Here is a 144,179-nt window from a genome sequence, read left to right as displayed (position 1 = left end):
GCCTCCCAAAGTGCTGGAATTACAGGCGTGAGCCACCGTGCCTGACCTCAGACACCTTTTGGTGCTTCTGGTTTGAGATGGGTTCTCACTCTGTCACCCAGGCTGGACTGCAGTGCTGCAATCTAAGCTCACTGAAACCTCCACCTCCTGGGCTCAGGTGATCCTTCCACCTCAGCCTCCAAAGTAGCTGGGACCACAGGCCCCCACCACCACGCCCGGCTAACTTTTCTTTTTCTTTTTCTTTTTCTTTTTTTTTGTAGATACAGGTTCTTACACCATGTTGCCCATGCTGGTGTCAAACTCCTGGGCTCCAGCAATCCTCCCACCTCAGCCTCCCAAGTAGCTGGGACCACAGGCACCCACCACCACGCCCAACTAATTTTTCTTTTTTTATCTTTTTCTTTTTTTTGTAGATATGGGGTCTTACCATGTTGCCCATGCTAGTGTCAAACTCCTGGGCTCAAGCAATCCTCCCACCTCAGCGTCCCGAGTAGCTGGGACCACAGGCACCCACCACCATGCCCAGCTAAATTTTTTTTTTGGGGGTGGGTAGAGAAGGGATCTTACCAAGTTGCCCATGCTGGTGTCAAACTCCTGGGCTCAAGCGATCCTCCCACCTCAGCCTCCCAACGTGTAAACGGGTGCTACATTTCTGCACAATCCCCGCAGTCTCCCTTATTCTGTTTTACAACTACTCCCACATAAAGTAACGTAGAAAGGCGAGCCCCGTTATTCCTTTAGAAGGTAGACTGGAGCTTGCAAGAAGCTGTAGGATAAAGATTCAGAGGTCAACTGAGATAAAATGAAACACCCAGGTGATTTTAAGCTAATCAAGAGCCTCTTTCACGTGCGTGATTTTAAACTACCCGAGTGACCCTTTCACACAGGTGATTTTAAACTAATCAAGAGCCTCTTTCACGCAGGTGATTTGAAACTAATCGAGTTCTCTTTTCACACAGGTGATTTTAAACTAATCAAGTGACCCTTTCACACAGGTGATTTTAAATTAATCAAGAGCCTCTTTCACACAGGTGATTTTAAACTAATCAAGTGACCCTTTCACACAGGTGATTTTAAACTAATCTAGAGCCTCTTTCACGCAGGTGATTTTAAACTAATTGAGTTCTCCTTTCACAGAACTAAAAGGGGTGGTTAATTTACACAAATGCACAGGCTACAGCCACCTGTCCTTCCTAGGGACTTCGGGCCGAAAATGCCACCTGTCACACCTCCAATCCAGGCACTGCAGGGCTGTTAGGAGGGGAATTAGCAGCTGGGATACCCCAATCCTACAATGAGGGGGGTTAGCAACCCCTCCTGAAATACCAAAGAGGCCACAGCTTCCTGCAGATGCTTAAGAAACATGCCAATCACAACTGCTTTCCCGAAAAATGCAAGAAGTCCTGGTGAGGGCTGGGGTTGCAGGACGCTTTGCACACCACGGGTAACAGTTTGTTGGGGCGCTTCTCTGGGACCGGCTACCTCTTCCTGTCCCCTGGACCGGGGGGTGCCGCTCTCATCCTCTTGGCGTCTCCCAGGCCCCTGCCCCACTCAGAGCTCCACTGCAGGGGCTCCCGAGGCTGGACTCAGAACTGGTGGATCCCATCAAGGCCCCCAAGGCAGACATCTCACAGATGTCTGTGCTGGGGGGTGCCTCTGAGGCTCTCCTTGCTTCATGAGGCTGCTTAACCCCATTCTTGTTTCCCCTCACCTCCTGACACCCTGGGTTCCCCATAGGCCCCCCTCCCCTGCACAGATTTTCACCTAGGCCCTGGGAGGTTGGTGGAGTCCTGGGTTCTAGAAGACCTCAGAGACCCAGGGCAGAGTGAATGTCAGGGGTTGTCAGAAGCAGGGGCTGCCCAAGACCCATTGCTGAGGGAAGAAGGAGTGATGAATGAGATGGATAAACATGTCAGCTGTTCGGCTTTCCACAATCATTATCTATTTTCAGCCTCCGTGTCCTGATGTTTAAAATACAGCAGCTAAAATATCTGGTGGTCTTTTCTTCCTCTTCTGAGTGCAGCCACGACATGCCACATCTCTGCCCATGGCCTTCTTGCCTTTGTCTCTAGAGGGTGCCATCAGGGATGGATCTGTCCATGCAGGAAGGAGCCTGAACCCCAGACTCTTGGACCTCAGACTGGGAGAGAGTGTGGGTGAAGGCACATGGACCAGTGATTGATTAATTGATTGACTGATTGATTTATAGACAGTCTCACTCTGTCACCAGGCTGGAGTGCAGTGGCACAATCTTGGCTCACTGCAACCTCCGCCTCCCAGGTTCAAGCGATTCTCCTGCCTCAGCCTCCCGAGTAGCTGGGACTACAGGTGCCCACCACCACACCCAGGTAATTTTTGTATTTTTAGTAGAGACGGGGTCTTGCCATGTTAGCCAGGCTAGTCTCGATCTCTTGACCTCATGATCTGCCCACCTTGGACTCCCAAAGTACTGAGCTTACAGGTATGAGAGTGCAGGGCCAGAGGATGGCAAAGACAGGGGATGGCCCCAGGATCCTCAACTGTTGGCATCAGGACCGGACTCAGGGCCTCAGTCTGGCAGCATGGGCGTCACGCTGCCTGCTGGGCAGAGCCCTTTGCCCCACCTGAAAACCCTGTGGTCACAGTGTAGAGGCTGGAGCGGCATGCTGGGGTGGGAAGCGCTGTCCTTTTTGCTCTGTCCCCTGGCTCAGGAGCCCCTGAGAGCGGCTTCTGCTCCCCGAGCTTCCTGCGCTCCCTGAAAGTTGTGCATCCAGTGCTGAGTCCCGAGGGCCTGGGGGCGTCAGCCCTCCTTCCTGGCTGTGACATGTGGGTTGGAGATTTGCCTGTGTCTTAGTGAAATGCCAGTGGTCAAATTCAACAGGAAAGAGGAAAAAGAAAGCATGAGCCTGAGTCCAGGGTGGAGGATGATGGCATTGAGGAAGGACCTGTGGCCCTGCTTCTCCCACTGTCCCCAGTCCACACCCTTCTGGAAAGGTCACATGATGGCTGCTGCAGCTCCAGGAGTCACTGTATGGACATGAAAACATCCAAGAAGAGGAGGCATCTCCTCCTTTGCATCACTTTTACTGGAAAGGAATGCTTTCCCCAGAAGTCCCCACACCCCATGTCCCATGCAGCAGACCTGCCTCCAGGTCCTGCTGGTGCAGCTGAGTGCCAAAGGAGATGGAGACAGTGAGGACGTGGAGCTCACAGATTCTGCAGCAGTGGCAGGCCTGCTGGCCAGGACCAAGATCACATGTCTGCTCCAGCACCCTCGGGCTTAACCCCTGAGCTGTCCTGCCTTACCCTCTCCTGAACTCTCTGGCCTGTTGCCACCAGGCCAGCTTAACAGAAAATACTAGAACCTGTGGTTGTTGGTAAATGTTTAACAACTGGCTCTCCAGAGGTCAGGGGTTGGGGTAAGCCCCATTTTGAAGGTTTGCTGATTTCCAGGGTATAAACACTCCCACTTTGGTTGATTTCAGGGTACCAATGCAAAGTCCCTGAGTGTGGAGTAGGGAAGAGACGCTCACCATCAGCTCTCGTGAGCCCTACGAACTGGCCACAGTGTACCCCTGACTAGAACCCATGGGAATCCATACCTTAGAGCTGGGAGAAGGGATGCCCTACCCAGGCTGCAGTGTAATAATTAAGGCATTAAAGGAGCTGGCTGGACACAAATGAGACCATTTGTTGGATCCCTACGATGTGCTGATCACACACAAATGTCATCTCGATGCCTCATAACTATCCCTTTGTCTGATGAAGAAACTGGGACTCAGAGAGGTTGAGGCACCTGGTGACTGTATGGAATCAGAATCCAAACCCAGGTCTGTCTTCTTCCAAAGGCTGTGTTCTTTCACCCAAAACAAAGGCCTAGATTCAGAAGAGACCCAGCTCGCTCTCATTCCACCCTGATGACATGCCAGGGGCCAGGATGTTCAAAGTGGAGCATGACTCACAGTCACCGAAAAGTAGGAAAAAACAAATGTCCATCGCTGAGGAGTGGATAAACGAAACGCGGTCCATCCATACAACTCATACCATCAGCCATAGAGAGGAACGAGGCTCTGACACACCCTACAACGCGATGAACCTTGAACATGATGCTGAGTGACAGAAGTCGGACACAAGGGACCACGTATTACAAGATTCATCCCATTTACATGAGAGGCCCAGCATGGCCAGTCTACAGGGACAGAAAGTGGATGGGTGGCTGTCAGGGGCCAGAGGGAGGAGGGAATGAGGAGTGACTGACAACAGATATGGGTTGTCTTTGTGGGGTGATGGAAATATTCTAGAACTAGATGGAGGTGTGCACAGCGTGTCAGTGTGCATAGTGCCCCTGAAATTATAAAACAAACCAAGCGGTGGAGGATTCCTCGAAAAGGGATTTTCCTTGCTCCAGCCTCCCAGGCTGAGGCTCTTGTGTCACTTTCTCAAGTTCACTGCAGGCGGCTTCCCATGCTACCAGGTAAAAAGTAAAGGAGGTGAGGCCAGGCATAACGGCTCACACCTGTAATCCCAGCACTTTGGGAGGCTGAGGCGGAGGATCACCTGAGGTCAGGAGTTTGAGACCAGCTTGGCCAACATGGAGAAACCCCATCTCTACTAAAAATACAAAATTAGCCGGGTGTGGTGGTGCACGCCTGTAGTCCCAGCTACTCAGGAGGCTGAGGCAGGAGAATTGCTTGGACCTGGGAGGTGGAGGTTACAGTGAGCCAAGATTACACCATCGCACTCCTGCCTGGGTGACAAGGGTGAAACTCAGTCTTAAAAAAAAAAAAAAAGTAAAGGAGGCATTTTACATGCATCTTTTGCACTAAGTACTCTCAACTCCCCTGTAATTGGGGAATGCTATTAACCCCATTTTACAGTGAAGAAAACTGAGGCTCAAAGAGAAATTAAGGAACTTGCCCATGAGCCCACAGCCAGTCTATGGGAGAGCCAGGACTTGGACCCAGGCCTGTCTGATTCCAAAGTATTGCTCTAAACTCTTCACTGTAGTAAAGCAACGTCCAGGTTGCGTGGGATTTTCTCCTTCCAGGATGCTAGTCCAGTGGCACAGCAGCTCAGAAGGCCACATAGGCTGGAAGCTTCCATGTCTCCCAGCCTCTGCCCTCCCTCAGCAGGAACGAAGGACTGGTGCTGGAAGGGAAGAGCCCTGTGCTGAGGGCATCTCAGGCCCATCTGCCACATCCCTTCAGGACACTCAGCTCTGCTATGACTCGGCTGTGTGGCATTCGTTAGGCCTCATTTTGCTGACCTTAAAAAGTGACCAACAGCAGAGATCAGTGGTCCTCTACAGAGGCTGTGCTACCCCTGGGGGCCTTCTGGAAGTTTTCAGGGGTACAACAAGTGGGACAGTCCCCCAGATGAAGAACTCCCCCAATCCCTCTGCTTTTTGATGTCCCACCAGGCCCTGGTAAATGAAAAGTCCTCTTGTAAAACATGGGTCCAGAACCAAACTCTGGGTGTGTCTGTTTTTTGCATCATTGTCATATACATTAGATATTCTGGGAATGCAACCACTGTGTGATCAGGGGAGAACTCCCTCCGGAGTTGTCCAGGATTTGGGAAAATCCCATCACCAGCAGCAGTACCTTCATGGTCTTTGAGCCTCCACATGACACACCTGTGTCCACGTGCACCTGTGGCTGTCATGTTTATGTGACTGTCTGGCTAGGTACAAGCATCAGGCCACTTCATCATGTCACCTGATATGGCCAGACACGAACATTCACCTTGTAAAATCCACATTATTTTATTATAATTGACTATCCTTTTGCAATTTTTCTCTATGTTACAGTCAGGGCATTATATTGATTTCTTTTTCTTTTTGCAATTGGTTTGTAGGTGGCTTAGATTTTCTATGAATTTCATTTCAGAATAATAAAAGAAGCATTACAAAATATTCATTGCTAAAAAAACAGTGTTGGTCATGTTTGATGGCTCACATCTGTAATCCCAACACTTTGGGAGGCCAAGGCAGGTGGATCCCTTGAGCCCAGAAGTTTGAGACCAGCCTGGGCAACAATAGCAAGACCCCATCTCTAAGAAAAAATGTTTAAAAATTAGCCTGGCATAGTGGTGCACAACTATAGTTCCAGCCACTCGAGAGGCTAAGGCAGGAGGATTGCTAGAGCCCAGGAGTTCAAGGCTATAGTGAGCTGTGGTCCCACTACTGCACTCCAGCCTGGGTAACAGTGTGAGACCCTATCTCAAAAAAAAAATGTGTTAAGGCTGATATGGTTCTGGGAAACAGTGAGATATATGATTTCTTAAGATCCCTTCCAGTTTTTAAATAATTAAACCTGACCTCATAAAGCTTTTTCCATAATTCTAGTAAAACCAAGTGCATGGTGCCTTTTAAACAATCCCCAGAGCATCGTTGCACTACTGTGACCCAAGTGTGCCCAGAGGCCGATCACAATTAACAAACCCTGAAGACTCTTAAGAGGCTTCCTTCTGGCCCTTGGTAGAACAATCTCTTCTGTGACGTTCAATGACAACATCTTTGCCTTGTTTATTTCCTTTTCACCTTAACAAAGAGAAGAGCTGATGCCCTAAACTCAAACTTTCTTATGCTGTCTTTGTGCTTTGACAAGTTCAGTGCTTAACTAGAATATTTTTGTTTTTGTTTTCACTGAAAAGAAAAAAAAAGAATAAATGGAACTCCAAGGAAATTTGGTAACATATTTTTATGTGCTGGAGTGAGTTCATGCCATGTGACATTCCTTTCTATTAATTATTTCTCCTGGGTTTATCTTTCCCTCATCTCTTCTCTAACTGATAATATTCTAACAGCAGCCCACAGGACATTCTGGATGGGTGCCACCTTTTCTGTCTGCACAGAACAGACTGTTCACAATGGCTGGTGTTGGAGATGCTTTGCAGAACCGACAGATGAGCCAGGGAGTAAAAAAAAAAGCAAAAAAGAGAAAGTGGAGAACAGAGTCAACCAAAACCAGGCAGGGAGCACTGCAGTACCGAGGTGTTCGGGGCTGAAAGATATCCCCCAAAAATGCATGTCCACCCGAAACCTCAGAATGTTGCCTCATTTGGAAATAGGGTCTTTGCAGGTGTAGTTAGTTAAAAATTATGTTCCACTGGAATAGGATGGGGCTTAAATACAATGACAGTGTCTTGAAAAGAAGAGGACACAGAGACACACAGAGGGGAAGGCGCATGAAGATGGAGGAAGAGATGCGTCTATGAAACAAGGAAAGCCCAGGAATGCCCAAAGCCCACAGAAGCTGGGAGAGGCTACAAAGGTCCTGGCACAGAGCCTTAGGAGTGAGCATGGTCCTTTTAACACCACACTTGTGTCCCACAGCACTGTGGGAGAATAAATGCTTATTCTTTTAAGTGACTTAGTGGATGAGCATTTGCTATGCAGCCACAGAAAACAAATCCCGGGATCACAGGAAAAGTAATCTTAACACTAACCCTAATCCTAACCCTAACACTAACCGTAATCGTAACCCTAAAGACTAACCTTAACTCTAACCCTAACTCATGACCTTAACAATTAACCCTAACCTTAACCCTAACACTAAACTCAAATGCTAACCCAAAAAGCTAAAGCCAACCCAAAACATAACCTAACCCTTAACCTAAACACTAATCCAACCCTAACCCAGAAACCTAACCATAACCCAAAGCCATAACCCATAAATCTAATCATAACCCTAACCCAAACTCAGACCCTAACACGAACCCTAACCCTAGCCCGAAACACTAAACCTACCCCTAAAACCTAACTCTAACCCTAACCCTAACCCTAAACACTAACCCAACCCAAAACCCTAACCCTGCCACTAAACCGTAAACGTAAGCCAAAACCTAAACCTAAACCCTAACACTAACCCTAAATCTAACTCCTAAACCTAAACCCTAACCCTAACACTAACCCTAAATCTAACTCCTAAACCTAAACCCTAACCCAAACCCTAAAACCTAATCTTAACAATAAACCTAAACCCTAACACTAACCCTAAAGCCTAACCCTAACCCTAACCCTAAGCCCTAACCCTAACCCTAAGCCCTAACCCTAACCTAACCCTAACCTACAGGTGGGAGAGCGATCTCCACCTGCCCCACTCTCCCTCCATCTAGCCAGCAACTGCAGAGTTGATTTTTAGAATCTGAGTGGTGTGTAGGGTGGAGGAAGAACCTGCTGGGCTCTTTGCCTCACCTACAGGTGGGTGGTTTAGAGACTGACCCCGCCCTGGGTATTCCTTTAGCTCCAGGTAAATGAGCCACTTCCTACATGCTGGGGGCACTTGGTGATAGGAATAATGGCTGACATTTACTGAGTTCTTACCATAGTTCTGGAACTATTCAAATGAATATATATGAATTTCAACACTCTATATTCTATTATATTAAGAATTTTATTAAGAGTATGTATATGCTATTAATGATGTTATCATCAAAATAGCAATTGTATTTTATGAAATCCTAGTCACCATTAGTTGTAAGACACAACACTATGTTACTATGGTTTTAGGAATTAAAAAAAAATCTGTCAACACATCATTACTTGTAAACACATCCTAATTTTAGAGATGTTAAAATTCAAATCTTAGAATCAATAAAATATGAAGCCAGGTACAGTGGCTCATACCTGTAATCCAATGCTATGGGAGGCTGGGGTGGGAGGATCGCTTAAGCCCAGGAGTTCAAGGCCAGCCTGGGCACCAGAGCAAGACCCCTTCTCAACAAAAAGATTAAAAATTAGCCAGACATGGTAGCATGCCTGTAGCCCCAGTTACTCAAGAGGCTGAGGCAGAAGGATCACTTGAACCCAGAAGTTTGAGGCTGCAATGAGCTCCGATCACACCACTACACTCCAGCCTAGGCACAGAACCTCTCTCTAAAAAATAAAATAAAAATAAAGAATCAATGAAATGTGGTATTATCATCACTCCTATTTTATGGATAAGGAAATTGAGGCTTAGGTCACACAGATTTCAAGGGTAGGGCCAAGATGAAACTCCCTGGCCATGTGACTCTAGGACCCAGGCTCTTTTTTTTTTTTTGAGATGGAGTCTCATTCTGTCACCCAGGCTGGAGTCCAGTGGTTCAATCTCAGCTCACTGCAAGCTCCGCCTCCCGGGTTCACATCATTCTACTGCCTCAGCCTTCCGAGTAGCTGGGACTACAGATGCCCACCACCACACCTGGCTAATTTTTTGTACTTTTAGTAGAGATGGGGTTTCACTGTGTTAACCAGCTGACCTTGTGATCCACCTGCCTGGGCCTCTCAAAGTGCTGGGATTACAGGCTTGAGCCACTGCGCCCGGCCTGTAGGGCCCAGGCTGTAAACCACTGTCCCATAGGATAGCCCCATAGGGGCTATCATTAGGGCACTGCCAGCTCTTCAGCTTCGAGTGTCTTAGGCTGAGTCTACCAGTTATCATCCAATATCCATCTTCTCATTCTTCCTTTAGCATTAGAGCCCTTGAGTTTCCATGGGGCACAGGATCAAGCGCTAAAAGCTGCATTACCAGCCTCTCTTGCAGCTAGATGTGGCTGTTAGAGAAAGAAGAATATAGGAGAGCCAGGGTGACACCACCTAAAAACTCAGCTCTGGCAGAGTGCAGTGGCTCACACGTGTAATCCCCCCACTTTGGGGGGCCGCAGCAGGTGGATCACCTGAGGTCAGGAGTTCAAGATCAGCCTGACCAACATAGTGAAACCCCGTCTCTACTAAAAATACAAAAAAAAAAAATTTAGCTGGCCGTAGTGGCAGGCGCCTGTAATGCCAGCTACTCCGGAGGCTGAGGCAAGAGAATCACTTGAACCCGGGAGGCAGAGGTTGCAGTGAGCTGAGATCACGCCATTGCACTCCAGCCTGGGCAACAAGAGCGAAACTCTGTCTCAAAAACAAAAACAAACAAACAAACAAAAACCTCAGCACTATCTTAAAATTAGCAAGACACATTCCTGGTTGGTCACACTCCATGGTCATAAGATGTTTACAGTTGAGGAAATGGCCTGATGATACCTGCAAGAACACACTCCTCTGACAATGGAATGTCCAGATATCCCAACGCCCATAACAGTGTGTGCTTTCAGGATCATGATAGTCGTGCTGGGATGTATTTATGCGCTAAGTGCCAAGGATAGTTTTCTTTAAATCAGCAAAGTAAGAAACGTTGTCATGCTGTGAGCCCATCCGCATGGAGTAGACACAGCTTAGCTTTTCCATAGATAAGGCGTCTTAGTAAGAGGAATTTAAAATGATGATGAGGCACTCCTCCTCTTGCTTTCTGAGGGTATAACTTTCTTTCTGGGCTGTAACTTTCTGGGCTTTCTGGGCTGTCACTGAGTAGTGTTCAATAAGCCATTTTTTCTCACTGCACTCTGAGACTCACTTTGAATTCTTTCCTGTGAAAGATCCAAGAACCCTCTCTTGGGTTCTGGATCAACACAGCCACGTGACACAGTTCTGGCCAGTGAGATGTAAGTGGAAGACACGAATAAAGCTCTGGGCCTTGCTCTCATTTCCTCTTGCCTCCTTGCCTGGCTGGAATGTGGACGTGCTGGCCGGAGCTGAGGCAGCCCCGTCTCAGATGTTAAGATGGAAACCACATATTAGGCTTGGCAGACCAGCCAGATAGACACCAAAGGGCACCCAAATTTGCTAGGCTCAATCTGGGGCTGTTTCATGAGAAAGAAACAAGCTTCTATCTTGTTTAAGCCACTGTCATTTTGGCCTTTTTTTCTAGCAGCCAGAACGTGTTCTGATGAACACAGTCAATGCTGCCCTACAGGCACGGTCCTGGCCCTCCAAGAGCTGCAGACTCATTAAATGAGAATGAATAGAAAACACCTAATGTGGGGCTGGGCACAGCACAGGCCCTGGGTAAATGTTAGTTCCTCACAAAACATGGCTGACTCTGGCATGAGTTGCTCGGCTAGCTTGTCATTCTCCTGCTTTCTTCAAATCCTATCCATGTATGGTAGGAAAAGCAGTATTACTCTTGTTTTTCTTTTTCTTTTTTCTTTTATTTATCTTATTTTTTGAAACAGAGTCTCACTCTGTTGCCCAAGCTGGAGTGCAGTGGCATGATCTTGGCTCACTGCAACCTCTGCCTCTTGGGTTCAAGCGATTCTCCTGTCTCAGCCTCCCAAGCAGCTGGTTTTACAGGTATGCATCACCACACCCAGCTAAGTTTTTGTATTTTCAGTAGAAACGGGGTTTCACCATGTTGGCCAGTCTGGTCTCCAACTTCTGGCCTCAAGTGATCGGCCCACTTTGGCCTCCCAGAGTCCTGGGATTATGGGCATAAGCCACTGCACTTGGCCATGTTTATTTTTAGAGAGGGTCTTGCTTTGTTGACCAGGCTTGAGTTTTAGTGGTGCAATCAAGGCTTATTGCAGCCTTGATCTCCTGGCCTCAAGTGATCCTCCTGCCTCAGCCTCCTGAGTAGCTGGGACAACAGGCACATGCCACCACACTCAGCTAATTTTTGTATTCTTATTTTCCTAAGTTCCCCTTCCAAAACCACCGTCACCTTCCCCTTAATAAATCAAATGTTTTCTCGAGAGTCAGGGCAGTAACAGTCAGCTCCTGCCTTTATATGACAATGGACTTTGGCTGCCATCTCTCCCTGTCCATCTGATAGTGGCTTCCACCTCTCCTCAACCCCAGCCAACTCCCTGTGGTCCTGAGAAGGTCAGAGCTTCTTGTCCCCACCCTTCATCAAGCCAGAGGATGCTCATGGTCCAGCCTAGCCAGCCAGAGTTCCCCATCCCTCTGGCTACAGTCACTGATTTAGGGATGTGACCGGCATGCAGGCTGGATTGATCTGAATCTTTACTAAGAACTGGCCAATGGTGTTGGAAGGATGAAGGTCTATTTCCTCAGTTCTGACCTATGGGGATCACGAAAGCTATAGCAGGGCACATCGCAAATTACCCCAAAACTTAGTGGTGTAAAACAAGTATTGATTAAGCTTATGGACTCTGGGGGTCAGGAATAGGCACAATATGGTGCTGGCTTCCAAGGGCTAAGTGTCCCCAAAGAGAGGGATGCCGGCAGAACTGGATTGCCTTTCAGGACCCAGCCTCAAAAGTCATAGAATGTCACTTCCAACATTTTCCGTTGGTTGAGAGGGTTACAAACGACACGTGGATGGGACATATGTTGGTGTGGCCAAATTTAGAATACACAACCTGCCACAGAGCCTGGAGCTACTATCATCCTTGCTCAAGTGGATGAAGATATCTAAAAAGTGACATCACCACACGGAGGAAAGCAGAGCTGAGGGAAGGGGAGATATCATTTGAGTCACTGGATCCAGTTGCGCCTGAAGCTAGACTCACCTGCAGGGGCTTTTTTCCAGTTAAGTGAGCTATTGATATTATTTTTGCTCGGCCGGGCACGGTGGGTCACACCTGTAATCCCAGCACTTTGGGAGGCCAAGGCAGGTGGATCACCTGAGGTCAGGAGTTCAAGACCAGCCTGGCCAACATGGTGAAACCCTGTCTCTACTACAAATACAAAAAATTAGCCAGGTGTGGTGGTGGGCGCCTGTAATCCTAGCTGCTTGGGAGGCTGAGGCAGGAGAATTGCTTGAACCTGGGAGGCATAGGTTGCAGTGAGCTGAGATTGCGCCATTGCACTCCAGCCCGGGCAACAAGAGTGAAACTCCATCTCAAAAATATATCTATATATTGATATATATTTTATAATATATAATATACATTATTTTTGCTGTAAGTGATTCAGGTTGAATTTCTGTCATTGGCAGCCAAAAGAGTCCTGAGCTCAGTAAGGGGCTCAACTGAGCCAGGACAGGATACTCTGGGACTTTTAGCAGCACAGAGCACTAGCTGGTGCTTGGAAATGATGTTTCCTCTGCTCTTGGCTAGCTGGAATCCCCAGGCCAGCATCCCCAAGATGAAATGTGCCCCTCCCTTTAGAAGGAAATAATTGATGACGGTGAGTTTTTTGTTTGGTTTGGTTTGAAGTAGCCCAAATGTCCCCTTCCTGCCACGAGGGCAATGCAGCTTCTATCTTATGGCATCTGGGAGGAGCCATTTTTTATGGCCTGGATCACCAAGACGGGAAGAGGGAGAGCAAACCGGGGGATGGCACACTCCTCCAGGCTGGGTCCTGGGAATGTGGCTATTAGGAGGAGGAGAGCCGCCACAGCAGGCCCCTGTGATGAACCACGCCTCCGCTTTTGCACACCTGATTCCTGGCTGTTAAACCCTGTAAAGAAGGTCTTATCCCCCTGCTACAAAGGAGGAAACTGAGGCAGAGAGAAGGGATGCAACTCGCCCAAGATCTACAGCTGGGAAGTCATGACACCAGGCATTGGATTTCTGACTGCCACGTTTACGGAGATAGGAAGGACACGGGGGAAGGGCGTTCAGGACGAGTTGGATGGAGGCTTGGCATTGTGTGGCAATGGGGCAGCTGGCAAATCTGCTGTGGCTGCAGCAAAGAGAGGAGGGCCTGGGTGTGGAGTGGACACTGACCAGGCGGCCTTGCACTGCTCAGATAAATGAGGTTTGGCGTCCTGTCCTGCCGGGCCATTCTTTGGTGGCCTCTGTGTAAGCTGAGGCCTGGCTGTCCTGAGCCTGGCTTCTGGCTGCTGGTGAGTGGCTGTGGACCGTCTCCCGCTTGCCAGCATCGCCTTTGGTGCTTGGCTGGGTAGACAGAAATGAGTCACACTCCCCAGTCCTGCCCAAGCTCTCCCTCCCTCTGCCCGGGGCACAGGCTGCCCGGTGTAATCCAAAATAAGCAATGTGTGGCCCCAGGGGTTGGGATGGGCAGGGAGGAAGCCCCATTAGGCATGCCTGTGAGGACAGCGTCCCTGAGCTGGGAGGACCCAGCTTTAGACTGGTCAGAGGACCGCATCCGTCAGAGGTCTGAGTTCGGAGATTGTCCATGCCTCCAATTAGCCACGTGGCCCTGAGCAAGTCCCCTCTGTAGCATGGAGGAAATTGATCCCGGCAGAACCTCCCAGCCAGAGGCTAGTCCCCATCTTTCAGGCTCCCAACACTGTTCCACTCCGGCCTTCCTGTGGGCTGGCTCTCATCTTACCTCTCCACTCTGTAGCTAGCTCAGTCCTGCCCATAAACCCTTGCGTCCAGCCCCAACATGGTTAGCAAGAGCCAGGTTCTGTTGCTTGCAACCCCAAAACCCTAGCTGGAGGAGCAACTGAGGCATGTTCTGTGTCACCCCACCCATCCCACCGCCCACATAACCGCCAGCATCCTGAAGGGGCCCAGCGTGCTCAGCCTTGCATTGTACAGTGTGTTCTGCCTCAGTCCCATGGTGGCTCAGAGCCCACCCCTGGCCAGAGCCAGGCTGAAGGAATCCATGCTGCGGACATGGATCCAGCAAGGGAAGTGTTGCGAGAAGTGCTCTGCAGAGCCTGAGCAGGGAGCTTTCCAGAAGTGGGGTGCGGCCACATGTGTCAGAGCTACTGGGGAGTGCCAGGCAGGATGTGATTAATGTCGGCCATGGGTGTGACAGCCAGCCAGCCCTCAGCCTCATTGTCAGAGTGGCTCGAACGCAGCCCCCTTTCCTCTCCCCACCCCTGCTCACAGCACCCACCCCTGCTATGTGTGGCATCCCCTCTCCTCCCTCCAAGTGTACTGATCCATGGTGCCAGTCACTTAAAAATAGCATCCTACCTGAAACGTAGGCATGAGGCGGAACTCCAGAAAAGGAGACAGCACCCCTCTTGTGCCTTGGAGCACACAGATTCTTGAGCAATCTGTCCCTGGTGCTGACAAGGAGGGCCTCTCGCCGGCGCCTTCTGTTCCACTGGGGAAGGGAAAGCCCGTGTTGTAAGTCCCCCCATCTAAAGCTGGCATCTCAGCTCCACAGGGCCATAGGGCTGCCCAACCAGGGTCACTCTCTCTCTGCCCAGGGGCTGGCCTGAGAACCATACCCTCGCCCTTCCTCACCCTCTCTGCTTCCCACTGGGGGAGCCCTGGCATGAGATGTGAGGGAGGGTGGGGAGGGAGGCTGGGGTACTTATCCCCCATCTTTCTCCCTACAAGGTCAGCACAGGCTGGCCATGACCTTAACAGAAATTCTCAGGTCTCTCCACCTTCCACCTCACCTCCATCCCTCAGGGCCCGTTGGCCCACTGAATTTCGTTTCCTGCAGACTCTATTGTGCAGCATGGTGGGTAATAGTGAAAAAAACCGAAGGAGCCAAAATATCCAAAAATAGAGGTCAATTGAGTTAGTGACAACAGTGGCACTGAGGAATCCTTTGTGGAATTTAAGAAGGATCTTTTAGGCTGCTGTGTTTCTTTGAATCTGAGAAGCCATCATTTGTTATTTGTATTACCAGTGTCATCATAACCCCCATTTTAGGGGGGAAAAAAGAAGAAATAGCTGGCACATTTCTTTTGACATTGATTCTAAAACACATCCTTACTTTGAAACATTACAAAGTAAAAAAATATGCAATATGGTAAAATGTAATGATTTGGAGAACGTGTTGTTCTCCATATATTTTTAAGTTTTAAAAAAGTGGGTTAAGATATATTATGGCTGGTATTAAGAAAAAACTAACATGTCTATACATACATAAACTATCCTCATTCAACTATGACCAGATCCTATGAAATATACACATGCATACACACCCACAGGAAAAAAAAACAGGAAGGACAGCTAACAAAAGGCCAGCGGCGCGGATCGCCGGGCCGTGGGGCTACATGCACTTTTGGTTTTCTTCTTTGTATTTTTCTATTTCCCATTTTCTGATTTTATAAGCAGACAACTAAAATAATAATCTCTACCACTGATTATCTCCTTTCCGCCTAACAGCACTTAACCTGTGCTGAACGCTTTGTAATGACGATCTCATTCAAGTCTCCAACACCCATGGGAGTAGGAATGCTGGTTACCAGCTATTTCACACACTGGGAAACGGAGGCTCAGGCAGCTATAAAGCAATGGAGCCAGGACCCAAACCCTGGTCATTCCGACTCCAGAACCGAGGCCCTTAACCATTATATTCTAGACACAAACTTCACCCTAAGGTTTTGCACCTTTTTGAGAATTTAACGCAATGTTGCAAGAGGGCACCCAAGGAAAATGTCACCCCTTTGCTGGCCAGGCAGGGACACTCAGATGCTGACCACAGAGAGCCAGCCTCACAGCACAGCCTAAACAAAGGCTTGGGGCTGCAGGTGAGGACCTCCAAGTCTCTCTGGTCCTGAAAAAGCAATGTGTCTTGTGAGCCAATAAGGAGCCCCTTGGATGCCAGCCTGGCTGACGTAGCTCAGGGCATCTCCGAGGCACTGTCAGCTGAGGCAGTACAAAGGAAGTGGATGTTCCCATGGCACCACGCTACGATGTCTTGACAAGGCCCCCTGCACCTCGTTTTGTGGTTCATTCTTATTTTGCTGAAAGGAGCTCTTCCGCTTCCTCCGAGATAAACATTCCTAACATCATTTCTTCTGAGCCGGCCAGCCAAGAGAACAGCTGGGAGCTCTCCGAGCACGGGCAGAGTGCGTTCATTTTCTGGAACTCCGCTGAGAATCTTTTCTCCAGGAGACCCCAAGAAGCCATTGCAAATAAACAAAATGAAGTTGCTGGGGAAACTGGCGGCCAGGAAGCTAGAGCTGGTGTAGCCCTGGGGAGGAGAATGGAGTCAGCCCCTAGTGCTGGGGTTGCTGGTGCTGGGCGCTGCAGTTGGCGGGCGCTGGGCTCCTCTGGATCCCAGGCTCTGCCTCTCCAGAACAGCAATCCTGCATGTCCACGAGGCTGCCCCATTGCACAGATAAGGAAGCTGAGGCTCAGAGAGGTGAAGCGAGGGGTCCCACGGCTGGCATCCAGCCTGAGCGTGGCCTCACAGCTCTCCCACTCTTAAAACTCTCCCAGGTCACAGACTCCTTAAGAATCTGGTGAAAGTTACAGACCCTCTGCTTTTCAAAAAAAAAAAAAAAGTAATCCTGAAGTGCTGAGATTGTAGGTGTGAGCTGCCATGCCTGGCCCCAATGAAAAAACATTTAAAGCTTCATTAATTAAGACCTGCCTGTCACCTTCCACCATGACTGTGAGGCCTCCCTAGCCACCTGGAACTCTCCAGCTCCAAGCAAGGCCTAGTTTAAATGCCACCTTTTCTGTGAAGCCCTATTGGACTTTCTCAGGCTTATTTTCCCTTTGGACTTCTAGAGCATCTTGTAGACAATGGCAATTATCAAGGCCTGGATATATATATTATATAATTGTTATGTAATTATTAATGTGGCACAGAACAACAAATACGGATCTTGCAGACAGAAAAAAAATTGGGGTCATCCTCTTTATGAACTTTCTTGATTATTTCATAAAACATCTATAATCATTGTTTAATCTGAGTTTTTTTTATTTTTTGAGATGGAGTTTCGCTCTTCTTGTGCAGGTTGGAGTGCAATGGCACGATCTCGGCTCACTGCAACCTCTGCCTCCCGGGTTCAAGTGATTCTCCTGCCTCAGTCTCCCGAGTAGCTGGGATTACAGGCGCATACCACAAACCTGGCTAATTTTTGTATTTTTATTAGAGATGCGGTTTCGCCATGTTGGCCAGGCTGGTCCTGAACTCCTGACCTCAAGTGATCTGCCTGCCTTGGCCTCCCAAAGTGCTGGGATTACAGGCATAAATCACCACGCCCGGCCTGGTCTGGGTTTTTGGATAGCTCATAGACATGAATTCTTCAGGGCAAGAGTCTCCAAAGTGTTTAGATCATAGATCCTAATGGGCAAAACCTTTCCCGCAGGTGCCCACCATATATGTGTATCTTAAAACTTATGAATTATATATATGCATTGCTGCTCTCATGTTTTATGTATAATCATAAAACTCCTGTCAAAATGGATATTTTTTTGAGGTGGAGTCTTGCTGTGTTGCCCAGGCTGGAGTACAGTGGCATGATCTCGGCTCACTGCAACCTGCACCTCCCAGATTCAGGATTCTCCTGCCTTAGCCTCCCAAGTAGCTGGGATTATAGGCGCATGCCACCATGCCTGGCCAAATTTTGTATTTTTAGTAGAGATGGGGTTTAACCATGTTGGCCAGGCTGGTCTTGAACTCCTGACCTCAGGTGATTCACCCGCCTCGGCATCCCAAAATGCTGGGATTACAGGCGTGAGCCACTGCGCCCAGCCAAAATGGAAATTTCTAAATGCCGAGTAAAAGATTAAACAAACAACATTCTTTTTAATGTCTTGCTAATTATGATGGTTTCCATTACATCTCAAGGCAAAATATGCATTTGGGGTGAGGATTATTGTCAACAGGGATGGATTTTCTAATCTGTACTTCAAATAGACTTCTGGATAACTAGGGTTTGTGTGACTGTCCTCTGCGAGACTGACTGGCTGGCTGCCTGCCTTTGTTTTTACCTTGGGATATGTCTGATAAAGAGCTCAGGCCAGGAATAAGATAGCTGCTCTGATATGTTCTCACTCTTTACTCTGCTTGGCTTATTAGTGTTTCCTTCATTCCACAGTTTCTTTGTATGAATCTTTTTGAGGCATACGTCGAATTTAGTTAGAACCAGACAAGATAGGTACCAGAAGCTACAGATCCACTCTACTAAGCCAATACTTCACCAACGTATGTTGCCATATTTTAAGATCTAACACACAGGTGTGGTGGCTCACACCTGTAATCCCAGCAACTTAAGAGGCCAAGGTGGGCGGATTGCTTGAGCCCAAGAGTTTAAGACCAGCCTGGGCCACATAGTGAGGCCCCATGTTTACAACAAATATAAAAATTAGCCAGGTGTGGTGGCGCATGCCTTTGGTCCCAGCTACTTGGGAGGCTGAGGCAGGAGGATTGTTTGAGCCCAGGATGCAGAGGTCGCAGTGAGCTGAGATTGCACCACCACACTCCAGCCTGGATTGACAGACCCAGACCCTGTCTCATTAAAAAAAAAAAAAAAAAAAAGAGCTAACAAACTGGCAGATGGGACTTCACTGTGAAACTCCCATTCATCCTGCAAGTTTCCCTTGGGTGACAGCTGAGGAGCCACCAGCGCAGTGCCACCAAGCCTGAGGGGTGTCCCCACCTGTGACCTCAGGTCCCCCTTCTGCCTCTTTAGTCCTCCATTCCTCGTTCCACCAATGCCCAATATTAAATTCTCTCTGCTAAACTAACCAGTGCGTTTTCTGTTTTCCTGACCAGACCGTCATGGGTACAGAGAGCCAGCGTCAGCTCAGAGTCAATATTCATAAAACCTGATTTCTTGCTTAATCTTAAGCAATAATCTCATCTCTTCTTCCTGGTCCTCAGTGGATCACCTCACACCCCAGGGACATGATCACTGCTCTATAACATAGAACTCGTGGGACATTTAATGTTAACTTAATTACCCCCATCATTGGCTTGCTGTGTACCCACTGTGGCAGACTGAATCACGGCACCCAAAATGATGCCCATGTCCTAATCCCCAGAATGTGTGGATGTGACCTTACATGGTAAAAGGGACTTTGCAGATATGATTAAGTTATGTATGTTGGCAGGGTGTGGTGGCTTATGCCTTTAATGCCAACACTTTGGGAGGCTAAGGTGGGAGGATTACTTAAGGCCAGGAATTCAAGATCAATCTGGGCAACATAGTGAGACCTTGTCTCTACAAAAAAAAAAAAAAAAAAAATTAGGGCAGGGCACAGTGGCTCATGCCTGTAATCCTAGCACTTTGGGAGGGTGAGGTGGGCAGATCACCTGAGGTCAGAAGTTCAAGACCAGCCTGGCCAACATGGGGGAAACCTCGTCTCTACTAAAAATATAAAAATTAGCCAGGTATGGTGGCCCACACCTGCAATACCATCTACTGGGGAGGCTGAGGCAGGAGAATTGCTTCAACACAGGAGACAGAGGTTGCAGTGAGCAGAGATCATGCCACTGCATTCCAATCTGGGTGATAAAGCAAGACTCTGTCTCAAAAAAAAAAAAAAAAAAGCCAGGCGCAGTGGCTCACGCCTGTAATCCCAGCACTTTGGGAGGCTGAGGCAGGTGGATCACAAGGTCAGGAGATCGAGACCATCCTGGCTAACATGGTGAAACCCCGTCTCTTCTAAAAATACAAAAAAATTAGCCAGGTGTGGTGGTGGGCACCTGTAGTCCCAGCTACTAGGAAGGCTGAGGCAGAAGAATGGAGTGAACCCAGGAGGTGGAGCTTGCAGTGAGCCCAGAGTGCGCCACTGCACTCCAGCCTGGGCGACAGAGTGAGACTCAGTCTCAAAAAAAAAAAAAAAATTAGCTGGGCATGGTGGCTGATATGGTTTGGCTTTGTATCCCCACCCAAATCTCTTCTTGAATTGTAATCCCATAATCCCCACCTGCCATGGGAGGGACCCAGTGGGAGGGAATTGAATCATGGGGGCAGTTTCCCCCATGCTGTTCTTGTGATAGTGAGGGAATTCTCTCAAAATCTGACGGCTTGATAAGCGTCTGGCATTTCCCCTGCTGGCACTCTTTCTCTCTTCTGCCACCCTGTAAAGAGGTGCTTTCTGCCATGATTTTAAGTTTCCTGAGGCCTCCCCAGCTCTGTGGAACTGTGAGTCAATTAAACCTCTTTTCTTTATAAATTACCCACTCCCAGGCCAGGTATGGTGGCTTACGCCTGTAATCCCAGCACTTTGGGAGGCCAAGGCGGGTGGATCACGAGGTCAGGAGATCAAGATCATCCTGGCTAACATGGTGAAACCCTGTCTCTACTAAAAATACAAAAAAATTAGCCGGGCATGGTGGTGGGCACCTCTAGTCCCAGCTACTCGGGAGGCTGAGGCAGGAGAATGGTGTGAACCCAGGAGGCAGAGGTTGCAGTGAGCCAAGATTGTGCCATTGCACTTCAGCCTGGCAACAGAGCAAGACTCCATCTCAAAAATAAATAAAAATAAATGGCCAGGTGTGGTGGCTCACACCTGTAATCCCAGCACTTTGGGAGGCTGAGGCGGGTGGATCACGAGGTCAGGAGATCAAGACCATCCTGGCTAACATGGTGAAACCCTATCTCTACTAAAAATATAAAAAATTAGCCAGGTGTGGTGGTGGGCGCCTCTAGTCCCAGCTACTCCGGAGGCTGAAGCAGGAGAATGGCGTGACCCTGGGAGGTGGAGCTTGTAGTGAGCCGAGATTGTGCCACTGCACTCCAGCCTGGGTGACAGAGTGAGACTCCATCTCAAAAAATAAATAAAATAAATAAATAAAAAAAAATAAATTACCCACTCTCAGGTATTTCTTCACAATGGCCTGAGAACAGACTAATACAGTAAATTGGTATTGGGAGTAGGGTGCTGCTATAAGGATAGTTGAAAGTGCAGAAGCGACTTTGGAACTGAATAACTGGCAGAGGTTGGAACAGCGGGCTCAGAAGAAGACAGGAAAATGTGGGAAAGCTTGGAACTTCCTAGAGACTTGGAGAGCTCAGAAAACAGGAGGATGTGGGAAAGTTTGGAACTTCCTAAAGACTTGGTGAATGGCTTTGACCAAAATGCTGACAGTGATATGAAGTCCAGGCTGAAGTGGTCTCAGATTGAGATGAGGAACTTGTTGGGAACTGGAGCAAAGGTGACTCTTGCTATGCTTTAGCAAAGAGACTGGCAGCATCTTGCCTCTGTCCTAGAGATGTGTGGAACTTTGAACTTGAGAGAGATGATTTAGGGTATCTAGTGGAAAAAATTTATAAGCAGCAGAGCATTCAAGAGGTGACTTGGATACTCTTAAAAGCATTCAGTTTTATGTATTCACAAAGGTATGGTTTGGAATTGGAACATGTGTTTAAAAGGGAAGTAGAGCACAAAAGTTTGGAAAATTTGCAGCCTGACAGTGTGATAGAAAAGAAAAACCTATTTTCTGGGTTTTTTTTGTTTGTTTGTTTGAGACAGAGTCTTGCTCTGTTGCCCAGGCTGGAATGCAGTGGCATGATCTCGGTTCACTGCAACCTCCATCTCCCAGGTTCAAGCGATTCTCCTGCCTCAGCCCCCTGAGTAGCCGGGATTACAGGTACCTGCCACCACGCCTGGCCAATTTTTGTATTTTTAGTAGAGACAGGGTTTCACCAGATTGGTCAGGCTGGTCTCAAACTCCTGACCTCAGGCGATCCACTCGCCTCGGCCTCCCAAAGTGCTGGGATTACAGGCATGAGCCACTGCGCCTGGCCAGAGAAGCCTATTTTCTGAGAAGAAATTCAAGCCAGCTGCAGAAATTTGCATAAGTAACAAGAAGCCAAATGTTAATTGACAAGACAATGGGGAAAGTGTCTCCAGGGCATGTCAGAGACCTTCACAGCAGCCCCTCCCATCACAAACCCGGAGGCCTAGGAGGAAAAAGTGATTTCGAGGGGCAGGCCCTGGGTCTTGCTGCTCTGTGCAGTCTTGGGGCTTGGTGCCCTGCATCTCAGCTGTGGCTAAAAGGGGCCAACATACAGCTCAGGCCATTGCTTCAGAAGGTGCAAGCCCCAAACCTTGGCGGCTTACATGTGGTGTTGGGCCTGCAGGTGCACAGAAGTCAAGAATTAAGGTCTGGGCCGGGCACGGTGGCTCACGCCTGTAATCCCAGCACTTTGGGAGGCTGAGGCAGGTGGATTACCTGAGGTCAGGAGTTCAAGACCAGCCTGGCCAACATGGTGAAACCCCATCTCTACTAAAAATACAAAAATTAGCCAGGTGTGGTGGCACACCCCTATAATCCCAGCTACTCGGGAGGCTGAGGCAGGAGAATTGCTTGAGCCCGGGAGGCAGAGGCTGCAGTGAGCTGAGAACATGCCACTGCACTTCAGCCTGGCCAACAGAGCAAGACTCTGTCTCCAAAAAAAAAAGAAAGAATTGAGGTTTGGGAACCTCCAACTAGATTTCAGAGGATGTATAAAAATACCTGGATGTTCAGGCAGAAATTTGCTGCAGGGCCACGTGGAGCTCTCTGCTATGGAGAACCTCTGCTAGGGCAGTGCAGAAGGGAAATGTGGGATTGGAGCCCCCACACAGAGTCCCCATTGGGGCAGTGCTTAGTGTAGCTGTGAGAAGATAGCCACCATCCTCCAGGCCCCAGAACGGTAGATCTACCAACAGCTTGCATTGTGCACTTAGAAAAGCCACAGACACTCAATGCCAGCCCACGAAAGCAGCTGGAAGGGGTGTGGGAGCCCACCTCTTGCATCAGCATGACCTGGATGTGAGACGTGGAGTAAAAGGAGATCATTTTGGAACTTTAAGGTTTAATGACTGCCCTATTGCATTTCGGACTTGCATGGGGCCTGTAGCCCGTTTGTTTTGGCCAATTTCTCTCATTTGGAATGGGTGCATTTACCCAATGCCTGTACCCCCATTGTATCTAGGAAGTAACTAACTTGCTTTTGATTTCACAGGCTCATAAGTGAAAGGGACTTGCCTTGTCTCAGATGAGACTTTGGACTTGGACTTTTGGGTTCATGCTGGAATAGTTAAGACTTTGGCAGACTGTTGGAAGTGCATGATTCTGTTTTGAAGTGTGAGGACATGAGATTTGGGAGGGGCCAGGGGTGAAATGATACAGTTTGGCTATGTGTCCCCACTCAAATCTCATCTTGAATTGTAAGCTCATAATGCCCACATGTTGTGGGAGGGACCTGGTGGGAAGTAATTGAATCATGGGGGCAGTTTCCCCCATGCTGTTCTCATGATACTGAGTAAGTTCAAGACCACCCTGGGCAACATAGGGAGACCTCGTCTCTACAAAAAATTAAAACGTTAGCTAGGCATGGTGGTACACATCTGTGGTCCCAGCTACTTGGAGGCTGAGGCAGGAGGATCGCTTGAGCCCCAAGAGGTCAAGGCTGTAGTGAGCTGTGAACACACCACTGCACTCCAGCCTGGGTGACAGAGTGAAACCCTGTCTCAAAAAAAAAAAAAAAAGAAAAGAAAAGAGGGAGACAAGAAGTTCAAAGGTAAAAGAAGGGGATGTGACTGTGGAAACAGAGGACAGAGTGATGCGCTTTGGAGATAGAGAAGGAACCATGAGCCAAGGACTGTAGACAGCTTCTAGAAACTGGAAAAGACAAGGAAATAGATTCCCCTCTGAGCTGCCAGAAAGAACCAGCCCTAGCCAGGCGCGGTGGCTCACACCTATAATCCCAGCACTTTGGGAGGCCAAGGCAGGAGGATCGCAAGGTCAGGAGATCGAGACCATCCTGGCTAACATGGTAAAACCCAGTCTCTACTAAAAATACAAAAAATTAGCCAGGTGTGGTGTTGGGCGCCTGTAGTCCCAGCTACTCTGGAGGCTGAGGCAGGAGAATCACTTGAACCCGGGAGGCTGAGCTTGCAGTAAGCGGAGGTCATGCCACTGCACTGCAGCCTGGGCGACAGAGTGAGACTCGGTCTTAAGAAAAAAAAAAAAAAGAACCAGCCCTGATGACACCTTGGTTTTAAACTCATGGAACTCATTTTGAACTTCTGGCCTCCAGAACTGTAAGAGAATAAATTTGTGTTGTTTTAAGCAACTAATTGCATGGTAATTATTGTTACAGCAGCAACAGGAACTTACACTCCTACCCAGAAGACAACATAAATCCCGTAAATTTTTCTTTCCCAGTTCCCTGGACAAAGCAAGGAAGCTCGCAAGACTTTGAAGCCTGTCCTCATAGAAAAACGTCAATCCCTACTTCAGTGTATGCTAAGATGCCAGCTGACTACTAGGAGATTCAATTCTCTTCATTAGAGTCCAACCCAGGCCACACCCCAAGGGCTGTAAGAAATTGGCACTGAAGTTTGTAAAACTCAATGGTTTCGGCCAGGCGCAGTGGCTCACACCTATAATCCCAGCACTTTGGGAGGCCAAGGCGGGTGGATCACTTGAGGTCAGGAGTCTAAGGCCAGCCTGATCAACATGGTGAAACCCCTTCTATACCAAAAATACAAATATTAGCTGGTGGTGGGCGCCTGTAATCCCAGCTACTGGGGAGGCTGAGGCAGGAGAATCACTTGAACCCAGGAGGAAGAGGTTGCAGTGAGCTGAGATTGCACCACTGCACTCCAGCCTGGGTGACAAAGTGAGACTCCATCTCAAAAAAAAAAAAAAGGCAGAAAGACCACCAGCAAACAGTTAATGAGCACCAACTGCATACATGGTACCCATCTGGAGCTGGAAATCCAAAGTGACAAACTTAATCAGCCTCAGCCCTGACTCCTGCTCTCAAGGAGCTGAGAATTTAATTAAGCCTCTGGTGAATGTATATTGGCATGGCCAGCTTCCACAGGAACACACAGGGGGGCTTTACTGTGTCTTACACCAGGGGTCGTTCTGATGGTTCTGTGCCAGCCTCCTAGTGAAGAGCCATCCTTGGGTAAGAGAAAAGAAGCAGGCATGCCAAGACTCAAATATGTGCAAGGAATCATACGTACGACACATGGACCTACAGGTTAAAAAAGTGTTAACCCCCAAACAACTCTCAAACAAAGTCTTAAGCTGAAGCCAGCTTTCAGATATGTATTATTATATAGTAATACATATTAATATATATTAATATGCAATTTGTACATATTAGCATCAATAGGAACACAGGACCTACATATGCACACACACGTACTTACTAGAGCTGCTGTGGCTCAAATGCAAGGACAAAATCCTCTGCTTCCTCAGGAATCCCCTAACGTGATGAGGATCACACAGCAAAGAAGACACAGGCTTCATCATCAAGCAGACCTGGACCTGTCCTTCTCGCTGTCTACACTGGGCAAGTGGCTTCTCTAAACCTCAGTTTCTTCATCTGTAAAAGGGGAAGAATGTTCTACTGGCAAGATTGTTGTGAGGGCCAAGGGAAATGAGGACATGAAACCCCAGCCACCAGCAGGTCTCAACAGGCATCAGCAGCCGGGATACCAGCCACAGCTGTGAGGCTTCAGGAACCTGGTCCACTTGACCCTCCTTGCCAGAGTCACCATCCATACCCAGCCTTGACCCACAGCCGCTCTGGAGGGGACGGGGCAGTGGGATTTGGGATCGGGAGAACTTGGTTCAAGTCCTAGCCCTGCTGGTATCTGCTGGCCTCCCCCAGGGCCTGATTACCCCCTCGGCCAGGTAAGGATAATGATCTATTGATTTTAAAGCATGTCACCAGGGCTAAATGAGGCATGAAAGTGCTTTGTCCCCTGGCACTTCTGCCCTTCCTGTTTTCAGTGCCAAAACCCTTAGCCTGGCCAGGCTTGGTGAGAGGCACCGTGAGGCTGCTAGCCTGAGCCCTAGCTCTGTCCCTGGCTGGCGGGCTGTCCTTTGCAAGTGACCGCTCTGCCCCAGTTGTTTCACCTGCAAATGATAACAGCCAGCACCAGCTTCACTCATGATGGAAGCCCCGGTGTTAAGCCCCTGCCTCCGCCTCCACTTGGCCGGCTCCAGGCAAGGCGGCCACTGTGGTGGTGACTGTCAGAATTGCTCTCTTACAAGGTGCTGCTTGCACCAAACTCAGGTGGGGGTGTCTGTGTTGCAAACACAAGCACATGCACTACACACACATACACAGCACATGCCACACACATGCACACACCACACACACCACACATACCACAGGCATACATATACACACCACATAGCACATAGAACACACACACACTCCACACACACCACATGCCACACACCACACACATACACCACACCCTGCACACATACACAACACATGCCACATGTATGCACACCACACACCACACATACCACAAACTTACATAAACACACATCACACACACAGCACATGCCACACACATACCACACATATACATATACACACCACACATAACACACATACCACACAGATACATAAACACATATATCACACACATACAAAGCACATGCCACACACATACCACACATAAACACATACATCACACATACACAGCACATGCCACACACATATACATACCACATAGCATATGTGTGTGGCATGTGGCATGTGTGAAATGTGTGTGTGTTGTGTGTGCTGTGTGGTGTGTATATGTGTGTGTGGTGTGCATGTGGCATGTGGTGTGTGTGAAATGTGTGTGTGTTGTATGTGCTATGTGGTGTGTATATGTGTGTGGCACATACTGGGAATTGAGATGATTTGTGGCTTTTTATATTGTTTTTTACTGAGGTATAAGCTGTTCATAAGGAACACATATTGCATCATAATCAGACAAAACAACACAGTCATTTACATGTTTTTAAAAATCCTGTATTTGCTTGAAAATACTCCAGAAAGAACATGTGTGTATGTCGGGGGTGGCGTGACAGAAATGGATGGAATAAGAGTGGCAAAATGTCATCTTTGCTGAAGCTGGCCAAAGGGGACTATGAGAAATCACCATATGATTCTCTTGACTTTTGAGTATGTTTGCACATTTCACGAGAAAAGGTGAAAACAAACAAACGAATAAAACCAAGGTCAGCAGTGAGTTCATCCTTGGCTTTTAGAGGATATCACAATTGCAGTGCAATAAACACAGAAATATGAGAAACAAATACACAACAGAAATAAGGCTGCAAAACTTAACGCTAAGAACCCAGGAGCCATCAGCTGTGCGACCTCAGGTCAATAACAGCCTTATGAAGCCTCAGGTCCCTCATCTGTAAAACGGGAGGAAACCCTTGTTGCATGGCAGGCTTGTGGTTCAAACTTAAAATTCTAATTACTACTGTGGCTGCTGTTGTTCAATCTATAGGCCCTGGAAGTCTGGAAGCAAGAACTCCACACCCCAACAGTGGTTTCAAACTTTGGTGTGCACTGAGATGACCAGGCTTACTAGCAAAAATGCAGATTCCTGGCCAGGCACGGTGGCTCGTACCTGTAATCCCAGCACTTAGGGAGGCCGAGGCCAGTGTATGGCTTGAGGTCAGGAGTTGGAGACCAGCCTGGCCAACATGATGAAACCCCATCTCTACTAAAAATATAGAAAATTAACCAGGCATGGTGGTGCGTGCCTGTAATACCAGCTACTCAGGAGGCCGAGGTAGGAGAATCGCTTGAACCAGGAGGTGGAGGTTTCAGAGAGCTGAGATCGCGCCACTGCCTGGGTGACAGAGTGAGACCCTGTCTCAAAAAAAATGCGGATTCCAAGGTCCTACCCCTAGGGATCCTGACTCCATAAGTGGGGCCAGGCCTAGGACCCTCCACTTTAAATAAGACCCCAGGCCATTCCCACTAGGGAAATGCTGCATCTAGCCCCACACCAAAGACACCCGGGTAAGCAGGTCTGCCATGGACAAAAACGCCTCGCCATGCAGAAACCGGGGCTGGACGTTGTTCGGGGCTGATTGCCCATTTATGACTCTAGGTGGACTTTGTCTGCAGTCATGGCTGGAAAAGCTGGCAAGCAACAGACACCTTTGCAAAAATAGCAAATAAACAATATGTCACATTTGTGGTTTCCTCCTGGGAGGGGCAGAGTCTACGGGCAATTGACTTAGGGCAGAATCCAATTCCAACATGAACTAACTGTGTGGCACGGGCCGAAGCCCTTGACCATTCAGTATCTGCATGATGGGAATTTTGATAGCAGTATCAGAAACAGCCCCACGGGGTTTTGTCAATTACACGAGGCTGTCAGGAACCGAGGCCTGGAGCCAGGACCCCATCAGGAAGTTTAGGGATCCACTGGATTTATGGCCTCCATGCTCAGGGTGTCAGGTCCCAAACCTTCTCAATCACAGGAAAGCAGGACTCAGGCCAAGGGAAGGAAGCGCATGTCGCAGCTGGAGACCACACATACCTTGGCAGCACCCCAGGGAGAGAAAATTCCCTGCTGCACCAGGCTTCTCTGTGCACTTCCAGCCCCGATCACTTAAGGAGCCCCTGTCCCACTCTGAGTCTTCTTCTGAGGCCTCTGTTTGTGTTGTCCTGCTCCTGTCCTGGCCTCCAGATCCCTCCTCTCGTGGGGTCCTAGGTCTGAAGGAAAAGCAAGATGGCGGCAGTCTGGGGGAAGAGCATGTGCTTGGGGTCCCCGTGGCCCATTTCTGGGCTTGGCCTGGTCACCTGCTGCAGTCAGTATCACTCATTCAGACCTAAGCAGTAATGCCAGGCAGGTCATGTCCTCCTTGTAAAATTGTTTGTTTGGAGAATTTGTGGTGAACTCCAAATCTCTCTCTCTCTCTCTCAAAATTAATACTATTACAGACATTTGTGCTTGACTGCAGCCTTATGGAAGGGACAGCCCCACTTCTCCCCTTGCCTCTTTGTGGTTATTTGTAGGGCAGTCACAGGAAACCAATACAATGGCATTTCCCCCTAAACATGAGTGTGGCTCTCAGCGCAATCCAGTTCACAACAAATAGTCCATCCTTGACCTACAGGACCAGGCCTCAGGAAGGGCTCGGGGGCCTCAGAGGCAAATGTCACCCAGCCCTTCAACCCTGCGCAACCACAGACCTCACACCCAGTGGTAACCAATTTGGCTGAACAGCACCCTACACTGTGGGCTCCCCGTGGTGCTGGGCCCCCTCACAAGGAGGCAGGGCCCACCCTCCTGATCTAGCCTGAGCCCCTGAGTCCTCTCCCAACCTCCTCCCAGCGATCTCAGCCACTCCAGCAAGGCGTGGGGCTGGTGTCCTTCAGCTGCCTCCCTCTCCAGAGGAGGAGAGGCGGCAGATGTTGAGGCAGAGGTGGAGAAAAGCTCCTGGCACGCTTGCAGCCGGGGTCACCTGGTGCATGGGCAGAGTCAGGGAAGGGTGAGACAGTAGGTGCCCTGTGTGGAAAACCAGAATCTCGGGGCCAGGACCCAGAGAATGCTGGAGGGCCCAGGAGGTCAGCGCCTGCCCTCTCCCCATGAGGGAGGCCCCCTCCCTCAGGCAGTCTGCCTACTTCAGAGTGGGGAGTCCAGGTTGTCAGTTCTGTAGGGTCGATGGACCTGGTCTCATTTGCCTCTGAGGCCCCCAAGCCCTTCCTGAGGCCTGGTCCTGTAGGGCAGGGATTTCATATTTGTTGTGAACTGGACTGAGCTGAGCCACACCGACATCTGGGGGGAAATGACATTGTTTCGGTTTCCGTGGCTGCCCTACAAATAACCACAACACGTGTGAGTGCGGGAGGGGTGGGGGAATGGGGGGTGGGGGATAGGGGTGGGGGATAGGGGTGGGGATGGGGTGGGGGAGGGGTAGGTGGGGTGGGGGAGGGGAGGGGGAGGGGAGGGTGAGGTGTGGGGAGGTGAAAACAATAGCAACTTACCCTCTCACAGTTCTGGAGGCCAGGAGTCCAAAGTCAAGGTGTGGGCAGGGCTGTTCCCCCTGGAGGCTCTAGGGGAGGGTCCTCCCTGTCTCTTGCTCCAATCTCTGCCATCCTTGCACATAGTCTCCTTTCCCCTGAAGTCTCTATGTGTTCTTTTCTGTATCTTGTAAGGACAGTCTCATTGCATGTAGGGCTCACCCTAATTCAGTGTGATTTTATCTTGACTCTTACCTTAATTATCTGCAAAGACTCTTTTTCCAAATAAGGTCACATTCTGAGATTTGGGGTAGAGATAAACTTTAGGGGGACAGGATTCAACCTACTAAGCCATTAAATCATAAAGAGCACGCAAGAAGGATCAAAAAGGCAGCGGGAAGTGGGGAGGACCTTGATCCAAGGACTTCCACAGCTCAGGCCTCCCTTGTTCCAGCCAGCAAGGACTTTCTTTCCGTGAGCACCTTTGACTTCCACTGCTAGCCAGGATGACGGGTTCCTGGCTCTCTTCTACAGATGAGGAAACTGAGGCTCAGAGGCCTTTGAATGCATAGCCAAGTTCACACAGTCAGCCACAGCTGGGACTGGAGCTCACTTGGTACCAAAGCCTGGGGGTTTCACAGCCAGCTCGGCTGGATTGAAGAAGCCCCACCCCCAACCCCAATGAGGTTCCAAGATCTTTCTCCAAGGAGCTTACTTTATCAATAAGAAATGAATCTTTTGTTTTTGAGACAGAGTCTTACGCTGTCACCCAGGCTGGAGTGCAGTGGTGGGATCCCCATTCACCGCAACCTCCCTTTCCTGGGCTCAGGCAATCCTTCCACCGCAGTCTCCCAAGTAACTGGGACTACAGGCACATGCCACCACGTCTGGCTAATTTTTGTATTTTTTGTAGAGATAGGATTTCGCCATGTTGCCCAGGCTGGTCTCGAACTCCTGGGCTCAAGGGATCTACCCTCGGCCTCCCAAAGTACTGGGATTACAGATGTGAGCCTCTGAGCCCAGCCAAACTGTCTTGATGTTCACGTTATTTCACTACCTTAGATTATGAATTTTGGAATGTGGCCAGTTTCCTGGAATCACATTAAGAAGTGAGGTCCAGAAGAACAACGATTAATTTAATTATTAATAGAAATCAGCCTAGACCTGGGAAATAAGATGAGGAGACCCAACTGTCCCCAGCCTTGCCCTTGTGCCCATGTGGGAGGCCATCCTGACTCCATTTAGATTTTTGCTGCTTCCTATACTGACAAAGAACACTGGGGCGGCTCCAGGGAAATATGCCCAAGGTGTGGAGGGGGCTGGGGGAGTGGAGAGCATTTTTTTCTGTTCCCAACCGTGCCTTTCTGCAATGCCTGTTCATCCTTGAAGACCTAAGACTGGAGAATGTGGGGTTTGTTTGTTTTGGAGAGACTGGCGGGGAGGGGGGTCTCACCATGTTGCCCAGGTTGGCCTTGAACTCTTGGCCTCAAGCGATCCTCCTGCCTCAGTCTACCCAGTAGCTGGAACCACAGGCGTGCCAGATTCGGCTGAAGAGTTTTGTTAGGAAGTTTTCAGCTCCTTGGATCATATCCTGAAAAAGTTCATTCACTGATTCAACCAATCTCTACTGTGCACTGCCCAGAACCAGAGTGTGAGCTCCACGGGGTAGGGAGGGCGCCAGCTTTGCTCTCAGCTGCCCCTGGGCGCTTGGGACCTGGAACCCATGAATGAACAGACCCCGTTCTAGGTCAACAGACATTCAAAGCAGCGCTCTAGGGGAAGGGCAGGGGAGGAATGAGCGTCCAGCCCCTGCGGCTCTGCTTCTTTGCCTGTGTGTAAGTGGTGGGATTTAAAGATGGTTGGGTGCAGCGGCCCTTCCCCCACTTGCAATCCGGTGCCAATGCAAGTGCCAGGGGAGGGGTGGCGTTTCTGTTTACTTCCAGCCAGGTCAGCTCCCTTGCCCCCGCCCCTGTGTTTGCATTTTCTCGGTTTGGCGAGCTGGTGGAGTAGCGGCGGAAAGAAGGCGGATTTAAAGGCTCCATTTGGAGGAGGCTTTTGGAGAAAGCTTGCACCTCCCATCACACCCCCAGGGCAAGTCAGCCGCCTCAAAAGTGCCGGTGCCGGCCCTCTGTGAGCTGAACACCTTCGCACAAACCCCCGGGAGCGGTTATTATTACCCTCATTTTCCCGGGGAGGCGCCTGGGGCTCAGAGAGGCCAAGTGACTCACCCAAGGTCACACAGCTTAGCAGTGGCCGACCCAGGATTGGAACCCGGGGCTCCGGACCCCGCAGCGGCCGTTTCTCGAAGATACCCACTACCTCCCTCTTAACACCGCTCAGGAATAAAGCAGGAAGGCCGAACGCCCCGTTTTCGCCCAAAAACAATGCTCCACATAAATTTGCGGGAAAAAAAGCAACCAGAAATCCAGCCCGGGTTTTCCGCCTGTCCGATCTCCGCGGACCAATCGCGTCCTGACGGCCGCCGAGAGACTAGAGGCGGTGGCTCCAATATGATCCACAGCCCCCCAGGGCGGCGTGGCCGTGGCACGGGCGAATGGGATTGGGGACCCGGCACAATCACGGGCCGAGAACGGGCCGCCTGAGCCAATCAGCGGGGGGGCGGGCGGGCCCGGGCTGTCGCGAGAGGCGGCCACCCCGCCCACTTCTGCTGGTCCCGGCCGCCCGTCAGCCGCGAGCGCGACGATCCCTCTGCTCCTTGGCCGGTGCCTGCTCTGCCGCCGCCGCCCGTCCGCCGCCCGTCCGCCGCCCGTCTGCCGCGCGGGAGCAGCAAGGCCGGCAAGTCCCGGTAGGATCCCTCCGCGACTGCCGCCGCGCGTCCCTCCCCCTCCAGCTCCCGTTCCGCGGCCGCGGCCCCCAGCGCTCCCCAGGCTGCGACGCCGCGCCCGCGGCCCGGGGTAACGGCCGGCCTGGGGCCCGCAGTGACAGACCCTGCGGCGCGTGGGGAGATGGGGGCGGCCGCCTTCCGGGCGACGACGACGACAACGACGAGGAGCAGCCGCCGCCGCTGCCGCTCACCGGCCGCTGCTGGGCACGGGCACGGGCGCGGGGAAGGCGCCTCCCCGTGAGCGGCGGGCCCAAGGCCGCTCGTCGCCCCCGGCCGCCGCGGGTCCCCCCCGGCGCCCCGCGCACGCCCGCCCGCCGGCCCCAGTCCCCGCCCCGGCTCCCGCCCGGCCCGCGGCGCCCGCGCGCCTTCGCCCGGACCCGACCCCGGCCCGCGTGCCCCCGGTCCCGGCCGCGGCCCCCGGCGCCCCCCGGCCTCCGCCGCGCGGGCCCCGGGTCGCGGCGCGGCGCGGCGCGGGCGGCAGCATGGTGGAGAAGCGCTGCCCGCTGCAGAGGGACGGCGTGTACCGCTGGTTCTCGGAGCTGCCGTCGCCGCAGCGCGTGGAGTTCCTATGCGGCCTGCTGGACCTGTGCGTGCCGCTCGAGCTCCGCTTCTTCGGCTCGTGCCTGGAGGACCTGGCCCGCAAGGACTACCACTCCCTGCGCGACTCGGAGATCAAGGCCAACAACCCGGCCGACCTGGGCAGCCTCACCAACCTGACGGACGAGGTGGTGCGCAGCAAGCTGCTGGTGTCGCTGGCGCTGCTGGGCTCGGAGCAGCGCGAGGCGGCGGGCGTGCTCTACCGCAAGCTCACGCAGATGACTCCATCATCCACATCTACGGGCTGCAGCTCAACGAGGGCCGCACGGGCGATGAGTTCCTGCTGCCGTTCACCATGTCCTCCAACCACCGGGCCTTCAGCTTCCACCAGAAGCAGATGCTGCGCCAGGAGCTCACGCAGATCCAGAGCAGCCTGAACGGCAGCGGGGGCCACCTGCCCGGCCTGCCACAAGGTGCGTGCCCGCCCCGAGTTCTGCTCTGTACCCCAACCCTGCATCCCCAACTCTGTACGCCAAGCCTCCAGCCTGCGCTGCGAGCCGCCACCCAGGCCTCCAAGCCTGCACCGCGACCCCCCCACCCACGCCTCCAGCCTGCACCACGAGCCCCCAGCCCGTGGCCCAAGCCCCATCCTAAGCCTCTGTGTCGCACCCCAAATGTGTGCCCCACCTCTCCAAGCCTCCACCGTACATCCCAAGTCCCCACCCCGTGTCCCAAGCCCCCATCCTAAGCCCGCACTCCTCACCGTAAGTCTGCATTTCAAGCCCCAAGACCGCACCGCGGCCCTGAGCCCACACCCTCAGTCTCCTCTGCGTGCCCCAAAGCCTCCAGATCTCCGCCTCGCGCCCCTTGGGCAGGAGCGGCTGCAGGGGTCCTGGGTCCGAGGATCCGCGGGAGCGGTGCGGGAGACGTCCGTGGTCAGAGCTCACAGTCCCAAGTGCCCTCCTTTCACTTAGCCGGCTGCAAACGTGATAAGGCCTTTGTCCCCTTAATGGTACCCTTGGGTGACAGATAACACACATTGCGGCGCCTTGGTTTCCCCAAATCTGGTATTTATTACTAGAAAAGGAAGGAGCCGTGGCCATGCCAGAAGCCGCCGGTGAGGTGAACATTGCAAGGCGTTGGGCTTCGCCTTCTGAGCCGCTCACTCCATACAGGTGGAGGCCCTGCTTGGGGCCTGTGTCGCTGGGGGCCTGCGCGCGGGACGTGGCTGTCCGTGTGAGCTCATTTATGGACACGTGCATGCTGTATGATGTACGCGTGTGTCGCATGTGGGCATGTATGTGTGCACACGTGTGTATGAATGTGCACATGCCTGTGAGCGTTGTGTGTGATTGTTTTTAAGAGCCGGGCTACCTGTAACAGACAGAAAAAGACTCCCAGAGCCTTAAATGCCCGTGAAACCTATTTATTGGCGACCCTTAGAAACAAAACCCAGGCTGACGTTTGAGTAGGAGGGCACTGGTGCCTTAAAGAATGTTAGGTTAGGTTAAAGATTTCCCGTCTCCAAATTGAACCGGAAGGGCATCCTGGCCATCCACTTAGCCATGTGAACTTTTGTCTAAGTGCTTCAGAACTGAAAACGCAAAGTGTTTGGGGCTCCAGCTATTTTGAACAGGCCCCTGCAATCCAGTGCCAAAATTTTGCTGCCGGAAGAGATTACTTTGACCTGGTGTGATGTGTATTTAGATTACAAACTGATTATTTTTTTGGAAGGGAATAGGTTGCAGTCGGGACCAGTCTTGCTGAGTGCCTCTTTGCAGTGTCTTTAAGCTCTTTGAAGTTAAAACTTTGATAAGACTTTGCTTTTATGAGTGGCTGAGAACACCATCTGGTTTGCTAGGTTTTTTGTGTGTGTGTTTTTAAAGCTGTCTTTCAATCCTAGGTTGTGGCTTTTCCTTTTTAATGTCTTCCTCTAAGAAGTGGTTGTGGTACATACATTGGTTTTTTTGTGTGTGACATTTATCTCCAAGACTGTAGTTTTCTTTTTAAGTTCAGCTCCCACCCTACATTTCAGGCTGTGTGCTGCGCAGAGGGTCCTAGGAAATGTAGTTGTTTCTAGTAATCTATGTAAGCCTTAACATGCCAGCAAATTGTCGCCTATTCATGGAATCTCAGTCATTTATGGTCAGTTTCATGTGCTGTTTGTTACTCCTTTGTGTAGATTCCACCCACTAATAATTTCTATGGCTGTTGCTACAGTAAAGTCATCTCTTTAAGGGGATTCTTAATGTGTGAGCACGGGTGCATCACTTTATACAGACAGTGGTGATTATTATTTTGGTTGGGCAGTGAGCTAAATCTGGAACAAAAATGTCTTTTATAGGAGAGCCTTTCTGTCAAGCAGAAATCCCTTTGACGAGATGAAGGAGCTAATCTATTCGTCTCAGCTCACCCCTGCACTGCCCCCGCCTCCCCCCCAGCCCCAAGGCCATGGGCACTGAATTTACCAGCCATGCAACCTTGGCCAGGATCCTTCTACCTCTCAGTGTTGTCCCTATTGCAGTGGAGGGGATGTAACCTACCTCACAGGCTTGTGTTGAGGATTACATAGGTAACATACGTGAGCTTCCAGCAGAGGTGCAGTAAATGCTGCTTTCTCCTTTATGGCCTCTCCGGCTTTTAACATTTATTTTTATAGAGGTATGCTAACTTAAAGCAAGGCATGTTTTATAGATTGAATTATTTACATCTTGGCTATGAGCGTTTATGTGTTCTAAATTGGTTTTTGAATAGTTACTTGGAGCTGACAATTTTTTTGTTTCATCTTTGGAAAACTGGAGATTCTGTGACCCTTAATGAGAGGATTATTATAAGGAGTAACCTTGGGCTGTCAGTTCTGTATTTCAAAACAACCGTGGTTTCTAGTTTTCCCTACATCCCTAGTGTCACTGCTAAGCTAATTTCAGCCCCATTCATTTAACTTTCGTTTCTGTTGCTGCTTCAAAGCTAAGGCTGACGTTGATGAACCCTTTATTGCTTGGAGCAGGCAACTCAGATGAAATCTAGCATTTAAGTATTTTGCTTTCTTAGTTTCTAAATATTCCTGAAAAAGCAGCCCCATTAAAGCTGTCTGCATTCTTTTGTAAGCCTGTTGTATTTTGTTTTGAACTCTTTGAGCTTAGAGATTTTGTGTTTTTCTTTTAGAGATACAAATGTTAATTGCTTTTTAAATTCTTTATCCAATTTGAATTTTTATTTCTTGGCCTGGCAAGGTGGCTTACGCCTGTAGTCCCAGAAGTTTGGGAGGCCAAGATGGGCAGATCGCTTGAGCCCGGGAGTTCAACACCAGCCTGGGCAACACAGCAAAACCCTGTCTCTACAAAAAATACAAAAATTGTCCAGGAGTGGTGGCACACACTTGTAGTCCCTGCTACTTGGGAGGCTGAGGTGGGATGATTACCTGATCCCAGGAGGTAGAAGCTGTAGGTGAGGTATGATCATGCCACTGCACTCCAGCCTGGGTAACAGAATGAGACCCTGTCTCAAAAAATTTTTTTAAAATTTATTTTAACTGTATTTTCCAAAATAGTCATTATTTGCAATTCCTTATCCAAACCCTGTGTTTTTATTTAAAAATTCTTATTATTCTGAGGACTTCTAGAGGTGTAAAAGTGGGGGGAGTATAAAGTAGACATACCTGTGTTTTACTTTCAGAAAGAAAAATGCTTCCAGTAGCCACACTGATGATAGGCTGAATTAGTTGTACTCTGCCTAGTGGCCGGTAATGCTGCTGCTTGCTGCTCCTGCAGTCGCCTGTTCCAGGGTGCCAACTGTGGGGGATAGTTGGCTTAGACTTTCCAATGCCTATTTTACGTAAATAAAAGACCATAGTTTTGGAAATAGTTAAATCCTTTGCAGTTTTTTCTTTTTGTCAGTGGTAATAAATATGCTATGGTATGTGCACATGCTTATTCTTGTTTTAAAAATAACAGCTTTATTGAAAGAGAATTCATATACTATACATACTTCACCCTTTTAAAGTGAAGTCAGTGGTTTTTAGTATAGTCACATAGCTGTGCAAGCACGACCACTGCCACTGAATGTTTCCATCACCCCAAAAAGAAACCCAGTGCCTATTAGCAGTCGCTCCCCATTCCCCCTCCCCCCAACCCTTGACCACCCCTTTTTGTCTCTGTGGGTGTCTTTTTTGGACGTAGCATGTAAGGGACCACACACTGTGTGGCCCTTTGTGACTGGCTTCCTTCACTCTGTGTGGTGATGTCAGGGCCCCTCCGTGCTGTGGGTGTGTCAGCACTTCCTCCTCTTTCGCGACCGAGTGGCGTTCCCGTGTGAAGAGGCCAAGCTGTGCTCACACGTTCTTCAGCGGGTGGACCTTGGGGTTGCTTCACATGCTTGCTTGTAGACTTTTGTCTTCATGGTTAATAGGCTCTTTATCTTCATCCCCGTGCACTGTGCCTAACACTTAGAGCATCCTCTGTGGACCGCTGGCGTACGTGTCAGTGCAGGGCTGTCCTGAGGGCTGCTGTTCCACCTGGTAGATTGCTAGGTGTGGTGTGCAGAGCTGTGTAGGTGTGGCCTCAGCCAGCCTGGGGAGCTGCAGTTGGAGGTGGCAGGGAACTCTGTGCTGTCAGTACAGAGCCTCTGGGCTGGTGCATTTGGTCAGCGACAGGTATGGGGGAGCAGGGCCTGGTGGGCAGGGCCTGAGCTCCAGCTGTGAGGGCCCTGTTGTTTGTGTTTCAGCATCCTCAGGGTATGGATAATGAACTGCTTCACGGGGCTGATTTTTTTAAGGGGGCACTAAAAAAATGATGTTTTTAAAGTTTTTGGTGCAGGGGTGTGGTGGGGTTAGTGGTCTTTCTTTAGGGATATGTTCTGTGGAACAGTTCTGGAACTCTCTGTGGCTTGCATTGTGAGTACCTGAGGGTAAGCACTGTAGAAACTTCAGATAGCCACAAATACTCTGAATAAACCTGCTGAAAATGTCTGTCTAAAGATCAGCAACAGCTTTTGCTTTGTTGCTTTTTGTAAGCTGTTGAAAATTGTTGCAGTTCAGAGGTGAAACATGGGATAGATAGTTCATCGTCTGGTGATCAGGCAAAGTGGTTTCTCCCTTAGCCCTAAACTCTGGGCCTAGCAGCCAAGAGTCATCTAGCATTCCATAAGAACGGGCTGTCTCTGGAGCAGCTGTTGTCACTGATGGTTAAAGGAATAGCTGTGACCTAAAAGCACTGTTTTGTCTCCATCTTTAACACTCGTTCTCCTGGGCAGCTGGGAACCACCTGGTCTATGAACTTGTCTGTGAACTAAGTCTTCTGGCTGTCTTTGTATATGTTGCTTTTTTTTTTTTTTATTGCATTACAGGAGATACAGGAGATAATATTCTAACACATAGTGGATCTTTTTTTATTTTTATTTTTATTTTTTGGCCAGCTGTTACAGGTCTAAAACACTGTGCTGTTTCATAGTACAGTACAGTACATGATACGGGAATTGAGTCATGTGCTGCTTAAGGACACAGATACATTCTGAGAAAAGCGTCCTCAGCTGATCTTGTTGTGTGAGCACCACAGAGTGCACTTGCACAAACCTGGGTGGCAGAACCCGCTACACCCCCGGGCCACATTGTAGAGCCTGTTGCTCCTCGGCTATAAGCCTGTACAGCGTGTTACTGTACTGAATACCGTAGGCAGTTGTAACCCAGTGGTATTTGTGTATCTAAACACAGAATAGGTACAGTAAAAATGCATTATTAGAATCTTAGAGGATCCCTGGTCCGTGTGGTCTGTCAGTGGTGGAAGCATCCTTATGCAGTGCGTGACCGTGCTGGGATGCAGTTCTGATTGCTTTCTTGGTGGTAGTATTTTTGTTGATGCCATGATGGAGCTGCAGTAGCACTGCCATCTACTGTGTAATGGCTTGGATTATGTGGTACTTTAATTACTGTCCTTTGCCCTCACATTAAATGAAGGCCATTTACTTTGATATGAGCTAGTTCACACTTGCCTCATTTAGTTGAACACACATTTGAGTTTTGCTGTTTTCTACTGTGTTCTGGAGCACAGTTGTAGAAACTGGAAATTCTGTGTCGTATTTGGGTATGATGAGTAATATGATGGTATCATTTGTTCAGGTGCGAAGATAATTGGAGATAAGCATCTGCGTTAGTCTTGTCACTGCGGGTGAAGCTTACCGTTTACTTAGGCTTTAGTTTACCCATTTTCTCCTTAGTCCTGTAAACTTCATCTACCTTTTGGATTAACATGCTTTTCCAGCAAATCTACATGAGTCTTAAAACTTCAGAGTCCAACTAGTAGAATAGATAGTAAGAGGTACTTGTGCTGGGGCATCTTTTTTTGTTGAATTGATGACGAAGAAATTTTTGTTATGCTAGGAAAAATTTCTACTTTAGTATTCTCCCCCGCCCCCCACCTTAGAGGGATTAGATTTTAGAAAAAGATCCTTCTTTTTTTTTTTTTTTTTAAAAACTGCCAGTTGGAACAGTAGTTATCTTGTTAGTTTAAGTAAGAAGTGTAGCTGCAAGTTACCTAATTAGGGTACATTATTGAAGGGCTTTTGGTTTTGGACTTCAGTCTTAACGTACTCAGTTTAGAAATTAGTTTTAGCAAGGTAATTTTTTTCTCCAATCTCTGTAGATGTTTTTATTGTAGAGAGACCTGACACATTGTAGAAACATTTCCTGTCAAAGGTAAAAAGAGATCATCCAGAACTAACAAAATAGGTTAATTCTTAGCAGTTTCTCTTTTGTTCTGGGTTAAAAGACCTGAAGCTACTTAAAGTGAGAAGACAGAAGCAAGACAGAGTTGCTCTTCTAGCAGCCGTGTGTCATGTCTGATCAGGGCATGATTAAGCAGGACAGGATTTTACATGCCGGCCACAAAGCCCTGGACCTGGCCGCTCACCCTGAGAGGGGCACTGTGGACCCCGCCCGCCATTCACTACCCAGCTTGCCAGTGGGGCGGGTGCTTTGCAGGCTCACAGAAAAATCACTGGCCCTTGAAATGTCTTATCTGGGCCTGGACACCTCCTTAGTTTCTCTTGTGTTTCCTTTCTGTGTAAGGCTGGTCCCTCACCGCTGGTTTGGTCACAGCCCTGTTTCCTCAGGGTCACTGGTAGGTCAGCGTTTGAACTTTGTGATTTCCGTCTCCCTCCTTCAGTCCAGTCTTTGACCTCTAGCCTCACCTGACCCATAAACCATAATGGTTCTGATTTGTATTTTCAACAAAACCCCACTTTTAACACCACTCACCTCTACCAGCCAACAAAACCCCGCCTTTAACACCACTCATCTCTACCAGCCCCTCTTCTCTTGGTCGCTTCACCACCGAGGCCTCCCTGAGCAGCTAGCAGAAAAGGCCTTCCATCCCGCTGGGTGGTGCTGGTCCCTGCGAATAGGTTGCTGTGTGTCTTTCCAGACGTGTTTATGCACATATATGTTCACACGTTCTTTCAAAAAACCATACACATGCTTAGATACACGTAAGATCTTACATACACGCTGTTCTTCATGCTGTAACATGGCCACGCTTCGTGAAGTCACTCCTGCTGTCTCTAGTTCCTCACCTTCAGTTATTCCTCAGCCTCCTGTGACCTGCCTTTTGCCTTGAACCTCTTTGACAAAAACAATTTTTACAGAAAAGTATTCAGCAGTCTCTTCAGTGAAGAAAGATTTTAAATCGCTAATGTAACCAGGGGTAGGAAATGGCAAAGTGCCAGAGGCTGCTGCATGGAAAGTCCCTTCTCCCGCAGATGGCAGGGAAGGGCACCCAGGACGTTTTAAGGGTCAGGCAAGGTTCTCCTTTCCCTGGGTGTTGATAACTTTTATTTCACGTGTAAAAAACATGTTTCTTACCCTCTTCCCAGCCATCCAGTTCCCCTCTTTGCAGACAGCACACTTCCTCGTAGAACCTTCCGGATAAACCATATGTATTTACAAGTAGGTACCTGATGTCCCACTGCACACACAGGTGCCTCCTGGTCTTCTCTTGGCAGTGTTTCCAGATGAGCCTTCTCTGTCAGTCCATAAAGAGCTTGTTCAGTGGCACAAATGTGTTATTTAATCAGGCCCTGTTGATAGCATTTTGTTCCATCGTATTATTACAAACCAGTGCAGTGTCATTTACATGTTATATACATATCACCTACATGTTACAGACAACAGATGGGACCTTTCACATTCAGGTAAGTCTACCTGTGAAGTAGAAATCTGGAAGGGGAGTTAGGTCAAACGGTCTGTGCTTTTGTAATTCTTTTACCTGTTGCCAAGATCTGCTTTTAGAATTCCCACAGCCACGTACAAGGCCTGTTTCCTTAACCTTTAACGAGCCCAGTGAGTTAGCCACTTGCTGGTTGCGGCCATTCAGTTAGGTGGAGACTTAACCTGGTGCGGTGTAGTTTTATCTTAGGAGTGAGGTTGAATATTGTTTCAAGTAAACTATTTCATTGATATTTGGTGAGCTGTTTGTCTCCTTTGCTCATCTCTGTTGAGTTGTTGGTCTTTTCTTTTTTTAATTTTTACTTTATTTGAGACGGAGTCTCACTCTGTCACCCAGGCTGGAGTGCACTGGTGTGATCTTGGTTCACTGCAACCTTTGCCTCCCGGGTTCAAGCAATTCTCCTGCCTCAGCCACCCAAGTAGCTGGGATTACAGGCACGTGCCACCAAACTTGGCTAAATTTTGTGTGTGTGTGTGTGTGTGTGTGTATTTTTAGTAGAGATGGGGTTTCACCATGTTGACCAGGCTGGTCTCAAGCTTCTGACTTCAAGGGATCCACCCACCTCGGCCTCCCAAAGTGCTGGGATTCCAGGCGTGAGCCACTGCGCCTGGCTGGGTTTAGTTTTTAGAAACTCCATAAGTTTCAAGGAATCGTCTTTAGTAGGAATTGCATGTATTTGTTTTCTGGGTTTTTAATCTTGTCTTTTGACTTTGCCATGCAATTGTTTTCTTTTCTTTTTTTTTAAATGCTATATTTATCAGTCCTTTTTGGTGTGGCTTCTGGGTTTCGTGTCATAATTCATAATGTATAATGCGTTTCTTATCATACGTATTGTACATATGCATGTATTGTGCATACATAATACACATGACGCCCCGTACATTCTAAAGACAGCCCCCTGCAGTGTCGCCTGGCATGGAACTTGTGTGATTCTCTTTTTATATCAGACAGATCCATCTGGAATTGATTTGGTATAAGGTACAAAGTTAGTTTTATATTTTCCAGATGACAGCCCATTTGTCCCAGTGCCATCTGTTAAATAGCCTCTGCTCTCCCTCCCAGATCTGAGCTGTCTCTCGTTTACTCCCACATCTATTTGGGTTCACTTCTGGACCCTGCATTCTGCTTCATGGATGTCTCCATCCAGATGACCTCATGTTGGCCAGCTTCATTGGATACTCTTGGTTTTGTTTCTTACCTCTCGTTTGTTCTTGTGGGTTTCCTACACAGAGGAATCCCCAGGAAGGGTTTTTTTTGGGGGGGTTTTGTTTGGAATAAATATGGCTGCGAGGCGCCTGCCCCGGATGGTGGCTTCTGCAGCCTGGGTGTGCCGGGCCGGCTGGGATCTCGCTGCCTCCGCCAGTTCTGGCACTGCTGGTTTTCCTCTTCTCTGGACATTTGTTTTCAGTTTCTCCTCTGCTTTCCTGCACTTTTGATGATGTTATTCCTCAGACTTCTGTCCTTTTTCTTCTTTCTTTTTGCTTTATAATTCATGACCTTTTCAGCTGTGGTTTTGCCAGTCTCACTGATGAGTCCAAAAAACCTAAAGGCTCAACCAGACCTCCAGCTGCCAGTGAAGGTTCCCAGTAGCTCAGTGTGGCAAAGGCGGGTTTCTGTCTTCCAGCCTGCCATGGTTCCCACGTTTCCCTCAAAGTTTGCATCTTAGAAACTTAATCCCCAGTGCAGCAGTGTTGGGATGTGGGTAGGTCACGAGGGCTCTGCCACTGCCATTACAATGAGGTAATATCCTTGTCACCTGAGAGTGGTTTTTGTGAAGGCCGGTGTGGGGCTCCTCTTGCTGGCTTGCTCTCTGGCTCTCTCGCCCTTTCCCCTTCTGCCTTCCACCATGGGATGTCCCAGCAGGAAGGCCCTCAGCAGATGCAGGCTCTTACTGTTGGACTTTGCAGCCTCCAGAACTGTAAGAAATACATTTCTTTTCTTTATAAATTACCTGCTCTGTGGTATTCTGTTACAGGAACACAAAACAGACCAAGACACCAACCCTGACCTGCTCTGTCCTTCCCTTCTAATCCCCTCCAGCCAGAGGCCGAGGCCTGTCATAGAGATGCCCTTTTTTATCCCCTCCAGCTGGTTTATGACCAAGTCCTAAATATCTTTAGATTTGTCTCCAGTGACACCGTTACAGCCCCGGTTCAGTGTTCCCTCAGGGTTTCCCTTTCTTTCCCCCTGTACCTTGCTTTCTTCCTCTCCTTCCTTTCCCCTCCCACTTCCCCTTTCTCCCCCGTTTCTCTCCCTACCACACTTGCCATGGTGGTCACATACATGGCACACTTCTCTGGACGCAGGCTTAGATTTGAGGCAGTATGCCAGGGAAGCAGGACGTAGATTAGAATAGTCTTCGGGAAACCAGCATGGCCCCAGCCTAGCCTAACTCCACTTTGCTTCTGGTCAGAAATCCGTGTTAGAATGCAAGTCAGTTGATGTCATTGTTTAAAGTCTACAAGAAACAACTTCGTAGCTGCTCCATTTTATTTTCTAATTAAATAGTTTAGAAGCATTGGTACCTTAACTCTTTTTAGAAATAACACTAATGTGCCCAACTCTGATCGTGACCTAGGTCTAGCCTCATTAACATTCTAGTCTCCTGGCCTGGGTCTGCCCACTGTAACCCTTTTTGGTCTCCCTGGCCTGGGTCTGCTTCCATAACCTCCTCTGGTCTCACTGGCCCCCTCTTAGTCTCTAACATCAGTTCCCTTGTGTCACTGGAATGGTCCTGGTCAAATGTATGCAGGACCCTCATTTCTGGCTTACGGGTCTTAGCATGATGTGCCATGGCCTTTGTGATCTGCCCCCTGCCTGTCCGTACACACCTCTGTCTGTGGGCGCAGTTCCTCCTGCTCACTGTGTTTTTTCTCTCCTGTGTCCTTGGAGAGGCTGTTCTCTCAGACTGGACACTGGTTACCTGTGATACCCCCATCCCCATTATTGGTTCATAGATACCAGTCATTTTGTTGTTGCATCCTTATCCTAGACCTTGTGTGCTGTGTTCTATTTCTGCCCAAGACTTTGACTTTGGCAGAGACTGACTTTTTAAATCACTAGAGCCTAGCAGTTCCTGCCACCTACTAGGGGCTCACTGTAGAGCATCCGTTAAACCTAGGGGCAGGAGGTGTTGGGTGGATGAAAAGCCGCCATAGTACAAGTGCTTTTTTCCCTTTTGGTTTTTCTTTTCAATGGCCACAGTAGTAACTCCTGTTACCAACTCATACTTTTTATCTTTTTAATTTTTGCCTTTATCCAATGACTACCTCTCATATATTATGTAGCTGTAGATTCTAGTGAAGTTTAACTTGAATTTTAACATCTGTATTCTACTTTCTTATTTTTATTTATTTATTTTTTTGAGACACTGTCTCGCTCTGTCGCCCAGGCTGGAGTGCAGTGGCGTGATCTCGGCTCACTGCAAGCTCCGCCTCCCGGGTTCATGCCATTCTCCTGCCTCAGCCTCCCAAGTAGCTGGGACTACATGTGCCTGCCACCACGCCAGGGTAACTTTTTGTATTTTTAGTAGAGACAAGGTTTCACTGTATTAGCCAGGATGGTCTCGATCTCCTGACCTTGTGATCCGCCCGCCTCAGCCTCCCAAAGCGCTGGGATTACAGGCGTGAGCCACTGTGCCTGGCCCTACTTTCTTATTTTTAACTTTATATTTTTCAAAAGCTGGCATGCAAGGCCAGGTGTGCACTGGCTCACACCTGCAACCCCAGCACTTTGGGAGGCCAAGGCAGGTGGATCACTTGAGGCCAGGAGTTCAAGACCAGCCTGGCAACAGGGCGAAACCCCATCTCTATTTTAAAAAAAAAGAAAAAGAAGAAGAAAAAACTGGCCTATGAAAGCTTTCATTGGGAAAAACTGTCTGACATGAGAGTTGGGCTTTAGGTTACCTGGGTTGCATGCATACAAGGTTGTGAATCCGTTAGCTGAGAGCTAGGAAGAAGCCGCGTGGCATCATGATGCTTTGGTGGCCTCGTCTCCTGTGGAGCCTGTGGAGGCATGTGTGTGGATGAGTTGATTTCCATGCAGTAACATTTTTAGTTCTGCATGTAAGTTTGTCTGGATTATACTTATTTAATGCTTTTAAAACTTTAAATCATGGTAAGCCTCGATGTTTTAGTTTGCTACGTAATGTCTATTTTAGTTTGCTACATAATGTCAATAAATTGAAAAAGTGTTACTCATTCTAATTAAGGTTTCATTTGTATTTCTCTTATGCTTTCAACAGTGACATTAGATTAACTCTTAAGAAGGGAGCATTATGGAATCATTTGTTTAATTATTTGGGACATTTGCATAAAAGCATCAATAGAATTACCAGAAATTATATCCTTAGGTTTCTTTTTTTTTTTTGAGACGGAGTCTCGCATTGTCACCCAGGCTGGAGTGCAATGGTGCGATCTCAGCTCACTGCAACCTCTGTCTCCCGGGTTCAAGCGACTCTCCTGCCTCAGCCTCCTGAGTAGCGGGGATTACAGGCACCTGCCACCACACCCGGCTAATTTTTGTATTTTTAGTAGAGACAGGGTTTCACCATGTTGGTCAGGGTGGTTTTGAACTCCTGACCTCAGGTGATCTGTCCGCCTCGGCCTCCCACAGTGCTGGGATTCCAGGTGTGAGGCACCATGCCCAGCCTATCCTTAGGTTTCTTACTGACTCTAATTAAAACATGTATATATAGGAACTAGTGCTAGAAGGATTATAGTCTAGACTTGAAAAAAGATTAAACTGTTTGAAATAGGAAGAGATTTAGTGTATGGGGAAGAGGAACAACCCTCACCCCTACTCTGTTTTGGGTATTTTAATAAAATTTAGAAGCTTGAGAATAATGCTAACAACCTAGTTATAGTAAAATTAGTAAAATTGGCCGGGCGCTATGGCTCACACCTGTAATCCCAGCACTTTGGGAGGCCGAGGCGGGCGGATCACAAGGTCAGGAATTTGAGTCCAGCCTGACCAATATGGTGAAACCCCATCTCTACTAAAAATACAAAAATTAGCCGGGCGTGGTGGCGGGTGCCTGTAATCCCAGCTACTTGGGAGGCTGAGGCAGGAGAATTGTTTGAACCCGGGAGGCAGAGGTTGCAGTGAGCCAAGATGGCGCCACTGCACTCCAACCTGGGCAACAGCAAGACTCCGTCTCAAAAAAAAAAAAAATTAGTAAAATTAATGAGATACTTTGAAAGCACGGAGTATTTAGGTTGTATGGGAAGCACTGTGTGGTGTGTAAACTCTACCCAGACACAAATAGATACTCACAGAACTTGCACGCCACCTCTGGAAGATTCTCCTGACTCCAGGTTCCTGGTAGAGTATCTTTCATATGTGAGAACTCAGGCCATTTTCCAGTCGGTTCCCGCCTTCACTGCACCCTGACTCCTGGGCCTTTTTTCTATTCTTTTCCTCGATTCTGTTTCTTTTCCACCACTGATCAGTTTCGCCTATTCTAAAACTTCATTTAAGCAGAATCATGGAATTCCTGTTGGCTTCCTTCGTTGTGTGATTTTAGTGGCTGGTCTAGGGATGACAGTGTAGATTCTGAACTTTCCACACTGCGTTGTGCCACAGGTCGTGCAGTGTGTCATTTCTCAAAGCACTTATATGTGTGGGTTGTTTTTTAAATAGGTGGAAGGCTTTTAAACCAGCATACCATTAATATTGTATTGAGGAAGTTAATTTATCAATGTTATTTTTCCTTTTACAATTGCTAATAAAGATATGAGGTGAGGAACAGCAGGCTACAGAGAGGAGCGATGCCTGGGGGCGTGTCAGTGTTTTAGGCACGTGCAGTGATTGGCAGCAGACTTGGGAGCGATGCGGTGGAGGCATGTCATTGTTCCCCAGGTGTGTGCGGCGAGGGGCAGCAGGCTCCAGAGGATGCGGTGGGGGCATGTCGGTGTTACCCAGGTGTGATGCGGTGAGGGGCAGCAGGCTCAGGGGGATGCGGTGGGGGCATGTCGGTGTTACCCAGGTGTGATGCGGTGAGGGGCAGCAGGCTCAGGGGGATGCGGTGGGGGCATGTCAGTGTTCTTCGTGTGTGTGCGGTGAGGGGCAGCAGGCTCAGGGGAGCCATGTGGTGGAGGCATGTGAGTGTTCCCCAGGTGTGTGCGGTGAGGGGCAGCAGGCTGCAGGGGGATGCGGTGGGGGCGTGTCGGTGTTCCCCAGGTGCAGGAGGCTGCTCTGAGGGTGTCGCATGTATTTCATTTAATCCTTATAACAGCTCCATGAGTTAGGTTCTATTTTTGTCCCCATTTTAGCAATAAGAAAACAGACACAGAGAGGTTAAGTATAAATAATTTGACAAAGATGACATTAGTGAGTGGCTATTTTTATTATGTGAAGTTAAAATTGTTTATGTGTTGACTTCATCATTTAAAGTGAGAGGAAGAACCTGAGGAATATGAAATGAGACAAGGAAGAGAGCCCCAGACTCTGCGTCTGGTAGAAGTAGGGAGTGTGACCTCATCCCCGGCTTCTTCCAGCTCTGCTGATGCCCGGGGCTGCCCCAAGTGCGCGGCCGGCCCTGGGCGGGATCCATGCTCTTGGTGACAAAGCTCCTCTACCTGCCTTCGCCCCAGCGGCTCGTTTTTATTCATTCAGCACAGAGTGTGTAACTGATAGTCCTCAGTACCGCAGTCTAATATTTTGTTGGGGTTCCTTTTTTTCTTTTCATTTAAAGGTAAAACCTACATTTAGTGAAATGCACATATTTTAAGTGTGTCATCTGAGTGTTTTCACCACTTCAGTTTTTTTTGGTTTAGTTTTTTTTTCTTTTTTGAGACGGAGTCTCGCTCTGTCAGGCTAGAGTGCAACGCAGCGATCTTGGCTCACTGCAACCTCTGCCTCCCAGGTTCAAGCAATTCTCCTGCCTCAGCCTCCTGAGTAGCTGGGATTAGAGGCACGCACCACCATGCCCTGCTAATTTTTGTATTTTTATTAGAGACAAGGTTTCACCGTGTTGGTCAGGCTGGTCTCAAACTCCTGACCTTGTGATCTGCCCTCCTCAGCCTCCCAAAGTGCTGGGATGACAGGCGTGAGCCACTACGCCTGGCCACCACTTCAGTTTTGACAGAAGCAATACGCCTTGATGGGGGTTTGTGCAGTATGACGGTTGCCCAGAGAATTCCCTCCCGCCATTTTCCAGTCAGTTCCCACCTTCTCCCAGCCCCCACCCCCAGGCCTTAAAAACTCTTTCTTCCTCTGTTCTGTTTCTTTTCCACCATTGATTAGTTTTGCCATTTCTAAAACTTCATTTAAGCAGATTCATGGAATTCCGTTTTTTATCTGTTGGCTTCCTTTGTTGCATGATTTTAGTGGCTGGTCTAGAGATGACACTGTAGATACTGAACTTCCCACAGTCTGCTTAGAGTTAATACTGTACCCCGCCTTGTGCAGTGTAAGAAGCTGGTCACTGTCTTACAACCAGGTGCCTTCCCGGTCCTTGCTGTGGCAAGTGTACATATTACATCTATGCTATAGACATCACAATATATATAGTATTGTTGTTTGCTTCAGTATGAATGTACCTTTAAAAAAATTACGAGGAAAATATTGTCTTTTATATATACTCACATATTTATCTTTTTTTCCCCAACCCCTAAGAGTGGGGGGACTCTTGCCTCACCTCCCTCTTTTCTCCTTGTGCCCACTGCCCCCTTGGTGTCCTCTCTGGTTGACTCCAGCCGCCCCTCCCTCCACAGGGCCTGCAGCGTCTCCAGGTCCCTGACCCTTGGGTGGCATCCCCTGCCTCTTCCTCAGGGCCCTGCAAACCTCTCCTCTCATTTCACCAGGAGCTCCTTTCCTTCCCATATTTGTGTAAATGAATTCACATATTTTGACCTAATTGTCTCAGAATGGCCCAATTTGGAGTTGGACTTTTCTGATGCTCATAAAATTCAGGAGGCGGTTTTTAATCAGTTAGTCTGCTACGGCTGCCTCCTCAGAGAAGGGAACAGTTTCTTGTTCTTCTATTTTTTGTTTTTTAATGTTGTTGCTGAGGACAATTTAATTTGATCTCTGAATCATCCATGTATCCATCCATGCACCACCCCCACACCCATCCTATCCACACACCCCCATACCCATCCTATTCACCCACCTACCATCCCCCATCCTATCCACCCACCCATCATCCACTATCCTATCCACGCCCATCCTATCCACCCACCTGTCTATCCACCATCCATCCACCACTCCCACACCCATCTTATCCACCCCCCTACCCATCTACCCACCCACCTATCCTATTCATCCACCCACCCACCCTGTCTATCCACCCACCCACACTGTCCATCCACCCACCCACCCATCCACCCACCCACCTATCCTATCATCCATCCACCCACCCACCCACCTATCCTATTCATCCATCCACTCACCCACCCTGTCATCCACCCACCCACCCGCACTGTCCATCCACCCACCCACCTATCCTATCCTGTCATCCATCCACCCACCCACCCACCTATCCTATTCATCCATCCACCCACCCACCCTATCTATCTACCCACCCACACACCCACTCTATCTACCCACCCAATCTATCCACCCACCCACCCTATCCACCCACCCACCCTATCCACCCACCCACCTATCCTATTCATCCATCCACCCACCTACCCACCCAATTTATCCACCCACCCACCCACCCTATCTATCCACCCATCCACCTATCCTATTCATCCACCCACCCACACTGTCCATCCACCCACCCACCCACCCACCCACCCACTCACCTATCCTATTCATCCACCCACCTACCCACGCAGTCTATCCACCCACCTGCCCACCCTATCTATCCACCCACCCACCCTATCTATCCACCCATCCACCTATCCTATTCATATATCCACCCACCCACCCACCCTATCTATCCACCCATCCACCCACACTATCCATCCACTCACCCACCCACCCATCCACCCACTCACCTATCCTATTCATCCATCCACCCACCCACCCAATCTATCCACCCACCTGCCCACCCTATCTATCCACCCACCCACCCTATCTATCCACCCATCCACACACCCACCCACACTATCCATCCACCCACCCACCCACCCATCCTATTCACCCAACCCCCACCCACACTATTCATCCCCCCACCCACACTATCCACCCAGCCACCCACCCAATCCACCCACCCACCAGTTCTATCCATCTACCCATCCATTCTACCTAACCACCCACTCACCACCCATCCATCCATTTATCCATCCTTCCATTCATGCACCCACTCATCCATCATCCATCCCTGCTTCCATCGTTTCATCCACACATCCATCCATCCATCCATCCATTCTTGTGTTGGGTGCTCCATCTTAAAGTTATCAGAAGTGTTTCTGTCCGAAACTGCAGTTGCAGTGGAGAGGTTTTCAGCCCAAGCTTTTTATTCTTTTTGGACTCCCAGTAGACACTGATGAGTTTTCAGGGTCAAAGAGGAACATTTTAACAATGGTGTTAGCTGATCGTTTTTTGTTTGTTTGTTTTTTATTTTGAGACAGAGTCTCGCTCTGTCTCCCAGGCTGGAGTGCAATGGCACAATCTCGGCTCATTGCAACCTCCGCTTCCTGGGTTCTAACGATTATCCTGCCTCAGCCTCGCTAGTAGCTGGGATTACAGGTGCCCACCACCGCACCCAGCTAATTTTTGTATTTTTAGTAGAGACAGGATTTCACCATGGTGGCCAGGATGGCTTCAAACTCCTGACCTCAGGTGATCCGCCCGCTTCAGCCTCCCAAAGTGCTGGGATGACAGGCATGAGCCACTGCCCCTGGCCTGATAATTTTCTTTCTTTCATGATTGGCTCGTTCATGCTCTAAACTTAAGACTCATCGAGGACCTAGTACGTCTCTGTATTTTCAGTTGCTAGCACTAGTAGCCTACCAGGACTTGGGAGTTTATGAATATCTGTTTAGCAGACGGTTCATCTGGGCAAAACTTTTGTAGGCAGTGATAATTTTTCCTTTTCTTGAAATATGTTTAGAAAATGGAAATCCTATTTGAAAGCATGTTTCTTACATAGAAGGAAGTAATCTAGTTTTGTGCTACATGCGTTCCTTCTTCTAATGTAGCTTATGATGCATGATTGCTCCTTCATCACCTATCTCCCAAAGACTAAACACTTTCTATTTTGCTGAATGTCTAAGGATATTTGAGATGCTTATGAAGAGGTCTTTTCTGGTATGAGGTTTGACCTAAGAGCGCTGCAGAGAATATATGGTAATTGTTACGGTTTTAGCATGACCAAAGAGAATTTTCTTTTTTCTTTCTTTTTTTTTTTTGAGATGGAGTCTCCTTGCCCAGGCTGGAGTGCAGCGGCGTGATCTCAGCTCACTGCAACCTCTGCCGCCTGGGTTCAAGTGGTTCTCCTAACTCAGCCTCCCGAGTAGCTGGGACTACAGGTGCCCACGACCACGCCCGGATAATTTTTTGTATTTTTGGTAAAGATGGGGTTTCACCGTGTTAGCCAGGATGGTCTCGATCTCCTGACCTCTTGATCCGCCCACCTCGGCCTCCCAAAGTGCTGGGATTACAGGTATGAGCCACCATGCCTGGCTGACCAAAGAGAATTTTCTCTGCATCTGAAGCATATAACTGCAAACCGATTTGTTTGTGGTTGTTAAGTAAAGAGGACCAATCTTTTGTTTGTTTATATGCACTGTTTCCTTTCTCGCCCTAGTTGCATGAGAAACAGAAGCTTCTTAGATTGATCAGTTGCCTCCTTTTGTTGCATTTGAGCATTGAGAACAAGGACCAAGAGTTTTCTCCTCCATTGTGGTTTTAGTTCTAACATCTGGCACATAGTATTTAGTAAAGATTTGTGGAATAAGTGAGATAGGGTATTGGGGAAGATCATAAGAAAAACAAAAGATGAATTATTTATTTATAAATTTATTGTTAGGTCTATTCCAAAACTGACTTAGAAAGACAAAATTTTTTCCTGCTATAAAATATTTGTAAGAACTGTGTTGGGTTGGAGTTTGGGATTCACTTTTCCCATTGCAGATGCTTAAAAACCTCAGACTTTTCTTGTTGGGTTTCTTTTTGGGGAGGACTTTATTAGGGATACCATTTATAGTAGAAATTTGGAAGACTGTAAAAACCACTTAATATTCCCGAAAGATGGAAGGTTGTTTCTGGAAGCTGTTAGGTTTTGTTAAGGCAGGGATAATACATTTTCTTTTCTTTTTTGAGAAGGAGTCTTTCGCCTAGACTGGAGTGCAGTGGTGTGATCTCGGCTCACTGCAACCTCTGCCTCCTAGGTTCAAGCGATTCTCCTGCCTCAGCCTCCCCAAGTAGCCAGGACTATAGACGTGTGCCACCGTGCCCAGCTACTTTTTGTGTTTAGTGGAGACAGGGTTTCACCACGTTGGCCAGGCTGGTCTCGAACTTCTGACCTCACGTGATCCCCCCCCACCCTGGCCTCCCAAAGTGCTGTGATTACAGGTGTGAGCCACCATGCCTGGCCAGTAATACATCTTTAGAGAGATCATTTTCCTTGGAACATAACTGAAAACGGTAGGATGAAAAGATGTGTAAAATGTAACTGAAGGTGGAAAAATCTTGCTCTGAATCTCTCACTTTCGTTTGAGTTAAATATTATTTTTATTCTTGAAGGAAGTTCTGGGAGTTTGTAGAAGTAGCCAGAAAATATCTTTAGAATATAGTGCTCTATGCGATATCCTGAGACTTTTTTTTCTTTTTTTTTTTTGAGATGGAGTCTCTTGCTCTGTCGCCCAGGCTGAAGTGCAATGGTGCGATCTCAGCTCACTACAAGCTCCGTCTCCTGGGTTCACGCCATTCTCCTGCCTCAGCCTCCTGAGTAGCTGGGACTACAGGCGCACACCACCACACCCAGCTAATTTTTGTTGTATTTTTTAGTAGAGACAGGATTTCACCATGTTAGCCAGGATGATCTCGATCTCCTGACCTCGTGATCCACCTGCCTCGGCCTCCCAAAGCGCTGGGATTACAGGCGTGAGCCACCGTGCCCGGCCTATCCTGAGACATTTTTGACAGTGCTGCAAACTATTACTATTTTTTCAGGTAGAAATATTTTATTTTATGTTGGAGATGGGATCTCGCTTTGTTGCCAAGGTTGGTCTTGAACTCCTGGCTTCAAGTGGTCCTTCTGGCTTGGCCTCTCAAAATGCTGGGATTACAAGGCATGAACCACAGTGCCTGGCCTGGAAATAATTTTTACTACAGATTCTTTCCTCTTTAAATTAATATTATGGGTTATGAAGCTCCTTTTGTATAATAATATCCAATATATGTTGTCAACCAGGGTATTGCTTTGCTTTTTCTTTAAAAAGGAGAAAACATGTAAGGTAGAGGAAGTGTAGTTTACTCTTAGGCATTCAGTCAGTTTTTATTATTTGTGTCGTAGAAAACCCCAAACCATTTGCTGAGACCAAAAACTGTATTTTTAAAATTTTAACACTTAATTTTTCTCCTGTGGCTTGTGCGAAGTTTTTAGGTGTAAAGCATGCATAAGTAAGAGATTCATTTAACAAAACATTATTTTAGGAAACAAATATGAAAAAGCGTTAAAACCATTTTTTTTTCTCTCCTAGCATTTTTGAAACATTGGGGTTGTTGGAGTGGTTGGATTTTCCATGGAATTGAGTGAGAAATGAAGAAGACTGAAGTCCAGGCTTACTATCTACCTTTCACGGAGGCCTAGCCATGAGAGGACAGAAGAAGGCAAGTGGCGAATCATGACAGCAAAGACAAAGACGAAAAGAAGGACCGGGACCGAGACTGGGACTGAGAGAGAGAGAAAAGAGACAAAGCAAGAGAGAGTGAGAATTCAAGGCCACGCCGGAGCTGTACCTTGGAAGGAGGAGCCAAAAATTATGCTGAGAGTGATCACAGTGAAGACGAGGACAGTGACAGTAGTGCCACCACAGAGGAGTCCACGAAGAAGAAGAAGAAGAAACCACCGAAAAAAAAGTCTCGTTATGAAAGGAAAGATACCGGCAAGATAACATCCTACATCACTGAAGATGATGTTGCCTACAGACCAGGAGGTAAGGAGCCTTACGTTTGGGTCTTGCCAGTGTTTACAGTGGGGGAATGATCTTAGCATTATGGTGAAATAAATACGCTTTGTACACTTAAAGGAAGGCTTGGAATCTAGAAGAGTAGGAAACTTAATTTGGTAAACATGTGACCCACTTTTGGTCAGTTAGGTTTACCCACTTCTTGCTTGTGTCTGCCTTAATTTGGTCTTGTGTCCTGGTTTATGCATTCATGAGTTCTTTTCTTATTTTCCTATGCTGCTTGTTCTCTAACTTGACCATCTGCTTAGTATTTTTCTGTCTTTTGAATTCATGCTTGGTTTTTAATCTTCAATCATAAATGAGATTGTGGTGACCCTGCAGAATTGACTGCTTGGTGGAGACAAGTAAACCTTAAGATTCTTGGAAACAGGAAATTTTACCTTGGGACAGGATGGACCAGACTCTAGAGAGGTACTTTTTAAAAATGGCCTTTAGGCCAGGCATGGTGGCTCACGCCTGCAATTCTAGCACTTTGGGAGGCTGAGGCGGGTGGATGACCTGAGATCGGGAGTTCGAGACCAGCCTGACCAACATGGTGAAACCCTGTCTCTACTAAAAATACAAAAATTAGCTGGGCTCGGTGGTGTGCACATCTAATCCCAGCTACTCGGGAGGCTGAGATAGGAGAATTGCTTGAACCCAGGAGGTGGAGGTTGCAGTGAGCCGAGATCGCGCCACTGCACTCCAGCCTGGGTGACAGAGTGAGTCTCTGTCTCAAAAAAGAAAAAAAAAAAGGCCTGAAGATCAGAGATTTATTGCTCCTGCTAACTTCCTTTTCCAAAAATTTGAGCTTCAGGCTCTCTAATCAACGATAATAGAAGAAGTCATCTAACCTGCTTGGTTTTCCGGAAAATGTATTATGGTCATGCCAGTGTATTGTGGCTTATAGCATTGCTCAAAAAAAGACAGACTCAACTTTTAGATGAGATCAGGGAAACAAGTGAGTCAAAACCTGTTGAACACTAGCAAAGCCTTTCCTTTTCATTTGATGTATTGTGTGTATTAAGACACCTTTTTTAGGCTGGGCACAGTGTAATCCCAGCACTTTGGGAGGCAGAGACAGAAGGATTGCTTGAGCCCAGGAGTTCAAGACCAGCCTGGGTAACATAGTGAGACCTCATCTCTACAAAAAATTTTTACAAATTAGCTGGGCCTGGTGGCATACACCTGTAGTCCTAGCTACTCAGGAGGCTGAGGCAGGAGCATCACTTGAGTCTGGGAGGTCGAGGCTGTAGTGAGCCATGATTGCACCACTGCATTCTAGCCTGGGCGACAGAGCAAGACCCTGTCTCAAAAAAAAAAAAAAAAAAAAAAAAAACAAGATATTTTCTTACAGAAGCCAGTAAAACCTAGGTGAAATCATTTTGTTTGAGTTACTTTTACTGTTGAAGAGTGACATGAATTTTGTATGAGATGTAATTAGCAGATTAAAGCTGCCCATTTTTATGTTTTTCTGAGAAAGAGATTAAAATACTTTATTGTGTTATGTCCATAATCTGGAACAATCATTTTACTGAGGAATGCTGTTACTGTTCTGAACTTCACATCAAGTTCCAGATTTTCATTCTCCCACATAGGAGTTTTTTAAATTTCAAAAGATGTCAGTGGGGCTGAGCGCAGTGGCTCATGACTGTAATCCCAGCACTTTGAGAGGCTGAGGTGGCGGGAGGATTGCTTGAGCAATGTGGAGACCTGCCTGGGCAACATAGTGAGACCGTATCTCTACAAAACAGTAAAAAATTAGCTGGGAGTGTGATGAGATTGTAGTCCCGGCTACTCAGGAGGCTGAGGTAGAAGAATCTCTTGAGCTCAGGAGGGCAAGGCTGCAGTAAGCCCCATTCACATCATAGCACTCCAGCCTGTGCAGCAGAGCAAAACCCTGTCTCCACCCCTGTCCCCCCCACACACAAAAAAGTCAGTGCTAGAACTTACTACAGACAAATTTGCATTCACAACTACAATTTCTTGGTTGAAGATTAACTGAGAAGGTATTCGTGTGATATAAATTGATTAGAGTGGAGGTTTTAGAGCAGTTAAAAATCTGCTGTGAGGATTAAATGATGTGTGTAGGTTACAGTACTGTCTGTATTTATCTTTGATGTAGACTCAGCTATTGGGCAGTAAGAATTTCTTAGTGACTGAAGAATCTCTCAGAGTTACCACAGATTGCTTGTTTAGGGCGTATGCACATCTAAATCATGGGAAAGGAACAAAATATGTTAACTCTTTTTTTTATTATTATACTTTAAGTTTTAGGGTACATGTGCACAATGTGCAGGTTTGTTACATATGTATCCATGTGCCATGTTGGTATGCTGCACCCATTAACTCATCATTTAGCATTAGGTAGATCAGCACTTTGGGAGGCCGAGGCAGGGGGATAGCTTGAGCCCAAGAGTTTGAGACTAGCCTGGGCAACATAGTGAGGCCCTGTCTATGCAAAATGAATGAATGAATGAGGCATTATGGTCACTCTTACTAGATTTGATTGACTGTGCCTTTACTTTTCAGTAAATAATACATAGACTTTCCTGACCCAAGCTTTATGATGATCTCAGGTTGTGATATGGGGTAGGAGGAGGTTAACTCTCTCTATAGCCACTGCTTTCCTTAAAATCATTGCTTTTTATTTAAGTATCTTAACATGGCATTTTAAAAAGCAACCTTGGCCAAGCATGGTGGCTCATGCCTGTAATCCTGACACTTTGGGTGGCTGAGGTGGGAGGATTGCTTGAGCCCAGGAGTTGGAGACCAGCCAAAAAAAAAAAAAAAAAAAAAAGCAATGCTTTACACTCCAGTCATTGAGAGCATCAAAAATTATTTTCCAACCACTGCCATGTCAAATGTAATTTAAGAAAGCACCCTTCTTCCCTGAAGAAAATGCAATTTGGTTTACTTTATTCCATCTCTGATTAGTGGCATTGGTTTTGTTTACAATTAGAAAATAAAATGTGTTTAGAGTACAATTTAATGGCAAATTGTCTATAAGAGATTAGTTTTCTTTCTCTTTTTGATTAGCTGAAAAGGTCATTGTAGTAGCATGTTCAAGGTAGTCATCTTTGCATATTTAATTTATTTCCTCACAAAATATTTATTACAAATATAGTAGCACGTTTCTCTTTTTTGAAGACATGTGAGCATCTATCTGAATAAGATACTCAAGATTTCATCTTGATGTGTGATCTTGAGCAAGCGGTTTCTTTTATCTAAATGTCTTCATCTGAATATAGATAATCCCTTGGAATCCTCCCCTTCTTCTTCAGGGACTCTGAAGAAAATAATTTAGGCTTCATCAGATTCTCTAAATTATTAGAAAAATAATCAGAAAGAACCAAAGGGCTGTTTTCCTTTAGCCTAAAGATGTTTGCAATTTAATATCATCTTTTGGAAAAAAATTTACAATAAAAGATATACGTTTTGTCACTTATTTATGCAGTGGCTTTATGGGCCCTGTCTTTGTTCCTTAAAGGTAAATGCCATTGTTTTAAAATTTCTTTTTCTTTTAAAGACTGTGTGTATATCGAGAGTCGGAGGCCAAACACACCGTATTTCATCTGTAGCATTCAAGACTTCAAACTGGTAAGCATTTTTAACGTGCTGTTCGCTCTGCTCTGTATTCTCTCTTTTCCCAGTTCCATTGGCTATCTCTTATTGTTACTCCATCGCTGTTGACGTGGTTACCAGTTCACCTTTTGAGTGCTAACTGCCTCGTGGCAGTAGCACTGAAATGAGGGTTACTAGTTCCATCTTTTCAGCTTTGTAACACTTACTCTCATAATGCTTATATTGTAAACAATATTTCTGAAGTTTTTATCCCTTTAGTAACTGTTTTGACAATTTCAGATAGTCCCTTGAATTTCTGAAGTAGGTTGTTTCTTCTCAGCCATTGTTAAGAGCCTAAAGTAAAGTAAATTCAGTAAATTGATGAGTAGGGGAAATAATATAAACGGGTCAGAGAATAGTTTCCAGTGGAAATCTGTCACTTCCTTCAATATTTCGGCAGGTGTAGAGTATATGTTGAAATTGTTGTGGGGGTTTTGCGGGGTAGCGGTTGAAAGAAGTCTGGCTTGGGCGTGGTAAAGCTGTTATACTTTCTTTCCAGTTTTAGTGCATGTGTTGCAGAAGTGAGGACATAGCTGCTGTACTTTCTCGTTAAAAAGTCTTCCTGAATATATAAGTGTTGATGTTCCTCATTATGAAATCGCTTTTTTAGGGCCAGTGGTTCTCATACTTTAGGCTTTGGATCCCTGGATGTCTGCAGAGATTTGGCAGAGGTCTGCAAATAAACACGCTAAGCTTTATATAAATAAATTGATCTCACACGTCTGGACAATGATTTTTCAGCCTGTTTTCAGTATGCTTTTATGATTTTTAAAAATTTCACTTATTTAAAAGCAATACACAGTTAAGAACCACTATTTGTTGTTGTTGTTGTTGTTTGAGACAGAGTCTTGCTCTGTCACCCAGGCTGGAGTGCAGTGGTGCAGTCTTGGCTCACCGCAGCCTCTGCCTCCCGGAAACAAATGATTCTCCTGCCTCAGCCTCCCAAGTAGCTGGGATTACAGGTGTGTGCCAGTACAACTGGCTGTTATTTTTATATTTGTATTTTTAGCAGAGAACAGGGTTTGTATTTCTAGCAGAGAACAGGGTTTCACCATGTTGGCCAGGCTCGTCTCCAACTTCTGACCTCAAGTGATTTGCCTGCTTTGGCCTCCCAAAGTGCTGGGATTACAAATGTGAGCTGCCATGCTTGGCAGGAACCACCGTTTGTTTGTTATTTTCCTCAAACAATTGGTATTTGAAATACTACTGAAGTAGTATCATTTGGGAATCTTTTGAAACATTTTGATCTTACAAGGGACCCTAGTACTTTGAAGATTGTGAACCACTGTCTGTACTCTTAAGGGTAGAGAATTCCTAATTCCTTAGCTTTGTAGAGATGTGTATCACTATCTGTGAATGCTGTTATTTCCAACACCCTTTGTAATTCGACAATATTTGTGTTCTGACATATGTTGTATGTGATATTTCAGTCTAAAGAAATGTAGTTTGAAAAGATCTTTCTCTGCATCTCCTTTGTTTTTTATCATTTTTAATGGCCCAAGTACCAAATTAGTATATTCAGTAAAAAAAAAGTCACATTATTTTTCTTTGTTAAAAAAGTTATTGCTTAAGTTATTGCATGCTTACTGTTTTAAGATGAAGTCAGATGTGCTATTTACTTCTAAGATGGGTCTATTCTTGATAGGCGGCTTTTACCTTTCCTGGTTGCATTGCAAGGTGGCCTTGCAGTTTAATCTTGTAAATCAAATGCTTTCTATCCAATTTTTATGTCTATATGAATTTTTAAAAACCATTTTTAGAGGTCTTTGCTACTTATTGTATCTTTCCTTCCAAAGTTTTTTTTTTTTTTTTTTTTTTTTTTTTTAACAGATACAGCACTGACACCTGAAATACGGGTATAGCCTTATTCCTGAAGAGTTTTGTTTTGGTAGTGGCTGCTGCTACTGCCCTTTTCCTGCCCATTGTCTTTGTGTGTGATTTTTACTAAACCAAACATCAGTGCACCATGAAAAATATATAGCTGTGAAATAAAATTGTAAATATTTTTATTTTACCTATTAGATCTTGAGCCGCCTTTGTACAGTTTTGGCACATTAGCAGGTGCCTTCATGTTTGAACAGGCATCTCTTATGAAATGCTGATTACAATGCGATAGTTGCTGTTCTGGGCAGAGGTTCCTGCTGAGTTACGGTAATTGCTCAGGGTGTTAACAGCAATAAAAGCTGAAGCTTCTGTTGTCAGTATTGGTCTAATACAACACATTAAAGCTATCTACAAAAATATGTGGGAAGTAGGGTGCAGTATGTTTAGATACCTTTTTCTAAATCACACACTGCTGTTTCTCATGTTTTTGTTTGAGGTTCTGTATTTGGCACATCCTCATAGTTGTTGTGTAAGAACAACAGATGATGAAATATTTGCTCTTGGAATATAGTTATTTCCACTGTCTTATTTTCTTACTTCTCTGTACTTATTAAAAGATAAATAGATGAGAATGATCAAGATTTTTTTCTCCTTCAGTTTACTGAAGCTGTAAGGGAAAAAGATGAGCAGAAGGAAATAAGCTTTGTTTCTCTGCGAGATTTTAAAAAGAAGAAGAAATTGAATTTGATTTTGCTCACAGCAAATAACATGACTAGTGGAGCAATGAAAGAAACAAAAACCCGATAGCTTTGAAATGTTGAGTGATTAGGTATTTTATCTTTTTAATAATCACAAAATAAAAAGTTGGTTTGGGGTTATAACTGAGAGACGTGTTTCATTGTTTATACTATAAATGAGAATCCCTTTGCCGTGGTGAAATTTTGTGTATAAAGTATGTTTGGGCACTGTAAAAATAACTGGGTGAATGCCCTTTATGATACACATTAGTAGGTATGATTACGATGTTAAAGACAACAAAAGCTAATGAGGTGAGGCGTGGGGAGGAGGAGACATGTACCGCCAGTCACTGAGACTAGAATAATGGCAGTTTATTGAACCGAGGGCCTTAGGTCACATTTCATGAAATAGCGCTCTATGAGATAAGGAGAAGGGTCTTTGTATTTTATGTGGGGACCCGGGTCGTCTTCTCAATTCTGCTGCTGCATTCCCTTAGAATCGAGTCTGTGGTATAGAACACAGCTGCCTCTATATCCTGATCCCTGTCTGTTGTCCTGCCAGACTATTAAACAGCCTCCCCTTTCACTCTCAAAAATGTCTGAGTGTGGATGATAGGTTGTGTGGTTATCTTGCCTATGGGGATAGGATCCATGGCTTCTGCTTTATTAATATTCAACCATCAAAACACATAGGGACACCACCATCCTACACTAGTAGGTGTATTTCGAGCCCATGCTTCCACAGGGTAGGTGGAGGCTATGATAGTATCAAGCAATTAAGTTCCTAACTGAGCTGAGGTTTTAAAGGTAGGAATTATGTATTCTGTTAGGAAGCTTTCATTCTCTTAGGAAGTATTCATTTGATTGGGCTTATTTACAAATGGAGATGTCTGATTTTGTTTGAATGCGCTGACCAAAGTATTTATGGAACAAGTAGTCAAAAGCAGGAGCTCAGGTGAGCAGAAGAGGCAGGGTAGAATTATGGCCAGTGCATACTTAGAAGCAGGAGAAAGAAGTATTGTTGATTAAAAAGGTCACTTCGCACCATAGATTTCTGAACTAATTAGTAAAATAGCTGGCAAAGTCTTTATTTAGCTTTTTGAAGGACTAGTAATTCGGAATGACAGTCTGTGATCCTTGTGGCCTGGCATGAAAAGATTAATTGAGCCAAATTTCATTTTTAGAATTTAGAGTTGAGAAACTGAGAGACTGAGGCAGTTAGTAGAGGGGAAAGGTGAATGGATAATTCAAGAATTACCCCTAATATATCTGTAAAAATTAAAAAAAGAATTACCTGAATGACAAGAGCAAGGTTAGGGCTGACATAGGCAAGCTCGCTTGCTAGGGTAGGAAATTGGGAAAAGCAGAGGACAGGGAAGCTGTGGGAAGAGCAGCAGACTGCCAAGGGAAGTGCGTGCACAGCTGTCTCTTCCTTGACTCTCCTGGGTCCCACTGCACTGATGTTCTTCCCACAGGATTCTTAGATTATCCTGTTCGCTCTGAGTAGAGAGCTCTCATCTGGGCTAGCTTGAGTGGATCTTCATGAATTGCAATGGAAAGAGCCTAGGTTAACATCTCCAACCCTTCTGCTGCCCTCCCATAACTTTTAGAGGTCACCGTGTGACTTAGTTACTTTGAGGGTTTTGTTCTGAATGAGTCAATATCATTGAGGAGGGTTTTGTTCTGAATGAGTCAATATCATTGAGGAGCATTATATCACAGAGTGCAAATAGGAATGTTTTGGGCTATAATCAGGGCCTTCCACAGGCATTTACTGAATACCTGCTTTGTGTTCTTTATGGAACTCAGCACTTAAAGGGAGATTGAAGAAGTATAAAATATTGTTCATTCCCTCAGTGATCTTAGATTCTAAGTGACAGACAACTTGTGGCATTATTGGATGTCAGTCTTCTTTGGAGAACATTCTGAATAGGATTGACAAGAAGAGCATTCACTTTTAGATCTAAAAGAAATGATTTCTTTTGTGCATTTATGAAAAACAAATCATATTTTTATGGAAACCCAGGCATTAAGAAGTATAATACAAATAATTTGCCATCTGGAAATAATCATGGAGTCTGAGAATGCTAACAAGGTCATGGAGACAGTAATTTTCATTCAGTATAACACTGAGGAGTTCCTTGTATAGTAAGTAGTTCCTTGTAGCAGTTACTACCTTTCTTTATTCACAGATAAGTAAGCAAACTCACTCCTGTAATATTCTCCATGGAAATTCAGTGTGGATTCTTGCATTGCCGTCATTCATACAGTAGAGGAAAACATGCTTTTGGTTTCCTAAAGTTACATAGGTGTTTCAGCTGTTACTTATACCAAATGAGTTTCTAGGTAGTATATGTAGCTATAAGTACTATTTTGGGTTAATAACATTGATTCATTTTGGTTCCTTAACTGTTTATTAAAACTTGGAAAATTGTCCTTAAAGTTAAGCCAGATACAGAGATTCCTTAGAATTGGGGGTGATAGTTAGGGATGTTAAAGTGTTTCAGGTGATGGTTAGCTGGGCTCGACATATTGTTACGGCTCTGCATAGATGATAATGCCGCTGTATCATTTGTGTCCCCAATAGCCTACTTTCTAAGTGCTAGTTCTGAATGTGAAATAGCTAAGGATGCATACTACTAGTTACCTTGGAGAACGCACATTTCCATTATTGCTGTGAATGTGGGGGCCAAGTTATTTATCGTTTAATACCATATCCCTCTCGTTGTTTCATTGTCAAATGTGAGCAGCTGGAGGAAAAACACTTGGAATTTCTCTCTGATCCCTGGTCTGTACTCATAAGTTGTTTGCTACTCACTACCCTTTATTCATGCCTTCCCCGACAGTACAGCAGCAGAAGGGCTGCAGAGAAATTAACTTCATCTTAGGTTCCACTTGCCATTGAGATTGCCTGCTCTCCACCAAATTTATTTTCTTAAAAATGGATTAAAAGTACCAAGAAGATGTTTCTCCTCCTTTGTAATAAAAACTTACTGAGGATGAGTAATTATGTCTTCTTTTCTTATTAGAACCATAGATGATGCTGGAAGATATCAGATAGCAACTTAATTACCCATACTTTTTGTGCACACATTCAAGTGTACACACAGTGACTTAATTATCAGACTTACGCATTATCTACCGCATTTCTTTAATCCCAGCTTGGCTGTTACCACTTAGCACAGAAGGTGTAGTGTATGGACATTCATGGAATGGGCATTCGTTTAAAAGGAGGTAAATCTTGCATTAGAGCCCTTTTTTGGTTGGGGGGGGGGAGGTGGGCAGGAAGGTCCACATAATTTGAACATGGCTAATTCAGAATTTAGGATATGTTATTCTGGGATTGAGATGAGGGATGGTAGATTGCCCAGGTTCAGAGCTCGGACTTCGACATCAGGTTGTCTGAGTTCACGTACTCCGTCCACCAGTTGCCATCTTTCCTGACCTTGGGAAATACACTTAACCCTCTTAACTTTCTTTAGTTACCTGTGAAGTTGGGATATAAAGTACCTACCTTGCCAAGTAGATTGTTTTTAGATTAAAAGGTCAAACTTACAAAGTGTCCAGTGCCCCATAGAGTGACACTGATTGTGATGTTGATGTTTAGTTGGTACCTTAGGTTTATGCTTTTTATTCACTGATGTATATATTGTGTGCTTATCACATTGGCTGGCTGTATTGTCCACAGTAAGTATTTATTGAACACTGAATGAAGTAACATTTAAGTGGAATAAATTCACTGGATAAGTATTTTTAAAAAACTTTAGTAGTAGTTGTTTGATACAGTGCATACATCAACACAAATTAACATTCTCTTAAACAAGCCAAAGAAGTCTACTCACTTACTTTTGGTTAGCCTGCAGTGCATAATGTATAGAAATAATACAACTTTATTTCTTTTAAAATACTTGAAGAAAATTCAGTTTCTTCTTTTCTTCATGAATTTGAATGAATGTAGCCTAAGTCATAACATTTTTTAGGCATCATTATATTGTTTTGGGTTTTCCATATGACTGACTTTCAGCAAAGATAAATGAGGGCCTAGTATACGTGTGAACCTCCCAGAAAAGGCCAACTGTTATGAAAAATGCCTTACGCTATGATGATTTGTTTCTGTGTGACACATCAGTTGTTTCTGTTTTTGTTTTTGACAGTCCTTCAAGGTAGGCCTGCAAAATTGAGTATTTCTTTCTATAGCTCCTTCTTCTCTTTACTTTCTTGGCTTGTACCATGCAAAAAGGTCAGTATCACCCAGTTACGCCTTTGTGACTTGTTGTGTAGTGTTGGATAATGAAGTAAAAACTTTACATTAAAGTTCATTATCAAGTATTTTCAGCTATTATATCCAAGGACCAAGCGGCCTTTTCACATATAAATTTGTGATTTCTAATTTTGTTTAATTCTTTAACGAGGCAAGAGGCAGGATGGAATTCTTTTTTGGAGACAGAGATTCCCTCTTGTCACCCAGGCTGGAGTTCAGTGGCGTGATCTCAGCTCTTTCCAACCTCCGCCTCCGGGTTCAAGCGATTCTCCTGCCTCAGCCTCCCAAGTAGCTGGAATTACGGGCACCTGCCACCACCCCCAGCTATGTTTTTGTATTCTTAGTAGAGACGGGGTTTCACTATGTTGGCCAGGCTGGTCTTGAACTCCTGACCTCGTGATCCACCAGCCTCGACCTCCCAAAGTGTCAGGATTACAGGCATGAGCCACTGCATCAAGCAAGATGAAATTCTTTAGCCCTGAGTTTGGTGGACTCAGTCAGAGGAGGTTGTATATCTATACTCCCCTCCCACCACAATTATAGAGTAATGGTGTTGAAAGTTTTTTGAACGACCACATCCTTTTTGCATGATATTGATGTCAACCTCTAAATGGACAGGGTGGTATTAACATAAGTGGAAATCAAAATGAGGCCTTGGGAATAAATAATCCCAGCATTTTATTGGCCCCATTTTCTGAGCTTCCCAGCAATTTGTCTTCACTCGTGGCTGCCAGTCAGGGTAGGGCACTTGGGATTTTTAGTGTTTAACTACTATTGTGAGGTTGGGTAATTCATTTTCTTCTAATTTACTTGGGTCAAGGGACTCTAAGAAACTATTGAAAAAGTTTTGTTTAATTATATGTATTTCCATAAACTATATTTCTGAAAATGTTATTTACTAAAATTGTTAACTATATGTGAAATTGTTTTCAATGCAGAAAACTCATCTTGTGGCCAATATAATGGCCAAATATAAAGGCCAATTTATATGGCTGTTGGCAACTGAAATGGGGAAAAAAGGGGGTAAGTTTGAGTTCAGGTGTGGAATGTGAGTTTCCCCAGGCTCATTGGGACTCATGACCCACCAATCTAAACTATTTTGGGTGTTGTCCTCTCAGGTGACATTTTGTAGGATATTGCTCAGAAATAGCGAGGCTTTTCTCCAGTGCTAGATGCAGAATAAGCCCTTCACGAGGCTTGGGTTGGGCTGTAGCTATACTTCTTAACAGCTATCCCTTGGTTACTCCTCTGTTACTAGTGGTGGTCCTGAGGGATGTGTAAGAGGCAGCAGGATGAAGTATCTGTAGTGCTTTATCCCTTAAAGCACAGGGACCCGTGTGGGTGATCATAGGGGTTATTATCATGTAGTGCATCTCCCTTTTTAGGAAAGTTCACACTTGTCTTCCTTTTTTTTCCTGTAATGGTAGGACTTAATGGAGGATTTAATGGTAATGTTTTCTGAAAGTTGAGTATTTATTATTCTGAGTGACTACTGGGTTAATATGAAAAAAGTGTGGTTTCAGTTAAGCATTGACGTCAGTGTGAAGAAGTGACTGTGGCACCCCAGTTCATACTGAATTAGCAAATAATACAAGAGGATAGCAAGCTCTCTCACACTTAGACACACACAATGCAGGATACTGTCAATATACGGTGAGTTGTTCAGTTGCAGTGTAGAATATTAATATCTTGGGGTGAAGAAAAGAAAGTGCTCCAGATGCGATGTGACACTTGGGGAAGTCCTGTGAAGGTGGGTAGGTTTTGAGGAGCTGGGTATGTTTTTCACACATCAATAACAAGTGGATAGGCAGAGTATAGGAGCCTTGCAGGTGTACATGGCAGCCTGTCCTTATAAGCAACACAGGCAGTGAGGCTGACGAGTCTGGGAGTCGTGAGAAGATGACCCGCAGGACGTCACTGAAGAGCACAGGTTAGTGGATTTTGGGAGGCAGATGTGGAGATATAAAATGGGGCTAGATTATAGAGAATCTTCAAAGTTAGCAAAGTTAAGATTTTGTGTAACAGGCAGTAGAGAGCTTATGTAAGCTTTTTTATTCGAGACGAGCCACCTTGCAGACCACTGCTTAAGAAGATTGACTGTAGCAGTTTGCAGTGTGGAATGGGAAAGATGGTGAAAGTTCCAAGTAGGAGGCTAGGGCCGCCATTCATGGGTAAGATGAAGAGGACCAAGACAGTAGAGATGATATATTGATAATTGTAACCAAATCAGGAGTAATTGTTGGAACAGCATAACATGTTTACATATTTGCTGATGTAATTACTCAAGGGTCATACCATAAAAAGGGGTGGGGATTTCACATTATGGAAACCTTGGAATTCTCTGTCTTACGGTGGAAGACAGAACCCAGTGTAGTGTAGATAAAAGTCTAATTTTAATTCCCTGAGAAAGACTGATATCTTATGGGACAAATTAGTAGATTCCCAATGTGACTACCTACTTTTAAAGCTTCAGCCTTTACCAATGACCAATATGTCTTATTTACCGATATGTCTTATTTCCACATATATCTAAAAAGTGGGTTTTACTTTCAGGCTGATATTTTCTTAATCAATGTGGATGCTGTTATTAATACTTTTATTTACTGTAATACTCAACAGGATTTGCTGAATGGATTTTAAGTCTTCCCCGTAATAACATTAATTTTTTGGTAAACTTTTTATATTACAATTAATGATGACTAGTATTTATTTTTTAGCAATAAAAATATTTGTGTCTACTGATGATTTAAATAAGTTCGTGACTGGTGGAGCACTTGGGTACATTATATGTAGGTGTGAGAGATTCTGTAGTGAGAGGATAAATCTTCTTTCAGTCAAGATGATGGTACATAAAGCTAACTGTATTGATTGTTCTTTAACGATGCTTTGTGCTGCCAAAGTCATTTGAGCTGGATCTGAATCAGATCCAGTTGGCAAAGCTTCCCCATATGTGGAGCTCTCATAAATCCTGCAGGCACACAGATCTAATACAGAGTAATGAGAGAGCTGCTGGGAGAAAAAAATTGATTACAGGGTTGCAGACAATATCATTAACATTTCTTACCATGATACACCAGATGTCTTCCCTAATAGACTATTTTTGTTAATTTGGTTTTTATAGGATAGCATTGATTGCATCATAATTTAGCTTTCTTTGCATATTCAGGTATATGTGATCTGTGTTTCTACACTAATGATGGCATAAACTCATCAGATTTAATTTTGTAAGTTTTAACTTATCTCTTCATTTTTCTGTCTGCTGGAGAGGCAACATTTTTACTTGTACTGAGAATCTGTTAGCTTGGATGTTTTCTAGTAAAAATTACTGTGTTCAGTGGTGGGGAGGGAGTAGTGAGGGAGGTAGGAAGGCAAAGATAACATTGCCCAGAACCTCCCTAAACTGGTCAGAAATGATTCTACCCGTCAGCTGATTTACATAGAAACCAGGTGGCACCATGGCGGAGGCTCTAGCCAAAGCAGGAAAGGTGCAACCTTTCAAGGGGACATACATGCACATTTATCTCCATTGTCAAGGGTGTGGCTCTGCAGGAGAGGACTCATGTTGGCTGCACCTATCCTCTTCCTCACTAGAAGATCAAGGACTAAAGAGGATATTAGTTAGTTAGCATTGTAATTCTTTTAGCCATATCTTTTTGTGTGTTTGACCTCTTTTGAGTGGTTAACACACATAATAGGACAGTATTGTAGGGGTGGTTTGAACTGTTTTATTTGAGTAGTGTTTTTTGTTGTTGTTGTTTTTGTTTTGAGACAGAGTCTCACTGTGTTGTGCAGGCTGGAGTGCAGTGGCATGATCTCGGCTCACTGCAACCTCCATCTCTTGGGTTTAAGCGATTCTCCTGCTTCAGCCTCCTGAGTAGCTTGGATTACAGGTGTGGGCTACCACACCTGGCTAGTTTTTGTATTTTTAGTAGAGAGAGTGTTTTGCCTTATTGGCCAGGCTGGTCTTGAACTCTTGACCTCAAGTGATCCTCTCAACTTGGCTTCCCAAAGTGTTGGGATTACAGGTGTGAGCCACTGTACCTGGCTGTGTATATTTTGTTGTTGTTGTTTTTTGAGACAGAGTCTTGCTCTGTCACCCAGGCTGGAGTGCAGTGGCATGATCACAGCTCACTGCAACCTCTGCCTCCTGGGTTCAAGCAATTCTCCCACCTCAGCTTCCCAAGTAGCTGGGACTACAGGTGCATTCCCCCACCTGGCTAATTTTTTTTGTATTTTTAGTAGAGATGGGGTTTCACTGTGTTAGCCAGTATGATCTTGACCTCCTGACCTCATGATCCGCCCACCTAGGCCTCTCAAAGTTTTGGGATTACAGGTGTGAGCCACCACACCCGGTGTATTTTTTTTTAATCATTATTTTTGTTGCGCATTTTCCTTTAGGGAACTTTTTTTCTTTTGACATGTTTCTTGGTAACATAGGTTATGTTAATTAACCTTTCTAACTATTAGTTTTCTCAGTTGTAGTATGGGTATAATAATACTACTATCTATGACAAAGACTTGTTGCAAAAATTAAATAAAATAATTCATTAAATTTCTTAGCACCATACTTAGCATATAGCAAGCATACATTAAGCATTGTCTATTATCCTATAAGACTCGAATTATACAAATTCTGGTCATTCTTTGTTTATTTATTTATTTATTTATTTATTTGAGATGGAGTCTTGCTCTGTCGCCCAGACTGGAGTGAAGTGGCACGGTCTTGGCTCATTGCACCTCTGCCTCCTGGGTTCAAGCGATTCTCCTGCCTCAGCCTCTGGAGTAGCTGGGATTACAGGCGTCCACCACCATGCCTGGCTAATTTTTGTATTTTTAGTAGAGACGGGGTTTCACCATGTTGGCCAGGCTGTTCCTTGTTAAAAATCAGTTAATCATATTTGTTTTGTTCTATGTCTGTGTTCTCTTTCCTTGATTTATGTGTATCTTTTAACTGTATCATATAATCTTGATTATTATAGCTATACTGTAAGTTCTGAAGTTGGGTAGTTTGTGTCTCCACATTGTACTTTTTTTTTTTTTGGCTATCTTTTGCCTTTCTATTTAAACTTTAGAATAAGTTTGTCTATATCTACAAAGTAGTTTGATGGAATTTTAATTGAGATTGAATGAAATCTGTAGATCAATTTGGGAGAAAAGGGTGTCAATAATGTTGGGATTTTCAGTCAATAGCATAGAATGTTTTCCATATAATTAGATCTTTAACATGTTCCATCTGTGTCTTAACTTTGCATACAGATCTGCACATATTTTGTTAAATTTATACATATATGTTTTATTTTCTGCTACTATTGAAAATAATATTGCTTTCTAAATTTCAAATACCAAAATTTCATTGTTGGTATATAGAAAAAGAATTGAGTTTTGTACATGAACTTTGTGCCCTGAAGATTTGCTGTGCTTGCTTATACACTCCAGAAGATTTTTCCTTGTAGGTTTTTGAGGATTTTACATACAGACTATCATATAATTGGCAAATAGAGACAGGTATTTTTCTTTCCAATAAGAGTACCTTTTATTTTTTGTCTTATTGAATTAGGTAGAATTTCCAGTGAGATGTTCAAAAGTGTGGCAACAGAAGTTATAATTGCCTTTCCCTACTTTAAAGATGTAACATTCAGCCTCTGACCATTATGTATGATGTTAGCTTTAGGTTTTATGAGTGTACTTTATCAAGTTAAGAAAGCTCCCATTTATTCCTAGTTTATGAGATATTTTTGTTTGTTTGGTCAATGAATTGATGAATTTTTGCCAAAAGGTTTTGCTGCATCTATTGATATAATCACATATTTTTTCTTTTTTTTTAGCCTGTTGAAATGGTAAATTACATTGATTAGTTTGTGTGTTCAGTCATTTTTGAGTATTTGAATAAATTCTGTTTTGTTATGGTTATAATTCTCTTTATATACTATTGAATTCTGTTTGCTAACATTTTGTTGAGGAATTTTGCATTTGTGTTCTTCAGATATATTAGTTTTTCCTTTTTAGTTTATTTTTAATCGACAAATAATAATTGTATACATATGTGGGTACAAAGTGATGTTTTCCTATGTGTGTACATTTTGAAATTATTAAATCAATATCTATCACCTCACATGCTTATTTTTTTGTGGTGAGAACATTTAAAATCTGCTCTCTTAGCAGTTTTCAAACATACCATACGTTATTGTTAACTACAGTCACTATGCTGTACAATATGTCTCCAGAATTTATTCTTCCTGTCTATCTGAAACTTTATACCCTTTAACCAGTATCTTCCCATCTCCCCCAATCCCTTTTAACTACCATTCTGCTTTTATTTCTGTAAGTTTGACTATTTTAGATTCCACATATATGTGGGAACATGCTGTATTTATCCTGTGCCTGGCTTATTTTATTTGTCATAATGTCCTCCAGATTCATCTGTAGATTTACTTATTTTTCAAGGCTGAATAGTATTTCATTGTGTATATATACCACATTATTTTTACTCATTCTTCTGTTGATGGACACTTAGGTTGATTCCATATCTCGGCCATTGTGAACAACACTGCAGTGAACATGGGAATGCAGATATCTCTTCAACATGCTGATTTCATTTTATTTGATATATACCCAGAAATTGAATTACTGAATTATATGGGAGTTCTACATTTTTAGATTTTAGAGAAAACTCCATAATATTTTCCAAAATGCCTGTACTAATTTACCTTCCTACCAACAATGTACAGTGGTTCCCTTTTATCCACACCCTCACCAACACTTGTTAGCTTTTGCCTTTTTGATAAAAGCTACTTGAGCAGCTGCGAGGTGATATCTCATTGTGGTTATAATTTGCATTTCCCTGATGATTGGGCATTTTTAAACATTCCTATTGCCTATTTGTATGCCTTCTGTTTTGTGAAGTGTCTACAGGAGGTCCTAGTGACAGGCATTAGGCATAAGCAAGAAATTACATGCATCCAAATCAGAAAGGAAGAAGTTAAATTGTCTCTGCATATGATATGATCTTATATATAAAAACTCTAAAGACTCCACCAAAAAAACTGTTAAAATTAATAAATGAATTTAATAAGGTTGCAGGATACAAAATAAGCATTCAATAATCAGTAGTGTTTCTATTTACTAGCAGTGAAATATCTGAAAAAGAAAGAAAAAAAACATTTATGATCCCATCAAAAATATGAAAAACGAGGAGTGGCAAGATCTGTACATTGAAAAACTATTGAAAATATTAATGACAAAAATTAAAGAAGATACAAATAAATGGAAAGATATCATGTGTTTATGGGTTGGAAGAATTAGTATACCATAATACCTAAAGATATCTGCAGATTCAGTGCAATCTCTATTAAAATTCTCAAGACATTTCTCACAAAAATGGAAGGAAAAAAAAGTAATTCTAGGATTTGCATGGAGCCACAAAAGACTCAAATATCCAGAGCAATTCCAAGCAAAAGGAACAAAGTTGGAGACATCACACAACCTGATCTCAAAATTTGCTACGAATATTTCCAATTCAGAAGAGTATGGAATTGGCACAAAACAGGCATATAGATCAATGGCACAAAACAGAGATCCAAGAAATAAGGTAATGTGTCTTCAGCCAATTGATCTTTGACAAAGGTGCCAATAACCTGCAATGGGGAAACGGCAGTCTCTTCAATAAATGATGTTAGAAAAACTGGCTATCCACATGAATCCTTAATTTCACCCCATATACAAAAATCAACTCAAAATGGGTAAAATAAACATTAATAAAAAGATAAAATTACTAGAATAGAACATACGAAAAGCTTCTTGACATTATTCTTGAAAAAGTATTTGGATACAATCCCCAAAGCACAGGCAAAAAAGGTTTGTACATTTTATGTATGAGTTTTAGTATTGGATAATGATTGACTCAGAGAATGAATTAGGAAAAATCTTCCCTGTTTCCATATGCTGGAATAAATTGTGGAAAATTGATATTATTTCTTTCTTAAATATTAGGTAGAATTCACCAGTGAAATTATGTGGGTCTCAGGCTTTCTTTTTGGAATGTTCTTAATTATTCAATTATATATATGTATATCCAAATAGATAATATATCCAAATTATCTATTTTTTGTGTGTGAGTTTTGGTAGCTTGGATCTTTCAAAGAATAGACCTATTTCATTTATATTACAAAATATATGGGCATATGATTTATTTATTTTCTCAGTTTTAAATTTATATGTGGCATTTTTTGAATCAATTTTTAAATTTTCAGTAACCTTTTTGCTTTCTCATAGATTTATATTTTATTTCTTTAAATATTTTAATAATTTTAATCAGTTTCTAATTCAAAACTCTGGTAGCTTTTGGTTATCTAAAACTATTTTAATTTATTTTGTTTGCTTTTGTCTTATTTTTTGAAAATAGTTTGCCTACTTTAAATAATATTTAATATAAATTTAAATATAAGGTCTCCCTTTCTTGATGTGTCAAAATCCTTGAAGCCTAAATTGGCTATAACTCATAAGAAGAAGTCCCAAATTTTACTCTTTTTTAGTGTACCTAGATTAATTGAACCTGGATTTTCAGTAAATTAGCTACCCTAGCTTATGGACATCTAAAGGCTGAATTCCCAGGTCATTATGCTGATATAGGCAATTGTTTTCAGTCTAATTCCCTAATTTCATATATCCTTACTTCTCACTCTAGTTTCTGCTTATAATTATCTTCAGCTGTCTGGAGAATCCATTTATTTCTTGCAAGCTAAAAATATGCATCATAAATATTTGTTTAGGGTGTCTCAAAATAGATTTTCTTAAATAATTTGATAAGCAAAATCTTACCTTAGTTAAAATGTAAACTACAGAAAATTAAATAATACGTAGTAGGAGGTAGGGACTAAACAAATACATTTAGAAAACAGATAGAACTGAGAGAAAAATTTGTAAAGATGGCATGTTTACTACAGTCATGTCATATATATTTTGTTGTCCATACAGAGAAAATAGCTAAAAAACGAATTATAGATCTTCTTATAATTGCATGTCACAAGCTAGGTATTACTTACACACTGAAATATATGAACTTTATTGCTACTAAAATATCTTTCAAAAAATGGAATTTCTGAATATCTCTTTGTTAGTTTTGTTCTTGCAGCTAGTTTATTTTTATTTTTTTGAGAAGTTCAGTATGACCATGCAAAGTAAAAGCTGATTTTACTATCAATCACACCTATATTTTATCATGAAATAATTAGTCAATATTACACACACGAATTATTTAGAGTGATGAATCTCTACATATGTCAAGCAGTGATATCATGTGACCTTCTCAGCTTGAAAGACATTTGTGTTAAGTATCAAGCAAATGTTATTAAAAATAAAAGTGGAGATTTTATGCTAGGTAAAATTTCTATAGCAAAGGAGATTACGTAAATCAAATTATTTCAAAGGCTGTGATAGAGTCGTAAATAATAAATAACCTTACATCAATTAGGAAATTGGTAAATTTTGTATTTTTTGTGTTACCAAAATTCCCTAGAAAAGAAAATGAGACTTTCAGTAAAATTAATTTTCCCAATTTCAGTGTAAATTATAAAGTTTATTATCTAAATGAATATATTAAATTGCATGTTTGAAAATCTTTAAAAATATGTTTGTAATAAAACTATACCTAAACGAAATTGTTTATTTACATAAAATACACTATATTAAAAATATTATTTTATCATAATCGGGTGGCTACTGCATGCCAACTTGGAATTTGTGTCCCAGTGGTTTTCAAGTAAATGGCTGGAATTAGAAGGGCAAAACTGACTATAAAAGGATGATGCTTTTGTAATTGGAGAATTATTATCTTCAGTAGGAACAATTTTGTGTAAAGGATTTATCACTTTGTAAAGAGAATACACCTCAGTGCTTTATAAAATACTTGCTTAGTTAGGAAAATGAAGAGGACAACAGAGCTTTATCTTCCATATTTTCTAGGGTAGAAAACATGATAAAAGTATTTATGTTTAACTCTCCAATTAATAAAATGTGATCAATCATAAATATATATATATATGAACATGTTCTTTGTAAAATTTCATTACATGTATTTCTTGCCAATATTTATTTTTCAATTTGACTTCTAAGTAAAATTTATATTTTTATTTTTAAGAAGAAACATTGCAACAATATTTGGAAAGTTTGGTATGGTTAGATAGACATTAAATTCTACAGTTTTACTTGCCATCCGGCCGGATATTAAAATAACATTTAACTATGCATGTAGAGATGCCTGGGTTCGTCTAGGATGTTCATTACTTCATCTGTCATTTTATTCCATTAGTAAACAACCTGATAACGCGTTTTTTCAAAACCAGAGCAAGAATGTACTACATAGACGGCTTTCTAGGGTATGTTTCAATGTTTATATTGGAAATAACTTTTTCCAACCAATAATTTAAGTAGAATTATACAAAGAATAAATATTAGTACAGATTGTAGCTCTGTTTTAATGTACTATATCCATGCTAATTAATATTATGGGTAGATGGCTTACAAACAATACACTAATATAAAAGCAATTCACATTAACTTTAAATTTATGACATGTCTCATAAGTGTTCTGACTAAGAGATTTCTATAAATTTTTATAATGTTATGTAATGACTAGTCACCCATTTAATGCTTGTTGTTTTGATTCAGATGTCATATTAGAGAAGTCTCCTTGTTGATTGTCAAATATTTTCTCTCTGAAAGAAACTGAGATACAATTTTCTGGAAGGATAATCAGAGTGATACATTTTTAATTCATTTATTTTAATTTTGTTATTAAATATATATAGAATGGTCAAGAATTTTGAAAGGTATTATAAATTTCAAATTAAATATACATAAAATTTACATAAAAAGCACGTAATAGGATCCATTATACACCAGAAACTGTCCCTAAATTCCAAGAAAATAAAAATGAACAGATATGAACTCTATTCTAGAGAAACACAATGTACTGAAGTGAGGAGGCATATACACAATGCACTGTAACAAAAGGCAAATTCCTCGGGACACAGAGAAAAATGAGCATTTACAAGAGGAAAATATTATTCTCATTTGGGTGGTGTATATGTCTATAAGTATCATGGTGGGGTGGAGGAGGTGACTACTGAACTGTGTCTTGAAAGATTCATAATACATAGGAATATGATAAAAGTGCATTTAGAAAAAAGCTAAGACATACCACAAGAACTTCGTGAGAGAATATTGGCAAAAACTGAATAATAGTGAAAGACTTTAAAGATTAAAAATGCAAATTGTGTCATAGTATTAAGAAAAAATACAAATTTATTTAAAATAGGTACATGAAAAACACATACAGAATCATTGACTTTTAGCACATACCAAAATATACAAATAGCTTGCACATAGTCGGTTCCAAATAATTGTTCAATAAAACAGATGAATTTATTTATTTTATTAGATTATATGGCTCTATTATCTTGAAACTGAAAGATTATGTGCTTTCTAGGCATGAACTGAGATTGATTTGCTTTGTATACCTAGTAACCATTACTATCCCTGAAACATTAGAGTCCTTAAATGTTTGCTAAAGATTGTTAAATGGATTAAAATTTGTGCTTGACTTATTGTGGAAGCTACTGTAGTTCAGCTAATGTAAGATAGAATATACACTGATTTGATTTTATGTAAATAAACCAATAAATCATTTGTAAGATTGCTGAAGAACATCCTCAATCTCTGTCCCAGAAAATTTTACTACCTTTTAAAAGAACACATTATTTTTGTGTAAAATATTATTAACCTTTAATCATGACGAGTTGAAAGAAGACATTTACATGGTGGTCTCTTGGGAAGCTGGGTAGACAATGTGTATCTGTAGAGGAGGATAAAACCCAGAACTCCTAGCAGTCTCTTGTTCTGACACTGTCTATATACTATATTCCCCTTGCCCCTGTGGTTTTCCACGTATGAATTGAGTTTACATTGCTTGGACTGTAATTGCTCATCCCTACCACAGTTACTTTATTAGTTTAGCTATACTATTGGGAAGATGATTTTTCATCATGGTTATACAAATTTGTTTATAAGCCTATTTAACTCAAATTTAAATTATGCTGCTGTGGGTAAAAATAGTAACAAGTACTTTTTCATGGATTTCTTCAGAGACTAACTAAAATGATCAATCAATGTGTCCAAGAAAATATGAGAAAATTTATCTTTCAGAAATGTTTTGTATGAAATTCTCAAATGCTTCAAAGGCTTACAACTTTACATGAAATGATTAAAGACAGATTTAAAAACAAGAACAAAATCCACAATTATTATTATCCACATTACTTTTGAGTACTGTTAATACAGCCATTATAGAGACCTCCAGATAGAAGGAATGATAGTATCTAAATAATAGAAATAGGATGATTAAGTTGCATTTATTTAAAAACAAGTCTTTTTGGTTGGAAATAGGATGTATAAAAAAGCTCAATACCAAAATTTAGATGAGATGTACATTTATTGGAGAGAATAAAATTGTTGAGATAGTTTTTAACAGCAAAAAAAAACCAGGAAAGCATACAAAACAAACAAATGAAAACCTGAATTAGAGCTTTGGACTTCCTCAAATCACATTATTTGTAGTGGATTGGTTGACTCCATTTTAAGATAGAGGAGACGAACAAGATGGCCGACTAGACACAGCCAGGAAGTGCCACTCCTCTCAAGAGAGGCCAAATTATTAGGTAAACCACCATAATTTGAACAGGTATTCAAGGAGAAAATGCTGAAAGTGGATGGAGAGGCAAGGTCGAAGCCAAGACTGAAGAGGGAGGAAGCTGGAAACCCTGAGTTAGCTACCCAAATGCCAGGGCTAATTCCTGGCCCCAAACAATTCCAGTAAAGGACTGAATGAAGGAACTGAGGGATGGTTCACTCTTGCCATGAGCATTTGATTTTCTAGCTACAAGGGACCTTACACGACCATGGATGTGTGAGCTGGCAGGGGGATCTCCCTGGGGATCAGGCAGAAACAGATTTTGGACAGCACAGAGCCCAGGAGCTTTTGTGTGCTGGACTGCTGCAGGCAAGAGCAGCCATAGATGCCCATTCCCCAGGGATTTCCATTATCCTCTGGGAGGCATGGACCCCTACTGACCTCCAAGCCAGGAGAGAGTTGGGCCAGCTTTCCTGCATGACTGGGGTACATCTACTCTGCAAGCCCTTCTGCTTACCAGCCCCTCCCAGGGTCCATGCCTAGCTGCCCTGTAGGAGCAGGTGCATAGTGCAGCCCTGGAAGGTCAGCCTGAGTGTGTAGTTGCACCCACATATTTTCTTCATGACACTGGAGCACACTGTATCCCCCAGTGCAGCAAGAACCCAAACCCAAGCCATGGGCTATCCCAGTGTCCCCAGGGCTGTAGTGTGCAGCTTGGGAGTATGGAACCAAGATTTGTGGCTGGCACTCAAACAGAGAAAGAGCCCCCAATCTCAGAGCCGTGAGAGGGGTGAGATGCACGGATTCCTGAGCTGGGGTAAGAGTGGAACATGCCTCCCTTCTCAGGTCCAGTCCAAAAAGCATGTGGCATATCTCCCTGCCACAGCTTCTGCCCAAGAAGACCATGTGGCTCAGAAAAACTAACAAAAGAAATGTGGGCACAGCACCAGCTATCAGAGGGAGCTCTCTCAAGTTTTACAAGCAGATCTGTTGAGGGAACCATATCACTCCCTCCCCACTGCAGAGCGTATCTGTGAACTCAAGAAGTACAAAAAAGCCCTGTGACCAGGTATTAACCTAGCTACCAGTCATTACTGTTAAACCTCATTCACTGGATTGCCGCCCAAACTACAACACCTAAATTTTATTCTGCTAATATATACAGCTGTGAAACCAAGTCAAAAATTTACCCACACATAAAGATTCTGTACAGAGCCCTGGGCCTCGAAAAGCATTCAGAAATTAAGCCAACTGACTATTCTCAACTTACACCACAGTTAAAGAAATGCCAACCCTCCCAGATGAGAAAGAATTAGCACAAGAACTCTGGCAATCCAAAAAGTCAGAGTGTACCCTCACCTCCAAATGAGTCCACTAGCTCCCCAGCAATGGTTTCTAACCAGTCTGAAATGACTGACGTAACAGACACAGAATGCAGAATCTGTGGCCAGGAAACCTTAGGACAAAGTGAAATTCAGTGCAAGGAATTCAAATAATTTAGTAAAGCAATCCAAGAGCTGAATGATAAAATAGCCGTTTTCAGAAATAACCAAACTTAAATTCTAGAGCTGAAAAACTCACTATCAGAATTTTATCAAATAATCAGTAGTAGTAGCAGCAGAATAGACCAAGCTGAGGAAATAATCTCAAAACTTGAAGACTTGTTCTTTAAATCAACTCAGACAAAAATAAGGAAAAAAATAGGAAAAAAAGGTGAAACCTCCAAGAATATGGGATTTTGTAAAGCGAAAAAAATCTATGACTCATTGTCATTCCTGAGAGAGGAGAGAGAATACGCAACTTGGAAAATATATGTGAAGATACAGTTCATGAAAATTCCTCTTATCTCTTTAGGGAGATTTACATACAAATCCAAGAAACACGCAGAACCCCAGATAGATATGACATGAAATGACTACCTCCAAGGCACATAGTACGATATTCATCAAGGTCAACACTAAAGAAAAAAGTCTTAAAGGCAGCTAAAGGGCAGGGTAAAGTCACATACAAGGAACTTCATCAGGCTAGCAGCAGACCTCTCAGCAGGTATCTTACAAGTCAGAAGAGATTGGTAGCTTATTTTCAGCATCCTTAAAGAAAATAAATTTTAACCAATAATTTCATATCCCACCAAACTAAGCTTAAAAGTGAAGTGAAGCAAATGCTAAGGGAATATGTTTCAACTAGACTAGCCATACAAGAGGTCCTTAAGGGAGTGCTAAACATGGAAAAGAAAGAATGACAGTCATACCACAAAAGCTCATTTAACCACATAGCACACAGGCGCTATAAAGCAACCACATAATCAAGTCTACATAACAATCAGCTAGCAACATGATGACAGAATTAAAATCACAGATATCAGTACTAACCTTGAATGTAAATGGGCCAAATGCTCCACTTAAGAGACACAGAGTGGCAGGCTGGATAAAAAGACCCAACCATCTGTTATCTTCAAGAGACCTATTTCACATTAAGAACAACCACAGGCTCACAGCAAAAGAATGGAGAAAGATCTACCATGTGAACAGAAAGCAAAAAAGAGCAGAAGTTGCTATTCTTATATAAAATAGACTTTAAACCAATAAAAATTAAGAACAATTACATAATGATAAAGGGTACAATCAAACAAGAAACCTTAACTGTACTAAATATATATACACTCAATATTGGAGCACCCAGATTCATAAAACAAGTTCTTCATTGCCCATGAAAACACTTAGACAACCAAACAATAACAGCAGGAGACTTCACCACCCCACTGACAGCACTAAACAGATCATTAAGGAGGAAAACTAACAAAGAAACTCTGGACATAAACTCAACACTTTAACAATTGGACCTAATAGACATCTACAAAATACCCCAGGTAATATCCACAGAATATATATTCTTCCCATCTGCACATGGAACATATTCTAAGATCAACCACATGCTTAATCATAAAGCAAGTCTCAATAAATTCAAAAAATTGAAATTATACCAAGCAAACTCTTGGACCACAGTGAAATAAAAATAGAAATCAAAATCAAGAAGACCTCTCAAAACTACACAAATATAGGGAAATTAAACAACTTACTCCTGAATAACTCTTAGGTGAACATCAAAATAAAGGTAGATTTAAGAAAAATTCTTTGAAATATTGAAAATAGGAATATGACTTACCAAAATCTTTGAGATGCAGCCAAAGCAGTGTTAAGAGGAAAGTTTATTTCCCTACATGCACTAATCGAGAAGTTAGAAAGATCTCAATTTAGCAATCTAACTTTGCACCTAAAGGAACTAGAAAAGAAAAAGCTAGCAGAAGAAAAAAATAACTAAAATTAGAGAACTTACTGAAATTGAGATACAAAAATCCATAGAAAAAAATAATAAAAAAAGCAAGAGTTTGTTCTTTGAAAAGATGAACAAGATGGATAGACTGCTATTTAACAGCTAGATTTACAATGAAAAAAAGAGAAGACAAGTATAGTCAGAAATAACAAAGATAATATAACTGATCCCACAGAATTACAAAAGTTTCCCATAGAATACCATGAACAACTCTATGCATACAAATTAGAAAATCTGTAGATGAAATTGATAAATTCTTAGAAACACACAGTCTCTAATTGAATCAGGAAAAGATTGAAGCTTTGAATAGAGAAATATCTCACTCTGAAATTGAATCATATGTAATAAAAAAAAACTACCACCAACCAAAAAAGTCCTAGACCAGATGGATTCACAGTCAAATTCTACCAGATATACAAAGAAAAACTGGTACCAATTCTACTGAAGCTACTCCAAAAAAAGGAGGGAATCCTTTCAAACTCAATCTCTGGCAGAAACACAATGAAGAAAGAAAACTTGAGGCCAGTGTCCATGATGAACATAGACAAAAAATTCTCAACAAAATATTGATAAACTGAATCCAGCAGCATATAAAACAGTTAATTCACCACGATAAAGTAGGCTTTATTCCTGGGATGCAAGGTTGGATCAACATATGCAAATCAATAAATATGATTCACCACATAAGCAGATTTAAACACAAAAACTATCTGATCATCTCAAAAAATGCAGAAAAACTTCAATAAAATTCAACATCACTTCATGATAAAAACCCTCAACAAACTAGACATCAAAATAATATGACTCAAAATAATAAGAGTCATCTATAGCAAACCCAGAGCCAACATTATACTGAATGGGCAAGAGCTGGAACCATTCCCTTGGAGAACTGAAAAAAAGGCAAGCACTCTGACCATTTCATATTCAACATAGTAGTGGAAGTCACAGCCAGAGCAATCAAGCAGGAGAAAGGCTACTGGAACTAATAAATGATTTTAGCAAAGTTCCCTGATACAAAATCAATGTAGAAAACATCAGTACCATTTATATGTGCCGATAACATCCAGGCTGAGAGTCATATTAAGAACACAATCACATTTAGAATAACCACAAAGAAAATGAAACAGCTGAGAATACAGGTAACCAAGAAGGTGAAAAATCTCTACAAGGGGAACTAGAAAACAATGCTGAAAGAAATCAGGTGACATAAATAAGTGGGAAACATTCCATACTCATGGAATGTTTTAATGTTTCATGGTAATGAAAAATCAATATCATTGAAATGGCCATACTGCCCAAAGCAATTTACAGATGCAATGCTATTCCTATCAAACTATCATAGAATTAGAAAAACTACTCTAAAATTTATGTGGAACCAAAAAAGAGCCCAAATAGCCAATGCGAACCTAAGCAAAAAGAACAAAGCTGGAGGCCTTACACTATCAACTTCAAACAATAAGGCTACAGTGAAAAAACAGCATAGTACTGATACAAAAACAGACACATAGACTAATGGAACAGAATAGGAAGCTAAAATATAAAGCTGCTCACTTACAACCATCTGATTTTCGACAAGGTCAATGAAAACAAGCAATAGGGAAAGGATTTGCCATTTGATCAATGTTTCAGGTTAACTGGCTTGCCATAAGCAGAAAAATGAAACCAAATTCTTTCACTAATACAAATATTTACTCAAGATGGATTAAATATTTAAATGTAAGATCTCAAACTATAAAAACACTAGAATAAAACCTAGGAAATACTTATGTCAGTACTGGCCTTGGCAAATAATTTTTGGCTAAGTCCCCAAGCAATTGCAACAAAAACAAAAATTGACAAGTGATACCTAATTAAACTAAACGGCTTCTGCACAGCAACAGAATAAGCAGACAACCTATGGAATGGGAGAAAATATTCATTAACTGTGTATCTGTATTAGTCTGTTTTTACACTGCTATAAAGCATTACTTGAGATTGAGTAATTTATTTAAAAAAAAAAAAAGATGAGGTTTAATTGACTCCCAGTTCCCCATGGCTGGATAGGACTCAGGAACCTTACAGTTATGTTATGGCAAAAGGTCAAGGGGAAGAAGGCCCTTCTTACCTGGTGGTAGGAGACAGAGAGCAAGAAAACAAGGAAGTGCCACACTTTAAAACCATCAGCTGTTGTGAGAACTCACCCACTGTCATGAGAACATCATGGGGGAAACTGCCCCCATAATCCAATCACCTTCCACCAGGTCCCTCCCGGCACATGTGGGGATTACATTTTGAGATGAGATTTGCGAGTGTCACAGAGCAAAACCATATCAGCATCCGACAAAGGTCTAATATTCATAATCTACTTAAACAAATCAACAGATTAAAAGCAAATAACTCCATTAAAAAATGGACAAAGGACATGGACAGGCACTCCTCAATAGAAGACATATAAATGGTCAACAAGCATGAAAAAAACGCTCATCATCGCTAATCATCAGAGAAATGCAAATCAAAACCACAATGAGGTACCATCTTACACCAGTCAGAATGACTATTATTAAAGAGTCAAAAAACAACAGATGGTAAAGGGAATGCTCATTTGTAGTTGGTAGGAATGTAAATTAGTTCAGCCACTGTAAAAGGCAGTCTGGAGATTTCTCAAAGAACTTAAAACAAGGCTACCATTGAACCCAGTCATCCTATTTCTTGGTATGTACTCAAAGGAACATAGATCATTCTACCAAAAGACACATGCATATAGATGTGCATCACAGCACTATTCACAATAGCAAAGACATGGATTCAACCTAGGTGCCCATCAACAATGAATTGCATAAAGAAAATGTGATACATATACATCATGGAATACCGTGCAGCATAAAGTATAACGAAATCATGTCCCATGCAGCAACATAGATGGACCTGGAGGCCATAGTCCTAAGCAAATTAATACAGGAACAAAAAGCAAAACTCCACATATTCCCATGTATATGTTGGAGCTAAACATTAAGCACACATGAACATAAACATGGGAACAATAGATACTGCACACAACTAGACAGAAAAGGGAGGAAAGTGGCACAGGTTAAAAAACTACCTACTGAGTACTATGCTCACTACTTGGGACCAATATACCCATGTAACAATCCTACACATGTGTCTCCCATATCTAAAATAAAAGGTAATTTTAAAAAATAGGCAAATGACTGAAGGAAGTGAGAAGACACATTCTGAAATCCTGAGAGTGAAAGTTGGGGAAAGGGGTGGAGAGAGAAGCGTGATTGATGGTGGTGATGAGGAGAGGATGATAATCATAGGTTAATGAAGAGCACACATTCTAAAGGAAAGCACTCAAGAAATGAAGGAAGATTTCATACAAGTACTCCCTTATGATTGAAAACGAATGATATTATTACAACAATTTAAGTTGGAAAAAAAGATAGAGGGTTTAAAAAGCCATGCAATTTGAAAAAATAAAAAGTAAATTTGAGAAGCTTACAACAAAAGTAAAATATTATAACCATTACGGAAATTAAAGTCACATGAGTAGGCTGCCTCAGAGCATATAGTACATTCCATTGGAAAGATGGTCCTGCCATAACATATAGCATCAAGTTAAAGCAGGGGAATAAAATTATATGATCAAGTGTGGTAGTAGTTTTCCATCGCTACATAACCCATCACCACATACGTAGTTGCTTAAAACAACACAACACAAAACAACACGGAAATTACTATTTCTGTGGGTCCAGAGTGCAGCCCTGAGTTATGTAGGTCTTCTGCTAAGGAGCCCATCATTCTGCCATTAAGGCACTGGCTTCCTGTAGTTCTCATCCAGTTGCTGGCAAAGTTCAGTTCATTACAGGTGTAAGACTGAGGTCTCTGTGTTGTTGCAGGCTGTTGGCCACGCCTTCTGACAACTTGGCTGCTTACTCAAAACCAGCAGAAGCATCTCTCTCCAGTGGGCTAGGAAGAAGTCTTATGTAGCTTTATATACTCATGAGAGTAACTATCCCTCATAGTCACAGGTCTGCTCATCCTTGATGTTGGAATTACATGGGACATACACACCAGGGGGTGAAACTCTTAGAGGTCATCTTAGAATTCTGCATACACAAATTACAAAATGGAGAGAAATGACAAGAAAAGCAGTATGTACTATAAATTTGATGTTTCCGAAGAAAAGAGCAAAACAAATAAAATATGAATTTTTGACTTTAAGATGATAGAGAACTTTTGACTTCTTTCTCCTTCAAAAAACACACAGAACAAGAAGGAGACACAGTAAAGAATTAGCTGAAGTCTCATTCTCTAACTTGTGAGTGAAAAAGCCTCAAACAATTGCAGAAACTAGTAAGAAACAAGCAATTGAACTTTGCAGAACAAACGAATTTAGGAATGAGCACTAGCACTACTGTAGTTGGTGGTGGCTGGTGTGAAAGTTCACAGAAGAAACAAAGAGCTTCCATTTCCCAATTACATCCCACGGAGTCCAGTACCTGTTCTTTCTAGAATGAGGCATAAGACTAGATATTTATTCTCTGGAGAAATATGTCAAGAGAAGGGCCAGGTGTAGGGACACAATTCACAAAACAAGAGAATAAGGTCTACCAAACAGAAGGGTAGATCTCACTGTACTTACATTAATTGTAAATCACTCTCATAACTTCTTCTGTTCAGATCCATACACTGGTAGTAATAAGTATAGAGAAATTCACAAGCAGACATGTAACATCACCCAAATACCGTCTCCAATAAGTGTTACAGTTCCTCTATCTTAAAAATGAATAGATAACCAAGATTTGACAGTAACCTCAAACATGAAAGGCAGGGATCAAGGTAAAAATAATAATAATAATAATTACAAGTAAATCTATAATAAAAGATACAATACAGGCCCAGGAAAAAACTTTTAAAAATGATATGCAGTTATGTTCAGAGAGAGAAAATCTATAACACCTATACATCTCAAAGATAGAGGAAGCTGTAACAAGTAAAAAATTCAAAAAATAAAATACATAAAAGCTTTTGAAAATTAAGAAATACAATTGCTAAAGGAAAACAAGTCAGTAAGAAGAATTGAAGTCCAGTATATTTTTGGAATAAATAGCCAAAACTGATCAAAATGGAGGCCTCTAGGGTGGAAGAGGTTCCACAGAAATGCTCCATGCTGGATGGAAGGCAGTGAGGCAGTGACTGCAAAATTCTGACAGAAAGGAACGTGACCCTAGAATTCTGAAGCCAGTCATGTGTTCTTGCAAGTGTAACAGAAGAAAACACCCAGGAGCTTTACTTCTCACTCTTGACTTGAAAACACGTCAAGCCAGACAGAAATTAAAATAACAGACTCAAGAATGTGAAGATTCAGTGAAATGAATGATGCTGAAAATTACCCTCTATTTAAATATTGAAATTAAATTAGAATGAAAAAAAATCTTTGTCAATCATGGTTAAAGGAGAATAACTGTTTAAAGCATTGGCAATGTAAACTTAACAATATAACAAAATAAATTGATCCATATGGAGAATAGAGGTACAAATATTATATCCTCTTCTATTAAATATGAAGTCACTATTTCAAGTTGAATTGTAGAAAAAATGACAGTCTTATTTTTATCTTCTGTTTTTGTTGCTTTTGCTGTTTTTAATTTAGAACTACATTTTAGAATTAATTTTTTTGTGCCAGCAGTTTATTTTTGCTATAATTTTACTTCTGCTTTATTATATTCATTAAATTAAATATTATAAAAGTAAAAATAACGTAGTGTGGTAAAGAATCTGATTTGTGGGATTGTATGAATTGATCTATTATTCTGTTTATTTACATGTCTATTCATATGTCTGTCTCCACAGAGAAATATAAAGAATGCTGTTCACTAAATAATAACAATGTTTGTATTTTGGTTTCATTTCTGAGTAGTAGGATTTTGGTAATTGTTTTAGTGGCCTTTTATTACTCTTCTATAGAAAGCTTGCCCTAATGTTGTAACAACAAACGTGACGGGTTTTTTTTTTTTCTTTTTTGAGACAAGTCTTGCTCTTGTCCCCCAGGCTGGAGTGCAATGGTGCTATCTTGGCTCACTGCAACCTGCGCCTCCCAGGTTCAAGCGATTTTCCTGCCTCAGCCTGGGATTACAGGCACGTGCCACCATGCCCAGCTAATTTTTGTATTTTTAATGGAGATGGGGTTTCTCCATGTTGGCCAGGCTGGTCACGAACTCCTGACCTCAGGTGATCCGCCCACCTCAGCCTCCCAAAGTGCTGGGATTACAGGCATGAACCACCATGCCAGGCCAAACATGAAATTTTTACTTTTATTTTTGAAAAAGACATGTTGATTGAACTCCTTTACAATCAGCCTTAGCAATTGCAAGAGCTAGCTGATTCAAGAGTAATGAAACAATCAGATTATTTAAATGGAGTGGAAGCATGATGCCCTGGAATATGAGCATTTGCTCTTCCTGCCACACTAGTGTTTATCCCAGGTAATCTCTAGAAAGACATTTGTCTATCCTTATGCCCTAAAAATGTTATGAATAGAGAACACATAAAAACTTCGTAGATGTCAAATTTTTAGTGATAATACCATTTTTACAGCCTAACTCATTATGTGGTAGGTGTTCTGGCCCACTTAGGTAGCCTCTGCTTCTCTTTTCGACAGTAATAAACCTGAAGTTGGAAGTCATCAGAGTCTACAGCACTGCAGAGCTGAGTAGAGGAGACTAATTATTTTATCTCCTCTTGGGCCATATTGGACTGTTATCTAGGATTGTATGTATCAATAAGCTTTTCCACTTCTACCACTGTATTCTTTTCTTTAGATGACTTTCATCTTTGTTTTGGTATAAAGTCTCCTCATACTATGCAAGCAGCCACTTTCTGCTGAATGCTCCCCACTTACTCAGTCAACTGCCCCCCCTCACTCCCAGTTTGTGTTAGATAGTGCCTTCTCTCATTACACCCTGTGTTTAAGTTGACTACTTCTTATATGAAAATATACATCAGCTGCCTTTTTCATGTCTTTCTGCTCAATTAGATTTTGAAATCCCAGAGAAAAATAGGTCATATTCTCAACTTTCACCTGTGTTTATTGCCCTAGTCTATACATCTGACTGCTTCATTGTGTGCCCAACACACAGTCCAAACTAACCTAATAATAGACGTGGAATTCTACTACACAACCAGTGAGTTTAATGAGCTGCAAAGAAAAGGACCATGTTGCTTCTTCCCCCCCATTAAATTTCATCCTTTATAGCTGTTTCGGCTATCACTGATTTTCATGGGTTCAAATTCAGATGTTTGCACAGTAAAATGAAAATGTTCCATAAAAGGATTACTTTATTCTTAATTGGTTGTTTCCATTTTAGTCAGAGATGAGTGAAGAGGCAATGCCCACTAAACTTTCTCTGTTACTGAAGAAGACAACTAGGCTGAGGTGGCAGGATTGTTGGGTCCAGAAGTTTGAGGCTGCAGTGAGCCAGATTACACTACTGCACTCCAGCCTAGGAGACAAAGCAAGACCTTGTCTCAAAAAAAAAAAAAAAAAGTCTTTTTATATATCAACATGTATGTTAATTTTTGCAAAAGGTTTATTAAACCACATTATTCTTATTTTATGGATAGGAAAACTGATAGAGAGTTTAGATAACTTCTAAGTATCCTCCCATTCATAGATTGGGATGCTACTATCTGAATTTAGATCTTTTGATACAAAGTTTATTTCTTCAGTCATGTTCTGGAATAGTTATTATATAAAAAGTAGACAAAATGGCAGATTTGACTTTCACCTTCAGTAATTTTTGAAAAGATTATGGAAGTGTGAGAGTAGTGGTTCTCCCAGCACGCAGCTGGAGATCTGAGAACAGGCAGACTGCCTCCTCAAGAGGGTCCCTGACCCCTGAGCAGCCTAACTGGGAGGCACCCCCCAGTAGGGGCAGACTGACACCTCACACGGCCAGGTACTCCTCTGAGACAAAACTTCCAGAGGCACGATCAGGCAGCAGCATTTGCAGTTCAAGTAAAACTGCTGTTCTGCAGCCACCGCTGCTGATACCCAGGCAAACAGCGTCTGGAGTGGACCTCTAGCAAACTCCAACAGACCTGCAGCTGAGGTTCCTGTCTGTTAGAAGGAAAACTAACAAACAGAAAGGACATCCACACCGAAAACCCATCTGTACATCACCATCATCAAAGACCAAAAGTAGATAAAAACCTCTAAGATGGGGAAAAAACAGAGCAGAAAAACTGGAAATTCTAAAAAGCAGAGTGCCTCTCCTCCTCCAAAGGAACGCAGTTCCTCACCAGCAATGGAACAAAGCTGGATGGAGAATGACTTTGATGAGTTGAGAGAAGAAGGCTTCAGACGATCAAACTACTCCGAGCTACAGGAGGAAATTCAAGCCAAAGGCAAAGAAGTTAACAACTTTGAAAAAGAATTAGATGAATGTATAACTAAAATAACCAATACAGAGAAGTGCTTAAAGGAGCTGATGGAGCTGAAAGCCAAGGCTCAAGAACTACATGAAGAATGCAGAAGCCTCAGGAGCTGATGCAATCAACTGGAAGAAAGGGTATCAGCGATGGAGGATGAAATGAATGAAATGAAGTGAGAAGGGAAGTCTAGAGAAAAAAGAATAAAAAGAAACAAACAAAGCCTCCAAGAAATATGGGACTATGTGAAAAGACCAAACCTACGTCTGATTGGTGTACCTGAAAGTGACGGGGAGAATGGAACCAAGTTGGAAAACACTCTGCAGGATATTATCCAGGAGAACTTCCCCAATCTAGCAAGGCAGGCCAACATTCAGATTCAGGAAATACAGAGAACGCCACAAAGATACTCCTCGAGAAGAGCAACTCCAAGACACATAATTATCAGATTCACCAAAGTTGAAATGAAAGAAAAAATGTTAAGGGCAGCCAGAGAGAAAGGTCGGGTTACCCACAAAGGGAAGCCCATCAGACTAACAGCGGATCTCTCGGCAGAAACTCTACAAGCCAGAAGAGAGTGGGGGCCAATATTCAACATTCTTAAAGAAAAGAATTTTCAACCCAGAATTTCATATCCAGCCAAACTAAGCTTCATAAGCGAAGGAGAAATAAAATACTTTACAGACAAGCAAATTCTGAGAGATTTTGTCACCACCAGGCCTGCCCTAAAAGAGCTCTTGAAGGAAGCACTAAACGTGGAAAGGAACAACTGGTACCAGCCACTGTAAAATCATACCAAATTGTAAAGACCATCGAGGCTAGGAAGAAACTGCATCAACTAACGAGAAAAATAACCAGCTAACATCATAATGACAGGATCAAATTCACACATAACAATATTAACTTTAAATGTAAATGGACTAAATGCTCCAATTAAAAGACACAGACTGGCAAATTGGATAAAGAGTCAAGACCTATCAGTGTGTTGTATTCAGGAAACCCATCTCATGTGCAGAGACACACATAGGCTCAAAATAAAGGGATGCAGGAAGATCTACCAAGCAAATAGAAAACAAAAAAAGGCAGGAGTTGCAATCCTAGTCTCTGATAAAACAGACTTTAAACCAACAAAGATCAAAAGAGACAAAGAAGGCCATTACATAATGGTAAAGGGGTCAATTCAACAAGAAGAGCTAACTGTCCTAAATATATATTCACCCAATACAGGAGCACCCAGATTCATAAAGCAAGTCCTGAGTGACCTACAAAGAGACTTAGACTCCCACACAATAATAATGGGAGACTTTAACACCACACTGTCAATATTAGACAGATCAACGAGATAGAAAGTTAACAAGGAACTGAACTCAGCTCTGCACCAAGTGGACCTAATAGACATCTACAGAACTCTCCACCCCAAATCAACAGAATATACATTTTTTTCAGCACCACCCCTATTCCAAAATTGACCACATATTTGGAAGTAAAGCTCTCCTCAGCAAATGTAAAAGAACAGAAATTACAACAAACTGTCTCTCAGACCACAGTGCAATCAAACTAGAACTCAGGATTAAGAAACTCACTCAAAACCACTCAACTAAATGGAAACAGAACAACCTGCTCCTGAACGACTACTGGGTACATAACGAAATGAAGGTGGAAATAAAGATGTTCTTTGAAACCAACAAGAACAAAGACACAACATACCAGAATCTCTGGGACACATTCAAAGCAGTGTGTAGAGGGAAATTTATAGCACTAAATGCTCACAACAGAAAGCAGGAAAGATCCAAAATTGACACCCTAACATCACAATTAAAAGAACTAGAAAAGCAAGAGCAAACACATTTAAAAGCTAGCAGAAGGCAAGAAATAACTAAAATCAGAGCAGAACTGAAGGAAATAGAGACAAAAAAACCCTTCAAAAAATTAATGAATCCAGGAGCTTGTTTTTTTGGAAAAGATCAACAAAATTGATAGACCGCTAGCAGGACTAATAAAGAAGAAAAGAGAGAAGAATCAAATAGATGCAATAAAAAATGATAAAGGGGATATCACCACCGATCTCACAGAAATACAAACTACCATCGGAGAATACTACAAATACCTCTATGCAAATAAACTAGAAAATCTAGAAGAAATGGATAAATTCCTCTACACATACACCCTCCCAAGACTAAACCAGGAAGAAGTTGAATCTCTGAAAAGACCAATAACAGGCTCTGAAATTGTGGCAATAATCAATAGCTTACCAACCAAAAAGAGTCCAGGACCAGATGGATTCACAGCCGAATTCTACCAGAGGTACAAGGAGGAATTGGTACTATTCCTTCTGAAACTACTCCAATCAATAGAAAAAGAGGGAATCCTCCCTAACTCATTTTATGAGGCCAGCATCATCCTGATACCAAAGCCGGGCAGAGAAACAACCAAAAAAGAGAATTTTAGACCAATATCCTTGATGAACATTGATGCAAAAATCCTCAATAAAATACTGGCAAACCGAATCCAGCAGCACATCAAAAAGCTTATCCACCATGATCAAGTGGGCTTCATCCCTGGCATGCAAGGCTGGTTCAACATACACAAATCAATAAATGTAATCCAGCATATAAACAGAACCAAAGACAAAAACCACATAATCATCTCAATAGATGCAGAAAAGGCCTTTGACAAAATTCAACAACGCTTCATGCTAAAAACTCTCAATAAATTAGGTATTGATGGGACATATCTCAAACTAGTAAGAGCTATCTATGACAAACCCACAGCCAATATCATACTGAATGGGCAAAAACTGGAAGCATTCCCTTTGAAAACTGGCACAAGACAGGGATGCCCTCTCTCACCACTCGTATTCAACATAGTGTTGGAAGTTCTGGCCAGGGCAATTAGGCAGGAGAAGGAAATAAAGGGTATTCAATTAGGAAAACAGGAAGTCAAATTGTCCCTGTTTGCAGATGACATGATTGTATATCTAGAAAAGCCCATTGTCTCAGCCCAAAATCTCCTTAAGCTGATAAGCAACTTCAGCAAAGTCTCAGGATACAAAATCAATGTACAAAAATCACAAGCATTCTTATACACCAATAACAGAGAGCCAAATCATGAGTGAACTCCCATTCACAATTGCTTCAAAGAGAATAAAATACCTTGGAATCCAACTTACAAAGGACGTGAAGGACCTCTTCAAGGAGAACTACAAACCACTGCTCAATGAAATAAAAGAGGATACAAACAAATGGAAGAACATTCCATGCTCATGGGTTGGAAGAACCAATATAATGAAAATGGCCATACTGCCCAAGGTAATTTATAGATTCAATGCCATCCCCATCAAGCTACCAATGACTTTCTTCACAGAATTGGAAAAAACTACTTTAAAGTTCGTGTGGAATCAAAAAAGAGCCTGCATCACCAAGTCAATCCTAAGCCAAAAGAGCAAATCTGGAGGCATCACACTACCTGACTTCAAACTATACTACAAGGCTACAGTAACCAAAACAGCATGGTACTGGCACCAAAACAGAGATATAGGTCAATGGAACAGAACAGAGCTCTCAGAAATAATGCCGCATATCTACAACTATCTGATCTTTGACAAACCTGACAAAAACAAGCAATGGGGAAAGGATTCCCTATTTAATAAATGGCGCTGGGAAAACTGGCTAGCCATATGTAGAAAGCTGAAACTGGATCCCTTCCTTACACCTTATACAAAAATTAATTCAAGATGGATGAAGGACTTAACATGTTAGACCTAAAACCATAAAAACCCTAGAAGACAACGTAGGCATTACCATTCAGGACATAGGCATGGGCAAGGACTTCATGTCTAAAACACCAAAAGCAATGGCAACAAAAGCCAAAATTGACGAATGGGATCTAATTAAACTAAAGAGCTTCTGCACAGCAAAAGAAACTACCAGCAGAATGAACAGGCAACCTACAAAATGGGAGAAAATTTTTGCAACCTACTCATGTGACAAAGGGCTAATATCCAGAATCTACAATGAACTCAAACAAATTTACAAGAAAAAAAACCCCATCAAAAAGTGGGTGAAGGACATGAACAGACACTTCTCAAAAGAAGACATTTATGCAGCCAAAAAACACATGAAAAAATTATCATCACTGGCCATCAGAGAAATGCAAATGAAAACCACAGTGAGATACCATCTCACACCAGTTAGAATGGCCATCATTAAAAAGTCAGGAAACAACAGGTGCTGGAGAGGATGTGGAGAAATAGGAACACTTTTACACTGTTGGTGGGACTGTAAACTAGTTCAACCATTGTGGAAGTCAGTGTGGCCATTCCTCAGGGATCTAGAACTAGAAATACCATTTGACCCAGCCATCCCATTACTGAGTATATACCCAAAGGACTATAAATCATGCTGCTATAAAGACACATGCATACGTATGTTTACTGCGGCATTATTCACAATAGCAAAGACTTGGAACCAACCCAAATGTCCAACAACAATAGACTGGATCAAGAAAATGTGGCACATATACACCACGGAATACTATGCAGCCATAAAAAATGGTGAGTTCATGTCCTTTGTAGGGACATGGATGAAATTGGAAATCATCATTCTCAGTAAACTATCACAAGGACAAAAAACCAAACACCACATGTTCTCACTCATAGGTGGGAATTGAACAATGAGAACGCATGGACACAGGAAGGGGAACATCACACTCTGGGTACTGTTGTGGGGTGGGGGGAGGGGGGAGGGACAGCATTAGGAGATACACCTAATGCTAAATGATGAGTTAATGGGTGCAGCACACCAACATGGCACATGGATACATATGTAACAAACCTGCACTTTGTGTACATGTACCATAAAACTTAAAGTACAATAAAAAAAAAAGAAAAGATTATGGAAGTGTCATGGTTACCTGTGTGTTTAATGGCTTAAAATTAGAATAATTAGAATCTAGAGAATCAAGTGTGCAATTTAATTTATAACATTATTTTAAAGAATGACTTCTCTTAAGTGCTGAGATGAAAACTTGTTTCAGGGGATTCCTGGAGTGTAGTTTGCTGGTCACTGTTCTCACACTGTTTTGTTTGTTTGTTTTTGTTTTTGTTTTTTGTTTTTTTCCTGATGGCATGCTCCTGAAGGTTCTTATGCAGATATGTGGTAGTCTCATTTTCAATAAATACCTAGAAAGTGTAGTTGTGGTCACACCAGAACACGTATCTTAGGCATTCAGATTCAAGAATTAGGCCTTGTCTGATTACATGGCCTTATAAGATGTTAACAAATGATGGATGTTCACTTAGAAACACTCAACTGAGTGAATTATCATATATATGAAGAAAAATATAAACCGAAAAGTGTTAAACCTGTCTGCTGATCACACACAAATAGATGTATCAGTGAGCAATGCACCTTAGATTTAAAACTATAGAATTTAATAGCTTTTCAAAATGTAAATACACCTATAGGTATCAAGTTTTTGTTTTTGTTATTATTGTTATTGGTCTCATATTTTTTATAAAATTGCCCTCAGTGGATAATGGAGTTAATTGCTCATTTCAAACAATACTTTTGGAATCTGTAATTATATCTAAAACCTATCCATTTTTCATTATATTCTATAAAATATTCATGATCAATTTACTATAAATCTATCTTAATGTCTTAAAATTATACAACTGTTGCTTCATGAAGATGTTGTTGATTTATACTCTTGCTGTAAGCAACTAGCACCCTTCTCCTCTGAAGATACATGTACTCATTTATCAAAAAACAAAGGAGCAGTACATCTGTTAGCATCCAGGAAAATCCAGAATACCGTCGTGACCAAATGCTGGAGTGGAGCTTTCATTTGTTGCTGGCGGAAATGCAAAATGGTATGGCTTCTTTAGAAGAGAGTTTGGCAGTTTCTTACGAAACTAAACATGCTGTTACCATACTAACCAGTAATCACATTCCTTGGTATTTACCCAAAGAAATGGAAAATATTTGTTCACACAAAAGCCTGCGTGTGAATGCTTAAAGCACCTTTATTGCTAATTGCCCAAACTTGGAAAGCAACCAAGATATCCATCCTTCAGAAGGTGAAAGGATAAATAGCCTGCATTACATCCAAACAATAGAATGTTATTCAGCACTAAAAAGAAATGAGCTATCAAGCTATGAAAAAACATGTCAGAATCTTAAGTGCATGTTCCTTAGTCGCAGAAGCCGATCTGTAAATTTCCAATGATACAACATTCCGGAAAAGGCAAAATTATGAAAACAGTGAAAAGATCAGTGGTTGCCAGGAGTTGGGGGTGAAGAGGTTGAATACACAGAGCGGAGACTATTTTTAGAGCAGGGAAAATACTCTGCATGGTACCTTAATGGTGGCACATATCATTATAAATTTTTCCAACTTATGTAATGTACAGCAGTGAGGGTAAACCCTAATGTAAACTATGGAGTTTGGTGATTATGATATGTCAGTGTAGGTTCATCATTTGTAACAACTGTCCCATGCTGGTAGGGGATATTGATAATGAAAGGCTCTGCATGTGAGGGGGCAGAGGACTTATGATAAGTCCCTGTTACATCCTTTCAGTTTTGCTATGAACCGAAAACTGCTCTAAAATAATTAAGTCCTTAAAAATAAACAAACAAATAAGTGAGGGATTAGACCAATGATGATCATGGCAGAGATAATGCAGATAGCCAATCTTAAAATAATCAGAAAGCTGCAGTGCCCACAACCTCTCCTGACTTTAATGAATTAAGTAGATATCCAGGGATTTTCAATGGAGAGTGGAAGATAAAGCTACAGGAAAAAAAAGACAAAGACACAGTGGTTAAATGCTGAACCTTGGCCAAATGCTCTGGTGTGAAAAATAAGACTTTGAAAGACTCTAGAATAAGAGCTAGCTATCCCAAGTGACAGAGTGTGAGAGAGGTCATAGGAACCACAGACAGAACACAGAAAAACAGTGTCACTCAGCATAGACCTATCTCTACGGCTGCTATGGGTAACAATCATTGTTTATTTCTTAACGTGGAGGAACCAGGAATTGTGATCAGAACTCATTTTGATCACCTAAGTCATTCAATTTATGGAAAGAATATGTATGTATTAAACTATGTATCTCTAATTCCAGAGAGTGAATTCAGTTATTCCCCAAAATCCTTTTGTTGTTTTAATGAAATCCTGAGTCAAAGAGCCCCTGCTGCTCTTTAATAGACAGATAACTCAGGTTTATGAAGTCTACCTGTGTGGTACCCACAGTAGGCAAATGAGAAAAGTAGCCCAATTCAGAAAACCATATTAACTGGGGCTTAAATCCGGCTGAGTGTTACATATATCTGATTATTGAGAGATATTTTCCTTTCAGATGACTTTTTCATTTCTTTTTAAAAGAAAGAATGGATCCGTATGTGGTCAATTCACTTTTCAACAATTCTTTCTCTACTGACAGGCTGAAGTGATTTCACATTAAGAGAAAATGAGTTTTGCTGCTTTTCATAAATTGGTAATGAGCTTTTTGAACAATCATAGCCATAACCTGATTCACAAAAGAACCTTCTCAGATTTGCCATTAACATGTCTATAACAATAAGCTGAGAAAAAAATACCAAATAAGTTGATGCCACTTGCTGAGAACTATTTTCCTCTCTTCATTTCAGCCCTTTAGATTATTTCTCCCTGTGACGCTATCAAGCAGCCTGGGTTCAGTTTGACAGTTAAGCATTGAGATATCTCTATCACTACCCTGTCTCACTTTGCAAAAGGAAGAGAACTTCAATGCTGTGCAGCAGGAAGGATGCCAGGAAAATTAGATTTTATTTTCAGCTCTGCTCCTCACTAGCTTGTGTGATATTGGGAAATTTATTCTTCTGCTCTGGATCAGTTTCCAATATTTCAAATATGCGTGGACCTGTTTCCAAAGAGCCAAAAGACCTCCAGAGGTCCTCTCATTATTAAGATATGATGATGCTAATAAAAGCGTAACATCCAAAATGCTACCTATTACTTCTGTGGAATGATTTCTCCCTGGATGCCTTCTTGTTGCTTACTTTCATTTCCTTCAGAGAAACCAACAACCCATAGAATGTTGCCTTTACACTACTAGAATGGATTGAGGCCATATCAAGAAAAAAAAATTCCAGCAATTCCTCTTTTAGCTCATCTCACTTCTCACATTCTTTATTGTAGGCAATTAAAGGAACCACTTGGTGCATTCACCACTCTGCCCAGAAATTTTCTTAGCCAGATTTGCAAGTTTATTAGCCACATTTGCTATCTTCCACATAAGAAGGTGGCAGCTTCACTGATTTTTGTGCCAATATCATTAAGGTCCATTTGTTTTTAGCTCTTTCTAACAGTTTCCTCAAGGTTTTTAGTCCATAACTTCCACCTGATCATAAAGCCAGTGCTGCATATTTTGATATTTTGTTGCTGATGCACCCCTCTTCTGGTGTCATTCTATCTTTTGTTAATCTTCTTCCATGGAACAAACTACCTTTAAAATATTGTGGCTTAAAACAGCAATCACTTGTTATTTCTCATGATTCTGAGGGTCAGGATTTTACAGAGGCAGTGGGCTTATCTACGCTCACTTCAGTGCCTGCTGTCACTGGAAAGGCTGCAACAGCTTCGTTAGCTTTTTGGTGCCTCAGCAAGGGAGATTTGGGTGGTGGAGGGCTGGCTAGAAGAGCTAGATTCGAGGAATGTCTGGATTCTTCAGTTCTCAAGGTTCTCTCTCTCCACATGACCTCTTCATATTTTCTCTTTACAGTTTCATCTAGAATTCTCATGTGAAATTTTAGGACTTCTAAGAGTTCATAAGTGGAAGTTTTATACTTTGTTAAAGCCTAGGCTAGGATTGCACAGCAATATTTTTGCTATATTCAATTCTAAAGTCTTTGAGTTATAAGCTAAGCTTGGATTCAGTAGGAAATAGCTACAAAAAGGCATAAACACTGAAGCATAACCCATGGGGTCCTACTAGTGTTAACTAACTACCACGATGACAGAGGAAAAAGTAACACAAGAAAAGAATTACTTTTTAAAAAGTTAGGAAAATGGACAAACACCCTGGAAGTTGAATTTGTGTACTTTTTAATGTATTTATTTTTATTTATTTTTTCAAGATGGAGTCTCACTTTTTCACCCAGGCTGGGGTGCAGTGGCACGATCTTGGCTCACTGCAACCTCTGCCTCCAGATTCAAGTGATTCTCATGAGTAGCTGGGATTACAGGCATGTGCCACCACTCCCAGAATCCCAGCTTCTTGGGAGGCTGAGGCAGGAGAATTGCTTGAACCCAGGAGGCAGAGGTTCCAGTGAGCTGAGATCATGCCACTGTACTCTAGCTACAGCTTGGGCAACAGAGTGAGTGAGACTCTGCCAAAAAAAAAAAAAAAAACCACAAACATATGTATAAATGAAATCATAAGATTCATGGGATTTAGTTCAAAATATGGGCAATGCAGTTTCAAAATGGGTGGGAGTATAGATAAAATAACAAGATTGATCATGACTTGATAATTATTATAGCAGATTTCTGGATATATACAAAATTACCATTTTTTTATGTTTGAAATTTTTTTAAAGAAAAAGTAAAATAAAGAAATACATTCTAATATCACTAATGAAAACTGGATAATTACTGTAGGTCTTTCTTACAAATTAAAGATAACAAGATTAAAAATATTTCAGGCCAATATATTTGATACTTTATATGACATATGCATATATCACAAAAGAAAAACTTGTTGAAACAGACTCAAGAAGAAATAGAAAGCCTAAATAGTCCTATATCTATGTAAAACAATGAATTCATTAATACCCTCAACACAATTTGAGGTACACAGGATGTGCCCTATGAATTATTTCTAATTTTTAGAAAATAAATAGCACAGATATTACAAAAGGTATTTTAGAGAACATAAAAAGCATGAGAACACTTCACATGTCCTGTTATAAAGCTATCATATTCTTTATAGTAACCTTTGGCAAGAACATCAGTAGAAAAAAAATCACAGAATAATGTATTACCAACACTGATGAAATCATTTTACAACTGACCCTTGAACAATGTGAAGGTTAGGGATGCTGACCCATCCATGCAATTGAAAATTTGTGCGTAACTTTTGACTCCCCCAAAACGTAACTACTCATAGCATACTGTTGACTAGAAGCCTTACTGATAATATAAACAGTTGATTAACACATATTTTATATGTTATGTGTATTATATACTGTATTCTTACAATGAATCAAGCTAGAGAAAAGAAAATTTTATTAAAATAAGGAACATAAAATATATTTATTATTCATTAAGTGGAAGTGGAATTGTTTAAAAGGTCTTTATCCTCATTGTCTTCATATTGACTAGGCTGAGGAGGAAAAGGCAGAGGAGGGTTGGTTTTGCTGTCTCAGGTGTGGCAGTGGCAAAAGAAAATCTGTATATAAGTGGACCCATGCAGCTCAAACCTATGTTGTTAAAGGGTCAACTGTATTCATATATTTATGAAAACTGATAATATATCACAAAGCCAATTAAGGTTTATTACAGGAATATGAGAGCAGCTTAATATTTTTCAATGAATAGAATTTATTACATATTAATAAAAAGAAAACATATTATTGATATATTTAGGAAGAATATTTGATAAAATTAACCAACCATCAATAATATGTTTCATCATGATGTGTAAGTAGATGGAAATTTATACAATATGACAAAGAATATTAACCAAAAACATACTGTAAATCTTATAGTTACAGTGAATTATTGAATGTATTTCCTTTGACATCAGAAATGCCATGTGTCCCTGATCTTACAAATTCTATTAATGATATTACAAGTTCTACTTAGTGTAGTAATAAAAGAAAAAGAAATAAAGACCACAAGATTAAAAAGGAAGAAATAACTCTCATTATTCAGAGATCATACAATTACATATATAGAAAATCCAAAAGCATCCATTGGCAAACTATAGGAATCAATAAATAAATTTAGCATGTTGGTTGTATAAAAGTCAATATATAGATTAATTTTTCTTATATGCAATAAAAATTAGAAAATAAAAGTTTAAAATATTCATAATAAAATTAAGAATATCAAATAACTGAGAATAATTATAATAAAATATATTTAAATTGACACCAAATGCTGCAAAACTGTGCTGTAAGAAATAGCAGAATATATTTTTGTGTATATACATACATGACATACATATGTACAACAAACCTGTACAAGTACAGGTATAGAATGTGATTTTATGAAAATACATAACATTATAAAAATCACAATTCTTTCTAAATATTTAGATCTAATATGATATCGATCAAAACTAGGTATAATTTTCTGTTGTTTTGTTGAGGTTGGCAAATTCTTTCCAATATTAGTTTAGAAATATGAAGGGTCTTACATAGCCAAACTATGTTCAAGAGGAAAAAGAAAGCTAAATGACTCATTCCAATTTATATCAAGATTTATTGCAATGCTCTAGTAATTAGCACAGTGTAAAATTGGTAAAAGTATAGACAAGCTGATCAAAAAAATGTAAAAGTGTATTTAAAAGCAGTTGCACATACATACAGTTGCCTGATACATAAAAGTGAAACACTAGAGTACAATAAGAGAAAAATGGCCTTTTCAATAATTGCTGCTGGGCCACTTATATGTTTATTGATATTTTCAAAAAAATCTATTAATAGATTCCTATATTATACTATATACAAAATAAATACAAATTGAGTGGAAATATAAATGTACAAATTAACACTGCTAGAAGACAGTACAGAAAAATATCCTTATGAATTTGGGCTAGCAAAAAAATTTAACACAGAAAAGGATTAATCACAATGAAAAGAGATTAAAAATTCTACTATAATACAACTAAGAATTTCAAAAGTCACCATTAAGTGAATAAGAAATTAAGCCACAAAAGCCTCTTATCCAACATACATAAACAAATTAGCATTTCACGTTTGAAAAGTGAGACAAATGCTAGAACATGCACTTCATAAAATAGGACATCCAGATGTCCAATAAACATATGAAAGGGTACTGACCTTCACAGTAAATATAATTGTACATTTAAATACAAATTATAACCAAAGTATAAAACCCTTACATAACAGAAAAATAGAAACACAGACAACACTACATCTTTATGAGAATGTGGAATAATTGAAACACTCATAATTACTGCTGGCTTCAACAAATGGTGCTACAGTAACTGAATTTCCACATGCAGAAAAAAAAAGTTAAGCTATATTAAAAAATGAACTCAAAATGGGTCAAGGACTTAAATATAAGAGACAAAATCATAAAATTCTTAAAGGAAATCATGCAGATAAATATTCTTAACCTTAGATTTGTCAAGGAAATCTTAGATATGACACCAAAAGTACAAGAAACAAAAGAATTAACAAATTATTTAACAAAATTAGAATCTTTTGTGCAACAAAGGACATCATCAAGAAAGTGAAAAGACTACCTACAAGATGGGAGAAAATATTTGAAAATCATATATCTGATAAATATTCAATATCCAGAATATATAAAGAATTATAATTCAACAACAAAGGGACAATCCAATAAAATTTTTGTAATTGGCTTAAGTTTACATTTCTTCAAATAATATTTATAAATGCGCAATAAGCATATGAAAAGATGCTCAACATCATTAATCATTAGGGAAATGGAAATCATAATCACAATGAGATATTACTTCATGCCTACTAATATGGTTATAATAAAAAATATTTAATTAATTAAGAAACAAATGTCCAGGATGTGCCGAAATTAGAACACTCATAAATTTCTGATGGAAGTGTAAGTAGTGCAGTTGCTGTGAAAAATAGCTTGATGGTGTCTCAAAAAGCTAAATACCTCTACACGATTACCATAGAACTTGGCAATTCCACTTTCAGATATATACCCAGGGACTCAAACAGATACTTTTATACCAATGTTCATTGCAGCATTATTTACAATAGCCAAAAGATTGAAATAACCCAAATGTCCACCAACAGAAGAATGTATAAAGAAAATGTGGTATATGAATGCAATGGGATATTATTCAGTCCAAGAAAGAAATGATGTTCTGATACATGCTACCGCATGAATGAACCTTGAAAATACTGTGCTAAGTGATGTAAGTTGCCTGGGAAAATATTACATGATACCACTTATATGAATTATCCAGACAAGGCAAATTCATTGAAAAAGAATGTACAAATGATTACCAGGGGAAAGGCAGAAATGGAAAGATATTGCTTAATGGGTACAGTGTTTCTGTTTAGGTGAGGAAATTTTTGGAAAAAGTAGTAATGGTTGCACAACATTGTGTTGTAATTGATGCCAATAAATTGTACACATAAAAATAGTTGAATATAACAAATTTTATATTAAGTATATTTTACCACAATTAAAAAAATTAAATCTGCCGAGAGTTTCATTAAAAAAAAACCACATTGGAACACTTTTTGATAGTATCTATTGAACTTATTTATACCATATGTCTCATATTTGCAATCATACCAAACATAAATGTGTACATACCTTCAACAAAGGACATTTTCTAGAATTATCACTTACGCTCTGTATACAATAAAATGAGTTTATGAATTGTGGTATATTTGTATTCTGTGGAAGTGAAAACAAACAAAATACAACTATGCACATAAATTTGTATAAAATTCACAAAGATTTTGATGAAATAAGCCAGAGGCAAAAAACATGCATATCTTATAATTCCAGTAATATAATATCAAGGACAAGCAAAATCTATCTATCGTTTCAGGTAAGAATGTGGTTGTCATCGGAGTTAATTGCCTAAAGGGATCATGGGGTCGGGCAGATTGTGATTTACTGTGATTCTATGTCCTGGTGTTTGAGAATTTTTCCAAATTCTTGTTATGCTTCAATAAAAAAAGTTACAAAGATAAAGAACTAAAAACTAAAAGTACATTGTAAGTGACCAAAACTATTTGTCTCATTCTTTTAAATGTTACACTAGAGAGGCAAATGTGATTACATTGGTAAGTAGCAGCTATATAAATTACTGACAGATTCATTGGTAATATTATAGTCAACTAATTGCAAACCTAGTATAAAGTTTTTTTTTTAAATGCTGACAAGAGAGAAATGGGATTATGGAGTAACTAGTAAATAGCTGAGCTTATGGGGAGGCTGAAAGGCATGAATGTCTTTGGCTAATAACCGATTCATGGGCACCAGGTCTATGATGAAGCTGCTACCTCCTCAGCTACAAAATAATGCACATTTCACAAAACCCTCTCTTGGAGTTTAATCCCCAAGTCATGGATAGTATAGTATCCTATTCACTGGATAATCATTTACAAAAGATTTTTCTATCTAATAATATCCAGAAGTGATCTGGGTCTTTAGGAAGGCCCCGTCACAATGTCAAAATTTTAATTCTTCCCATAATAAAAAAACTCATTAATATTAGGGCAGTAAGAATGCCAACTAGAAATCGTACATCTTTCTGAGCACAGTGGCTCATGCCTGTAATCCCAGCACTTTGCGGGGCCCAGGTGAGCAGATCACTTGAATTCAAGAGTTCAAGACCAGCCCGTACAACATAGCAAGACCCCATCTCTACTGAAAGTACAAAAATTTGCTGGGCGTATTACATGTGCCTGTAGCTCCAGCTACTTGGCAGGCTGAGGATCGCTTGAGCCTGACAGGTCGAGGCTGCTGTGAGCCGTGATTGTGCCACTGCATTCAGCATGGGTGACAGAGTGAGATCCTGTCTAAAAAAAAAAAAAAAAATCTTGTTATCATGATACTAGTTGGTTATTTTGCAGATTTGTTTATGTGGTTGCTTCATAGTGTCACTGGTCTGTGTACTTCAGTGTGTTTTTGTAGTGACTGGTAACAGTTTTTCCTGTCCATATTTAGTGCTTCCTTCAGGAGCTCTGATAAGGCAGGTCTGGTGGTAATAAATTCCTTCAGCATTTGCTTGTCTGAAAAGGATCTTATTTCTCCTTTGCTTATGAAGCTTAGTTTGGCCATATGTGAAATTCTAGGTTGAAAATTCTTTCTTTAAGAATGTTGAATATTGGCCCCCCATCTCTTCTAGTTTATAGGGTTTCCCCCGAGAGGTCCTCTGTAGTCTGATGGGTTTTCATTTGTAGGTGACCTGGCCTTTCTCTCTGGCTGCCATTTTTTCTTTCATGTTGACCTTGGAGAATCTGATGATTATGTGTCTTGGGGATGATCTTCTCATGGAGCGTCTTACTGGGGTTTGTTGCATTTTCTGAAGTTGAATGTTGGCTTGTCTTGCTAGATGGGGAGGATGTCCTTGATGGTATCCTGAAGTATATTTTCCAAATCGCTTCCATTCTCCCTGTCTCGTTCAAGTACCTCAATTAGTTGTAGATTCCATCTCTTTACATAATCCCATATTTTCCAAACGTTTTGTTCATTCTGTTTTATTCTTCTCTCTCTATTCTTGTCTGCCTGTCTTATTTCAGACAGAGAGTCTTCAACCTCTAATATTCTTGGTCTAGTCTGCTATTAATACTGTGATTGCACTATGAAGTTCTTGTAGTGTGTCTTTCAGCTCTATCAGGTTGGTCATGTTCCTCTGTATTGCACCTATTTTGGCTTTCAGTTCCTCCATTGTTTTATCATGATTCTTCGCTTTTTTGCATTGGGTTACAACAGATACCTTTAGCTCAGCAAAGTTTGTTTTTATCCACATTCTGAAGCCTGCTTCTGTCATTTCAGCCATCTCAGCCTCAGTCCAGTTCTGAGCCCTTGCTGGAAAGGTGTTGTGGTCATTTGGAGGAAAGGAGCCACTCTGGCTTTAAAGGTCAACATTGCTAATCATTAGAGAAATGCATATCAAAACCATAATAAAATACCATCTCATACCAGTCACAATGACGATTATTGAAAAGTCAAGAAACAACATATGCTGCCGTGGTCTGAAGAAAAAGGAATGCTTTTACACTGTTGATGGGAGTGTAAATTAGTTCAACCATTGTGGAAGACAATATAGTGATTCCTCAAAGACCTAGAAGCAGAAATGCTGTTCAATCAAGCAATCTCATTACTGGGTATATACCCAAAAGAATATAAGTTATTCTTACATTCTTATTCAAATGCCCATCAATAATAGACTGGATAAAGAAAATATGGTACATATACACCACAGAATACTATGCAGCAATGAAAAGGAATGGGATTGTGTCCTTTGCAGAAACATGGATGGAGCTGGAGGCCATTATCCTTAGCAAACTAATTCAGAAACAGAAAACAAAATAAGTGTTCTCACTTATAAGTGGGAGCTGAATGATGAGAACACATGGACACATGACAAGAAAAACCACAAACTAGGGCTTGTCAGAGGATAGGGCTGGGAGGAGGAAGAGCATCAGGAGGAATAGCTAATGCATGCTGGGCTTAATACCTGGTTGATGGGATGATCTGTACAGCAAACCACCATGGCACATGTTTACCTATGTAATAAACATGCATATCCTGCACATGTATCCCTGAACTTAAAATAAACATTGGAAAGAAAAAAGAGAAAAAAAGGAGAAATTATACATCTTTATAATTGAGATAGAAAGTAAATTATCATTAATCAATGCACCTTAATACAAAAATACTGAATTATAAATAAGAAAAATATACTTACAAAAAATTTTATAATAATATAGAAAATGTCTACTTATTTACAGTATTCACTGTAAATAAATCTGGAGTTTCTTTCAGATTCAGTACTTAAGCTCCTTGATAACTACTTCATCTGCACCTGCAATTTACTGTAACTAACTTGCCTTGTGATATAAAATATGTTTGCTCTTATTTTATCATATATACATATTTTTTGAGTTGGAGTCTCGCTTTGCTGCCCAGGCTGGAGTGCAGTGGTGAGATCTCGGCTTACTGCAACCTCTGCTTCCTGGGTTCAAGTGATTTTCCTGCCTCAGCCTCCCAAGTAGCTGGAATTACAGCTGCATACCACAACACCTGGCTAATTTTTGTATTTTTTTAAATAGAGATGGGGTTTCACCATGTTGGCCAGGTTAGTCTCAAACTCCAGACCTCAAGTGGTCCACCTGCCTTGGCCTCCCAAAGTGCTGAGAATACAGGCGTGAGCCATTGCACCTGGCCTATTTTACTATAATTGTCCTGCCATTTTAGGAACAATTTTACATTCTGACTTGCCCTTGATTTGTGTGTTTTTCTGTCTAATATATTTCAGCTCAATTAAGAAAGTACCCTCTAAGCTAAATATCAACAGGGCTGTTATTAGAGGTGACTAGAAGAGCAAACAAATTAGGACTCAGAGTTTTGGGACAATAGAGAATAAATGTCCCTTGAGCAAGTAATTCCTTAATACTTAACAAAACTCGTTTACCCTAGAAGACACATCAAAAAAATGACAAGTTGATGACTGAACTAAGTTTCTTGGTCTATGAAAATGAGTGTTCTAGCTGAGTGGTGAAAGAATTTGTGGCAATATAAAAAGGAGGAAGGAAATTCCAGGGTTGTGGAAACAATTGTCAGGGAAAGTAGAGCGATATCAATCCCTGAAAATAGTAGTGAATATGGATTTCTTATTTCAGTCTGTTGAAAAGTGAATGGGAATTGAATAAGATGACGATAATGTATGTATCATTCCTTTGAGAATCAGCTTCTGATGAAAATAGAAGAGAAGGTATTTAGCATATTAAGGGGTATTTATATTGAGAGACAATAAAGGAAGTAAGGAAAACACTAAATATTCTAGCAGACACATTGGAAAGCACTGTAAAAGGATAAATTGATGGAATAGTCTAAACAATTGTAAATAATAAGACTCAGCTAACTAATTGTTATTTTCAAATAGGAGGTCATTTATAGTTATTTACTACTCAAAAGGGTCTGGACTTTGAAACAAGACTGTTAAGAGCATCTTTTGTACACCTACTATTGTCTCTCTCTGTACCTTTTATTATTCCATAGAGACACATTTGTGAACAACTTATTGCACTAAATTTACCATATCTCAGGCTTATTACTGGTAGTGTTGTATGCATATCTCATTATATTATTTCTTGTAAGTTAAAAGAATGTAGATTCATGATTCTGTCTGTCTGAGACATTAGATTTTTAATTGAAAATGATCCATCATTATCTTCAGTGCTATATGAAAAAGTATTGACAAGAGCTATTTGCATGAGAACATCATAGGTGCTTGAAAGTAAAAGTCAGTGAGATCACTCTAAGTTAATTTAAATGTTTTCTCATCTCCTTCACACACTGCAAATATCTATATAAATATAATTGCTAACCCTTTTTTATATTGAAGTTTGAAAACGTAGAGCAGCATCAGAAAGATGTAGAATAGATGGAACAGGTTTGGTTATCACCTCTGCAGTATATGAGCTCTTTAACTGAGGGAAATGTAACCAACCTTTTTGAGCCTATTTTTTCACATGTAAAATGGGTTTATAAATATTTTCTTGCAAGTATTTTTTGTGAAGTAGAGATTACATACATGTAATATACACAGTATGTGTATTTGTGTATATGCATATGTAATGCTTAGCCTGGCAAAAATTGGTGTTCGATAAAGCAGTTCTCATGATTTTTGTTAATCTGAGAAAAGGTAAAAAACAGTATTTCAAGTCATAAATGGTTCAATGAATTACTCCATCTTTGAGGTAAAATTTGGCAGATGTCTCAATTTGTATTTCAACTTATATGAAATAATATACTTCGAATTCCTAACAAATTATTTTGAAATGCAAATCGCAATTGTTAGCTGACTCCAAATCTAATTTTAAATTTATTTTGCTAAGGTAATTCGACTGCAGATCAATTGTTTTCTTCTAAAGATAACCAAAATATATTTTTCTCAGAAAGTCACAAATGATTCATTTTACTCTTGCATAATTTTTTCAGTTGTAATGATGCTGCCTTATTAATAAGATATGATTATTTGATAGAGTATCAATTTACTATTAAAGCATTGGGAAATTTGACTTAATTTATAGTTTAGTAGCTCTTTGAATGTTGGCTTCCCAGACACTGTCTTCCTAATCATTGTCTTATTTGACTCTTACTCATCTAGTGCTAGACTAAGTTTTTCACACTATAATGTAAGTAGAAAAAGAAACACTTTAGTATTTGTGGCCACTTATGTCCTACCCATATTTTTATGTCTAAAAAATATCCATACCTCTTTATTTTCATATTGGGATACAATTATCTCCATATGTCATTTTTCTCAAGTAATGGTAGGGATATATTAATATACTTTTAAACTATTAAATGATAAATATTGTATTATTTCTTTAGAAAATAAATATAAAAAGTAATTCTGACTTGAAAACACTCATTTAGATCAAGAACACTTTCATCTCTGTACAGGCAATGGCAGAACTGCTATTCCTTACATGCATAAGTTAAACCATAGAGGAGATATAGTCAATACAAATATGAAAGCAAGATTTGTGTGATCAAGTGGAATTAAGATTGCAGCTAAAGATGGTAAAGTTATGTTTCATGTAGCATCTTCCTCCAAGAACTCATAACTTGAAAAACTAATCTTTGATGGAGAGTGAGAACCAAAAAAGCACACCAGAAGCAATCAACAAAAAAGGCAATCACCTGCATAGGCAGAAATATCCAGGTGTTCCCAAGATTTAGATTTTTGCAAACACATGTGGCACCTAGCTAAACCCTGAAGAGAAGTGCTAAAAAGAGGCAAAGGGAGAAAAGAGTGAGTGAGGGCAAGTGGAAGTGATAAAAGTGCTCACAAGTAAAAGACAAGCTCCAACTTAGAAAGAAAATTAAGAGTGGATACCAACGAGTAATGATATCACACTCTGGGGTGTAGAGAAAAAACTTTCCATTCTAGTGAAATTCCCCTCAATAAAAATCTATATAACATCAGATACAGAAATCATTACTGGGGTTAGCTATTTTTGTGAAAATTTGAATTTAGTTTTTGGTTTGCAGTAAGATGACATTTAGCCGAGCAAATACTGAAGAGATAACTTAAAAAAGAGAAATATCTATTAGAAAGCAAGCTTCATATAATTAAAAAAAAAAAGCAGGAGGACACCAACATAAAAATTTAGCCATGAGTAGTAAATTAATATTGTTTTTTTCTTGTAAACTGAAATAAAATGAACATCATAATGAAAAAGGTATAGTATATAAATTGTATATGTCTCATAAAGAAGATAGACTTGAACTACAAAACTATGGGTATAAAAGATTTTTACTTCACATTAAATCTTGGAGGAAAAGGAGAAAAGGAGGAAGAAGAGTTGACTGGTAAAGTTCATTATAGCTAATAGTAGGGAACCGATATACCGTATCCAAATTTGGGGGACAGAGATGAGAACCTTACATACAAAAGTAAGTATAAAAATTTGAGCATTTGAACAAAAGTATAAAACTTAAATAATAAAAAGTGATAGAAAAAATAAAATAGAAATGAAACGACCACAAGAGAACTGAAGCCAAACATATTGATAATATTTAAAAAGTTAGAGAGGCTTACTCACCCTATCCAGAACACTCGAGACAAACCTAAAACAATGAAATCCAGAAAGCCTAAACGTAAAAACATGACAATGATGAACTAAGGAGAAGTAGGAAGAGAGTGAAGAATAAAATATTAGTGTCTAGCATGATTACTTTCAGAATAAAATCATAATAGATTCTAGTTCACTTGATAATATTAAAAGCTTTAATACTCAAAGAAAACACCAGATATTAATGTCTATAGCCTCAATAATGCAGCAAAAATCTTCATGAGGAAGAAAATACAGAGCTGCAAGAAAAAATAAAAATAAGTTTGTAAGAGAAAATAAAACTAAAAAATGCTTTAGAGAAAAATACACTAAAATGAAGAATCTGAAACACATATTCTCAATCCAGGACAAATAAAATCAACAAAAATTAGTAAAGATACAGAAAATGAAAAGAGCATGATTAAGAAGGTAATAAACACACACAAAGTCTTTTCAAATAAAAATAGAATATTCACAAAATTTGTTGTAGTTGACTACAAGGAAAAACTTGACACATTACAAGAAAATGAATAATACAAATGTATTAATCAGAAATCACATATAAGTAGAAATTAATGACAAAATTTAAAAAATACTTTGCATTTAATAATATTAAAATATTTTAAATACTCTGATCAAACAGGAAATATAAAAGAAACATATACAATCTCAAAAAATACAATAAAACCTATTGTCTAGATTTATCATATATTGGAGGAATTTTTTATCATTAAAATCAGTATCAACTTCAGCTGATAACTTCAGCAATGTTGCAGGCTATAAAATCAATGTACAAAAAGCACTAGCATTTGTATACACCAACAACAACTAAACTGAGAGCTAAATCAGAAAGGAAATCCCATTCACAATTGCCACACACACACACACTACCCAGGACTACAGCTAACCAGGAAGGTGAAAGATCTCTACAATGAGAATTACAAAACACTGCTCAAAGAAATCAGAGAAGACACAAACAAATGGAAAAACATCCCATGCTCATTAATAGGAAAAATCAATGTCATTAAAATGGCTATACTGCCCAAAGTGATTTACAGATTCAATGCTATTCCTATCAAACCACCAATGATATTCTTCACAGAACTAGAAAAAATATTTTAAAATTTATATGGAACCAAAAAAGAGCCCAAATACGCATGGCATTGGTTTAGGCAGTGATTTATTCGATATGACCACAAAAGCACAGGCAACAAAAACAAAAATAGACAAATGGGATTACATCAAACTAAACAGCATCAGCACAGCAAAGGAAAAAAATCAGTAGAATGAAGAGACAACCCACAGATTGGGAAAAAAAAATTACATATAACTCATCTCATGAGGAGTTAATATCTAAAATATATAAGAGACTCAAATTACTCAATAACAAGAAAGCAAATAACCCTATTTAAAAATAAGCAAAGTACATGAATAGACGGTTCTCAAGAAAAGACATACAAATGGCAAATAGATATATAAAAAATGCTTAAGTACAAAAATTATCAGGGAAATGCAATTTATAAAAACAATAATGACACCTGTTAGAATGCCTATTACCAAAAAGATGAAAGATGGCAAGTGTTGGCAAGGATGTGAAGCAAAGGGAACCCTTGCACTCTGTTGATGAGAGTGTGTCATTACAGCCATTTTGGAAAACATTATGAAGATTTCTCAAACAAATAGAAATGAATTACCATATGATCCAGCAATCCCACTTCTGGGTATATATCCCAACAAAATGAAATCAGTATGCTGAAGAGATATGTGCACTCGCATGTCCATTGCAGCGTTATTGACAATAGCCAAGATACAGAAACAACTTAAGTGTTCAATATGGATGAAGGGCTAAATACACACACACACACACACACACACACGCACACACACACACACACAAAATGGAACATTATTCAGCCCAAAAAGGAAAGGAAATTCTGTCATTTGCATCAACATAAATGAATCTAGAGGACATTACACTAAGTAAAATAAGACAGGCACAGAAAGACAAATACCACATGGTCTCACTTGTATCTGGAATATAAAAAAGTTGAACTCATAGAAGTTGAGAGTAGAATGATGGTTACCAGGGGTAGGGGGAGTGGGGTGAAAAGCAAAAGGGAGACATTGGTAAATGGGTACAAAGTTTTAGTTAGACTGGAGGAATAAGTACTGCTGATCGATTGCACAGCATGGTGACTATAGTTAATAATAATGTATATTTGAAAAATGTGAAGGGAATGGATTTTAAGTTTTCTCACCACAAATGAGTATGTGAGGTGATAGATGTGTTAATTAGCTTGATTTGATCATTCCACAATGTACACATGTATATAGACATCACAGTGTATGTGATGTACACTATCATTTTTACTTATTGTCAATTAAATATAAAATTCTAAAAAATGAAATAAATCATATAACCATCTTAAGAAAATCTGAAAAAGCCTTAAACAGACAATTCCTGTAAAAAGCACTTAAATACTTCCTTGACACAGTAGATGTAGACGTAGATGTAGATTAGATAGAGATGTAGACCTCCAGCAAACAAGAGTTCTGATTTAATTGTAACACACCAGCAGCTTCTTCATTACTTTTTCTGTTATTTTCCTTTGTCTGGAACTAGACAAGGAAGGCCACCATCTCTATGACAATTCAACACCATTGTAGAGAACTTAGCCAATGTGATTAGGCACCAGAAATGGAGTATAAAAATTGTAAAGGAAGAAGTAATGTCACCTTTGATGTAAATGGTATAAACATGCACATAAATGTGCCAATAAAACTCAACAAAATTGGCAGATTTATGGGAAAAATTAAGGGAATCTAGTAAATTCACTAGAGATGTAAATAACATTCAAAAGATCAGTATCTTTTTATGCACATTCAAAAATAAATATATAAGGAAAGAAAATGACCCACTGAAGATAGAATAGAGATAAATAAAAGAACCACATATAAATTTAACAAGAAACAGCTTTAACAACCAAAAATCTTAAAAATATTCCTGAAAAAAAGGTGGTCTTGAACAAATGTCAGCACATACCAAGAAAAACTCAACATATTAAATGTAATTTTTCCTAAATTAATTTAAAATTGTTAGAATTTCAATTAAAATACCATGCATTTTTATGGAAAAAAAGTAAAACAATGTATAGACAAATTGATTACAGAATACATTTGGAAGTACAAATAAGTGCTTTATTCAATTGAAATTGGAGTGTGTTAATTCTAAGAAGACTATAAAAGTTTAGTTTGTAAATTTTAATCCCCAGGACAACAAATTAGTGTGAAAAGACTAGTGTAAATAAATGAATAAATAATCTTGAAACTAGATAAATTATAGTGAAATGCTTTGTACACATGTTTAAATAACCCAAACAGAAGGCAGAAAAAGGAAGGGAAAAAAGAGAGATAAAAAGCAGAGGGAACTAACAGAAGGTAAATAAGAAAAAATAGACTGAAATCCAAATATATCATTCATTACATTAAATGTAAGTGGTCTTAAAACACTAATAAAAGAGACTAGATTTGGATAATGTATTAAAAGGTAATAACCCAACGTCATCTAAAGTAAACCCACTTTAAGAACAATGATATAGATAGGCTACAATTAGAAACATGGAAAAAAGTTATACCATGCAAAAACAAATCAGTAGTAAGCTGGAGACAAAACAGAGGTTAGAACAAAGAAAACTAACAAAACAAAAAGAGATAGTATATAAAGATAAAATGATCAATTCACCTAAAAGACACAACAATCTCAAACGGGGATATGTCTAACGAAGTGTTTTATAAATGGAAAAATCTGACAGAAGAGAAAGAAGAAACATACAGATTCACAATAGAGAACTTCAACATTTATCTGTAAATGATAAATGGATAGAAAACCGCAAGAATTTAGAACAACATTATCAAGCAACTGGATCTAATGGATTTTTATAGAACATTCTACTCAAACACATGAATGTCATATTTTTTTCAAGTATATGGGGAACATTCACCAAAACAGACATATTGTAAAGGAAACTTTAACAAATTTGAGTGATTAAAATTAATGTAATATATTATTTATGTACATAGTGTAATTAAACTAGAAATCAATAAGAGAGACGGGAAATATCCAAATTCTTAGATATTAAATAGCACATTTCTAAATAATCTAATAAATCCACAATAAAACACAAATACATAGAAAGATACTCAATATTTTACAGGTGTTCTTGCCATTATTATAAGGCAAATCTATTAATGAAACCATCAATACATCCATCAGAGCAGACATTAATGTCATTCTACCAAGAAAGGAAGATGTAAAACTGTTTTTATTCCCTGAGGACATCATTTTGTAGAATATCCTAACAAATCTGCATTAAAAACTACTAGAACTAATAAAGAAGTTTAGCAAGGTTGTAAGATGTAAGATCAATAAATTGTATTTTTATGTACTAACAACAAATAATTAAATATGAAATTATGAAAATAATTTATTTTATAATATAAAAATATAGAATACTTAGGAATACATTTAATAAAATAACTTCAAGACATATTCAACTAAAACTACAAAGTATTGGTGAGATAATTGTTCCAAATAAATGAAGGCCATTCCATTTTCATTGATTGGAAGACTCAATATTATAAAGACGGCAATTCACCCCAAAATTGATCTATAGATTCAATTCAGTGTCAAAATCCAAGCAGAATTTTTTTGTTGTTAAATTTCATAAACTCACCTAAAATTTACCTGAAGATGTAAAGGCCTTTAAGTAGCCAGAAAAACTCGGAAAAAAAAGTAATGCTAGAGGACTTATATTACTTGATTTTAAAACTCACTATAAAGTTACAGTAATCAGTAGGGTATGGTATTGGTATAACTATAAGTATCTGGATCAATAGAACAAATTGAATATCAATCCAGAAATAAACTTTTCCATTTATGATAAATTAATTTTCAAAACAAAGTTAAGATGTTTGCTGTGGAAAGGATAATGTTTGCAAAAAATTGTGCAAGGACATTGGATATCAGTTTTAAGTTGAGGTACATTTTTTATTGTCAACCCAAAACTTCAAAATGGTGTTTTATTAATATAAAAGGTATAAGAATAGGCATACCTGACTCCAAAACTAGAAATGTGGCTAATCAACCTCACAGGCATGAAATAAAGATGGCTGTGTGAGCACTTGTACTTCATCAATGACAACAGTGTTAATTCCCAGTGCCTTTACTCTTAGAAACATCTGTTAGATTTTGGCCAGTGTTACAAACGGACAGAGGAAAATTATGCATAGTACTGTAGCTGGAGTCCTGACAAGATCGGGATTAGCAATATGCTGCAATAATTTTTGTAAGTATACATGCAAATACATGTATCTCTCATGCACAAGCACACAAAGACATACATGCAGTATTTTGAATCAGATAGCTATGGGTATTGATTCAATTTATCTCATTTATTAGCTGTAATTTACAATGAACTGATAGGAAATACAATCCTTCCCATTGTTGTGAATTTTAAATTAGTTGATACATGTCAACCACTTCCCACAATCAACACGTGAACAAGCATGTTTGGATATGCACACTCACACATGCACACAGGCACAATCCTAAACAGCATACCCTTTTCTAGGGAAGAAAAATTAAGTATTTTCAATTTAAAAGGTAAGAGGGGCTATCTGTGTTATATTTCAAGAATTCAAGGTCTATTGTTGGTGTCTGTCATTGACAGGCAATAAATCAGAAAAATAACAACCATGACAACCTCATTTGTAATTGGGACAATCAAATTTTCACTTTCATGAATATGGTTAGAGGCTGATGCACAGTAAGATTAACTCCTCCTTGATGCTTCTCACCTCAAGGAAGTCGGGATAAAACCTCCTTAATCTTGAAATCATGTGTATTTATATGATTCATACTCTGTTCTGGATTTCCAACCCAGAAATGGGTCACCACAGAGTGTGTGAATATAAGATTGTGGCAGTAATTGTCATGATCTGGAAATTCATGCTTCAGTGATACTTTCATATACCATACTCTTAATGAAATTGTAGAAATACATAGGAATTCATTTACACAGTCATTCAGGTTTCATTAAGACTAAAGATATTCAGTTTTAAAGTTGTGTGAAGTTTTTAGGACAAAGGCCTAAAACCCAGACTTTCTAGATAGGAAAACAAATCTAAATAACCAATGGGGATGAAAAAATTACTTACTTGCAATGTTGTGAGGCTCCACAAAAATTATGCTTTCTACAGCCATGTGCAGATTATGTGGTAGAGGATGTTTCAAGTTTATATCTGTTTATTAATCTAATTTGATAACTTCAATTTTCTTAATAGACTTATTTTTAATCTTTTTAAAATAACACAGTTTAGAAAATTTTGCACAAGAAATACAAAAAAGCTAATTTTGTGTTGGGCCCAAATGAATATCTGAGAGTCATTATACTAGAGAGCAGAGAATGTTGGGTGAAGTAACTGGGAAAATTACATAAAAAAAAATAGCCAACCAACCAACCACTGAAATTCATACCTGTGGTTAATATTTAAAAAGATCTTACCCTTTGGATATCATAACACATACACATATAATTTTCATAGATTTGACAAGGACTATACTGTAGTATTCCTCAACTAACATTCACAAATCAATGAGTTGTGCTATGTCACTTTATCATTTTTACAGTGCTTTAACATATCGCGCTATGTTTTACACATTCTATCGATAATGGTAAGTGAAGTTCATGGAATTAGGGGAAAGAATTCCACTGCCAGAGTGTAAAGAAGCTTGTCTCAAATCCAGCTTCCCTAATTCTTTTTACTATGCCTATGGTGCTTCATGCAGCTATTAGTATGAAAATAAGATTTATTGACAAGCATTAAAATTATTAATGGTCATAGAAATAGTACCATCAACATCCTAAAAACAGTAGCGTAAGCCTTGGAATAGCTGTTCTCCTGTTCTCCTGTTAACACTAGCTACATTATCACAAGTGTATTTCTAAATATTATAAATTATGAATTTGTCTACAGCTTCCTTCTGGAGGAAATAACCTCAACATGTGCGCTGAGAGGAATCCATAAATCAGTCACTGCAGCAAATGATTGTTTTCTACTTTCTAATCAACACTACCTAAATATCCACCCTCATTTTTCTTATACTATAATTGTACAGAATCATTACTCTTTTTTTAATTCTTAGCCCGTTGAAAGAAAGATTTATATTTTCTTGCCATACACCTTGATACTGATATTATTTCCCAGGAAAAATGATATTTTAGCGTGGCTATAATGCTCTGCATGGCACTAATATTACAGAGTCTATCTGTAAAATGCCTATGTGATAAACAGGATAATTCCATTTAAATAAGAATAGTGTGGGAGACATAAACCAGGGGATAGATTCGACGAGACATCTTACTCTTCTGCGAGGACTGTAGATAACACCTTATGCCTGGTAACTTATGGAAGAAAAGCACTTAAATATTACTAAGGCTGAGAAATAAGGAAGGGGCTCATTGAACATTGATCATGGACCAGTACGTATCTCATACACTTTGCTTATATGTTATAATGTTTATGAAACTGGCCCAATTGTCCTGTAGAACTGATGTTTATGGTTTCTTTTGAAAAAATAAAAATAAAAAGTTGACCCTCCCGGTCTTAAAACTGAAGAAACTTACACTTTTCTTATCTGAGTTCCTTTCTCAGGAAACCAACTATCAGCCCTCCAAGATAGTTTCAAAGAACTGCAACTCACCAGATAACTGCACCTGGACAATGAGATGCCAGACCCAGACCCCTTGCCAATTATGGTTGCCTAAGTAACCTGCTGCTGCCTGTGGACCACCTTCTCTTCTTAATCCTCTCCTAATTCCTATTTTTCCATACTTAGTTACGTTTCTTCCCTTATTTTTCTACCTCTGATTTTAGTCCATTGAGAAGATGGATTTTTGAGTGATGTCCCATTCTCCTTGGCTGCAGCATCCAAATAAAGCCCCTTTCCCTGGCAATACTCATTGTTTCAGTGATTGGCTTTCTGTGAAGCAAGCAACAGGACCTAGACTGAACTCTTGATGTTTCAGTAACATTTAGTTACACTCCTGGCAAATATGGTATGTAAGTTATATAGATTGTAAAATAGAAAGATAGAATCTGGACTGGGATTTACATAATTATGGTATTATTGTTACTTTACAAAACCATGCAAAGTAACAGACTAGAATAGAACACAACCCACAGATTTATCATTTCATAAAGGTAGAACCCGAGACCAAGTGAGTTTGAATGACTTACCCGATGTCATACAAGCAAGCAGAGGAGAAATATAGACTCCTATCCCTGGATGATTTAAATTATGGTCTATCTGGCTTGATGTAATGGGCTTCAAGTGTTTCATTCATACAGATTACACCCTAGTTTATGCAAAAAATAGGACTGATAAGCTACTTTAGGCTATAGTCTAAACTTTAGATAAGTACATTCAATCAGGAAATATTTAGAGTACCTCTATTGGCAAGACATTGAGTGCTGAGGATATATAGGTGATTTACAACAGCAAAATCTAATTTCTATCCTCATTGAACTTCAACTCTAGTTGAACTCTCTTGCCCACTCCTGTAAGAGTGCATGAAATTCCTCCATACAAGACATTTTCCATGGGTTTGAAGAGGCTGCTGCTCAAGCGATCCAGGCTGAAAATATTCCAGAACATCTTCTCCATACTCACTTCTCCACATGCAGTAAATAACACCAACATTAGCTAATTTTTACTGGACTTGTGTAAGTGCTCTGCTCTTGTGCTTTAGATGTACTGACACATTAAATTGCCAGAGCTTCCTGTTTTTTTTTACATTTCAGCAATCAGAGGCACAAAGGGTTTGAATAATGACCCTAAACTGCCAACCTCTGGAAGTTGTGGAACCAGGCAATCCAAAGCCTTCTGGCTCCAGCATCACCCTTGTGGCCACTAAGTGGTGTCACCAGCAGCTGCTCTGGGCTGCTCCTAATGTCTTATCCTGAACACAACTTGAACAGCCTGGAGTGCCCTTTCTGTGCTGTGTCCACATGTGTGAACCTTTCCCTTCATGCAAGGCCAATGTCAGGTCTAACACCCCCAAGAAATACCATCACAGTTCTCAACACACATTTGGTGCTTATGCCTTATTACATTCTTCATCAGCATGCAAAATGATTATCTCTGCCATAGTGCATTTATTTTACTTTGACTGTGTACGATGGCCTTTAGCAGATCATTTAGTGTTCACGGTGCCCCTGCAAAGTGTATATTATGGTCTCCATTAAACAGATAAAAACATTCAGTACAGTTTTGTGATTTGCCCAAGGTCACAATTGTCTTGTGTTGGGCTAGGAATCAGAGCCATGCAATCTCTAAACTCAATGCATTTTCATTACTAAACTTCCAAGTACATTCAATCAGGAAATATTATGGTTATACTTCTTCTGACATTGAAAGATCCTGCCAATGACTTCACCATTGGCACCAGCAGAAAAGGAGGAAACAAACAAAAAAAGCCTATATTATGGTATCTATACTGGTTTTCTATTGCTGCTGTAGCAAATTACCACAAATTTGGGTATAACAACACAAATTGGGCCAGGAGTGGTGGCTCACGCCTGTAATTCCAGCACTTTGGGAGACTGAGGCAGGCGGATTATGAGGTCAGGAGATCAAGACCATCCTGGCCAACATGGTGAAACCCTGTCTCTAGTAAAAATACAAAAATTAGCCTGTAGGCCCAGCTATTTGGGAGGCTGAGGCAGGAGAATCAGTTGAACCTGGGAGGTAGAGGTTGCAGTGAGATGAGATCATGGGCCACTGTACTCCAGCCTGGTGACACAGCGAGACTGTCTCAAAAAAAAAAAATTAATTATCTCAACAATTCTAGAGAGCAGAAGCCTGAAACAGATCTCACTGGGCTAAAATCAAGATGTTAGAAGGGCAGCATTGCTTTTGCAAAACAAACAAAATGTTTCCTTGTCTTTTCCAGCTCCTAGAAGGTGCCCTCATTCCTTGGCTCCTGCCCCTCTTCCGTTTTCTAAGCCAGTAACAGCCAGTAGGGCCTTTCGCATGCTGCATCATCACACTCTCTTATGTCTTTCTTTTACTTATAAAACCCTTGAGATTACATTGGGTTCATACATAATCAGAGACAATATCGCCATTTCGGGGTCATCTGAAGAGAAACCTTAATTCCACCTGCATTATTATTTCCCCCTTGCCATGCAAACTAGCATGTTTACAGATTCTGGAGATTAGGATATAGACATACTGAGGAGGCATTATTCTGTCTACCACAGTGTTGTAAGCCCAATTCATTCATTTAACATATCAAAATTGCCTACCATATGCCAAGAACTGTGCTAGGTGTGAGAAATCATCAGATGAAGAACGGAAATATAAAGGGAGGGAATCATGGAAAGATTCCTATAAGATGTGACCTTTGGCTTCAGTTTAAAGAAATAAGCAGTGATCAGTCAGTATGATATATGGCAATTGGGTTCTAAGGCAAAACAGAGACAGAGTTGACTAAAAAGAAGAGCATTTTCATTTAATTTGTATGCTTCATTTGCTTACATTCTAGTTGCTATTTGTTATTTTTTGGAAAAATTCAGCTCTGGCATCCGAGTTTAAAGCAACACCATGTGCTTCCCAGTCTAGGAGATCAAACTATGCTATTCAATCCTACTCTTTTTTTTTTTTTATTACACTTTAACTTTTAGGGTACCTGTGTACAATGTGCAGGTTAGTTACATATGTATACATGTGCCATGCTGGTGTGCTGCACCCATTAACTCATCATTTAGTGTTAGGTGTATCACCTAGTGCTATCCCTCCCCCCTCCCCCCACCCCACAACAGTACCCAGAGTGTGATGTTCCCCTTCCTGTGTCCTTGTGTTCTCGTTGTTCAATTCCCATCTATGAGTGAGAACATGCGGTGTTTGGTTTTTGTTCTTGTGATAGTTTACTGAGAATGATGATTTCCAATTTCATCCATGTCCCTACAAAGGACATGAACTCATCCTTTTTTATGGCTGCATAGTATTCCATGGTGTATATGTACCACATTTTCTTAATCCAGTCTATCATTGTTGGACATTTGGGTTGGTTCCAAGTCTTTGCTATTGTGAATAGTGCCGCAATAAACATACGTGTGCATGTGTCTTTATAGCAGCATGATTTATAGTCCTTTGGGTATATACCCAGTAATGGGATGCCTGGGTCAAATGGTATTTCTAGTTCTAGATCCTTGAGGAATCGCCACACTGTCTTCCACAATGGTTGAACTAATTTACACTCCCACCAACAGTGTAAAAGCATTCCTATTTCTCCACATCCTCTCCAGCACCTGTTGTTTCCTGACTTTTTAATGATTGCCATTCTAACTGGTGTGAGATGGTATCTCATTGTGGTTTTCATTTGCATTTATCTGATGGCCAGTAATGATGAGCATTTTTTCATGTGTCTGTTGGCTGCATAAATGTCTTCTTTTGAGAAGTGTCTGTTCATATCCTTTGCCCACTTTTTGATGGGATTGTTTGTTTTTTTCTTGTAAATTTGTTTGAGTTCATTGTAGATTCTGATATTAGCCGTTTGTGAGATGAGTATGTTGCGAAAATTTTCTCCCATGTTGTAGGTTGCCTGTTCACTCTGATGGTAGTTTCTTTTGCTGTGCAGAAGCTCTTTAGTTTAATTAGATCCCATTTGTCAATTTTGGCTTTTGTTGCCATTGCTTTTGGTGTTTTAGACATGAAGTCCTTGCCCATGCCTATGTCCTGAATGGTAATGCCTAGGTTTTCTTCTATGGTTTTTGTGGTTTTAGGTCTAACATTTAAGTCTTTAATCCATCTTGAGTTAATATTCAATCCTACTCTTTAATTTTACCTGATTTAAAACATTACATTTTTAGATGAAAAATATTCTCAGGAGAGGTATGCTGTGTATTTTTCAGGAAAGAATGTCCAGATGTTGTTTTTGGAGAAGAAGAACTACAAAGTTAGAGTAAATACTCTTATTTATAAGAAGAATGAACTCAGTGTGTGAGAAGGAGAATACAAATGCAACAGCCTCAAATTAGCAGTGGATGCCTGCTGGGCTCCTGCAACCGCTTTCCACGTGTGAGCAAACTCTCAAAGCTTGAGCTGTTGCTCAGGTTTTCCCTAGGGAAGCGTTGATGGTGTCCTGGGGGCACTGCACTGCAGTGATGGCCAGCAAGCCTTGTAAATACAAAGCATGGTACAGGATATGCATGATAAAATCACCTTGCTCAAATAAATGCAGCAGGAAAAATGGATTTCATCTTCTGATTCCTTTAGATTCCACCAGATGGCTAGCTGGTAATGACCCAGACGCCTCTGAGTAAACTCCCAGAAAGCCTGACAAATATGTTGCAAACTTAGCCACATTTAGAGTGGCTACGCCACATTTGCAATGCTCTCTTAACAGCGTGATCTTCTTTAATAGTGATCACTTCCATTTTTAGGCCCTTTATGCATTACTTTTGTCATTTTATATTGCTTCTTTTTTTCTGATCCTTGCAAAAACCCTGCCAAGAAAGCAAGAAAATATGTTTCCCCCTCAGGACCTGGACAACATCAGATAGAATGTGTCACATAAATATGTATTCATAATGAAAGTTTTATAGGTATTAAAAATGAAAGCTCAAAATGGCTAGGTGATATTCCTCAATTCATATGAACATAGATCTCTTACCTTTTTTCTTGATATTATATTGAATATGTAAAGATATTTGAAATAGTTTATATATGAGTAATTAAACCAGCTCATCTTTTTCTCTGTTATCTTCTTTATTGCTTTAAATCTTACAAACCCGTTTACCAACCAAAGATAAAGAACCAACTATATTGCTTTAAATTGTAAAAATATGTAAGTATCCACACATAGACATACAGGAGTTAGAATCCCAAAGGGAAATACTTTTTACCAGACACAGAGGAAACCAGAATAGACATAAAGCCATAAGGACACCCTGAGTGTCAAAAAGAGATCTCAGAGTTCTCTACAGTTTTATTACTGTTTTTAGATTTTCACTCATTCATAAGATTATATTGGTGGCAACCATTTAGTACATTTAATTATGCCCCCAATCTGTCACAGTTGAGATAAAAGTTGACCAACCTAGTATAATCAGAAAACTTATTCTTGGAGTTTGAAGCAAAAATTAGATTAAAATGTTTTTGGATGTGACTGGATCATGTTAGTGGTTATCTACAGGGCACAAAGTCCAGCCTTCAGAAAGAAAGTATAGAAAAAATAGATAAAACTCTTAGAGGATAGAAGGAGAAAAAAAAACACAGAGAGAGAATATTGATTAATTTTCTCTTAGTTGGTTCCAGAAATTTTCTCAGACCAAGTTGTACTTCAATCTTTTGGTTCCTTTAGTCACCACCCTCTTCTTTTTTGATTTTTCCAATTTGTGTTAACACTTGCCTGTATTGATCTCTTGCATTTGCAGCCACATGAATGTGAAATCCATAAGGGCAGAGAGTTTTGCTGGTTTTGTTCACTATCATGTCCCTTAATAGCTAAAATAATGCTTAGCACATAGAAATCTCTCAATAAGTAGGTTTTGCATGAATGAATGAATTAAATTAAATGAATGAAAGAACAAAAGAATATTAACTAAATAAAGCCAAGGGTCAGGAATTAAACATATCACAAACATGCTTGGAATCTTTTACTACATAATTGCCTGCAGAATATCATTACTATACAGTAACACCTAGAGAACATCCGTAAATTAAATAGTTTGATTTACTGAAAGGACTAATTTTATATCAGCAAAAATGACTTTAGTAATTTTCAGAGAAACATTGGTCAAACGTATAATCTTGAAACTATTTTCTTTATCTCTCCTTTCTATAAATATAATGAACAAGTATTTAATAAAAGACTTCTTGTTTGTGACACAATTTTTAATGTTTTCATCATTCATTAATGTTTTTAAGAATGTCTCTAAGCACCAATATGTTTCAGAGCCTGTAGTAGTCATGAAGGTAAAATAGTATTTCACATGCTGGCTTTCTCTCTGCTGCACATGGTCTGGCTTATACATCTTCGTTATGCAAAACACATCTCCTTCACTGACCTTCATAGGAGACAACTGCACCAAGAATATTGTTATATGTGTAATTTTACTAAATGCTTACAACATAGTTGAGAGGTTTCTTCCTTTCTCTCTCTCATGTACTCTCTCTCTCTCTCTCACACACACACACACACACACACCATATAACATACTCCACTTATGCATATATACACATACACCACAGATAATACACCACAGTCACGCCACTCACATTCATCACAAACACCCACACCACACATCACCTACCACACATTACACTACACACATATGCACACATACCAGAAAAACCACACCGCCCCAAGCACACATCTCATATATAAAATCATACCCCCCCCCCCCCCCACACACACACACACACACAAGATAATGCACACTTTTGTTTTTGAGGCTCTCTGCTCAGTGTCCTGCTAGTTTTGTCTCCCCCACAGCAGCCAGCAGCGCACGATGTCTTCCTCTATTCCGGGGCTGGTAAGTACCTGCTCTTTTTTTACAGAGAACATTTTACAAATGTCACATTCTTTAAACTTCTATCTATCTCATTTTGGCACTAAACAACAAAATGCTCCCCTCCACACACATGCACCAGTTAAGAGGACTCATGCGTTTCACATTTCATACAGAGAAATGGGGTAAGACAAAATAACAACAAAAATGTACCCAAAATCACAGGGCGCAGTGGCTCACACCTGTAATTCCAGCACTTTGGGGGGCCAAGACAGGTGGATCAGTTGAGGTCAAGAGTAGTCTGAGACCAGCCTGGGCAACATGGCGAAACCTCATCTCTACTAAAAATACAAAAATTAGCTGAGTGTGGTGGCACAGGCCTGTAATCCTAGCTACTCGGGAGGCTGAGCCTGGAGAATTGCTTGAACCTGGGAGGTGGAGGTGGAGGTTGCAGTGAGCCGACATCCTGCCACCGCCCTCCAGCCTGGGCAACAAAGTGAGACTCTGGCCAAAAAAAAAAAAAAAATCTACCCAAAGTCTTACAGAATGCTTCCCTTTCTTCCGAGGAGTTTTGGAAGACTGTGTGTGTGTGTGTGTGTGTGTGTGTGTGTGTGTGTGTGTGTATATGTGTGTGTGTATATATATATGTGTGTATATATATGTGTGTATATATGTGTATATATATGTGTGTATATATATATGTGTATATATATATGGAGAGAGAGAAAGAGAGAGACTCTAAAATAAAAAGAAGAAAGCATATGATTCTATGAACTTTCAGAAAATGAAATAAGTAACTCTTTAGAATCTGGTCCAATCAGTGAGGTTCTTACAGACCAGCAATCTGGACCAAAGGCTAAAATATGTCATAAAAATAAATAAGGTTGTGAGTCAGTTTGTCCAGATCTTCACAGAAAGAGGAAACAGAACATGAGGGTTTCCAGAGGTGCAAAGCATAAGGTAATTTTTAAGGATTCAGACAATATTCAGTATGACTGGCATAAGGTTTGTGTAGGAGTCTAACCAGGGGTGAAGCTAGAGATCTAAGTAGGAGACCACATCATTAAGCATCTTTACAATCATTATAAGGGCATTCTTAATATTCACACAAAGGCAATTGGAACCCACTTAAAATCATGTCACTCCCCTTCCAGTTCTTCTGATCCTCCAATATTGTGATTGGTTCTTCATTTTCTGCTCACTTGACCTCTTTCCACCATCTTGCCACCCCTTCCTTTGAATGGCAGATAGGTTAAATAGATAGCTTACATTTTAAATCTTTTGGTGCATTATTTTCTGCATAGTGCTTTGCTGGGGTGATATATTTCCCCCTATTATTTCAAGATTCAGATTTTAGTCGTTTCTGATTTTAAAAAGAATGATATCTCACTCCATAACCTATATTTAAAACTAAAAATAAATGTATTTTTACCATTGTATAAAAACCTTCTAAAAAGAGAAAAAGCATTACTGTTAAAACAACTTGATTTCACAAGCCAAATTAGAGTTTCACAGGGAAACTGCAAAAGGGCAGAGGTAATTTATCTGAAATTGGCATGGCAGTTATGTACCATGTTGGTCAACCTTTTCAAAGGCATAAATCACAACAGGCTACATCAGATTGGGAACAGAATCATTTTGGTGGACTGAGAACTGTTTTTCATTTCCACAGCTAGACTTGGAATTTTCCAAACAAGCTGGATAAAAGAAAGCCATTTGTGCTGTGCCCTAGAAAACTAAAGACCTCGGCAGGTTCCATAAATACATGAGCTAATTGTTTGCCATATTCCAAATATTTCCAATTTATTTAATGTATCTCCTAATGGGAAAAAAACAGTAGGAAGTAGCACTGGCCAGTTAGAAGTTAGAGGCAGTAAGGCATAGCAGATAGGAACACGGGCTTTGAAGTCAGATTCCTGTCTTTCCATCAGGAAGAAGAACTTTCCATAATAGGAACTATGTGTTCCTTACAAATTTCTCTACATTTCAAGCCTCCTCATCTTTCATATAGTGCTAGTAATTGTGGCTAGCTCAAAGCCTGGCTAAAAAATTGGTGAACTTATACCACAAAATAATTTTTAAAATCTCCTGACCTATAGTGAGCATTCCATATAAGGTTAGCTGTTTGAAGGCTTTTTGACCCTTAGGTCATGTGATGGAGATGTCAAGGCCTCTTAGAATTATGAAATCATGAATGAAGACCACCCAGTTGTATCTTGTGTGTCAGAAAGGGAAAGAGCCACGGCAGAGAAGCATTACCAAAATGGAGTTCTGGCTTCAATGGGATTTTCATGAAGTGGTTTAAGTTTTATAATGTGCATATATGTGATATATATTGTTCAAAATTTATGTAAAAATTAGATAATAAAATATGTAATGCTAATTATGATTAATTTTACGTGTTGACTGGGCCACAGGAGGATGTGCAGATACCTGCTCAAACATTATTCTGGATGTGCCTGTGAGGCTGTTTTGGGATGAGGTTATCATTAGAATCAGAAGAGAAGCAGATGGTCATCTCTGAAGTATGTGGGGATTATCCAATCAGTTAAAGGTCTGACTAGAATAAAAAAACACACCCTCCCATGAGTTGGAGGGAACTCCTACCTGACTGCATGAGCTGGGACATTGGTGTTTTATTGCCTTCAGACTTAAACTGAAACATAGGCTCTTTTTGGGTTTCAAGCTTGCTCTCTTGGACAGGAACTTACACATTTTTTTTTTTTCCTGGGTCTCCAGCTTACAGATCTTAGGACTTCTCAGCCTCCGTAACTGGATGAGCCAATCCTGTAGGGTAATGTTTGTTCTGTTTGTCTGGAAACCTTGACCAATACATCGATAGAAGGAAGGACAAAGACTGCATACTGGGGTTCCAAACAGGGATCTGAAATCAGGACAAGAATAAGGTGTCCTGTGCTTGGTACCTGTGAGGGAGATTCACGTGCCCTTCACATATAATTAAAGTCAATCCTGATTATTTGTGGATTTCATACTTGCAAGTTTGTCTAATAATACATTTTCTTTATAACCCCAATACTCATGGCACCTTCATAGTTTGTAAAAACATTCACAGCAGTGAAAAATTTGAGTCACCGCCATGCACAGCTGAAGTAAAAAAGGTGATAATCTTCCTTATTTTTTCAGCTCTCGTACTATAAACACATGTCTGTTTGTGGTCTATTTAGTACCACATTTTCTGCTTTGTATTGGTGATTTCATTGTTCAACATGGCCTCAAAGCAGAGTGCTGGAATGTTGTCTAGTGTCCCTGTACACAAGAAAGCTGTAACATGCCTTACAGAGAACAGACACTGTGTGTGCTAGATGAGCTTCGTTCAGGCAGATAATGTTGTTGGCTGTCAGTTCAATGTTAAATCAAAAATATATTATAATCAGGTATTTCTAAACAGAAATAACATAAAAGAAAGTTATGTATTGATCAGATGACAAAAATGTTGTGATCAGAGATTCACAGGAACCTAACTAACCCTGTATTTTTCCTAAGGACCATTGCTCTGTTTTCAATGACTCAGTGTTTTTGGTGACTTTGCAGTTGAAACAATAGTTACAAACAAACAAACAAAAACGTCTCACAATTGAGCAAATCATGGCTTACAAAATATTTATTTCCTATGAAATGCCGTTTAATTTATGCCTGTGAGTAAGACTTTAATGCCTGTTTTCCAAACTCACGGGTTCAATATGGCTCAAATAAATAACAAGATTTGCTTAATGATGACTCGGAGTAAATGACAGAGGCAAAATTAGAAAACTCAGAGGCCTGTGATTTTTTTTTTTTTTCATGAGATCAGATTTCTCAGAGCCACCAAATGCACCATGCTGGGCTGCTCAGTGGGGCCAACTTGCTGGCAGGGAGTCGGGGAGCCAGAGTGATGGCTAGACACACACACAAGGCCACGGCACTGCAGTCATCAACAGAGCTCTGCCCAGGGATAGAATTGATGGAGAACAAGGTTGTGGTTGAGACCACAGTTCAGGGGACATGAATAACAGCTACAAAAAGAAAGAATAAGCATTATTTATTGATGACCTGGAGTATTAAAAGATTCTATCCAAACACTTCACAGTTAATGTCATTCCTAAGCATTTTATTATTTTTTATTTACAGTAAATTTTTTTACATATTAAAGCCATATTATACTCTGTAAACTTATGAATAAAAATGCAAAATATTGTAAATTTATGTTGTCCAAAACCTTATAACATATTTTATTATGTGCCATGGTAGGCTCTAGAAAAGGAAGGAGATGATAAGAGAGAGAGTCTATAATCTTCCTGGTGGCAGAAGCTACTTTCATCATTGTTTCCTGCAGTAGTCTGCAAATGAGTAACTTTTTTCTTTTTTTAAATTTTACTTTAAGTTCTTGGATATATATGAGGAATGTGCAGGTTTGTTACATAGGTATACATGTGCCATGGTGGTTTGATGCACCTATCAATCTGTCTTCTAGTAGGTTTTAAGCCCCACATGCATTAGGTATTTGTCCTAATGCTCTCCCTCTCCTTACCCCTCAACCCCCAACAGGCCATGGTGTGTGATGTTCCCTTCCCTGTGTCCATGTGTTCACATTATTCAACTCCCACTTATGAGTGAGAACATGCAGCGTTTGGTTTTCTGTTCCTGTGTTAGTTTGCTGAGAATGATGGTTTCCAGCTTCATCCACGTCCCTGCAAAGGACATGAACTCATCCTTTTTATGGCTGCATAGTATTTCATGGTGTGTATGTGCCACCTTTTCTTTATCCAGTCTATCATTGATGGGCATTTGGATTGATTCCAAGTCTTTGCTATTGTAAATAGTGCTGCAGTAAATATACATGTGGATGTGTCTTTATAGTAGAATAGTTTATAATCCTTTGGGTATATACCCAGTAATGGGATGGCTGGGTCAAATGGCATTTCTAGTTCTAGATCCCTGAGGAATCGCCAAACTGTCTTCCACAATGGTTGAACTAATTTACACTCCCACCAATAGTGTAAAAACATTCCTATTTCTCCACATCCTCTCCAGCACCTGTTGTTTCCTGACTTTTTAATGATGGCCATTCTAACTGGTGTGAGATGGTATCTCATTGTGGTTTTCATTTGCATTTATCTGATGGCCAGTAATGATGAGCATTTTTTCATGTGTCTGTTGGCTGCATAAATGTCTTCTTTTGAGAAGTGTCTGTTCATATCTTTCGCCCACTGGTTGATGGGGGTTGTTTGATTATTTTTTTGTAAATTTCTTTAAGTTCTTTGTAGGTTCTGTATATTAGCCCTTTGTCGGATGGGTAGATTGTAAAAATTTTCTCCCATTTTTTAGGTTGCCTGTTCACTCTGATGGTAGTTTCTTTTGCTGTGCAGAAGCTCTTTAGTTTAATTAGATCCCATTTGTCAATTTTGGCTTTTGTTGCCATTGCTTTTGGTGTTTTAGACATGAAGTCCCTGCCCATGCCTATGTCCTGAATGGTATCGCCTAAGTTTTCTTCTATGGTTTTTATGGTTTGAGGTCTAACATTTAAGTCTTTAGTCCATCTTGAATTAATTTTCGTATAAGGTGAAAGGAAGGGATCCAGTTTCAGCTTTCTACATATGGCTAGCCAGTTTTCCCAGCACCATTTATTAAATAGGGAATCCTTTTCCCATTTCTTCTTTTTGTCAGGTTTGTCAAAGATCAGATGGTTGTAGATATGTGGTATTATTTCTGAAGGCTCGGTTCTGTTCCATTGGTCTATATCTCTGTTTTGGTACTAGTACCACGCTGTTTTGGTTACTGTAGCCTTGTAGTACAGTTTGAAGTCAGGTAGTGTGATGCCTCCAGCTTTGTTCTTTTGGCTTCGGATTGTCTTGGCAATGCGGGCTCTTTTTTGGTTCCGTATGAACTTTAAAGTAGTTTTTTCCAAATCTGTGAAGAAAGTCATTGGTAGTTTGATGGAGATGACATTGAATCTATAAATCACCTTGGGCAGTATGGCCATTCAACCTGATACCAAAGCCTGGCAGAGACACAACAAAAAAAAGACAATTTTAGGCCAATATCCCTGATGAACATTGATGCAAAAATTCTCGATAAAATACTGGTAAACCGAATCCAGCAGAACGTCCAAAACCTTATCCACCACGATCAAGTGGGCTTCATCCCTGGGATGCAAGGCTGGTTCAACATACGCAAATCAGTAAACATAATCCATCATATAAATAGAACCAAAGACAAAAACCACCTGATTATCTCAATAGATGCAGAAAAGGCCTTCGACAAAATTCAACAGCCCTTCATGCTAAAAACTCTCAATAAACTAGGTATTGATGGGACATATCTCAAAATCACAAGAGCTATTTATGACAAACCCACAGCCAGTATCATACTGAATGGGCAAAAACTGGAAGCATTCCCTTTGAAAACTGGCACAAGACAGGGATGCCCTCTCTCACCACTCCTGTTCAACATAGTGTTGGAAATTCTCGCCAGGGCAATCAGGCAGGAGAAATAAATAAAGGGCATTCAATTAGGAAAAGAGGAAGTCAAATTGTCCCTGTTTGCAGACGACATGATTGTATATTTAGAAAACCCCATGGTCCCAGCCCAAAATCTCCTTAAGCTGATAAGCAACTTCAGCAAAGTCTCAGGATACAAAATCAATGTGCAAAAATCACAAGCATTCCTATACACCAATAACAGACAGAGAGCCAAATCATGAGTGAACCTCCCATTCACAATTGCTTCCAAGAGAATGGAATACCTAGGAATGTGGAAACAGATTGTGAGGGTGGAATACTTTGTAGTATGAAGGGGAGGTCTCTAAGTCATCTTGATGCAAAGGAGGCACCCCTTAACAGGAATGTGTTGGTCGTATCTGCGGACGATGTTGAAATATAAGGGATATGGGTTTACAATATTTTTTAGATGTAATAATCCAGATACTCTTACTCCATGAGAGTTTCATTCTTTCCTGGCCTGAGTTTTTATGTGGTTATAGCAGACCTGCTTAGTTTGAGAGTTTAAGTTTTTTTACAGCTCTCTTCTACTCTTATGATTGAGACTTTGGTTTGGTCCTCAACATTCTTTGCCTCTAGCTGCAGTAAATGAGATCCTCTTTACATGCTACTTGCTTTCATGCACTGGCATTCATGCTTAGCTTTTAATTTCAGATTAATGAATCATATTTTTATCTTTTTCTTCAAGGCATACTTCAAGTTTAGCAAAGCTACTCAATTCCACTCTCCTTATAACTACTACATCTCCAATATTTCTCAAATATTTAACACATCACACCACATCATCTAGTGCATTCTCTTCTACTGAGTGTATACCATTCTCTTCTACTGAGTGTATACCATCCCTCTGCCACTGAAGATTTTAAAAATGTCACTGTTCCCTTGTGCCAGGGGCTGCCTTTACTTATTTATCACCATTGATGGTGTCCTTGTTTCCTTTTTTTTTTTTTTTTTTTGAGACGGATTCTCGCTCTGTCACCCAGGCTGGAGTGCAGTGGTGTGATCTCGGCTCACTGCAAGCTCCGCCTCCTGGGTTCACGCCATTCTCCTGCCTCAGCCTCCCGATTAGCTGGGACTACAGGCGCCCACCACCACGCCAGGCTAATTTTTTGTATTTAGTATTTGTATTTGTATTTAGTAGAGATGGGGTTTCACCGTGTTAGCCAGGATGGTCTTGATCTCCTGACCTTGTGATCCGCCCTGCTCGGCCTCCCAAAGTCCTGGGATTACAGGCGTGAGCCACTGCGCCCAGCCAGTGTCCTCATTTTCAACAGGGCAGTGGATAATCCAACTGCAAAATCTCATTTTAGCATCTGCTTTCTGAGACCAGTTCAGATACCAGCCCTTTTTGGTCAGGTTCCAGAGGAAGAAGGGCCTGATATGGGAATTAGCATGCAAAAGATTTATTGGGAGACTATTTTTGAGAATAATCCCCTAATAAATGAAAACTGCTTCCTCTGCCCAATCTTGCTTCCTGTCCTTCCTGTAAAAGACAAGGAAAGGGAAGAAAAGAAAACAAGATTGGGCCAAGGGAGCAGTTTTCATTCTTAATGAATTCTTTTCTCAGCTGATGGTGTTTGTATCTGGAGGGCCCCTCAGATCTATAAGGGGCCACAGAAAGGACCTGAGTCTTTATAAACCTGCATGAATCAGTTATTCATGTACATGCTGTCTCTTAGGAATTCATGAGATGAAGACAATTACCTCATCCAACATCACTTTGCCCTCTCAGGGCAAAATTGTGCAGCACAGTTCTCTGTTGTGCTGTCTAATGCATTGCAGATGTTTAGAAGCATCCCTGGCCTCTACTCACTAGATGTCAGTAGCACCCTCCCCTAGTTCAAGAATTACACTGTCACCTTGTGTCAGGGGCTGCCTGTACTATACCTCAGCAGTGATGGCATCCTTCTTTCCATCTGGGTAGTCAGTAATCCAATTATATTAATTCAATGATTAGACTAAGTATATAATGTATATTTTCCCTCAAGTGATATCAAGAAGAAATGGAATGCTAAATTTAGCTAATTGGTAAATTTCACATATTTTATACCATTTGGACATGGGAGATTGGGAGTTAAATAAAGTTTGAAAGAATAATTTAGGCTAACATCCAGGGTGATCCCCCTATCACCAAGGACCCTTTAGGACAAAGAAGATTAGAACTGCTGTCCTAAGTGTTTAAGATGACAATGGCAAGCTGTTGTAGTGTATATATCAGTGCGTGTGTTATGCGTTAGAAAAAGGCTTTGCAAACTACCACATGCTCATAATAAAAACGTAGTGGAAAGATGATAGAAACACAAGTTTGAAGTACTACTGAGCTGCTGACTAGCTCAGTGACCTTGGTCATTTCACTCACTCACTGAGCTTTTCCTCACTCTTACTTGAAGATGATTGAAACCTTACAGTGTTAATATTTTTGTGCATATGTGAGTGCATTCATAAATGTCTGCAATTTAAAAGAAATTTAACTTATATATGTATATAAAATATGTACATATATATAAAAATATCTAGCATTATGCCTGGCCTGTAGTGGTTACTCAAATGCCAGATGAATTTTAATGACTAGCACTCAGCCCTACCTAAAAAGACAAGAACATCTTGCAAGTAATTGCTTCTGTCTTCTAAGATAACTGCTGCTGTTTGGCAACACAGTAGGGACTCCCAGTAGAAGCAACCTTGCTCTCATTGCATCTGCTCCAGAGAAATCAAGAAATAATTACCTTTTTATTTGGAGACTTGATTGATGCATCAGCCTTCCCCGTGGCTGTAGAGAGATAAACTAGGCCAAAGAGAATAACCTGGATTTTATTCTGCCTTGATTACTCCTGTTGCAGGGATAATTTGAGTTCAGGGTGGGAAGTACCACAGCTGATTAAAGAGAGGACCTTGGGCACATCAACTCTCAAATATCTTGATTACAGAAATTGGAGGCTCCCATTCCATGTTCATGAATACCATGAAAATGTGACATCCTGCATTGCCAAGGTAGCTGTCTGAATTATATGAATACAAGGAGATACAGGGTTTAATGATCAGCGGCAATGTCAAGGACTGGAATCATGACAGGAACAAGTACTGCTTCCTAAAACACAGTGCAAATGATTTATAGTTGAAAATGGCAATCACTTCAATTTATATTGATGAAAATAGAATTCTTTTAGAAAGTCTCTATTTAAAAAAAACATATGCCTCTTTCAGTGATGATAGCTACATGACTACCCCATATTACCAGTTGAAAATTAACATTAAAATACCTTTCACCTACATAATCTTTGGAATGGATGTGGAAAATATTCAGATTACCAAAGGTTGTAAACACTTCAATCGTAATGCTTTTTTTAAACTTGGCTAGTTTCTTATACTTAAAAAAATAAAAATAACTAAAAATACACTTAAAACTGTCTACATTTTATAAACATTAATTAGGTAAATAGGGGAGGCATAAGAATAGTGGAAGGCTTTGTACAGAAAGATTCAGTGCTCTTAGTAAATGTCAGTAGGGTATAATGAGAGGAGAGCAGTGTTACAATTGAGAGCAGGTAGATTCAAATCTTCACCACCATACACTAGCTGTCTGGAATTACGCAAATCATTGTATCCCTTTGAATTTTACTGTCCTACTCAAAAAGTTGAGATGACAAATAGAACTATTGGGTAAAAGTTTCTAGAAGTTTTCATGTCATTGTAAATGTAATATGCTACGTAGATTATTTTAAAGCACTGCGAAACTGTTCAACATTTTCATTAACAATATTAGCTAAAATGTAATTAATTTGTCAAGGAATAAATAAAATATGTTAAACCCAGTGTGAAGTCCACAGTAGGTCTTCGATAATGGTGATAAATGAAAGTTGTATTGAATATGTTATTTATTGTCTTTATTTTTCATTAAAAAATCTGCTAAATGTTGAATGATGAGTACTTCAATTCATGTAAACAAAGTTAACTGGTCAAATAAACTTTAAAAATATTAAGTGATATTGATGCTAGTAATATTTGTTCAATGTTGTAGTGGTAATGTATAAGTCTTAGTAATAATAAAAATTTATATTAATGCCTTCTTATGAGAACTCAATTCAACATTTAGAAAGAGTCAATCAAAAAATAACCTGGGATTTTATCTATCATGGTTTATCAGATATTGTTTGTTTTATACAGGAATATATATGTTTGTATATATATATATATATAAAAGTCTGGGAAAGAGAAGAATCTTGATTTTGTTCTCTTTGATTTCTCCTGCTGCAAAGATAATGTGGGTTTAGGGTACTGTGTATATATTTTATTATAAATTACGGAGTCATAAGCTATGTATAAAATTTTTGAGAAAGGAAAAAGTGATTAATGCATAGCATAAAAGGTACATATACAATTATTTTATATGTAATTTATAGTTACATATAATTGCTAATACATATACAGTTGAAGCCATTTCATAGTCTAGCTCTGTTGTTAGTAGAAAAGTGATAGGTGATCATAGCTACAAATACGTCCATAATTTTCACAAATAATAAAGGGGGAAATTGAGAATTTTTATTGCAATCTCATGATGAAACATTGGGACTAAACGAAGACAGAAGGAAAGATATAAACTATGCAGAGAAGTGCTTTTGGGCATAAAAAGGTACTATGCAGAGAAGTACTTTTATGCATAAAGTGTTTTTATGCACTGTGTCATCAGTTCTTAAAACAGGGCCTTGTACGTAGGTGCTTACTGGGTGGTTCTTTAATGAATAACCAATGCAAGATCCAGTGCGGCCATTAAGAGTGAATAACAGTTTCACTTACATACATTATCTCATTTAAGTCTCTCAAAATCTTGTCACATAAGAAAGTGTGATTTTATAATTTAAAAGGAGAAGGTTTGAGGAATAATATTATGTAGATTTGATCTGTTTTTTGTACTGTAATGTTAATTATTCCACAAGTATCAAATGGCACTTACCAATCATAAATGATGTATTTGTAATTTTTGTTACTCCTAGGGATTAAGACTAACTTACATAGATTCTTCTTTAATGTTTGCTAAATTTAAGTTGTTGTGTATTCATATTTTGAGACATGAAACAAATATAACCCACCCCAGAGAGCCTCATTTTCTGATTTGTTTTTCTCTTCTGTGTTTATATCTATATTAGCCCTTTTTATATTGTGGTGCAATCAAATATTCAAATATCTTCAGCCCTAATTTGAGTCAGAGCAACATGAGATGGCAGGAAAAAAAGAATATGTTAAACAATTGTTGATTCTACCTGAAAAAGCATAAATGTTTCTCTTATTAAAAATAAAATAAATTAAAATTGATTAATATTTAAAAATATTTTTTAAATGTTTTAATTTGTTAAGAGTAAATGAATATATTTATTGGCATTTTATGTCTAAGAAGTTTGTTTTTGGTTATCTAGCATGTAAGTGTGGTATCTTCTAATATTTTATATCTTCTGTTTTATTTGTGGCTTTGTAGATTTCATTAATCTGAATTAAATTGATCATTTGAGCAAGTGCTTCACCAGTGACTTCTTTCACACTTCTAGAAGAGTTTTAATTAGAATAACCTTTCATAGCATTTTTAGTCTAGTAACTTCAAGCCTCATAATATATTCACTCCACATAAAAACACTTATCAATAGAGTCCACAGGATGATTTAACATGCCACACACACCTCTTGTTCTTCACACTGATATGTATGTAATACAGTCAGACCCACCTCTTCATTACTTCCAAAGAGCCAACTTTGTCCGGTCTAAAAAATAATAGCTCTTTCTGATATTTTTTTTCAAGGGAAAACCTATTCTTGGGACTTTTTTTCCACTTTTCTTTCAGTTTTTCTTTGAATTTTCTCTTCTGTCACATTTTCAAAATGCCATTATTCATGATTTATCGCTGTCTTTAAGTGTCTTTGTAGGAATTAAATATCTTTTTACTTTTATAGTTTCAAGTCTTTTGTTGAACTTATTCAACTAGCACTAAATATTTTTATTCATTTTAAAGAAAATTATTTCAGAGAATTATCTACATTAATAGTCTAAATGGTTTTATCATGGTGAAATATATATATATATAAAACATAAAATTTGTCATTTTAATCATTTTAAAATATTCAGCTCAGTGGCATTTTATATTCATATTGCTGTGCAACCATCATCACTATCTATTCTAAAACTTTTTTATCACTTCCAACAGAAACTCTGCACCCATTAAGTAATAACTTCTATTTCCCTCTCCCCCAGCCCCTGGGAACTTCTCTCTGAATTTTCTTATTGTAAATATTTCAAGTAAGTGGAATGTTACATCATTTATTCTTATGTGTCTCATTTCTTTTAGTTAGTATAATTTATCCAAGGTTGAGCCATATTGTAACATATATCAGAACTTTTTTGTGACTGAATAATATTACTTTATGTCTATTTAACACATTTAGTGTATCCATTCATCTGTTGATGGATATTGGTTGTCTCCAATTATTTCTATTTTATTTTTATTTTAAGTTCTGGGGTACGTGTGCAGGATGTGCAGATTTGTTACATAGGTAAACATGTGCCATCGTGGTTTGCTGGACCTATCAACCCATGGCCTATGTATTAAGCCCAGCATGCATTACCTATTTTTTCTAATGCTCTCTCTACCCCCACTCCCCGCCACCAACACTCTGAATCTTTTTGAATACTTTTCATAAAGCTTTTGTTTCCAATACCTCAAAGAAAATAATGTTATCAAGGTCCTCAGTGATCTTCATATATTTAAATTGAATGGTTGATTATCAATCCAAGTATTGTTTGATATATAAATGGCATTTTACAGGACTGAGTACATGTACCTACATGAAATGTCTTCACTAGATTACCAGAAACTACTGAAGAGATTTAGAAGGTAGGATGGCCCTTTTGCAGATTCTGTGTAGAAACTGAGACCCTCCCCCTTGAAAATACCAGAGAGGATTTCCACAGAAGCTCTAATCAACTATTTATATTGTTTTATTGTTCTGGGTTAGATGACATGCCCATTCTTGATTCAAATACAGAAAGGGAAGATATAATCATTCTAATTTTCTCCAACTATTCTCTGGAGCTGAGAGTAGACTCAGTAGCAGCTGAATAAGATGCACAGACTTGTGAAAATGGTGAATATTCAAAGACCTTTCTGTTTGAAAAGAGGGATTCTGTTTGGAAGGAGAAAAATAAGAATGATACTGGATTGGCAGTTAACAATATCCACTGTATGCCTGAAAGCATATCCATAGAATATTTTTTAAAAATATCATTTCTACCTCAAGTACTAGTATTTGACTCTAAGAAATGTACTTATGTGCTTATTTAAACATTAAACCAGCATAGAATTAGAATGGTTTCTAAATTTTCTCCATGAAGGTTCATATTGAATAGAAAAAGCTATTGTTTTCTTCTTTTCCATTACAGAGCATGACCCTTTAAATGTTTGAACTTTTTCCTTGAAATGCACTTTAAAACAGAAGTGATATGCATGTAGCTTCATGATGGTTTTAGGTGAGATTTAATAGCTAGCCATACAAATAAACCCTGCAGGTGGTAAGCAATGGTCCATGCATGAAACAAGCATCCCAATTTCCAAAAGGCTATCAATTAAATGAAAATGACTATTGAACTGATCTTCTGCTACCAAAATGCTAATTAAAATTTCATTATTGGTTCCAAGTCTTTGCTATTGTGAATAATGCCACAATAAACTAGACTGGATTAAGAAAATGTGGCACATATACACCATGGAATACTATGCAGCCATAAAAAATGATGAGTTCATGTCCTTTGTAGGGACATGGATGAAATTGGAAACCATCATTCTCAGTAAACTATCGCAAGAACAAAAAACCAAACACCGCATATACTCACTCATAGGTGGGAATTGAACAATGAGATCACATGGACACAGGAAGGGGAATATCACACTCTGGGGACTGTTGTGGGGTGGGGGGAGGGGGGAGGGATAGCACTGGGAGATATACCTAATGCTAGATGACGAGTTAGTGGGTGCAGCGCACCAGCATGGCACATGTATACATATGTAACTAACCTGCACAATGTGCACATGTACCCTAAAAGTTAAAGTATAATAAAAAAAAATAATAATAAAAAAAAATTTCATTACTGTTCATCAGCCACTCATACTGTAGCTCTGGGATAATGGTGATGCAGCGTCTCAGTATATTATAATCTTAGTGATATATTTTTATATCATCACCATAAGAAACATTGTGTTACTCCAGAATATTTGAGATTTCTCACTGCCTTAGGCATGTATTTATTTCATATCTTTTTATTTTAGTTTATTCTGTTCAATCCTCTTCTTAATCCATCTACCTGTACCTGATGCGTGGGTCTCTGATACTAGGCCACAGACAAATATTCACTCAGGATTGGCCTTGAAAATAAAACATGATGTTTGTGTCATAATCATAGTTCACATCTGACTTCATACTTAGTACAGCTAATTTTACTCCTTTTTCCTTGTGTAAATGCCAGATCCTGATGAGTTTTAAATTTAAAAAATCCTCTTTCCTATGTAATTATAAACTATTTCGTTGTTTAAACCTTATAGTATCATGAATTTAGTACTTTTTTTTCTGGAAATATTTGGCATATGAACCTCTCTCACTTATGAGCAGCATATTTTTTAATTGAGATTATTGTTGACATGTGGTAGAAGGAACGATACAGAGAGATCCCTTGTATACTTCATCCAGTTTCCCCTAATGGTGACATTTTGCATAACCATAGCATAATAGCATAACCAGGATATTAATATCAATAAAATCCATTGATCTAATTCAGACTTACCCAGTTTTACTTACACACATATATGTGTGTATTAAATCTGATACAATTTTAAGATGAGTAGGTGTGTTTATCCACAAATAGGAGTAAAAATGCTAAACACTAACAACAATGTCAGGATCCTTTCTGTTCTTTGATAACCATACACACCTCCCACCATTTCTCCCACTCATTTTAAATGTTGCCACTAAACTTATCCTCTATTTCTAAAATTTCATCATGAATAGAACAATACAGAATATAAACTTTGGGGATTAGTATTTTTTTACTTTGTGTGATTCTCTGGAGACTTGCCTAAGTTGATATGTACATAAACGATCTATTCCTTTTAATTGTTAAGTAGTATTCCATGGTGCATATGTACTGCCATTTGTTTGACCATTCACCTACTGAAGTACATCTTGATTGAGCAAAGGTTTTGGCTATTATGAATACATCTGCTATAAATATTTGTTGTATAGGCTTTTGTGAACAGAGCTTTCTCCCCACTCTTGGAGAAATTCACAAGAGTACAATTTGCTAGGTCGAATAATAGTTGTATACCTTTTTTATTACCAAGCTCCAAGCTGTTTTCTATAGCGGCTGTATCATTTTACATTTTCACAGGAAATATATGAGTGATTTAGTTTTTCTACGGAAATGGCAATATTTGCTGCTGTCACTTTTTTGTTAATTTTTGCGATTGTAATAGATGTGTTAGTATTAGGTAATAATATATCATTGTGGTTTTAATTTGCAATTTTCTGGTGATGAATGACGTTGATATGATGCTTATTTTCCATCTGCATATCCTATTCACTGAAACGTCTCTTTATGTCTTTTGCCCATATTCTAATTGGTTTTTCGAGTTCATTTTTATAAGACCTTTTGCAATCTGTATAGTTTTGTTTTGTTGAGGTTAGAGAGGTCTTTTTTATGTTCTAAATACTAGTCCTTCCTCAGATATATAATTTTAAATGTTTTCTCCAAATACGTACCTTGGTCTGTCTATCCTTTTCACACCGGTTTTCACTAAGAGAAGGTTTATAGTTTATAATTTTTTTATTTTATGTATTGTGCTTTTGATGTCAAGTCTGAGAAATTGTAGCTTTCCTGTAGATACTGAAGATTTGTTTTCTTTTAGTTTAAACATGTTTTCTAGCTATATATTTACATTTAAGGATATAATTTATTTTGATTTAATTTTTGTATGTTATATGAAATGTAGGCTGAGATTATTTTTCTTTTGTTTTTTTTTTCCTTTTGGTCTATGCATATACAATTGCCGCAGGACCATTTCCTGAAAAGAACATTTTTCAGTTTAGTTCTTGCATCTTGCTCAAAAGTTTGTTAGGTATATTTTATGGGTCTGTTTCTAGGCCCTCTACCTTGTTCCATTGGCTTATGTGTCAATACCACATAATATTAATTAATGTATGTAGATAATAAGTCTTGAAATCAGATACAATAATTCATTCCTTTTTATTTTTCCTTTTTGAAATTGTTTTAGCTAGTTTAGTTCCCTGGGCATTGCATGTAAATTTTACAGTGATAATTCTATATTTATACAAAAATGGGCTATTTTGGATAAGAATTACATTGAACCTGTGCATTGATTTAGAAAAAATTAGCATCATTACTATACTGTTTCTTCCAATCCAAGAACACAATGTCTTTCCACTTATTTAGGATTTTTAATTTATTTCATCGTTGTATATTTTTCAGCATAAAAGTCTTGCACAGTTTTGTTAGATTTATAGTTAAATAATTCATTTTTGAGTGTTGTGAATGGCATTGTGTTTTTAATTTCAGTGTTCATGGGCACATTCTAGTATCTAGAATGAAAAATTGATTGTGTTAAGCTTATCTTGTATCTTGTGACCTTGTTGGCATCATTTATATTAGCTCTGTTTTTTGATAGATCCTTTAGGATTTTCAACACAGACAATCATGTTATCAGCAAATAGAAAAAAATTTTACTTTTTCCTTTCTTGTCTGTATACCTTTTGTTTCCTTTCTTTTCATTATTGTGCTAGTTGAGGACTTCCAGGACTATGTTGAGAAGGGAAGTAAGAGTAGTCATCTTCACCTTGTGTGCTAGGCTGTTCTTATGTTGCTACAAAGAAATACTCGAGAATGAGTAATTTATAAAGAAAAGAGGTTTAATTGGCTCACGGTTCTGCAGGCTGTACAGGAAACACGGCACTGGCATCTGCTCAGCTTTGGGGGTCTCTCAGGGAGATTTTACTCCCTGAGAAGCGGGAGGAGGTATGTCACATGGCCAAAGCAGAATCACGTGGCCATGGTCATGTGGCCAAAGAGAGAGAGTGGAAGGAGGTGCCACAAACTTTAAAACAACCAGATCTCATGAGAACTCACCTACTAACCTGAGGACAGCACCAAGACATCAGGGATCTGCTCCCATGACCCCAATACCTCTCACCAGGCCCCACCTCCAACACTGGGGATTACATTTCAACATGAGATTTGGCAGGGACATATATCCAAACTATAGCACCTTGTTCCTGATTTTAGGAAGGATTTTAGGATGTTTTTCATCATCAAGTATAATCTTAGCTGTAGGGTTTTTACCTGTTCTTTAAAATTTGGAGAAGCTCTTCCTCTATTCCTAATTTTCTAAGAGTTTTTTATTATATATATTTATTTTTTGCTGAATTAATTTTATGCATCAATTGATATGATCATCTGATTTTTCTTCTTTAGCCTGTTGATACTGTTCATTGCAATGACTGATTTTGTAATGTTGAACCATCCTTGTATTGCTGGAATAAACACACTTGGTCATGTGTGTAGTTATTTTTATATATTATCGAGTTTTATTTCATAATATTTTGTTAATGATTTTTATATCTATATTTGTGAGGGATACTAATCAATTATTTTCTTTTTTGTACACTGGCTTGGGTATTAGTGTAATACTTAATAAGAATAGTTAGGAAATTTTCACTTCATTTCTATTTTCTGGTAAAGCTTGTATAAATTTAGTAATAATTACTTCTTAAATGTTTATTACTATTCTCCGGTGAAACTATTTCAGCCAGGAATTTTATTTTTCAGGACCTTTTAATTAATAATTGAATTGCTTTGATTGTAATAGAGCTATTTTAGATTGTTAATTTTATCTTGGTAATTTTTGATAGTTTGTGTTTTCAAAAAATCAGTCCGTTTAAGTTGATGAAACTATAAGCATGAAGTTGTTCGTATTATTCTCTTTATCCTTTTAAAAGCTACAGAATCAAGAGCGTTATTTCTTACTTTAATTTTGACATGAGCAATAGCTGTCTTTTTGTTACTTTTGTTTAGTATTTTTGGAGTTTTATCAATTTTATTGATAAACATATTTGAAAGATATTTGGTTATATTAATTTTCTTTATTGCTTTTCTGTTTTCAATTTTATTGATTTCTGCTTTGATTTTTTTATTATTTTTTCTTTTTGTTTTGAGCTTATTTTGCTCTTCTGTTTCTACTTTTGTTAATAGAAATGTAGATTATCAACTTGAGACCTCATTTTTAATGTAAGCCTGCACTGCTATCAGTTTTTCTCTAATCGCTTCTTAGTTCTATCTGACATAATATTTTGTATCTTTTAAATCATTCACATCTATGTATTTGTTTTTAAATTATTTGAGACTTCCTTTTTGACCCATGGATCATTTAAAGATACGTTATTTCCCACATGTTCTCAGATTCCTCTTGTTTTGTTATTTATTTCTAGTTTGGTATCATAAAAATACATAACACAATTTAAACTATTTCTTTTTTTAAGTTTGTTGAGGCTTGATTAACGTCTACTTATGTCTATGATCTATCTTGATGAGTATTCCATGAAGGTCTGAAAAAAATTGTGTGTTCTGCTGTAATTGAGTGGAGTGTTTTTATGTGGCAGTTAGATCTTCTTAGTTGAATGTGCATATATTCTAGATATTGCAGGTCATTGCTGATTTTCTAATAATTCTATCATTATTATCATTGTTATAATGACAGTGTTGGAATCTGCAATTACAGTAGTGAATCTCTGCTTTCAACTCTTTATCAGTTTTTGTTTCATGTTATTTTGCAAATACGCTCTCGTGGTCGGTACATATTTAGAATTTTTATGTCTAGTTGATTGATTCTTTTA

General features: G+C 40.5%; 1 protein-coding gene and 1 long non-coding RNA gene across 2 annotated transcripts; one reads left to right on the top strand and one right to left on the bottom strand.

Moving 5' to 3' along the window:
* Positions 1-33,405: 33,405 nt before the first annotated feature.
* LOC115934544 (zinc finger CCHC domain-containing protein 2-like) lies at positions 33,406-122,488 on the top strand. The gene is given in 5 exon segments (XM_063698406.1): positions 33,406-33,753; positions 33,756-33,950; positions 54,290-54,745; positions 58,287-58,357; positions 122,147-122,488. Coding segments are annotated over 3 exon segments (582 nt in total). The 5' UTR covers positions 33,406-33,422; the 3' UTR covers positions 54,346-54,745; positions 58,287-58,357; positions 122,147-122,488.
* Positions 34,674-44,581, bottom strand: LOC115934545 (uncharacterized). The gene is made up of 4 exons (XR_004070314.3): positions 44,525-44,581; positions 43,450-43,609; positions 37,136-37,302; positions 34,674-34,851 (listed from the first exon to the last, which is right to left on the bottom strand). It is a non-coding gene; the product is annotated as an uncharacterized lncRNA (long non-coding RNA).
* Positions 122,489-144,179: the final 21,691 nt, after the last annotated feature.

This window comes from Gorilla gorilla, chromosome 16 (genome assembly GCF_029281585.2).
Source record: "Gorilla gorilla gorilla isolate KB3781 chromosome 16, NHGRI_mGorGor1-v2.1_pri, whole genome shotgun sequence".
Taxonomy (NCBI): domain Eukaryota; kingdom Metazoa; phylum Chordata; class Mammalia; order Primates; family Hominidae; genus Gorilla; species Gorilla gorilla.
This window is presented reverse-complemented; position numbering and strand designations above follow the sequence as displayed.